The sequence below is a fragment of the Cervus elaphus genome, chromosome X, assembly GCF_910594005.1.
Source record: "Cervus elaphus chromosome X, mCerEla1.1, whole genome shotgun sequence".
In the NCBI taxonomy this organism is placed as follows: Eukaryota; Metazoa; Chordata; class Mammalia; order Artiodactyla; family Cervidae; genus Cervus; species Cervus elaphus.
Window position 1 is genome coordinate 26,483,376 of NC_057848.1, and position 142,980 is coordinate 26,626,355.

The following is a 142,980-nucleotide window of genomic DNA, read 5'->3' on the forward strand; positions in this document are numbered from 1 at the left end:
TCCCCACCCACCTCTGGTCCCACCAAGGATTGGAGGCAGCCTTTCCCCATCCATGAACCCCAGCGACAGGGAAGGTGACCACCCTGCTGGGATGCCCCTGGTGTCAGCAGAAGGCCCTGCCTAGTCCACACAGGCTCCCCTTTCTCTCCTGCATCCCTGCCCTCCACACCCAAAGACAGTGCACAGCTAACACTGGACTGACAGGCCTTTGTTTCTTGGGATCTTGAATGATTTTTTTTTTTTTTTGGTAGCACAGAGTCCTCATTGCTGCTCTGCACAGGCTCCTCTCAAGTCGCAGTGCTCCAGCTTCTCGAGTTGCAGACCATGGGCTCTTGGGCATGTGGACTTCAGTAGTTGTGGCTCACAGACTCCAGAATGTAGGCTAGCTAGTTTCAGTGCATGACTCAGTTGCTCTGTTGGAATGTGGAATATTCCTGAACCAGGGGTCAAACCCATGTCCCCTGCACTGGCATGCAGATTCTTAACCACTGGACCACCAGGGAAGTCCCTTGAATGATTTTTAAATGCAGGCCAAGATCCTGCAGCAAGAGCCTCTCCTTCCCTTGGCCGCCTGCCCTGAAGCTGAGGGAGACCAGACGCTTGTGTTCAGGGCATGTTTTTCCTGGTCCCTGGTGTGGTATCCCCTCTTGCGTGAGATCCTCAAGGCAAAAGCCAACTTCCCAAGCCTCTTCTGCCCCCAGAGCATGCACCCCAGTGCCTGAGTAGCTGGTGCTCAGGGTGGTCTCCGGGGAAAGGTCCTGGGCACACAAGCGGGAATGTCAACCTTGAACAAGGGTCCGTGACCCCACTCGCTGACGCCAGCACATTGGGAGCTGTGGAGTTCACTGGAGGCCATGTGTCATTTGAAGGCCGCCTCCAACTCCTCCAGGTCCTCTGCGGGCGGATCAGCAGGAAGGTCAGGAAATGCTCAGAGAGGCCGGGAGCCCAGGAGGAATGGCCTGAACACTTGTCCTCCCCGGTCACCTGCTGTGCTCTCTGCCTCCTGCCACCTCCTGAGTGTGCCCACTGTGGCTAGGCTGGTCCAAATTCACCGTTTTCTGGTGGATACAGCTGTGGCAACCCTCTGCTTGCAGCTGGCGGGTACTTTGCCAGGAACTCAGGAAACAGGACGGTGTTGGCTATGGTGGTGGATGTCCTAGAACCTGCTCAAAGCAAGCTGGTCCACATCTAACTCAGGGAGTGGGAACAGACTATGGTGCAACGTCAGGGTGTCTGTGAACCCACGCTCACGACTCATCATACATGGGACCAAATAAACAATGTGTCAATGTACGCTTAATGTTGGTGCAGTCTGTGCAGATGTTATTGTGATTAATGAAACACGAATTATTTTAGAAGTCATGTTAGCCGCTCAGTAGTGTCTGACTGCATTCCATGGACTGTAGCCCACCAGGCTCCTCTGTCCATGGGGTTCTTCAGGCCAGAATACTGGAGTGGGTTGCTGTTCCCTCTTCCAGTGGATCTTCTCAACCCCAGGATCAAACCCTGGTCTCCCGCATTACAGGCAGATTCTTTACTGTCTATGCCAAAACCCATGGACTATTTCAAGCTAAATTAAAATGTGGTGTCCGCAGTGTTTTCTTTTAAGAAGTGGTGCTTGTACCCAAAAAGGCTGAGAAAAAGTGATGTCAGCACCCCCTGGTTTCACAGGTGAGGAGAAGCCCCAACGGGAGTGGGGGGTACCAGAGCTGGGTCAAGGTCTCCCCAAGGTAGCTCATGGCCTGTTTTCCTGGGGGATGCTATTTTTGTGTAGGCTTTTCTGCAAAAGTCACTTTTCTTTCTACTAGGACATGTCTTAATTTTTGTGGGGCTTTGTGGGACCTAACGCTTATGTGATTTGAGGGACTCCCTTTGGAAATAAAGACTCCGATACTGAATGTAAGACTTGGCCTCAGGAGGGGCCCTGGGATCCTCTCCTCTTCAGGCCTCCATCACCCACGGACTCATCTTCCCATGAGTTCTCCAGCAGTAGCCTCCTCCCCACAGAAAGTATAGCCTCCAGCTCAGGGCTCCCTTGTCTTGGCGTGTGTTTCATCATCACTCAATGATCTTCCTGACGAGGACCCACTTGTGTCTTTAAGTCTCATCAGCAGGGATGGAGAGCAAGGGTGGGATGAGGAGTGGGAGTCGGGGAGGGTTTTCTCCTACAAATGAGGCCCACGGCTTGCAGGCTGGGACCTCTGACCCCAGGGCTGGGCACAGGACAGTGCAGAGACCAGAGACTGGCTGGCCCTGCTCGCCACCTCCCCCAGACCTCTGGAAGTCCAGCTCTTAGCAGCATCTCCTGCCTTCCTAACTCGTTTGAGTCCTGGCAAGGACTCCCTACTTCAAAACTGAACTTGGATCCAGATTATTGGCACTGATCTCAAGTGCTTCCCCAGGGAGAAAGTGTGTCAGAAAGTGTGGTTCCTGTTCTCGAGCTGTCGTGGGACCATGAGCCCAGAGCTTTGGAACTCACAGATGCAGAAGACCTCCTCTGAGCCTCCTGCTTTAAGCAATGGTTGAACAACTTCTGCAACAATTCTGCACTCAGGAATATCTTATCTTATGCCTTTGGAAGCTGTCTGTGACATCACATTGTGTCTCTAAGAAAACAGAAGCTGCCCCCAAAATACCACATTCCCAGGGAGTCCACGGTGTGGCCGGCCCACCCCGGCACTGAGCTAGAGCCTCAGACACCTGGAAGTCAGTGCTGTGTAGAAATGGCAGATGACTGGGTTGAAAGCAGGAGGACAAGGATTATTAATCTGGCCGGGCCAGCTTCAGGCTGTCTGTGACCCCTGGCTGTCCAGAAATGCAGAGATGAGGTGAGCTGCACAGCTTTTAGATGTGTGTGTGCCTGGTCTGGTTTATAGTCGAGGCTTCCCTGATAGCTCAGTCAGTAAAGAACCCACCTACAATGCTGGAGAGCCTGGTTTGATTCCTGGATTGGGAAGATCCACTGGAGAAGGGATAGGCTACCCACTCCAGCATCCTTGGCTTCCCTTGTGGTTCAGATGGTAAAGAATCCGCCCACAGTGAGGGAGACCTGAGTTCGATCCCTGGGTTGGAAAGATCTCCTGGAGAAGGGAAAGGCTACCCACTCCAGTATTCTAGCCTGGAGAATTCCATGGACTGTATAGTCCATGAGGTCCCAAAGAGCTGGACACGACTGAGCAACTTTCGCTTTCACTTTTGCCTCATGCCCCTGATACTGAGTGAGGGTATCAGGCTGTCAGAACCAGCCCTGCAGGAGCCCGTGCAGTGGAAGATTCCTGGGAGGACATGGCAGCAGGTTTGCCAAGCATGCTGAAGGCTCTCATTTCCCTTCCACTTTGTGCCTTCAGGCCCCTTGGGTGATGTCTCATGTCTGCCTCAGGGGTTCTTTTCAGCCAGACTCAGTTGCTTGCGGCCTGTCGGCCTGGCGAAGACCAGCTGCAACATCAGGGAGGCAGCAGGACTGCCTCAGTTCCTGGCCTCTGGGCACCCACCAGGACCCTACCCACTGCCCTCTGCCCACAACCATCCACGTCCGCATGACCCTCTATCATCCCTGTGGATCCTCACCACCCGGCATTCACACCTGGTGCAGACCCTGCTCCCGGGGGATGGCAGGTCTGGTCTCCACTCGCATGTAGAAATAAACATCTCTCTTCCCTCTTAAAGCACTGTCAGAAGACAGGTGGGGGAGTGTCCTTTTCTGGGTGTGGGTCTTTTGCAGACATCCAAATTGGCTGGTGCTCTGTCTTCTTCTTGGGAGTGATGTTGACCTACAGCTCAGACCCAGTGGGCTTGTCTGACGTTTTCCTGAAGAACTTTGTGACTTCTCTGGACCTCCTAGGTCCATCCTGTGGCGTTTGTCACCTGCGTGGTCCATGGTGTCACCTTGTGTCTCCAGCCAGCAGAACAGAAAGGAGGTGGCCACACCACGTGCCATCAGTGGTTAAAGAACCCACCTGCCAATGCAGATACATGATTTCAATCCCTGAGTAGGAAAGATCTCCTGAAGGAGGGCTAGGCATCCCACAACAGTATTCTTGCCTGGGAAATGCCATGGACAGAGGAGCCTGGTGGGCTGTGGTCCAGAGGGTTGCAAAGACTCAAGACACGACTGAAGCAACTTAGCAGGCACAGTTACTGAGATCTTCTGTCTTGGCCCATGGCCGAGAGTTCTCCTGTCACCCCCGAGTCCTTGGGAGGCTGAGAAGGGTCTGTCTTCTTAAAGGTCGTGTGCCTAGCCTTGATTCACCACCTCTTTTCCTCAAAGAAGGGATGGGATATTGAGGTACAGCTAGCATTCCACCTCCCCGAGAGCCTTCTCTAATTTCCCTCCAAAGAAGGAGACCTTCTGTGTCTCCAGCCCTTCCAGTCCTGAGGTCTCTGCTCACTTGCATGAGGGGTGAGGGTGGAGGTCATATTTTATTTACCACATTTCAGACACTTGAGCTTCATCTCTACTGTGCTCTGGCATAGGGTTTAGGAAGTATTGAGTCCTCAGTCTTCATTCAATCAAATTAATGTCTCTCAGCCTTCAGTCTCTCAGCTGTAACATGAGGCTTAATCCAGGGTTCTCATGAGTATCTAAAAAAAGCAACGATAAGTGAAGCACGTGGAGAGGCTGAGTGCTGTAGAATTAGAGATGACAGCACTAAGCGCACACTTACTTGCGGATCCCCAGGCCCGGGAAGGGGCTGGTGGAGGCTACCGTGCCAAAATGTGAGCAGACCCATGTGAGGCCCAGCAAGGCCTTCGGACCACAGGGTGAGAGAGGACCCCAGGCCAGGAGGACGGGCCGTCCGAGGATCGAGGATGCCTCGGGGCGTTGGGTCCCTGTCCATGGGATTTCCCAGGCCAGAATACTGGAGTGGGTTTCCTCCTCCAGGGGATCTTCCCAAACCAGGGATCAAACCTGCATCTCCTGCATTGGCAGGCAAGTTCTTTACTGCTGCACCACCAGTTGTGTCTTATTCAGGGACCCTACTGAGGACAATAGCCTTGGAGACAGCTGCTTAGTGGCTCTGAGGGGCTGTTCCAAGGAGGAAAGGAAGGAACCAGGATATGTAGGAGTTTTTGGTGGAAAATAATGTAATCAAGCATCAGAAGAGTACTGCTCATCACCAAGACCAGACCTCTCGAGATAATGATCATAGTGCATCTCTCTGTGTGGACGATGCAGGAGTCTGGGCTCATTGAAGTCATTCCCAGATAGGCGTCGTCACTGTCTACAGCCAGCATCCTGTCCTCCTCCATCCTGAATTCCCTCAGGCTGCACCATCAGGCCAGCTATCCTGCTGCTGCCTTCACAGCTACAGCATCCTGTTTATTGCCATGGCAGGCGACATTTTTTGTCACAGACTGTAGATGTGCATCTCCAGAATGCAGGGCCTGTTTGATCAGATGTCACGTATCAACCAGCCTGCAAGCTTGTGCAGAAAAGGTGTTTGTGCCCTTCCCCCACCCCACTAAACACTGACCATTCTGCTGGGAGTGGGACCCGGGCATCTGTAACAGAAGTACACACCATTCCCACGTGTTTCCCTGAGAACCTCCCTAAGGGATTGTTGTTGCTGTTCAGTCATTAAGTCCGACTCTTTGTGACCCCATGGACTGCAGCACGCCAGGCTTCTCTGTCCTTCACCATCTCCCAGAGTTTGCTTATGTTCATTGAGTCAGTGACGCCATCCAACCATCTCGTCCTCTGACACCCCCTTCTCCTTTTGCCTTCAACCTCTTCCCCTCAGTCTTTCCCAGCATCAGGGTCATTTCCAGTGAGTCAGTTCTTCACATCAGGTGGCCAAAGGGTTGGAGCTTCAGCTTCAGCATCAGTCCTGCCCATGAATATTCAGAACTGATTTCCTTTAGGATTGACTGGTCTGAGGGACTCTTAAGAATCTTCTCAAGCACCACAGCTTGAAAGCATACCCAGCAAGAATTATGCAATGGCTTTTGTGGCCTCTTCTTGTTCTGCATCTGAAAAACAATCTGGAAATTTTGAGAATTCCTTGTCTTGGCTGGACTGGCCTTCATCGCCTTGAGCCCCAAAGGGACTTTGTCCTCTTGGACATGCCCATATATGTGAGACCTGAGTGACAATATTCGCTTCTTTAAGATGCAGTGACAAGACATAGGGAAGTGGGCCCAGATCCTGCTGTAAGCGGAAGCTGCATGGATGGAAATTTCTTCCTCTTCAAGTGAATGTCCCGAGATGCATCCTTCTTGCTTGATTCCAAGAAGGTCCCGGAGCGGGTCAGGGGAGGTGAAGGAAAACTGTACCCTGTCATTCTCATGAGTTGTCTGTACTTGCTCAGAAGGCAAGTTTCTCCTGTTGTTCCAAGGCAAGGGCTCATGCAATTAATTTAGTTGATGAACTAAGGTTTTTTTCCCCTGCAAAACTCTACCCATAAACTACATTTGGTTCACAGCATTTAAACCAATTGCATCATTAAGCTAGAAGCCTGAAAAAAACGTTTGCAGAATGGGGATGTTCGTAATGAACTGGGAAATGTCACAGTTTCATCTGCCTGGCCCTTTCCCCCGCATTTCCTTATACTTAATTATCTCTTTAATGAGCAACGAACTCACAGGAAAATAAAAACACCAAGGAACAATGTGTTTAAGGGCATTTGGAGAGAATGAACTGAAGCCGCCCTTTGTGTATGGCCTGCCTTTGGCATGGAGGCATTTCATCTTGGTTAGCGATCGTCTGGCCATGGGATGTTGGGTATTTGCCAACAGAGACACCAGACCCTTGTCACTCCTGAGAACTCTGGTTTCCAAGCTCCCTTCTAACCAGCACGTCTCTCCTCTGAAGCCTGTGGTCCTCTGCATCATGTGCTCTGAGCAGTGCAGTAAGAGCTCAGTGATGTACTCAGCATCTCCTAATGGATGGGACAGAAATAGTGCTTCTCAGCCCAGCCTGGGGGCTCCTTTCTCCCCTGATCTGGCTCTCATCCCCACACGTGTGACCCCCTGCCCTATGTTGGCCGGACCGCAGCAGCAATGTTTCCATTGCATCCGAAGGCAAGTTCTAGAAACGAGGTGGACACGTGATGGACAGATGAGAAGCTAGGAGTATGCCGTCCCATGCTCCGTGCCCCTCACCAAGCCCTGGACCCTTATAGGGATGACGGTGGTGGGGAGGGGACCCCACAGACTGCTGATTCTGTCCCTTCCGCCTCAAGGGGTTGCTCAGGGTCAGAGAAGCTGTGCACGAGTTTCATGTCTGCAGGGCAGTGCTATCTGTGTGTTCCTGTGTGAAGATTATGTCTAGGCGCCTTACTTGCACCCACTGCTGTTCCTTTGGGATTTTCTGGTCCTGAAAGAACACACTGTGAGCGCAGTGGTCAAGCTCGTGCCCCTGATTTCAGGTGGATGATGCTTGCATGTCCCCCCACCCCCACCCCATGCATTCTGCTCGCTCCCACTCTCCCCACTCCCCCTCCCCCACCTGACGTGCTGACCCACCCACCACCCAGCACAGATGCTCTGGAGCAGGATCTCCCACAGACTGCACTGCAAGCAGTGCCTATTTTCTCCAGCAACCCAGGTGCTGGAGTCTTTCACTCACTGACCCCACACGCCAGCCAGACAAGTCAGGTGGTTCTGCAGAGTCATCTCTGTGTCACCTCCCAAAACCACACCTGAAAGTCACTTTGCTGGCTGCTGAAGACACTTGAAAATTACAAGCCCTGGAGAGCTGGCTGACTTCGTTTTTTTTGCCTCAGCAGAACTTTGGGGTTTTTTATTGGCTCTGGCAACACTTCTGAGTCATTTCCTGGGGTGCCAGGAGATCACAGAGCGCTGGCAGGGTAGATGTGTTAGAGGAAGCCGCTGTGCCCCTCAGGTGACAGCTGGGGCCTCATTCGGGGTCCCCCAGTAGATGGCAGGATGGGGGCAGAACCCAAGACTGGGGCCCCTTCAGCATCTTTCTTGGACCCGCCGTGCCGCAGGCCTGGTGTGCATCTGGTGATGGGAGTCAGACGTGTCGGGCACTTCCTGGGGGACAAGACTCTGCTGTCTGGTGCTGCTCCTGGGTCACAGGGGTTGGGGTATCTGCAGGCTGCTGGAGACCAGGAGGGAAGCACCTGGGGGTGGGAGGTGGGGGCACAGGGAGACTTTATTTAGAGGGAGGCCAGCGCTTCATAAAGGGAGTCACTTCTAACTCTGCTGTTGCAGGTCCGGCGGGGCGTTGGGGTTCCTCTCACTGCGCCCCAGGCCAGTAGAGCCCGTGATGGAGGGACAGACTGCCCATCGGTCAGCCTCCCTGGGACAAGGAGCTGCAGGGCCCCTAAACTTGGCTGTGGAATGCCTTTGTGGCCCCTGCAGCAGAGCCCTGACTGATGTGGCCCTGATCCCCCTTAGCCCTGACCCTGTCTCCATCCTGCAGTTGATGGGTCCACTGCCAGCAGGGCCAGGCCTCCAGGCTGGCCCAGTTCCCAGCCTCGCCGTCTGGCTCCTCTGTGACTCCACCTCTGGTGCCACCTCCCTCGCCCTTATTCTGATTCTCGCCATCCCCTGTGGGTCTGATGCACTCATTCTGGTTTCTCCATGTGATTTCAGGCATTGCAATTGCCTTTCTGTTGCTGCAGGCTCTCAGAGCTGGTTTATGGTCTACCCCGAATAATGACTGGTGAATGGGACTTGCATTGCATGGTTGTAGAGCTGTGCAGACCATTATTTTAAAAACAAATCCAGGGCAATTTGTTAATAAAACACATCTCAGAGCTGTTTAGCCCCGGGGTGGTTCTCGGACCCCAGCACTCTGATGAGTGGCACCTGGGAAGTGCCCTCTCTCGGCTTGTTCAGAAGACTGGGTGGGATCTTTCTTTCCGGAATAGACGTCAGATCCTACGGGACTCATCCCCAGTCAGAGCTCTAGTTAACCAAGACTCTGAGACAGGGAGGAGCTGTGGGAGCGCCCGGTGGAGGCTGGGCTTATTGCTGTTTCCATCTCAGTCTCCCTGAAGGGGAGGCTGTTCTGAGTTTCTGCTGCATGGAATGCAATTGCCCCCTGTCACAGTGAGGGGCCCACCGGCCTTTGAGCATCTCCCCCGACACGGCTGTGTGCCAGGGCCCTGTGTGCAGGCCTGAGCCCTCAGCGTCTCCTGCTTCCTGATTTTCTGAGATTCAAGCTCCAGATAGTTACATCCTCACGTGGTTCTGCTGAGTGCTCCCTGCTTTAGATGAATTGATCTCCTCTAGTTCTGGTTTTCTGATCCCCTTAAAGTGATAACCCACAACAGAACAATAGTAAGTCAACTCAGAAAGGACTTTTTGGGCTAATCATGATCAAATTTGTGCAAAAAAAAAAAAGAGAGTTGTTTTTAGATGGTTCGCCTCTCTTTGGTCAGGCCTTGATTGATTGGGGTGGACTGATTGGGTTTGCTGCACTGGGCTTCAGTGGTCAGACCAGGCATGTCTGGAATGAAGGTGCACCGGGTGCAGGGAGGGCTCCTCAGAGGCTGTGAGGAGGGAAATGTCCCCGGGGGGGCTCCCCAGTGCCCTCACTCATGCCTTCACACATCTCTGTTTTGTCTGTTTCCTTAGAGGAAATCCTGAAGACCCACATCGCCCACTGGTGGTCTCCGTACAGTATGCGGCTCACCTATGCCACCATCAGTGACTCGTGTGTGCCGGTCATGGAGCTGCCCACCTACACTGGCTCTGTCTACCCACCGTGAAGCCCTACCACTACCCTAAGGTAGGCAGGAAGCCGCGCCAGGACAGTCTCTGCATATATTCATCGGCTCTCCCACCTAGCCAGCTCCCCACCCCCTTGTGGAGCTGTGACTCTCCCATGTGCTGTGAGCAAGGCAGTAAACAGAGGCAGGGTTAATTATGTCCCATTACATTGCATTAAATTCCCATCTTTGCAGAGCAAACTGTTAGCAAACTGCATCGTGCCAGTGTGGGGGGGAGGGCCTGATGCCAAAACTTCTGCCGCCCACTCAGCTGGAGAGAGGCTGGGGCCCAGGAGAGTGGACGCAGCCCTGCCTGCCCCGCCTGGTGACAGGGTCCCCATGTCCCCCCGGGGCTGCCTCAGAAGGACTTTCCAGCCTCTGCCAACCAGCCCTGGCCCTGGCTCCCCAGCCACCAGAGGGCTCTGGGAGCTGACACCTCCTGCTGTCCAGAAGTACAGGACACACGGCCTGCAGTTTGCAGCGAGGGGGAAACGGTGCCCAAGCAAGGGTCCCAGGGTCCCAGGTTCCCAGGCCACAGGAAAGAAGCACCAGGTGTATCAGTCAGCTTGGGCTCCGTAACAACCACCAGAGACCACTGCTTAAACAGCTTAAACAGTGGACATTTTTAAAGCCACCAACTGCTTAAACAGAGGACATTTTTTTTTTTCTCACGGTTCAGGAGGCTAGGAGCCAGAGATTGCCTAGAAACGGAACAGTTTCCCTGGTGAACTCTTTCACGAGAGTCTCCCCAACCTAGGAGTGATGGGATGACCTGAAACCTAGAAAACTGCAGCCCCCTGATTTTACCGTGAACTCTGGGACAAGTCTCTATAAGTGGAATTATGACACCCCGGATGGCTCAGGACTGGGGGGATCGTGTTTTAGTAGAAAGTCAGCATATTCTGACCAACAGAATTCAGACGCCCACGTCCAGACTGGAGGCACGAGCTGGTGACCCACCTGCGGGGATGTCTCATCAGCAGCCCAGTCTTCTGCCCTGCCGGCCAGTGCTTGCCCAGGGAGGGGACAGAGGAGAGTGGCATCTCCTCGCCTTCTACTGATACTCCCCTTGAAGGGCTTCATCCTCCCTACACTGAGCCTCTCATGTCTCCTGGCATACTTAGCACCCAGGCTGGTCCGGGTGGGAGGCAGCCCCCATACCCCTGTTCCCTTTCCTCCCAGGCCTGCTGTGAACATCCCAGCATCTCCCTGCACATCATTGGCCTGAACAGACCCACAGATGACCTGGAGATGACGCTGCCCGATGAACCAAGGATGAGGTTTGCATCCTTCCTTCAATTATGTGACAACAATAGCCATGAGATCTCTGTCTGCTTATGTGGTCTCTGTGGGCTCAGAGTGCCAATTTAAACATCCAAGGAAAAGGCACATTTTGTAGAGTTTTCCTGACTGTTTTATGGCTTGGTATTCTGGGAAAGGAACACCCATCAAAGTCGCTACGATGTCTTACCTTATGTCAGGCTCAGATCCTGCCCCCCAGAAACTGGACTTCAGGGGGACAGAGGGGATGGTCGACCACACGTGTCCAGTGGGGGCACCCAGCCTGCATGTGGAGGACTTTGGGGGCACCCCTCAGTTGAAAAGATACACGTTTCCAAGAAAGTCCAGGTAATTGGACCCACTGGAAACAGCACCCCATTTTCAGAACATCACTTTAGAACAGGGGTCCCTGGCCCCCAGGCCACAGAGCCGTACTGTTCCTGTTAGGAACCAGGCTGCACAGTGGGAGGTGAGTGGCGGGCAATCGAGAGAACCTGTCTACATTTACAGCCACTCTCCATCACTCACAGGACCACCTGAGCTCTGCCTCCTACTCAATGAACTCAGTGAATGTAATGCACTTGAATCATCCTAAAACCGTCCCCCGACTCCATCCATGGAAAAACTGTCTACCATGAAACTTACCCCTGGTGCCAAAAAAGGTTGGGGAGCACCGCATTAGAGCATTAACTGTCCTTTGCCAGGTCTAGGAACCAAGTGGTAAGTCCTGTTCCAGTGAAGCCAAATCTCCCAGTTGGCATAACAACCACGTAGTTGGTGGAACATATTGATAAAGGCAACTGTCCTGTTGTTAGTAATGACTGGTTCAGGTGGATTTTATTTTCCAATCAAGAAAGCTGAGTAGAATCTAACTGAAGGGGTCTGGATTTCAGTTTCATTTTGTCCCAGAGTCCAAGCAGCCTGGGGACTGATTATACTTCCAGAGTTTACTAATAGCAACGTTAAACCTCACTCTGTTGAGAGTATTGATGGGAGACGCAAAAAAGAAAGGGGACTGGGCTGGCCCCAGCTTTCACTCATTCACAGATTCTGCAAGCCTGTGCACGGGCCCAGTTAAGCCAAGAATGATCCATCCGGAGGCTCAGCAAATACCCAGCCCACATTTTGCTGTAACGGTAGCCTGGGTCTTCCCTATTCAGTTACGGAGTTCTGCATTACTAGCAGCTTCTGGCAGCTTCCAGAAGGGAAGGTGCAGTGGCCTTAGCCACTCTGGCTCCTTCACAGGCCCAGCTCAGGGCTGGACACACAGGTACTTGGAGCCACTGGTCCATAACAATGTGGGCTTCTCCTGTGGCAGCTTCATTGCTGTCCTGGTAGAACCCACCTGCCCAGGACCTCTGCAGGACCCACTGAGGTTCTTTCAGCCCTTCCGTCTCCAGAGGTGTGTAAAATCAGTGGTCCTCAGGAGGACAGACCCAGCCCAAGGCTCCCCGCTGCCTGTCCCTCCCGGCCCTGGAGTGGTCACCCCACTCATGCAGCAGGTCCCAAAGCCTCACTCTCGGATGGCCCCTCCTGGGTGATCGGGCCCTCAGTGTGTTCCAGAGTGGAATCAACTTGGGCGATGCTATTCTTGCCAGGACCCGCTCCGGTATTCTCGCCTGGAAAAGCCTCTGGACAGAGGAGCCTGGCGGGCTACAGTCCATAGGGTAGCCAAGAGTCAAGCATGACTGAAGCGACTTAGCATGCATGCATGCGTGCATTCTTGCCGGGATAGAAGAAACATTGTGATCATTGCTTCATCTTCTCTCCTGAAGATCCATGCGTTTTGCTGTCTTCCTCCAACGCCATCCCTGTCAGCGTCATCCCAGGCCTGGGGCCCGGTCCAGCAGTCTCTCTGAATTAATATTGGAAGTCACCTGGAAATTTTAAGCCATCTGTTTGAGTTCATTGACAATCTCGTTTAGTCCATTTGGTGATGCTATTTCTGCAGGCTTGATTAGCTTCAAGGACAGTGAAAAATTAGCCTCCGTCAGGGCTGCCGGGATGCGGGCCTTGGGCCCTCTGCTCTGCAGTTTCCTGAGCTCAACGTGGCGATGCTTTCCCGGTGCCATGTAACCTGCAGTGTGTTAATGTCACAATTTCTCACCTCCTTCCCTGTCACAGTCTTGGGATTCTTCAAAGTGAGCTGCAGATCTGTCAGAAATCATGCAGTAAATGTGAGCAGCTGTTTGGCGAGCAATTTATTATTTGTGTCCATTAGGCTGAGAATTTAGTGTGAATGAAATATGGAGGTTATTATGCAGAGGAGGTATTGGCCTTGAAGGAAGCATTACAAGCAAGTGGAGGGTTGCAGACCTGAGAGGGGCTATGCTGAGAGTGGGGCCTGGATGAGGAGGCCACCCTCTCTGTCCCTCCAAGTCTGAGTCTTTTTCCCCTCAGCATTCAGGGCCTGGGGACCCTTTGCAGTGGGGGCTGCATTCTGCATCACAGAGGCTTCAGGCACATCCCTGCCCCTCCCCACTGGATGCCAGCATGACCATTGAAGATGCCCCAGAACCAGACTGTGAACCACTGGTTCTGAGTGAAGATTCACAAGCGGCTGCCTGGGTCCAGATCCCAGTTCTCTGCTCTGGGGTGAGTTCCCCATCTCCTGCCTCATTCCAATTCCTCATCTGCAAGATGGGGATGAATGTTAACAATTAAGGGTTCATGCTTGTGGGTGTCGTGAAGTTTAGACAGTGCACACAGCACAGGCTGGTCCTCCCGTCTCATGCCCGTGAATCCTGCCTGCTGGCCATTGGCACTCAGCCCTGCCCTCAGAACTTCAGGTCCATTTCTAACTGCTGGTCCAACATCTTCCCTTCAACTGGTCAGCTTGTGATTCTCAGAGAAGGTAAATGAGCAGATGTCAAGGGTTTTATTTAACTCACTATTTAACCAGTGGGGCATTAGAACCAGTCTCAGGGACAGATGAGAAGCTCCGTGTGTGTGGACAGTCTGACAAGAAATATAAGGACAGGCTTGAGGGTTAATGATCCCCCTGGGCCTAACTGTAACCTTGGGCTCTTTGACACACCGGACAGAAATCCACATGAGATGCCCACCCCAGCAGGGCTGCCCAGGCCATTGCAAGGCAAGCCGGCCTTTGCACAGGAAGATACTCAGCGACCTCAATTGGTCTTTGCAGGTTTCAGATAAATCCTCTAACTATCTCTAAATGTTATCCTAAACCAGGCTTTCCCAGTTGCTCAGAAGTGAAGAATTTACCTGCCAATGCAGGAGCCGTGGGAGAGGTGGGTTTGATCCCTGGGTTGGGAAGATCCCCTGGAGAAGGGCATGGCAACCCACTCCAGTATTCTTGCCTGGAGAATCCCATGGATGGAGGAGCCTGGTGGAGTACAGTCCAGCGGATCACAGAGAGTAAGACCCGACTGAAGTGACTGAGCATGCACACACATGTGAAGCTCAAACTCCAGTTCTGGGCTGGGCCTGGCACGTGGTATGAGCTGGGTAAACATGTGCTGAGTGGACAAATTAAGTTTAAAATTAGCTGATAAAGTTCTGTTTCAATAGGATCCTTGTAGATATGGATTTCTTTGGTTGTCCTGGAAGCAAAACTTGACAGGTACTTGGCCCTTGCTGACGTTCTGCTGTCTCAGTACAGGACACTGTAGAGGAGAGCACCCTTTACCTGTCCTGGGCTTGTAGCTGGGACCCTCACAACAAGACAGATTAACAAGAGGGAAGCACAGTTTACACACATGACCCGCACATAGCATGGGAAAACATCTCAATCCAAAGCATCAATTCACAAGTGCAGCTTTTACAGCCTTGTCTACCAGGAGCAATAAACTTGTAGAGAATTACCAGGGCGAGGAGGCAGGTTTAGGGTTCCCAGGGTGGAAGCTGTGGAGAGTACACAAACCAGAGGGCCCAGTGCGGCAATGTGTAGACTACAGGTTCCCTGGTGCATCTCTGCACCAGTGAGAGTCTGTCTCCAGGAAGAGGGAACTATTTCCTGCCTTTAGGCAGAAAACAGGATCTTTGCTGGGTTCACTGCTTCCTAATTGCCCTCCACTCAAAATAATTGTCATGTCAAAAAGGCATATTTTGGGGTGACCTAGTCTGGTTTCCTTCAACACTAGAGGAACTAAAGCTAGAGAAGGTCAAAGTAAGCCACTTACTTTGTGGAGGGATGGAAAAAGGAAGGAAACCTACGTAATGCCCTCAACAATCTAGGCAAGGATAGACAAAGAAATATATAATAGTCAAAAAGTTAAGTATCGCAAGATAGGCATCAGTTCTGTTCAGAATTTTGCTGAAAGATAGAAACCCAAGGTGGAGGGTGAGGGAAGGGGTAAAAACAGGCAGGATTTGGTCACTTTGGGACATAGACAGAGATATTCCAGATCCAGGAGGAGCATGCAGGGAGGTTCCTCGATCAGGCATGGGCCCAGTTTGGTTGTGTGTTGTTTTCACACTTGTCATTCCCTCTGCTCTTCTCTCAGGAGCCAGGGCATGGTGTCGTGTCTCACAGCCCTGCGGTGAGGCCCCCTCTACTATTCCACAGAGGCAGGGATGAGAACCCAGACCCTGAGGGCAGGGTCTGCAGCTCCCCTGGTGGTGCTAGTGGTAAACAACCTGTCTGCCAATGCAGGAGATGCAGGTTCATCCCTGGGTCAAGAAGATCCCCTGGAGCAGGGAATGGCAACCCACTGCAGGATTCTTGTCTGCAGAATCCCAGGGACAGAGGAGCCTAGCGAACTGCAGCCCATGGGGTCACAAAGGGTCCAACACGACTGAGCACACAGCTAAATCCACACAGAACCTGAAAGGTGCCCTGGGACTCAAGCCAGGCAGGGCCACCCGTCCCTCCACATGGCCTCCACAGGGAGATGCGGAGAGTCCTGAAAGGCCAGGTGCCACTTCCTGCAGACTGGTCAGGGCCCTTCAAGAGGACAAAGTAAACGTTTCCTGTGTCAGTCGTTTCCCCTTCATCCTGCTCACTTCCCACCCTTTGCTGTCACTCTTCAGCTAGCCCAACTCCCCTGTAGCATTCTCGGAGGTGGCTGAATTCCAGGCTCCCCAGTTCTTGCCCTGGCAGGCAGCTACTGCCTTTAGCATGTGCCAGGCACTATGGTGGGCCCGTGATGGCCCCTCCATCAGACGACCAGGGTCCAGGTGCCATGGCAGCTCTGGATCAGTGGCCAGGGGAAGCATGGCGGGAGGCACGTGAGTGCTGGGAAGCGTGAGGCAGCCCCTTGCTCACAGAGCCAGAGCAGAGTCAGGGCCTCCACGGGAAAGGGTTCCCCACAGAGAACTGAGAATGGGGGAGATGTGGTGCATCCTCGTTACTCTGGGCACAGTGATCTCCACCTCTCCAGGAAGTGCACCTGCGGCGGGGCCGGCGGTTTTTGATGAGAAAGCCCGGCTGCAGTTGCATTTGTTGGTTTCCTTTGCAGGTCTGTTGAGCTGGGTGTTGAATTAAGATGTAGCAGAGCCCCAACAGGATCATTTTGAACTGGCGTCGAACCGCGCTGATGTCTGTGTGTGTGTGTGTCTCCTCCTGCAAACACTCCGGCATATGCTGTCCAACCACCAGCCAGGGTGCCCGTCCTATGTCCAGTGGTCGTGGGGTTGATCACAGAGCCTGAGAAGGAAGGCTAGTGCCCCGTGTGCCTGATGCTCCTGGGCCAGGCGGGCTCTCCCTGCTCCCCGCCTCTCGCTTCTGTTCTGTTTCACCTCTGTTTGTTCACATTAAGGGCCAGCACCAAGACCTAGATCTGCCTGGCTGGGGGCTGGCCATCTTTGGTCAAGTGTAGGAGCTCTCGTTTACTTGTCCTTGTCTGTTTCACTCTCTGCCCCCGTGCCCGGCCCCCACCTGCTAGACCTTTAAAATGCTGAAAATGTGCTTTGAGCAGCCTCTCCCCCGTCAGTGCTGATAAAACATATGGTGGTGTGCGTGCTTGCCTTACACACATGGTGCTGGGATATAGATACAGACACACATGTGCAGACATTTGTGCACCTGTGTGGTGGCCTGCCTCCTCATTTTCCTCTCAGAACTCTGTAAAGACCTAGCACACGTGTGTGTGTATGTGTGTGTGTGTGTGTGTGTGTGTGTGCGGCTCACTGCTTCCAGCTGTGCACTTTCCCAGAGGCTGGCACTCTCAGGGCCCTCCCCCACTTCACCCACTGCCTCCAGGCTCCTCCTGCACCCTCTCCACCCATGATGCACCTGCTTCCAACCTCGAGAGGAAATACCACTTCTGTCTGCCCGGTCAGTATGAAGTGTGGGCTCCCTGGGAGACTGGCACATTGGGTCTGGAGCAAGCCATTATTCAGGATCAGGGGCATGACAGAGGTCATCAGAGCAACAGAAACGCCACAGAAAAACAGGGCGTTTGTTCCTGAGGACCTGAGTGCCACACTCCTTTCAACAATTAACCACCACCTCCTCCCTTGTGGCTCAGCTGGTTAAAAATCTGCCTGCAATGCGGGAGACCTGGGTTTGATCCCTGGGTTGGGAAGATCCCCTGGAGAAAGGAAAGGCCACCCACTCCAGTATTCTGGCCTGTAGAATTCCAGGGACTATATCGTCCATGGGGCCACAAAGAGTCAGACACGATTGAGTGACTTTCACTTTCACTTTTCTTTCTATTTTCACCACCACCCCCACTTCCATCATCAACACCCCCAATAGTACCTCCACCTCTGCCATCACCATCATCACCTCCATCTCATCCACCAACACCTCCACCTTTACCATCAACACCAACTACCACCTCTACCACCCTCATCACCACTGCCTGACTTGCCAATTGTTGCTTTTTAACTAGGGGTAGAACCGAGGCTCGAACACAAGATTCCTGACACCTGACCCACCGTGCGTGTCCTTGTTCCAGAGCTTTCAGTTTCACTTCTGCCGTGTCTCACTTAGTGCCTAACCTCTCAGGTGGTATGCAGAGGATGACTTCTCTAACTCTCCCTTTCCTGGTTTTCTCCACTGGGGTGTGTGTGAGTTTGGGGTTTTTTTAAAGCTCCTCAGGTAATTCGGAAGTGTGAGCAAGTCAGCAAAGCCCTTCTTGGGAGCAGTAGTTTTTTCACCTGGAATGGAAGGTCCATGTCATTTTCTTTCTTTTTTTAAAATAATTTCATTTCTTTCTTTATTTTGGCTGTGCTGGGTCTTCGTTGCTGCCCAGGCTTTCTTTAGTTGTTGTGAGCAGGTGCTACTCTCTAGTTGTAGAGTGTTGGCTTATCATTACAGTGGCTTCTCTTGTTGCAGACCACGGACTCTAAGCACACGGGCTTCAAGAGTTGCAGCATGTTAGCTCAGTAGTTGTGGTTCCCAGGCTCTAGAGCACAGGCTCAGGAATCGTAGTGCCTGGGCTTAGTTGCTCCAAGGCATGGGGGATCTTCCTGGACCTGGGGTTGAACCCATGTCCCCTGCATTTGCAAGTGGATTCTTTACCACTGAACTACCAGGAAAGCCCTATGTCATTTTCAAATCAAAGATACTGCCCCCCACCTCCATCACTGAACCTGCCATCCTACTAACGTATTTCTAATCTTTTGTCTTTATATGAATGACCATGGGAAGATACATGTTTCATCTGAATTTGATTTCCAACTTTATTCAGAGGTGTTTGGGGGATGAATTAGAAATGCATATGCTCTCTAATGCCCACAGGGTTAGACCTCACTCCGTTTCTACCTCATGTATTAAGTAGTGACCTGGCTACCAAAACATTCACATGACTTCATCTCAGGGAGCCGTTCAAGGGCCTTGACTCAGCTGGACAGCTGTTGTGTTTGTGGTATCAGATAGGGTGTTTTTTTTTTTTTTTTTTAATCCATGAGCCCAAGAAGCTCTTCATAGTGACTGCAGAAATATGGAAGGCCAAGTCTGGAGAAATGCCAGATCTTTATTGCATTGATGCTTTGGAAAGGGGGTTCTCAACAATACTATTAATCACAGGTTTCCATGTTCTCATCAGTCAAAGTGTCTTGTGCTTTAGAATCCTGGGAATCTGGTCGTGGATGTCCAGATAGATAAACTTCTGGTGAAGAACATGTGTTCTCCATTGTTATGGTTTGTGTTTAAAGAGAAGAGAGATCATTCTGAAGACCCCATCCCTAGATATGCAGGGACCGAATCGTCTTTAGCAGACTTACACAGAGCAGGAGAATAACCTGTGCTTTGCTCCTCATCTTAGCAGCCAGTTCTGCAGTGTGGCCAGACCCTCAGAGGGAAAGGTAAGGTCACATGGTCTCTTCCTGTGTTGAAAGTGAAATTCTGGGGCCCCCCTGGTGGCTTTATGGTAGAGAATCTGCCTGCCAGTACAGTGCACACAGGTTCGATGCCTGGTTCGGGAAGATCCCACATGCTGGGGAGCGGCTGAGCCAGTGTGCCACAAGTATGGAGCCTGTGCTCTAGAGCCTGCAAGTCACAACTGTGAGTGTGTGTGCTGCAGCTCCAGAAGTCCAAGGGCCCTAGAGCCCATGCTCTGCAACAAGAGAAGACACCACAATGAGAAGCCTGTGTATCACAACTAGAAAGTAGCCCCCATGGGCAATGACTAAAGAAAACTGTGCAGCAACAAAGACTCAGCACAGACAAATAAATGAACTTATTTTTCAAAAAAAGAAAGTGAAATTATGGAACTATACATCACATAGTAACTTGTCTTACAGCCGCATCATCCTTTTATTTTGCAAAGTGCAATCTCCCTGCAGATATTTTTGTACAATCAAGTGTCTGCTCCAAAGGCTCGGGTGTGTAGCCATATACTTGCTCACAGCAGCATTTGTCATATGATGTCATTTCAGTTTGTTCAATGCTTTCTGTTACCATCATCCTTTTTCTAAAATTGTCCTCTCTAAGTATTTTTCATTCCAGCTTCATCCAGGGGCTGAACATAACTGGAAAAGCCAGCATCAGTCGTAGGCCCTTTATTTCACTGGATCAGCAGGCCTTTTGCTCCCCTGCCCTTTACTGCCACATGAATGTCAGAACCTTTGCCAGAATTTGGAAAACTGAGAAGTGACACGGCACATTAATCCCTACGCAGGAGATGCTGCTCTATTAATATTTTATGGGAAACAAATGGACTAATAAAAAATTCACATACTGCTCATCAGGAGTCGCTGTGTTTTGACTTGAAGGCACATTTGGCTGGAGATTCGTGAGGAGGCTGTGGTATTTTCTCAGCCAAGCTGTGCTATTTCAGCAACAGCAGCTCGCACATGGCTCCTCCTATCAGGGCAGTCCTCACCCTGTACTGAAATTTGGGGATTCTCTGTCTCCCCACAAACTGGGAGCTCCACTAAAACCAGGCATTGGGCCTCTGCATGCCAACACCTAGAACTGTGTCCACACTGAGCCCTGACTAAGTAAATGCTCTTTGAATGAATAAAAGTATTTATGAGTGGATAAAGCACTTTAGAATAAATTGATGGCGTGTCTTTCAAGAACCTTTGCATCCTGTTAATCATTTGGTTTCATGTTCTTTTTAAAATACAATTTGTCCAGTCCTTGAAACATGATTTTCTATTTTCTGTGACTATCAAAATGCTTCTGTGTCTCACTCCATCTCAACACTGGATCAACTCTGGTGTCTCTCACAGCCCAGCTCCATCTCATGTTCTTAGATTCAGTTCAGTTCAGTTCAGTCACTCAGTTGTGTCTGACTCTTTGCGACCTCAGGGACTGCAGCACGGCAGGCTTCCATGTCCATTACCAACTCCCAGATCTACTCAAACTCATGTCTGTCAAGTCGGTGATGCCATCCAACCATCTCATTCCCTGTAATCCCTTTCTCCTCCTGCCTTCAATCTTTCCCAACATCAGAGTCTTTTCCAATGAGTCAGTTCTTTGTATCAGGTGGCCAAAGTATTGGAGTCTTAGCTTCAGTATCAGCCCTTCCAATGAAAATTCAGGACTGATTTCCTTAAGGATAGACTGGTTGGATCTCCTTGCTGTCCAAGGGACTCTCAAGAGTCTTCTCCAACACCACAGTTCAAAAGCATCAATTCTTCAGCGCTCAGCTTTCTTTATACTCCAACTCTCACATCCACACGTGACTCCTGGAAAAACAATAGCTTTGACTAGACAAACCTTTGTTAGCAAAGTAATGTCTCTGCTTTTTAATATGCTGTCTAGGTTGGTCACAGCTTTCCTTGCAAGGAGTAAGCGTCTTTTAATTTCATAGCTGCAGTCACCATCTGCAGTGATTTTGGAGCCCAAGAAAATAAAATCTGTCACTGTTTTCATTGTTTCCCCATCCATTTGCCATGTAGTGATGGGACCAGATGCCGTGATCTTAGTTTTCTGGATGTTGAATTTTAAGCCAACTTTTTCACTCTCCTCTTTCACTTTCATCAAGAGGCTTTTTAGTTCCTCTTCACTTTCTGCCATAAGGGTGATGTCATCTGCATATCTGAGATTACTGATGTTTCTCCCAGCAATGTTGATTCCAGCTTGTGCTTCATCCAGCCCAGCATTTCTCATGATGTACTCTGCATATAAGTTAAATAAGCAGGGTGACAATATACAGCCTTGACGTACTCCTTTCCCTGTTTTGAAACAGTATGTTTGTTGTTCCATGTCCGGTTCTAACTGTTGCTTCTTGGCCTGCATACAGATTTCTCAGGAGGCAGGTCAAGTGGTCTGGTATTCCCATCTCTTGAAGAATTTCCCACAGTTCAAATTCTATTTTCTCCTCTCTTTTAACTGTGACCAGATTTCTCTTTATTCTTTAGAACCTTACCTGCCTACCAATTCTCTTATTAACTCAGAGAACATCTAGGGAGAGCAGAAATCGGGGCAGAGACAATCATATGGATCAAGGAAATGTCACCATGTGGTCCGCCCACCAGAAACACCTGGATCACTTAGCTTGGTGGTTCTCAAACTGGGGCACCAGTTAGCCCAGTTAGATGCCTCAGCCCCACCCAGAGTCTCAGATTCAGTTTGTGTTTCCAACATTTCCCAGGTGCTGCTGGTCTGGAGGTCCCCACCTGAGGAATACTGACTCTGGTCATTAAACGTGGGGGGAGGGGGCAGATACTGTTTCTCCTCCAGGGCCCAGGGTCAGCACTTATGCTCTGGTCATCTCTCTCTGGACAGGCACTGCCTCCCCAAGTGCAGGTGACAACAGGGTGTGTGTGCTGCCTAGGTGTACCCAGGCCACATTCAGGGCCCAGGAGACAGCTCCCCCATCTCCTTCCACATCCACACTTCTTGAAGGTGGCAGTGTGTGTGTATATGTGCGTGCTCAGTCATGTCTCAATTTTTTGGGACCCCATGGACTGTATCCCGCCAGGCTCCTCCATCCATGGGATTCTCCAGGTAGGAATACTGGAGTGGGTTGCCATTTCCTCCTCCGGAGGATCTTCCTGACCTGGGGATCAAACCTGCACCTCTTGCATCTCCTGCATTGACAGGCAGATTCTTTACCACTGAGCCACCTGGAAACCCATGTGTGTGTGTGTGTGTGTGTGTGTGTGTGTGTGAATATATATGTATGAAAGTGAAAGTCACTCAGTCATGTCCAACTCTTTGCAACCCCTTGGACTATACAGTCCATGGCATTCTCCAGGCCAGAATACTGGAGTGGGTAGCCTTTCCCTTCTCCAGGGGATCTTCCCAACCCATGGATAGAACCCAGGTCTCCTGCATTGTGGGCAGATTCTTTACCAGCTGAGCCACAAGGGAAACCCAAGAATACTGGTGTGGGTAGCCCATTCCTTCTCCAGAGGATCTTCTCGACCCAGGGATAAAACTGGGATCTCCTGCATTGCAAGCAGATTCTTTACCAACTGAGCTATCAGGGAAGCCATATATAATATATATATGCATTTTATTTTCTCTACTGGTTACCTTTATAAAATGAAACAATACTCTTACAAGTTTCTCTCGTATCTCATTAACTACAGGCAAGAATTTTAAGCAACTCACTTGGTAAAATGGATCTGAAAGTCATGCCCTTTCCTACATGTCCATTCTCTGCCCCTCCCACCTAGAAAATTCTGTCTTTTTAATATTTTTATATCCCTGAAATTGATGCCATTTGTGTTCTTCCCCTAACCCATAACTAAACTTTCCCGATTTATCTGTGGGTTGATTCTGAAAGACTACAATCAATAAATAGCATAACTTTTTCATAAAAAATTGTCTGTCTTGGTAGTGCTAAGTAGCATCCTATGACTGTGTCTCTTTTTTGTTCAGCTTTTTTTTTTCTGAAGTTTTAAATTGCCTTTATTTTTATTTGAACTATTTTATTTTATCACACCCTCATCATCTTCCCCCAGACTCTATCAGGTATTCTGTTGCTTTGCCTCCTTCCTCACTTGCGTCTCTTCAAGACCACTCCACTACCCCAATTCTAGTCTGGACTCATTATTCTTTTTCACACTGGCACTGTGCCACCCGGGGAGACCCCCTCAATGCTCTCTGTGTTGGAGCCACTGTTCCTTAGATCTCACATCATCTTCTTTCTTGATTTACTTCCACTTTTGTCTGGAGTGAACCCTCCAGATGCTTTCCTAAGAAAGAACTATGGGAGTTAAACTTTCTGAGTTCCTGAATATTTAAACATGTCTCTCTCAAATCTCTTGAAAAACTTAGTTGTATGTAGAATTGCAGTTTGAAAACCATTGTCCCTCAAATTTGGGGCTGTAATTCCATCTCACGTCCAGTGTTGCCGATGACAAACCTGAGGTCAGTCTGACACTCGTTCCTCTGTGAATTATTTTTTCCCCCTGAAAGATATTTGAATGAACTAATGTGTCTAAATGTGGGTCGGGTTTCTCTGTTTTTTTTGTGTGTGTGTGTGTGTGCACCATCTGTCTCATCCAGACACTCTCAGATGACACTCCTGCTCAACCACATTTCCCAAGTCCATGCTGACTGCACCTCAAACTCCAGGTCCCCAAAATTCTCTCTGGGGTTGACTCTGCAGGTATTTTAATCTGCTGCTTTTTCAACCAGCCTCATCCCTCATGATTCTTACGTGTGAAATGTGGTGAAACCGTTCCTGTAATCTTTATGTGTGTGTATACCTGTTTTATTCCTTCATTATCATCATGATTGCATTTCTGGTGGGAGAAGACAGAAATAAATGTGATGGATCCACCAGTTTAAATTGGAAACTTCCAATTATCCTTAAGAACCTTTTTCTTATTTAAAAAATCATCTCTGCATTATAGAAAATAATAGCCACTTGCCACCCCACTGCCCACAGGTAACTGCTCTGAGTATTTTGATAAATTTTCCTGATATTTTTATCTAGAAATGCACACTTGTTATTTATTTGCTCATTTTTAAAATAATCATTTTCCCAGCACAATCTATTGTACAAGTCTTCTTTTCCTTACAGATTTGGGATGTCAGTTTAATATTATTAAATATTAAATTCTTAGATAAACTATTCTGTTCTAATATAAACCCTGTGACTTAAGGCTGCCCATCACTGATGAATTTATTCGGTGTTATATCAGTTACAAAGTCTATAGCTACTCTGTACCATTAGCAATAAATCCCTTCTCGTCAATCTTCCTCTTCAAACTATCTTGTCATTTTCATCCATTTCTTCTTGTATGTGAACTTTAGTATTATTTTATTCATCCTCTTCTCCTCCTGCCTTCAATCTTTCCCAGCATCAGGGTCTTTTCCAATGAGTCAGTTATTTGCATCAGGTGGCCAAAGTATTGGAGTATCAGCTTCAGCATAAGTCCTTCCAAAGAATATTCAGGACTGATTTCCTTTAGGATGAACTGGTTTGATCTCCTTGCAGTCCAAGGGACTCTTAAGAGTCTTCTCCAACACCACAGTTTAAAAGCATCAATGATTTGGCACTCAGCCTTCTTTATGGTCCAACTCTCACATGCATGGATGCAGTCATCATATGCAGTGATTTTGGAGCCCAAGAAGGTAAAGTTTGTCACTGTTTCCATTGTTCCCCCATCTCTTTGCCTTGAAGTGATGGGACCAGATTGCCATGATCTTCATTTGTTGAATGTTGAGTTTCAAGCCAGCTTTTTCACTCTCCTCTTTCACTTTCATCAAGAAGCTCTTTAGTTCCTCTTCACTTTCTGCCAGAAGGGTGGTATTATCTTCATATCTGAGGTTATTGATATTTCTCCCGGCAATCTTGATTCCAGGTTGTGCTTCATCCAGCCCAGCTTTCTCATGATGTGCTCTTCATATGATTTAAATCAGCAAGGTGAAAATATTGACATATGCCTTTCCTGATTTTAAACCAGTCTGTTTTTCTGTGTCCGATTCTAACTGTTGCTTCTTGACCTGCATACAGGTTTCTCAGGAGGCAGGTAAGATGGTCTGGTATTCTGATCTTTTGAAGAATTTTACACAATTTGTTGTGATCCACACAAAGATGTGTCAAAGATGCAGTTGAAGATGCAAATGGTGACTGCAGCATGAAATTAGAAGAAGCTTGCCCCTTGGAAGAAAAGCTATGAACAACCTCGCTAACATATTAAAAAACAGAAACATTACTTTGCCAACAAAGGTCCATCTAGTCAAAGCTATGGTTTTTCCAGTAGTCATCTATGCATGTGAGAGTTGGACTATAAAGAAAGCTGAGTGCTGAAGAATTGATGCTTTTGAACTGGAGAGGACCCTTGAGAGTCCCTTGGACTGCAAAGAGATCCAACTGGTCCACCCTAAAGGAAATAAGTCTTGGATATTCATTGGAAAGCCTGAGACTGGAGCTGAAGCTCCAATACTTTGACCACCTGATGCAAAGAAATGACTTATTAGAAAAGGCCCTAATGCTAGGAAAGATTAAAAGAGGGAGGAGAAGAGGATGACAGAGGATGAGGTGGTTGGACCACATCACCAACTCAGTGGACATGAGTTTGTGTAAGCTCTGGGTGTGGTGAAGGACAGGGAAGCCTGGCATGCTGCATTCCATGGGATCACAAAGAATCGGACATGACTGGGCGACCGAACAACAACAGACTTAAAACAGCTGAGAAATCTGAGATCAGCGTAAATCTGTATTTTTTTCTCACAACTTATTTCCTTATTACTGGATCATTGTGGCATTTCTTTTCCTGTAGACTTTTTAGTATCTATGAGAATATTTTTAGGTGCTCTGTTAATTTCCCTGGAATCAGAAACCCTTTAATCTGGAAGTTCACATCTGTACTATGTAGGCATCTTCTGATGTCTTCGGCGATTGCATCTCTTCCCATCACTGCAGTTCCTCCATGAGAAGCACTTAGATTCTCAGATGTGAGGACCATCTGCTGTCTTCCATCTCTCTCCCACCAGGACACCTTCCTCTGCCTTCTGGGGGAGTTTCCCAAATTTTCTTCCATTTCTCTGGATCAAATTTCTCTCATTTTTCAATTTCAGTCTCTTTACAGTCTCCTCATCTCACCTCTTTGGTTGCACTTCTAAATAGCAAACCTCTCCAGCCTGTCTCTGTGACCTTCCATCACACCTCGACAGGAATGCCTGCATCAAACAGATCCAAAGACCAGGCCCTTCAGCTGCCCAACTCTCCACAATGTTTGTCTAACAAGGACCAGAGCTCTCTAACAAGAGGGCTAAGATGTAGCTTTTCTAGTGTTTCTGCCTTTTACTTTGCATCTTAATAACCGTGGATAACCTACCTCAACATAGAAAAGGCCATATAAGATATGCCTTCAACAAACAAACAAAAGCCTTTCACAATTATTCTCAATTGTGAAAAATTGAAAGCATTCCTCCTAAGATCAGGAACAAGACAAGGGTGTCCATTTTTGCCAGTTTTATTCAACATACTTCTGGATGTCCTAGTTACAGCAATCAGAGGAGAAAAAGAAATAAAAGGAATCCTGAATGCAAATGCTGATTCCCAACCAGTAATGCAAAAGAAGCTGAAGTTGAACGGTTCTATGAAGACCAACCTGACCTTCTAGAACTAACATCCAAAAAAGATGTCCTCTTTATTATAGGGGACTGGAATGCAAAAGTAGGAAGTCAAGAAACACATGGGGTAACAGGGAAATTTTACCTTGGAGTACAGAATGAAACAGGGCAAAGGGTAATAGAGTTTTGACAAGAGAATGCACTGGTCATAGCAAATACCCCTTCCAACAACACAGGAGAAGATGTTACACATAGACATCACCAGATGGTCAACACTAAAAGCAGATTGACTATATTCTTTGCAGCCAAAGATGGATAAGCTCTATACAGTCAGCAAAAACAAGAGAGGGAGCTGACTGTGGCTCAGATCATGAACTCATTATTGCCAAATTCAGACTTAAATTGAAGAAAGTAGGGAAAACCAATAGGCCATTCAGGTATGACCTAAATTAAATCCCTCACGGTTACACAGTGGAAGTGAGAAATAGATTTAAGGGATTAGATCTCATAAACAGAGTGCCTGATGAACTATGGATGGAGGTTCATGCCATTGTACAGGACACAGGGATCAAGACCATCTCCAAGGAAAAGAAATGCAAAAATGCAAAATGGCTGTCTGAGGAGGCCTTACAAATAGCTGTGAAAACAAAAGAAGCAAAAAGTAAAAGATAAAAGGAAGATATACCCATTTGAATGTAGAATTCCAAAAAATAGCAAGTAGAGATAAGAAAGCCTTCCTCAGTGATCAGTTAAAGAAATAGAGGAAAACAACAGACTGGGGAAACTAGAGATCTCTTCAAGAAAATTAGAGATACCAAGGGAACATTTCATGCAAAGATGGGCTCAATAAAGGACAGAAATTGTATGGACTGAACAGAAGCAGAAAATATTAAGAAGAGGTGGCAAGAATACACAGAAGAACTGTACAAAAAAGATCTTCATGGCCCAGATAATCATGATGGTGTGATCACTCACCTAGGCCAGACATCCTGGAATGTGAAGTCAAGTGGGCCTTAGGAAGCATCACTATGAACAAAGCTAGTGGAGGTGATGGAATTACAGTTGAGCTATTTCAAATCCTAAAAGATGATGCTGTGAAAGTGAGGCACTCAATACGCCAGCAAATTTGGAAAACTCAGCAGTGTTTTCCAGGACTGGAGAAGGTCAGTATTCATTGCAATCCCAAAGAAAGGTAATGCAAAAGAATGCTCAAACTACCACACAACTGCATTCATCTCACATGCTAGTAAAGTAATGCTCAAAATTCTCCAAGCCAGGCTTCAACAGTACATGAATCATGAACTTCCAGATGTTCAAGCTGGATTTAGAAAAGGCAGAGGAATCAGGGATCAAATTGCCAACATTCACTGGATCATCAAAAAAGTGAGAGAGTTCCAGAAAAACATCCATTTCTGCTTTATTGACTATGCCAAAACCTTTGACACTGTTGATCTCAATAAACTGTGGGGAATTCTTAAAGGGATGGAAACAAAAGACCACCTGACCTGCCTCTTGTGAAATCTGTTTTCAGGTCAGGGAGCAACAGTTAGAACTGGACATGAAACAACAGACTGGTTCCAAATAGGAAAAGGAGAACGTAAGGCTGTAGGTTGTCACCATGCTTATGTAACTTATATGCAGAGCACATCATGAGAAATGCTGGACTGGAGGAAGCACAAACTAGAATCAAGACTTCCAGGAGAAATATCAATAACCTCAGATATGCAGATGACACCACCCTTATGGCAGAAAGTGAAGAACTAAAGTGCCTGTTGATGAAAGTGAAAGAGGAAAGTGAGAAAGTTGGCTTAAAGCTCAACATTCAGAAAACTAAGTTCATGGCATGCGGTCCCATCACTTCATGGCAAATAGATGGAGAAACAGTGGAAACAGTGACAGACTTTATTTTTTGGGGAGCGGCTGCAAAATCACTGCAGATGTTGACTGCAACCATGAAATTAAGAGATGATTACTCCTTGGAAGCAAAGTTATGACAAACCTGAACAGCATATTAAAAACAGAGACATTACTTTGCCAACAAAGGTCTGTCTAGTCAAGGCTATTATTTTTCCAGTAGTCATGCATGCGTTTGAGAGTTGGAGTATAGAGAAAGCTGAGCACTGAAGAATTGATGCTTTGGAACTGTGGTGTTGGAGAAAATTCTTGAGAGTGCCTTGGACTGCCAGGAGATCCAACCAGTCCATCCTAACGGAAATCAGTTCTGAATACTGATTTCATTGGAAGGACTGATGTTGAAGCTGAAACTCCAATACTTTGACCACCTAATGAGAAAAGGTGACTCATTTGAAAAGACCCTGATGCTGGGAAAGATTGAAGGTGGGAGGAGAAGGGGAAGATAGAAGATGAGATGGTTGGATGGCATCACCAACTCAATGGACATGAGTTTGAGTAAACTCCGGGAGTTGATGATGGACAGGGAGGCCTATCGTGCTGCAGTCCATGGGGTCACAAAGAATCAGACACGACTGAGCAACTGAATTGAACCGAGATCAGAAAAGAAGAAGTAAATCTCTCACTGTTTGCAAATGACATGATACTGTATACCGAAAACCCTAGAAGTAGTATTAGAAAATTACTAGAGCCAATTAGTGAATTTAGCAAAGTGGCAGGATACAAAATCAGTACACAGAAATCACTTTCATTTCTATATATTAACAATGAAAAATCAGAAACAGCAATTAAAGAATCAACTCATTCACTATTGCATCAAAAGTAATTAAATATCTAGGAATAAGCTTACCTAAGGAGACAATACAATTGTACACAGAAAATAATAAGACACTAATGAAAGAAATCAAAGATGACATAAACAGATGGAAAGATGGCCCATGTTCCTGGGTTGGAAGAATCTATATTGTGAAAATGACTAAACTACCAAATGCAATCTACAGATTTAATGCAATCCTTATCAAATACGAATGGTATTTTCACAGAACTAGAACAAAATTTCACAATTCATATGGAAACACAAAAGACACCAAATAGCCAAAACAGTCTTGAGAAAGAAGAATGGAGCTGGAAGAATCTACCTTCCGGATTTCTGGTTATACTACAAAGCTACAGTCATCAGGGCAGTATGATATGGGCAAAAAAAAAAAAAAAGAAAAGAAATATAGTCCAGTGGAACAGATAGTAAGCCCAGAAATAAACCCATGCACCTATGGATACCTTATACATATATAAGAATACACAATGGGGCAAAGCCTCTTCAATAAATGGTGCTGGGAAAACTGGACAGCTACATGTACAAGAATGAAATTGGAACACTTCCTAACACCATACACAAAGATAAAGTCAAAATGGAATAGATACCTAAATGTATGACAAAATACTATAAAACTCTTAGCGGAAAACATGGGCAGAACACTGGATGACATAAATCAAAGCAAGATCCTCTATGACCCACCTCCTAGAGTAATGGAAATGAAAATGAAAGTAAACAAGTGGGATCTGATTAAACTTAAAAGCTTTTGCACAGCAAAGGAAACGATAAGCAAGGTGAAAAGACAACTTTCAGAATGGGAGAAAAAAATAGCAAATGAAAGAACTGACAAAGGATTAATTTACAAAATATGCAAACACCACATACAACTCAATACCAGAAAAGCAAACAACCCAATCAAAAAGTGGGGGTGGGGGGGAAACCTAAACATACATTTCTCCAAGGAAGACATACAGATGGCTAACAAACACAAGAAAAGATTCTCACCATCACTCATAATTAGTGAAATGCTAATCAAAACTACAGTGAGACATCACCTCACACTAGTCAGAATGGCCATGATCAAAAAGTCTACAGACAATAAATTCTGGAGAGTGTGGAGAAAAGGGAACACTCTTGCACTGTTGGTGGGAATGCAAATTGATACAGCCATGATGGAAGACAGTGTGGAGATTCCTTCAAAAACTAGGAATAAATCCATCACATGACCCAGCAATCCCACTCCAAGGCATATACCCTGAGGGAAGCAAAACTGAAAGAGACACATGTATCCCATTGTTCATTGCAGCACTATTTACAATAGCTGAAACATGTAAGCAACCAAGATGTCCATAGACAGATGAATGAATAAAGAAGTAGTGGTATATATACACAGTGGAATATTCAGTTCAGTTCAGTTCAGTCGTTCAATCGTGTCCAACTCTTTGTGACACCATGAATCACAGCACGCCAGGCCTCCCTGTCCATCACCAACTCCCAGAGTTTACCCAAACCCATGACCATCCAGTCAGTGATGCCATCCCGCCATCTCATCCTCTGTCGTCCCCTTCTCCTGCCCCCAATCCCTCCCAGCATCAGGGTCTTTTCCAATGAGTCAACTCTTCACATGAGGTGGCCAAAGTATTGGAGTTTCAGCTTCAGCATCCGTCCTTCCAATGAACACCCAGGACTGATCTCCTTTAGGATGGACTGGTTGGATCTCCTTGCAGTCCAAGGGACTCTCAAGAGTCTTCTCCAACACCACAGTTCCAAAGCATCAATTCTTCAGTGCTCAGCTTTCTTCACAGTCCAACTCTCACATCCATACATGACCATGGGAAAAACCATAGCCTTGACTAGACGGACCTTTGTTAGCAAAGTAATGTCTCTGCTTTTTAATATGCTATCTAGGTTGGTCATAACTTTCCTTCCAAGGAATAAGTGTCTTTTAATTTCATGACTGCAATCACAATTATTCAGTCATAAAAAGGAACACATTTGAATCAGTTCTAATGAGGTGGATGAACATAGAACCTATTATACTGAGTGAAGTGAGTCAGAAAGAGAAAGATAAATACCATATTCTAACACGTATATACAGAATCCAGAAAAATGGTACTGAAGAATTTATTTACAGGGAAACAATGGAGAAACAGACATAGAGAATAGACTTATGGACATGGGGAGAGGGTGAGATGTATGGAAAGAGTAACATGTAAACTTACATTACCATATGTAAAATAGATAGCCAACAGGAATTTGCTGTATAACTCAGGAAACTCCAACTGGGGCTCTGTATCAATCTAGAGATGTGGGATGGGGAGGGAAATGGGAGGAAGTTTCAAAAGGGAGGGGATATATGTATACCTATGACTGATTCATGTTGAGGTTTCACAGAAAACAGCAAAATTCTATAAAGCAATCATCCTTCAATAAAAAATAAATTCTAAAAATAACACTGAACAGCTATTCAATATTCTAAATAATTGAAGCTCTCTTGCTTGAAATCAACTATATTGTTGATAGTGAAAAATAATTAATTCTTTCTTTTATCTGGACAATGTGGACAACTGCCTGGAATAGGCCTTATTACTTGAAAATCACACACCTTTGGCTCACATTACATATCTCTGGGCTCAGACTAAGAGTGATGCTGATTTTCCCTTAAAAGCATATCAACATTTGATGCCATTCCTTTTTCTATCTTAATTATGGATCATTCTCAGGAATTGAAGAGCCAATATTTATAGAACACCAATCCTGTGCTCAGCACTGTGTGAGCTACTGATATGGATGTTAGCCTTCATTGCCTCCAGTAACTCAGAAAGTAGTTGGGAAAGTTAAAATAATCACATATGAAAATAGAGAAAACTATTCAACAGTCACTAAGCCCTATTGATGCCATGATCTTAGTTTTCTGAATGTTAAGCTTTAAACCAACTTTTTCACTCTCCTCTTTCACTTTCATCAAGAGGCTTTTTAGTTCCTCTTCACTTTCTGCCATAAGGGTGGTGTCATCTGCATATCTGAGGTTATTGATATTTCTCCCGGCAATCTTGATTCCAGCTTGTGCTTCTTCCAGCCCAGCGTTTCTCATAATGTACTCTGCATATAAGTTAAATAAGCAGGGTGACAATATACAGCCTTGACGTACTCATTTTCCTATTTGGAACCAGTCTGTTGTTCCATGTCCAGTTCTAACTATTGCTTCCTGACCTGCATACAGGTGTCTCAAGAGGCAGGTCAGGTGGTCTGGTATTCCCATCTCTTTCAAAATTTTCCACAGTTTATTGTGATCCACACAGTCAAAGGCTTTGGCATAGTCAATAAAGCAGAAATAGATGTTTTTTCTGGAACTCTCTTGCATTTTTGATGATCCAGCGGATATTGGTACTTTGATCTCTGGTTCCTCTGCCTTTTCTAAAACCAAGGAAAAATTGATGCCTTTGAACTGTGGTGTTGGAGAAGACTCTTGAGAGTCCCTTGGACTGCAAGGAGATCCAACCAGTCCATCCTAAAGGAGATCAGTCCTGGGTGTTCATGGAAGGACTGATGCTGAAGCTGAAACTTCATTACTTTGGCCACCTCATGCGAAGAGTTGACTCATTGGAAAAGATCCTGCTGCTGGGAGGGATTGGGGGCAGGAGGAGAAGGGGACAACGGAGGATGAGATGGCTGGATGGCATCACCGACTCGATGGGCATGAGTCTGAGTAAACTCCGGGAATTGGTGACGGACAGAGAGGCCTGGCATGCTGTGATTCATGGGGCTGCAAAGACTCGGACAGGACTGAGTGACTGAACTGAACTTAACTGAAGCCCTGTTAATGGGCTACAGTCCGAGGGGTCACAAAAGAGCTGGACACAATTTAGAAACTAAATAGCAACAACCACATGCTCTCCATAGCAGAGGAGTTTTCTTCTTGGGGGGAGGGGGGGGCTTCTAAGACTTGTAGAACTTCAAAGGAAGAGGAGACTAATGAAACTTAGCACAACTAGGGAAGATATTGTGGCTGAAGGATGTTTTGAAGGATGAGAAGAATTCAGACAGACAATCAGTGGGAAAAAAGATCATGGCAGTAGAAATGACCAGCTTTGCATGATGCCCAGGGCCAGGGGCAGTACTCAAGCTGGACACCCATATTCACTGGCCCTGCAAATGGTCCTGACTTGCTCATGGTAAGAGGAAAAAGCAAAACACATTGAGTAATGGAGAATGAGAGCATGATGGGCTGTGTGGGACAAGCTAGATTGTGGAGGGCCTCAAAAGACCAACAGAGAACACTGGAAGGTGCATGGTAATCCACAGGGAACACATTATGTTTCTTAGTTGGGGATGGACATGTTGGAAGCATGTTTGGGGATAATTAGCAGAGAAACAAGAGGCAGAGTTGCCTGGGATATCTAGAATTAAGATCAAGGAGGCAGACTTGTAGGTAACCACAGGGACCCCTAGTTGAGGTGATGAAACCTGAGGCTGTTAAACAGTCTAAGGGGGAGTGGAGAAGCAAGGAAGGGATGAGAATCTGGAAGGAAAACCCAATCAGATGGGAATGGAAGATGAGAGAGGATTTGGGCAGGGATGCTCCCTTTAACACGCAGCCCCACACAGTGTTGGGGCTCAGTGCCTTTGTCTAGTGTAAGATAATGTCGAATCTTCAATCCAGTAAACTCCCTTGCCATTATTCAAACAAAAGAAAAACAGGGAAATATTATTAAATTTTATGAAACAAATTTTGGGAAACCAAACAAGGGATTTTTGGCTTTACAGTTCAATGCTAACTCCTTTTGAATCAGGGCCAAACTAATATCTCAACAGGTTGCTAGAAGAAATTATCTTAAAAAACATGTTTAAATGAAAGACAGAATTCAAGCCCTCATCATTTACAGAGTGACTTGGTTCAAAGGAAGTCCATTTAGATATAATGGGTGGATTTACACGAGTTCGTAGACTTACCAGAGCCGATCTGAAATCTTCCCTAAGTGTAATACCTTAATCAATTCACAGGGAAAGTTTCACTAAATAGTTAGATGAAAAATAATAGAGTAACAAACACCTTTTAGTTCAGTTCAGTTGCTCAGTCATGTCCGACTCTTTGTGACCCCATGGACTGCAGCACACCAGGCCTCCCTGTCCATCACCAATTCCCGGAGTCTACCCAAACTCATGTCCATTGATTCGGTGATGCCATCCAACCGTTTCATCCTCTGTTGTCCCCTTCTCCCGCCTCCAATCATTCCCAGCATCAGGGTCTTTTCAAATCAGTCAGCTCTTAGCAACTGTGGCCACAGTATTGGACTTTCACCTTCAACATCAGTCCTTCCAATGAATATTCAGGACTGATTTCCTTTAGTATGGACTGGATGGATCTCCTGGCAGTCCAAGGAACTCGCAAGAGTCTTCTCCAACACCACAGTTCAAAAGCATCAATTGTTTGTTGCTAAGCTTTCTTTATAGTCCAACTCTCACATCCATATATGACTACTGGAAAAACCATACCCTTGACGAGATGGACCTTTGTTGGCAAACTAATGTCTCTGCTTTCTAATATGCTATCTAGGTTGGTCATAACTTTTCTTCCAAGAAGTAAGCATCTTTTAATTTCACGACTGCAGTCAACATCTTCACTGATTTTGGAGCCCAAAACATAGTGCATCACTGTTTCCACTGTTTCCCAATCTATTTGCCATGAAGTGATGGGACCAGATGCCATGATCTTAGTTTTCTGAATGTTGAGTTTTAAGCCAACTTTTTCACTCTCCTCTTTCACTTTCATCAAGAGGCTCTTTAGTTCTTCTTTGCTTTCTGCCATACGAGTGCTGTCATCTCCATATGTGCGGTTATTGATACTTCTCTTGGCAATCTTGATTCCAGCTTGTGGTCCATCAAGCCCAGTGTTTCTCATGAGGTACTCTGCTTAGAAGTTAAATAAGCAGGGTGACAATATATAGCCCTGACATACACCTTTCCCTATTTGGAACCAGTCTGTTGTTTCATGTCCTGTTCTAACTGTTGATCCCTGACCTGAAAACAGATTTCTCAAGAGGCAGGTCAGCTGGTCTGGTATTCCCACCTCTTTAAGAATTTTCCACAGTTTGTGGTGATTGATCCACACAGTCAAAGACTTTGGCATAGTCAATAAAGCAGACATAGATGCTTTTCTGGAACTCTCTTGCTTTTTCAATACCCCAGTGGATGTTAGAAATTTGATCTCTGGTTCCTCTGCCTTTTCTAAAACCAGCTTGAACATCTGGAAGTTCAACGTTCATGTACTGTTGAAGCCTGGCTTGGAGAATTTTGAACATTATTTTACTAGCGTGTGAGATGAGTGCAACTGTGCAGTAGTTTGAGCATTCTTTGGCATTGCCTTTCTTTGGTATTGAAATTAAAACTAACCTTTTTCAGTCCTGTAGCCACTGCTGAGTTTTCCAAATTTGCTGGCATATTGAGTTCAGCACTTTCACAGCATCATTTTTTAGGATTTGAAATAGCTCAATGGAAATTCCATCACCTTCACTAGCTTTGTTCATAGTGATGCTTCCGAAGGCCCTCTTGACTTAGCATTCCAGGATGTCTGGCTCTAGGTGAATGATCATACCATAGTTATTGTCTGTGTCGTGAAGATCATTTTTTGTATAGTTCTTCTGTGTATTGTTGCCACCTCTTCTTAATATCTTCTGCTTCTATTAGGTCCATACCATTTCTGTTCTTTATTGAGCCCACCTTTGCATATAATGTTCCCTTTATATCTCTATAATTTTCTTGAAGAGATCTCTAGTCTTTCCCAGTGTATTGGGAAAGACTATTGCTTTCCCAAGATTATCCCAGTCTATTGCTTTCCTCTATTTCTTTGCACTGATCACTGAGGAAGGCTTTTATATCTCTCCTTGCTCTTCTTTGGAACTCTGCATTCAAATGGGTATATCATTTCTTTTCTCTTTTGCTTTTGGCTTCTCTTCTTTTCACAGCTATTTGTAAGGCCTCCTCAGACAGCCATTTTGCATTTTTGCATTTCTTTTTCTTTGGGATGGTCCTAATCCCTGTCTCCTGTACAATAACACAGACCTCCATCCATAGTTCATCAGGCCCTCTGTCTATGAGATCTAATCCCTTGAATCTTTCTCACTTCCACTGTATAATCGTGAGGGATTTGATTTAGGTCATACATGAATGGTCTATTGATTTTCCCTACTTTCTTCAATTTAAGTCTGAATTTGGCAATAAAGAGTTCATGATCTGAGCCACAGTCAGCTCCCTCTCTTGTTTTTGCTAACTATATATAGCTTCTCCATCTTTGGCTGCAAAGAATATAATCAATCTGCTTTTGGTATTGACCATCTGGTAATGTCCATGTGTAGCATCTTCTCTTGTGCTATGTGTTTGCTATGACCAGTGCATTCTCTTGTCAAAACTCTACTAGCCTTTGCCCTACTTCATTTTGTACTCCAAGAACACATTTGCCTGTTACTCCAAGTGTTTCTTGACTTCCTACTTTAGCATTCCAGTCTCCTATAATAAAAAGGATATCTTTTTGTGTGTTAGCTCTAGAAGGTTGTGGAGGTCTTCATAGAACCATTCAACTTCAGCTTCTTCAGCACTTACTCGTCGGGGCATAGACTTGGATTACCATGATATTGAATGGTTTGCCTTGGAAATGAAGAGAGTGCATTCTGCTGTTTTTGAAATTCTATCAAAATACTGCGTTTCAGACTCTTTTGTTGACTATGATGGCTACTCCATTTCTTATAAGGGATTCTTGCCCACAGTAGTAGATATAATGGTAATCAGAGTTAAATTCACCCATTCCAGTCGATTTTAGTTCACTAAATGTTGACGTTCCTAAAATGTTCACATTCAGACATATCTTTACTATTTCCTTTTTACCAGGTAATGAGCTGAAGGTAAATAAATCAGCAGGGATGTATGGAGTGAGGTGACTATGGCCCTTTAAACCTGTGGTTCTGGCCTTCGGCTTCGAGCTCAAGATCACGTGGCAATGAATGTGATTAAACACTACATTGGTAGACCCTTAGCCGACTCACATAAATCCCTTAAGCCAGCAATACTTCTTAGGATTAATGCACTCACAGAAAAAGATTCACAAAAGATGCAACAGAGAAATAGTTTCTGTGACAAAACCTTTCTTCTTGGGGCAAAGACAAGTGATCCTGTCAGCAAACCAGCTGCAGAGGTTACATGCACGGTCAGGTGAGGTCTGGCTAACGCATTCATCCACAGCCTTGTCCGAGGACTCCTTATTCCAGAACTGTGGGCCTGGCTGTAAACAGTTTTCAAGGGGTTAAGGGAGCCTAGAAGGGTGAAAGTTACTCAGTGTGGAACGTCCTTAGCATTGTTCTGAGTAGTCACTGAGAAGACCTCAACCTCTGACATGGTCAATATCAGCCTGAGAGTAACGAGAAAGGGCTTAGGGTCAGCATGCTTAGCAGAAGCTTTACTGCACACCCAGGGCAGCTTGAATTGTTCCTCAGAAGTCTGTTTCTCTCATAGTCACTTGGACCACTATTCAGAAGCAACTCCCCCAACAGCACCCACACAGACCAGGAAAACTTCACAGCAGGTATTAGAGCAGCCCCATAAGGAAACATGTGTCTCAGGCACAAAACGACTTGTTAAAACCACCCCACCCTGATGCAAACACACTTACCCATCATGGAGATGTGATGCAAGAGCATGGGCTAAGCAAAGCCAATGAGGACACGGTGGGAGGAGAGGAGGGAGGTGAGATGCATGGAGAGAGTAACATAGAAATTTACAAGACCATATGTAAAATAGATAGTCAATGGGGACTTGCTGTATGACTCAGGGAACTCAAACAGGGGCTCTGCGACAGACTGAAGGGTGGGATGAGGAGGGAGATGGGAGGGAGGGAGGGAGGGAGGGGACATGGGTGTACCTATGGCTGATTCTTGTTGATGGATGACAGAAAGCCACAAAATTCTGTAAAGCAATTATCCTTCAATTTTCAAAGTTTAAAAAAAAAGCCAATAAGTACTGTAACGTTTGGGCTTTGGTGTTTATAGAAGAAAAAAATGTAGCATAGTTGATTTGACCCAAAGGTATTTCCACAAGACAGGACTTTAGAACACCCCTTCCTGCAAGGAGAGTCTCCAGGGTTCACCAGTTGATGAAACACTTACCACCTTACCACAGAAAGAATTGGATACAGTGTTATTTTTTAGTCACTAAGTTGTGTCTGACACTTTCATGATCCCATGGACTGTAGCCCACCAGGCTCTTCTGTCCACGAAATTCTCCAGGCAAGAATATTGGAGTGGGTTGCTATTTCCTTTTCCAGGGGATCTTCCCAACCTAGGGACTGAACCCAAGTCTCCTGCATTGGCAGGCAGATTCTTCACCATTGAGCCACCAGGAAAGCCCCAAAGCAGTATGTCATCTTGTTAAATTAGAAAACACAGCAGCATCTTTAATTATGGATGTTTCGTATGCACACACAGGTTGCTAGAAGGCAGGTGGCCCTTGGTTTGGTTCCTCCAGAATCACAGCCCAAAATAAAAATTCTAGAGCAAGTAGTTTCCTTGGGAGATGTGCTTTGCAGAGGAAGGATGTAGAGCTTCCATAGAGATAGGAAGTGAGCCAAGAAAAGGTGCATTTCAAGAAAGATTAAGGGAGCTTAACCCTGCTGGAGAACTCTGCAAGCCTATGCAGAGTTTTCCGACTTATCATGTATGAGGATGAGGGAGCTGGCGTATTTATACTCCAGTTTCAATGGGTCACAAACATCAATTCTCTGACATTTTCAGTCTGCCCTGAGCACTGACAAAGTAGGTTTCAGGTACAAGGAAAAAACCTCCAAGCTACTGATGAGATTCTGGCAGTTTAATGTCTGGGGGATATGTGCCATAGCCACGAGGCAGAGGGGACATGGGCAGGATCTGCCACACAGGTCTCACTCAGAAAATCTCCAAAATATTAATCCAGGAGACAGGGTGTTTAGGCAAACATGTTGTTTCTCCCAAAGTATATTTTTCTCTCATTTCCTTCAAGCAGATCCCCAGTTCCCATTTTCTGGAGTTCTATCACTAGGAAGACAAAAAGGTCTAAAAGAAGAAGCAGGTATTAGTTTCCTAGGGCTGCCACAACAAAATGTCACCGACTAGGTAGCTTGCACAACAGAAATTCATTTTTCTTTTTTAAAAAAATAATTTTATTTATTTTGGGGTGTGCTGAGTCTTTGTTGCTGTACAGGCATTTCTCTAGTGGTGGGGAGTGGGGTTACTCTCTAGTTGTGGTGTGTAAGCTTCTCATTGTGGTGGCTCCTCTTGTTGCAGAGCATGGGTTCTAGGGCATACAGCCTACAACAGTTTGGGCTCCTGGGTTCTAGAGCACAGGCTCAACAGTTGTGGGGCATGGGGTACCTGCTTCGTGGCATGTGTGGTCTTCTCAGGTCAGGGATCAACCCTGTGTCTTCTGCATTAGCAGGCAGGTTCTGTACTACTGAGCTACCAGGAAAGCCCCAGAAATTCATTTTCTGACAGTTATGAAGGCTGGAAGTCCAAGATTAAGGTGTCAGCAGGTCAGGTTTTTCCTGAAGCCTCTCTTCTTGGCTTGTAGATGGTGGTCTTCACCCTAAATCTTCAGATGGCACCTTCCCTGTGCATGCTCAACCCTGTGTCCCTTTATGTCTCCAAACTTCCTCTTATAAGAACCACAATCAGAATGAATTAGGGTCTACTCATATGACTTCATTTAACATTAATTACCTTTTTAAATTCCCTGTCTTCAAACAGAAGCACATTCTGAAGTGCTGGGTTTAGGGCCTCAACATGTGAATTTGGAGGGGGGCAGAAAATTCAGCCTATGACAGAGAGTAATGAGCATATTCATCACTTAGATTTGTAAAAGTTCTGTGAAGAAGGGAAGCAGTGTTTTTACCAGGCTCAAGCAAACAGTTACAAGCAAAAAATGAATAGGTGGAAATTTAACTTCTGTCTTAATTTGGAAGGGACCTTTCATGAGTTCCTTGGGATCTCAGTTCAGGCTATGTGAGGATCATCTGCAATAAGATCAGCCTTGACTTTCAGTAAGTCTTAGCTCTATTGTGTTAAAGCCTGAAATACAGAAATGGTAAGAACCTAACAGAAACAGAAGAGATTAAGAAGAGGTGGCAAAAATACACAGAACTATACAAAAAAACAGGTCTTAATGACCTAGATAATCATGAGGGTGTGATCACTCACCTAGAGCCAGACATCCTGGAATTTGAAGTCAACTGGGCCTTAGGAAGCATCACTACAAAGAAAGCTAGTGGAGGTGATCGAATTCTAGCTGAATTATTTCCATCTTAAAAGATGATGCTGTGAAAGTGCTGCACTCAATATGCCAACCAATTTGGAAAACCCAGCAGTGTCTGGACTGGAAAAGGTCAGTTTTCATTCCAATCCCAAAGAAGGGAAATGCCAAAGAATATACAAACTACTGCACAATTGTGTTCATTCCACATGCTAGCAAGGTAATGCTCAAAATCCTTCAAGCTAGCCTGTTGAAGTATGTGAACTGAGAACTTCCAGATGTACAAGCTGGATTCAGAGAAGGCTGAAGAACCAGAGATCAAATGGCCAACATCTGTTGGATCCTAGAAAAAGCAAGAAAATTCCAGAAAAAAACATTACTTCTGCTTCACTGACCATGTTATAAAGCCTTTGATTGTGTGGGTCACAACAAACTGGAAAATTCTTAAAGAGATGGGAATACCAGATGACTTTCTTTGCCTCCTGAGATTCCTGTATGCATGTCAAGAAGTAACAGCCAGAACTCAACATGGAACAGACTGGTTCAAAATTGGGAAAGGAGTATATCAAGGTTGTATATTATCTCCCTGGTTATTTAACTTATATGCAGGGTACATCACGTGAAATGCCAGGCTGGATGAAGCCTGAGCTGAAATCAAGATTGCTGTGAGAAATACCAATAACCTCAGATATGACCCCACCCTTATGGTAGAAAGTGAAGAGGAACTAAAGAGCCTCTTGATAAAAGTGAAAGAGAAGAGTGAAAAAGCTGGCTTGAAACTCAACATTCAAAGAATTAAGATCATGGCATCCAGTCCCATAATTTCATGGCAAGTAGATGGGGAAACAATGGAAACAGTGTCAGATTTTATTTTCTTGGACTCCAAAAGCACTGCAGATGGTGACTGCAGCCATGAAACTGAAAGGCACTTTCTCCTTGGAAGAAAAGTTATGACCAAACTAGACAGTGTAGTAGAAAGCGGAGACATTAATGACAAAGGTCCGTCTAGTCAAAGCTATGCTTTTTCCAGTAGTCATGTATGCATGTGACAGTTGGACCAGAAAAAAGGCTGAGTGCCAAAGAATTGATGCTTTTGAACGGTGGTGTTGGAGAAGACTCTTGAGTGACCCTCGAACTGCAAGGACCTCAATCCACTCAATCCTAAAGGCAATCAACCCTGAATAGTCATATGAAGGACTGATGCTGAAGCTGAAGTTCCAATACTCTGACCACCTTATGCCAAGATTTGACTCATTGGACAATAACCTGATGCTGGGAGAGACTGAGGGTAAGAGGAGAAAGGGGAAACAGAGGATGAGATGCTTGGAAAACTCCAAGCATCATCGACTCAATAGACATGAGATTGAGCAAGCTCTGGAGATGATGAAGGACAGGGAAGCCTGGAGTGCTACAGTTCATGGGATCGAAAAGAGTCTAAACAACAATTGTATTAAATCATGAAAGCTGTAGCAACAAGATGAACTGACCCCTCCTGAGTGCCTTCTATGCATCAGGCGCTGTGTTATGGAATCTATACCCATTAAGTGATTCCTATAGGTTTGATAATACTTAATAGATGAGAAAACAGGATTCAAGATACAAAGTAACTCTATTTTTAGTTCTTTATTAAAGCAACTGAACCTGCTTTGCCATTAACAAGAATATGAAGACAAGCCTCACGCGTACTCCAATTTTTATATTTAATTCAGCAAATATTTGAAAGGTAAACCTATTATGCATTGAGATCAGACTTGGGGAAAGATGGGAAGAGTGAGATAATTAATAAGACTGTGAACCTGTCCCAAGAGGCTGACTGTGTAACTGGGAGAGAAGAGAAATGGTCCAGGTAAAAGGAAGAAAGGATACATCCAGATGCAGTCCAAAGCCTCAGGAGAACTTTGCCCAAAAGGACACTGATCCCTACAGAGAGGACATGGGAAAGCTCAGAGGTGCAGTTCGTACTGAGATGAGTAAACTACAGGAGGAGACATGGAAGCAGGCGTGTTCCCCGAGTCTCTCTCTGTTCTTCAACAGCATGCATTGATGAAGCTGAGCAGACAGTTTAGGCCAGGAGGGAGCACTTTCAGACAGAAGATCAACCTCTGAGAGCAAACCCCTGGCAAGGGGCACACTGTGTGGAGCAGTGCAGTGGAGGAAGGAGAGGGCCACCTGTAGGCTCTGTGTGAGTGGCAGGTGTAGGCAGCTGGCGTGGAGAAAGTCTTTATAAAATGAGGAGCCAACATTAAAAAACTGGGAGATCTCTTACTGAACTTCAGCTTTCTTGGCCATTCTGGACAAAGCAAAAGCCCTGGCACCTGGCCCACACACCCTCCTATTGTGAGTGGCAGCTCCTCCTGGGCTAGATCGTGCTCTCTCCACATGTTCCAGCCCCCTCGCTTCCTGTGGTTTTCACCCACTGACCTCACTTCTTCAAGCTGCCTGCCAGGGCCCTGGAGCAGCAGGGACACTGTCACTTGGCTCAGTCTCGTGCTGAGTCAGAGGACTAAAAAGGTCAACAGGTTCTGTGCTTAAATCTTGTCACTACGATTTTACTACCTGTTACCTTAGCTTCCTCATCTGTTTAGTGGGTGTAATAGTATACTCAAATATATAGCAACCACTCAGTATGTGTAATTTGCTTAGCATAGCATCTGGACCCATCAGTTCAGTTCAGTTGCTCAGTCATGTCCAACTCTTTGAGACCCCATGGACTGCAGAATGCCAGGCTTCCCTGTCCATCACCAACTCCCAGGGCTTGCTCAAACTCATGTCCATCGAGTCAGTAATGCCATCCAAGCATCTCACCCTCTGTCACCCCCTTCTCCTCCTGCCTTCAACCTTTCCCATCACCGGGGTTTTTTTCCAATGAGTCAGTTCTTCACATCAGGTGCCAAAATATTGGAGCTTGAGCTGCAGCATCAGTCCTTCCAATGAATATTCAGGACTGATTTCCATTGGGATTCACTGGTTATACCTCTTTGCAGTCCAAGGGACTCTCGACAGTCTACTCCAACACCATAGTTCAAAAGCATCAATTCTTCAGCCTTCAGCCTTCTTTATAATCCAATTCTCATATCCATACATGACTACTGGCAAAACGATAACTTTGTCTACACAGACCTATGACAGCAAAGTAATGTCTCTGCCTTTTACTATGCTGTTTATGTTGATCATAGCTTTTCTTCCAAGGAGCAAGTGTCTTTTAATTTCATGATTGCAGTTACCATCTGAAGTGATTTTGGAGTCCAAGAAAATAAAACCTGTCACTGTTTCCATTGTTTCCCCATCTATTTGCCATGAAGTGATGGGACCAGATGCCATGATCTTATTTTTTTGAATGTTGAGTTTCAAGCCAGCTTTTTCACTCTCCTCTTTCACTTTCATCAGGAGGCTCCTCAGTTCCTCTTTGCTTTCTGTCATAAGGGTTGTGTCATCTGCATATCTGAAGTAATTGATATTTCTCCCAGCAATGTCGCCATGCCAACAGCAAGCTGCTTAAAAACAGTCACCAGAGCCCCAGAGGGAGACAATAGCAGGCTGATGACAAGGTGGCATGGAGCACTTTTTTCTGCCTTTGTCAGCCAATGGTAGGTCCCAAAAGCAGATAAAAGATCCTGGCATAATTTTCCTGGTTCCCTTCCCCATAACATCTTTGTGCACCAAATTTATCCCAGCCTTTCAACTTATGGAACCCTCCCTGCTGTCCTAGTGACTGTGCACTGTTACTACACCCAGCACACAGATGTGAAACCTGAGGCTGGAAAAGGCTCATCACTGGCTCAAGATTTTAAACCCTGGCCTCTGAGCCATGACGCCACAATGCCAAGGACAAACCCAGGCAAGGACACTGATCTGGGCTGCTCAGCCTCGTGCTGTGAGGCTGATGGCCATATACCCTCATGGGTAACCAGGGTATGTGGAGGGTCACTGGGGCACAGCAGCTGAGGTGGGAAAGCAAGAGGCAGCTTCCAAATCATGGGCTGACAGAAAACCACAATTTTGCTCAGGGAAAACATGGCCTTTGCAATTTGGGGACCAGGTTAATCCTAAGAATATGATTAGCTACCAAGCATGGATCAGGTGAGGCCAGGGTGCCACTCCCTAAAGGCAGCTTTCCATCCCGTCCAAAGCTAACAAACAGGCTTCTCTGAGACAGAGGGGGCCACCCAGCAGGGGAAGCGGCACCAGCAGCAGAACAATGTCCTTTCCTCTCATCTCCTCTACCTGCATTTCCTATCGGAGCTTGAGAAGTGTGCTATGAAAGCAAGTCAACCAGGTGAGCCTAATGCTGCTGAGCTTCCAGTGTATCTCAAAACCAGAGACTTTTGAATCATGTTAACACCCAGAATTGTGTGGGTGGACCCAGGTTTTCTGGGGCTGTACTGGGAGACCGCACAGGGCTCCTTCAGCTCTTGTCCTGAAACAAGATGGTGGACAGGTTTCCAAAATTACAAACCAGTGAATACACGTGCTTGCCAAGAGTCCTTCTTCTTTTTAGGTCTAGGTTCCACCTATTTCTACCACAGAAGAGCATGGTTGGTACCAATAGATTTCACATCCTGAGGCTCTTTGGCAGATGTTGGGGTGTATAGTCATCCAGGTTGACTGGGGCTGGCCCTCAGTCCTGCCTGTCCCAGGAAGGGCATCCCTCTAGGCCAAAGGCTGGAGGAAGGTAACAGATCCAGTACCCCTGGGCCTCTGTCAGTCCTCTGAAAATGTTGGCTCTTACTGGAGCTAGGATCACTTGTGCCTAATGCTTTGTCCAAAAGCTTTGGGGGGTCACAAGAGTTTAGGGATTTAGAAATCATTAATGGTGACACAGAGATCATCAACACCCAGACAGGAGCATGCAAACACACTGACATGACTGCAGTGAACCATGTGACTTTTAATACCAAGTGGGCTACATAGAGAAAATTCGTGATACTAGAAGTAGCTTCTTGTTATCATCCATTTTTGGTTTTATTACCAAAACGGTTTAGGTCAAGCTGGTGAAAACACTTGGCTGCTGAAGTATTCTGGGTGATGGAATGTGGACAGCATATCATGGACCTGAGGCAGCAGGCAGATGTTGACTCCTGCACAGTTCAGGGAAGAGACTCACAGCTTCATGGATTCCTGGTCCTGCTAGGAACTTGTGGTCCTAGCACTGGTCCCCCCAGTTCACAAATCCTGGCAGTTTGACTCAGTTCACAATGCCTTCTGTCTCCAGGGGCCACTATATACATCCTTGCTCAAAATCCACCAATGGCCCTCAAGCCCCAACCCAGGCTGCATCCTATGGAACCTTTGGGACGGAGGGCCAATGGTGTCCATGTTCTCCTCCTTTCCTAATTTGAGGCTCCTCAGTGTCTCCCTGTCTCCCAGCTGCATGCTTCAAGGTACATGCCTGCATTCCTACTCATTCTGGGGAAAGTTCTCTTAGCAAAAGAGATGCTTCTTCAACCAGTATTCATAGTTGGTGCTTCTGTGACCACCTCACTCCCATCAGATACACAAACAAATAGTATTACTCCTAATGGGGACATCACACTGTGCTCATCGTTCAGATAAATAAATGGAGACTCAGAGAGGGAGTGATTTGCTGAGAATCACGCTCCAGCAATGGTGGTGCTGGGGACCAATCCAGCTTTGAGATGGCAGAGCAGAGTGTCTGCTTCCTCCCACACCACCTCTGTGGAGGACCAGAGCCTGCCCAGCCTACCTGGCTACTGCACATGCCTGCACGCAGCCTTGCCTCTGCAGGCAGTGGATGAAACTTCACAGCACATCAAAGGCTCTAGAAATCCTTTGCAGAAAATCCCTCAGGGAACCTATACAGATAGTGTCAGGCTGGGGGCCCTCCACAAGCTCACTTGCTTCAGCTACACACCTGGGTTCAGTTCCCTCCATGGGTCTGACCCTTCTGGGGGCCCTTCCCCCATTTCCCTGCCAAAGAGACCCTCTTCACTACAAGACCCAGCCCAGACAGCCCTCCCATCTGAAAAGCCCTCCATGGTCCCTTGATGTAAGTCAGTGTTTGATCCCCCACGTTTCATGCTCCCCAACCTCTGCCTCGTTTCAGGCTCTGGGCTTTACAGGTCTGCTTGGAAGATGGGCTCCAACCTCCCCACCCCCAGCCCTGAGTGATGCAGGTGTGAGGGAACACCTGTCGGCCTGCACAGTGGAGGAGCCTCTTGCAGGACAGGTGTCTTTGGACTTGAATGTGCTTTGCCTTGTGAAATCTGGCACCCAGACCTGCCCTCTCCCATCAGATTGTGCTTACACCATGGCTAACAGATGGCTGGATGACCAGCACACTGGAAGCAGTTCTCTTGCCCAACCCAGCGGTTGTCTAATGCAAAAGATGCCAAGAGCCCCTCCCACCAGGCTGCATGCAGGGCAGAGTGTGGTGCCACCTGGGCAAAAGCACTTGGCGTCCTGTGTGTACACACAGCCACCGCTCAGGCGCCAATTCCTAGTGTTAGTTCTCCCGCTCTGTCAATAGCGATCACGAGGCCTCAGGCACCGTGAGGGCCCGCCCACCAGGGCCCACTGTGGACACCTCGATGCCTGTCTGTGCTCTGCACCTCCCGATGGGCTGGCAGGAACTGTCAGGTCAGCATCGCAGGTGAAGGGATGCCCTCCCCAACCCTGCCTGCTCCCCGTCCCCTTGGTGGTGAGTCCCCAGCCAGCCTCCAGCACCAACTCCCCCCCACCCCACCCCCGGGAATAGCCTCACAAAGGACCCATCCCGAGAAGGCTGGCCCTGGAGTGGTCTGAGGAGAGGTGGCGAGATGGGTCCTTGGTACGGAGTCAACATCCCTGCCCAACTGGTTGTGAGGACCCATCCTGGGGGTAGTCGGTGTGCACTTGACCCTGGGCTCAAGGCCACAACCCAGCTGCTAGAACTTTTGCTGGGCTGGCAGGGGGAGAGGAATTCCCCAGCAAATGAGAAGATCCAGGCGTGTGAAACGTGGGGTGAATAGAGGGGAGTGACTGCTTTGCTTTGCTGTCTGCAGGGGGATGACCAGCCTAGGATGAAGAACAGTGAGAACCAAGGAGGGGGGGGAGGCGGCCAGGGTTTTCCTGGTAGCTGAGAAAGCTTCAGGCAGTGGACAAACATCAGCCCAAGATTCAATAGGAGTGGCTGAACCTCAGACACTGAACGTTCCGCCAAGTCAGGCCTGACCCACTGGCATCAGATGTCCTCTTGGGAAAACATGCATCCCTGACACGAAGGGAGACTGGGAGGCAGGCCCCAGAAGACCGACACATCCCAGACATCTCTGAACTTCTGAGCCTGCAGCAGCAGCCGCCCACCTCGCACCACATAAAGAGCTGGTTCCCCCCCACTCCCAGGGAGAAAACTGAACCAGAGTCCTCCCTCATAGGTACCCCTCCATCCCAGGAAGCAGGGGAGCCAGCCGCCCTGATCTGCAGCAAGACCCACGGCACTACCAGCATGAAAACCGAAGAAGCACGGGAAGAACTTATCATCTACTGCCCGGCCGCCAAGCAGAGCAAAGTCACTGTGCAACACAGGCTGGGCTCTCCGTGCCTGGTGATGGAGGAGATGGACAACACTCCCCTTCCCCCATACCTGCTGTCCAGGGGCTGCAGCAGAGGTCGTGAGGTCACACTGAGTGGCCAGGAGCCAGGGACCATAACGAGGGCTGCCGCCTCCCAGGAGGCCGGACCCACAGAGCAGGGCAGGTGGTCAACAAAATGCAACCTCCTGGAGGCTTGATAGGTGGGCAACCAACCAAGGTACAGTCCAAACGACACCAAGGCCAAGGGCAGCCACCCCAGTAAACGGGTCAAGATCCCTTGCCCAGTTTCAGCTGCCGAGCCAGTTCCAGGTCTGGAGCTAAGGAACAGGAATCGGGCAGGTCCCCAGGAGAAGGATGCTGCCGCACCACAGCAAACAGACATGGGAAGGACTGCATCCCCTCCCAAAGGGACCTTGGGGTCTGAGATGGTGAACCCACACAGTGAGGTGGGGCCACCAGAGGGGTGGAGGTTGCCAGACACACAGCCAACATGACACCAACATGAGAAACATGGTTAACTCTGACTCTGCGGACCCTTCAGGACGACCCCCAGGTTGGGGTTTCTGGGCACAGGGGGTCAAGGGGCAAGGGACACGGGGCCAGTCCCGAGGAGCTGTCAGTCGGTCTTGAGGTGGGAGGGCCTGGAATGCAGTATCCCCCACAGCCAGGTATAGGGCTTAATGAGATGTCTATCGAGGAGTCCTTCAGAACCTGGGGGAACATGTGATGTGAGGGAAAGATGGTAAGGCTGAATGGAACCCTGCGTGAACTCCAGTGAGTAAAACAGAAACACACAGAAAAAGAGGGGGGATACTCACCCCACTCATGAACTGGAGAACCTTCCCACCTCTGATGGCACCTCATGGGCGGCCTCTGCTCCTGAAACACACAGAAAAAGAGGGGGATACTCGCCCCACTCACAAACTGGAGAACCTTCCCACCTCTGGTGGTGCCTCATGGGCGGCCTCTGCTCCTGACTCCTCACATCTTCTCTGTGCTTGGCCAAGTCACCATGGTGGGCACACAAGTTCTCACAGGGTAGCCAGATGGGGCTCCTGCCCAGCACATGAGAGTCCACTCACTGAAGTCCTCTCACCATGAGTATGGGATGGCAATGCACACTCCAGTCCACCCTCCCTGCTCCTCATTCTCGCAAACTAAACAGCTGGATCCGTTTTGTGGGCTGCAGCCTGGTGTCCAGAAGCCACCTCCAGTGCTGGGGGTTGTGGCACCCGGGTCGTGGCCAACCTGCCGAGATGGAGGACAGTGAAGGGCATGTAGACCCCAGAGCTTGGGAGTGATCGACACGTGGAAACCAGCATCTCCCACTCCCGGGTCAGAGGTGATATAAAGGCCTGTGATGTGAAAGCGAGCAGGGCACCATCAGAGGCTCACAGAAGATCTCCCAGTCCCCCTGGGTGGTGCCCCATCCCTTGGGCAGTCAGCACCCTGAGGAGTGGCAGCAGAGTGGCCACCCGTGTCCGCAAGACCCACGTGTGCCACGTCCTCTGGAAGAATTGCAGCAGAGCTGAGATGAAATCAGAATCACATCCAGCTCTCAGGCTGGCCCCTCCATCTGGGCCATATGGAGAGGGGTGCAGTCGACAAGAGCTACCCTGGGGACAGAGGAGAAGTAGGTCTGGCTGACATCCCAGAGCCACATGGCTGCCCCTCGGCTTGTCCTGCATGTGGGAGTCTAAGGCCCAGAACCAAAGCTAGGCAGGTACCGAGGGACCAAAACAGATGTGAAGGAGCCCTCTCTCACAGGCAGAGTGCTGGATGCCAGGGCAGCGTCTCCTCAGGGACTGCTCACCCCAGGTGCCAAGCCTGGGGTGGACGGTGGCCCCTGGTGGGAGGGCCTGACAGAAACATGCTGACCTGTGGGGCACTTATGGCTCCAAGACACCAGGTAAATACTGAATCCGTAGCTAGCTTGCAAAGAGAAGATGACGAATCTGCAATAGAAACATCAGGGCAGGATGAGCGCCCAAAAGAAGTGCCCACAACTCGGCACAGAAAGGACACACAGCTCAGCGGAGAGATGGGAAACAAGCATTTCGGAGAGGAAACCACATCGTCCAAGGAGGACACGAGGGAAACCGAGAATCTGGGTTGAGCCTGTCCCAGGTCAGTGCTGGGACAAAGTGGAACGCAAACGTACAGCAAATGTATAGCAGGGACAAAGTGGAACCCTCACCAAGTCTCAGAGATCCAGGCAGGGTGTGAGGCAGCACTCCCCATGGCTCGGTCCTCACATCTGGGCATGTAAGGAGAGCTGGGGCCAGCAGCAGCGAAGGGACGGGTGCAGAGAAACGCCATGAAGCAGGGCCTCACAGCTGCCCCCATCAGTAGCCACACTTCATAGGTGTCCAGTTCACTAGGCAAGGTCTAGTTCAAAACCAGGATGCGGGAGGAACAGCAGCAGCCCACCCACTGTTCACAGGACCCTCCCTCATGATCTGAAACCACTACTGGTTTCAGATGTGTCTGGGGTGTCTGGAGGCAGCTGGTAACCAGTCTGGGGGTGAGAAGTGGGGCACCAGCATAAGGGGGTTGTGTGTGGTGATCACTTGGGTCCCCACAGTGCTGAGGCCTCAAATTCAGGAGGCAGCCCCTGCCCCTCATCTTGTGGCCGGGAGGCTTCTGCAAGGAGACAGCAGGCTGCCTGCTGGAAGGGAAAGCACTGCTCTGACTCAACATTCCCACGGCAGCAGTTGTGTGGGTAGCCAGCTAATAGGAATGAGGGAGACACCAACCTTGCCTTCCTGGGTCTCGGCAACCCTCTGGGGGTCCAGACTCGTGCACAGCAGCTGCAGTCTGGGAGGAAGTGGGGGGCAAGGGCTGGCAGCAGGAAGATGTAGGGAGCCCCAGAACTCCCAGATGAGAGTGCCTGACACTCAGGCAGATGGAGAAAGGGGTGTTACAGTTGTGCCTGGAAGGAGGACAGTAGGTGGTCAGGACAAGAGGAGCCAGAGGTCCAGGGGCAGGGCAAGAGGAATCAGCAGTCCAGGGGAAGAACTGCATGAGAAAGTGTGGGGTCCTGGATGAGCTCTACACAGAGCCCAGGACCAGCACAGCCACCAGAGTGCTGGGCGACAAGGAAGGAGACCTGGGACCACTGGAAGCCCCCCAGGGTACCACGGATGGGTTGGGGTTTAAATAGGAGAGGGCTCCGCTGTGCTTTCCATCTGGAGTTGAGGACAGATGTGCTTGCGGTGTGACACAGAATCAATGGTGTGTGCAATAGTGGCTGGAGGAGGAGAGACAAGAGGGGTCCAGACCAGTAGGGGGCCGTAGGCTGACAGCACCAGCCCCAGGCCATGGGGCCTGAGCTCAGCTAGTAGCAGTGGGGACAGGAAAAGGAGCATTTACTCTGATCAGGCACTTGGGAGGCAGGGACACAGCAGGCAGGGCGGCATTCAGGAGCAGAGTCAGGTGGCTGCTCTGGGTGGGCTGAGCCCCCAGAAGAGAGGAAGAGGACAGGAAACGGTTTTGAAGGTGAAACTGCCTTTCTCTGAGACATCTCAGGTCCCAGGGGCAGCAGGAAACACAGTGAGGATTTTCTTTTGCAACTGCAAAAACAAAACAAAATAAAAACAGATAGACTGTTGCTCAGCACTGGGCCGGCAGTCCCAGGGTGCCTTGGAGGGGAGCCAGCATGGGCTTTCAGCCCAGAGATGGGAAACTGCGCCCAGAGGCTGTGCCTCTACCTGCTTCACTGGCCCCTGGGTTCCACTCTGAAGCTCAGATGCAGTTGCTGAAGACCCTGGGTCGTGGTTACTTTGACTCTCGCCGTCTCACGGACTGGACGCCTATGGCAAGGACTCAAAAGGGCACAGTCTGGCCTCCGCCATGAAGCTGGACAGGCCCACTCTCTGTGGGTTCCCTGGGCCCACAACTTCAATCCTGTCAGCCCCACCCCACCTCCAGTGGCTCCACCCGCCCCAGCCCCACCCCACCCTCCCTCCTTCTTCAGAAGCTCCTCCTCATCCAGGTCTTTCCCACACTTCAGCCCCAGACTCCTTGCCCTGTTCCTCCTGCCTCTGCCCCTCTCTTCTGCCCGGCCGCTCATTTCCTGGTCCTCCTCTGGGTCCTGCTCCCTGCTGCCGGTCTGGAGGCTCCTCCTGGCCTGACCTTCCAGGTGCCTCAGAGTGTGGCGGATCCTGTTTTGTCTCCTAGCACACAGGGCCAGTGAGGGAATGCACCTTTGTTCATACGTGCGTGTCTGCGTACGTACGTGACTACGAAAATGCGTGTATGCATACCTGTATGTGTACGGGCAGCCGTGCACACTGGAAATGACAGGTGTCAGTGTTTGTGGGCACGATACAACTGAGGCCAGCCGACGCTGTCAGCAGTCTCGGTCCCAGTGGTGGACCACTGTCCTGCTTAGTGGCCGCAGCCCAGCCATCCTAAAGCACCTGCGACTCGCTGTGTTTGCAGGAAGGGGGGACCTGCTTCATGCACGGAGGGTACCTCCAGGCAGGGGTTTCCAGGCTCTGGGACCAGGAGCGACTGCCAGGTGGCCAAGCAGCACCTCCAGGTCCCCTCTATGGCCACAGTCCCCACCTGCTTTCTTTCCTCCTGTGTGTCCTGGTAATGCCCTGGGACACATGTGAAGGTGTCCTCGACCTCCTTCCAGGCTCCTACTCCACCCCTGGACTGTGACCTCATGCGAGCCCCACTCACCCCCTACGAGCCACCCCTGCCCAGGCCTGACCTTGCAGGGCTCAGCTGCTTGCTCACGGTTCCCCTCCTGGTGGGGCCCAACCACGACTCCATGGAGGGCAGCCAACTGACTACGGCGACCCCTGGATCCTTCCAGAGTGGCAGTGACAGGAGAGGAGTCATTTTCTCTGGTTCCTTGTGGGGGTCTCCTGGGCTGTAAATCACCATCACTCCTGGGGGATGGGTTTCTGTGCTGTGGGCTGAGGCATCATGGGGTCCCTGCCCAGCCATGTGAGGACAGGCCAGCTGCTGTGATGAGCAGAACCAACCCTGAGGGAACATGCATGTGTGTTTCACATCAGTTGGGCCCTCCTGGGTCCCTATGGTATGAGGCCTCTGCTGAGGAGAAGACCGTGGTGGCTTGTCCAAGATTGGTGTTTTGTCATGTGATTTTCTTCCTGTTCCTCTGGTCCTCGTGCAGGTGAAGGTGCCCAGTCAAGCAGGCAGAAGTGTGTTTTCTCCTGAGGCTACCAAGCAGTAACCCTCTGCTTTGAGTGGTAGAAGCACTTGAGCCCCTTCTTGCTCAGGGATTCCACCCACACTGGTGAGATTTGGAGGCACCCAAGAGGGGATGGGTTGGCTGAGAAACTGAATGGTGGAAACTGGGCAAGCCTGGGATCCAGTCACATACCCCAGTAGAAGACATAGCACTGGTCAAGCCCCAGGGGCCAGCCAGGCTCCCTGGGAACCAAGTCAGACCCAGTGAAAAGTGTGACCCTTTGTCACCCAACAGGTGGGCAAAGGTTCAACCAAATGATGATGCCCAGGGCCAGCCATGGCATGAGGACATGACACCCTTGCCTGTGGTTGGTGGAGTGGAAACGGGGGACGCCTTTGCAGAAGGCCATTTGCTGGTGTGTGTCAGTACCTCGGGTGTGCGTTCTTTGCCCCAGGCCTCCTCCTGCATGGCTCTTCAGTGAGTGTGTGGTCATGATGAGTGGTTGTATTGGCACAATGAGTTTTCACTTCCCTTCCATCAGGGGGAAGCATCGGTAACTTGTTGGATCCCTGAAACTGTGAGATGAAAACAGACACCGTGTAAGGTGAAAACATACACATGAAGTTGTGCAGACAAAGAGGAGAGTGCCCAAGGTCCTGGGACTGAAGAAGACATCCCCTCACTCCCCCCTTGCCCCAGCGGAGAGATGTCCAGACAGGACTGACCTTCTGTATTCATTTGCCAGCAGTCACATCAGGATTGCACCCGGTGACTCAAACTATGAACCTTGTTGGTTCAGGAGGCCGGCAGCCGAGGTCGAGGCTGATGCTGGCTGTCATGAGGGCTGTGGAGAGTGTCTGTCCCATCTCTTCCCCTCTCTCTTCCCAGGCGTGGCTGGCCATGGTGAGAGTGTCTGGGCTTGGAGAGCTCCGCCTTCCTCTTCACCCCAGTTCTCCTGTGTGCCTGTCTGTCTCTAAATGTGTCCTTTGTATGAAGACAGCTGTCCTATTAGGGGAGGGTCCCTCCTATTGAGCTCACTTGACCCCCCTCAGCTCTGTGAAGAACTTTCCTTTGTCTGTAAGGTCACACTGAGGTACTTGGGATTGAGACTCCAGCACCTGAATTTTAGGGGACATGATGTGACTCCTCACACCTTACAAAGGCTCAGAGGTAGGAACAGACTGGAATGTTCCAAGGATGGAAGGACGGCCTTCATGGCTGCCAGGGGTGAATCCAGGGGCAAGGAGAGCAGCCTGCCAGGGCAGGAGTGAGACTACGTGGGGCCTCGTGGGCCTGTGAGAACCGTGGCTTTGCTGTGCTCAGAGAAGGAAAGGCTTGGGAGGCTCTGGGCTGGGTGCCTCTGGGACCGTGTCCCCATCCTCACAGCCACGTGGAAACAGAGGCTTCCAGCCAGGTGCTGAGACCCTGATGAGGTTCAGGCCTACGGCTCTGCTCCTCTGCCTCCAGCCCCCTCCAGTGAACAGGGACCCCCCTCCAGGTACAAGGAAAGAAGTGAGGATGGAGGTGCATGTGGTCAGGTCCCCTGTATCATGGGGTATCTCTCTATCCCTCGGTGCCTCCTCAGGTGTCAAATGAGGTGACAGTAACCTAGTGGGTTATTTGAGGTTTGAATTCTGGGATCCCTGCGTGGTCCTGTCCCAGGGCCTGGCACAAGGAGCGCACCCATCCCAGAGGTTCCTTCTCTTCTTTGTTCTTTCTCTAGGCTCTGGGCAAGGGGCCAGGACAACTGATGACAGTGGAGGCCATGGTGTGGGAAGGGCTGGGAGGAAGGTGGCTCCCAAAGGCATGGGAAAGATACCTGGCAGGGCCGTCTGAGGTCCAGGGCAGCCCCAGGACCGAGGCCAGGTTGGTTAGCACAGATCTGCCCTCATCAGCCCTGGTCTAAGATGGGGTATATGCAGAGCATGGGCAGGGATGGGCCCGGGAGCTGACGGATGGGGTAGGGCCTTGGGGTGGGTGAAGCCAAGGCCAGGACAGTGCCCGTCTGTGCTGGGAGTGGACCAGAACCTGGTCACTGCACTGTGAAGCCAGGGAACCCACCCTCCCTCCTCAGTGCTCCCAGGGTTTTGGTGCCCTCTGTCTTGAAACTCACCACGTGCCTCTCTCCTGCTGTCCTGCCCTCCTTGCTGACCTCCCCACAGATTGCGTGTGATGGATGGGTCCTCTGGGTCACCACTCCCCTATTAGTGGACTGCATGGAGACAGATAGAAAGAGTCAGACCTTTCTGACCACCCCCCACATTCTGTGTCAGCGGGTTTGGAGGATGCTCAGGCACATGGGGCTGAGGTCTGGCCCAGGGCTGTGAGCTTGGAAGCTGCTGTGTCAGGCTCCTGACCTTTGTGGTTCTGTGTATCTGCAGCCACGTGAGGCCCTGGAAGCCCTGGGAGGTGAAGTTCAGCTGTCTGTTCTTCTGACAGCCTTATGCAGGTTTCATCTTAAATGGTGTCAAGCCCCTGGAGAGGCAGTGGTGGCCTGTGCTATGTGACCACTGGCACTGAACCCTGGCCGTCCACACGCACACTGGGACTGGGTGGATGTGGCCTGAAAGGAGCTGCTGGAGCAGAGGCTGGGGATTAGCCCCACCCAGATCCAGGCCTTGCTGCAGGACAGGGACAAGTTCGGCCTTAGAGTGATCACAGGCAAGTGAGGCCCTGCCCCACGCTGCCTGCATGCCCCCCGGTGCTGCCCTGGATCTCAGCTTGCTTTCCCAAACGATCGTTTGTTTTCTGTTGAACCAGTTGGTGGGGGAGGGGCTGAGATTTCTTCAGAGGGACAGTGAGGGTCCCTTGGCTGGGAGACAATGGCATGAGGTGCCTAACCACCTCCCTGGCCTCAGTCCCCGTTTATGCTTTGAGCAGAGGCGGATCCAGGTCTGCACATGGCACTTTGTGTGTGTGTGTGTGTGTGTTTGTGTGTGTTTGTGTGTGTGTGTATGTGTCCCCACGTGTGTCCGTGTGCCCGGCAGAGACCATGAGAGTCAGTAAAGCACCCAGCCTGGGTTTAATACCCACACTGCCAACAGCCAGGCCTGAGCAAGCCCCCTGACTCCCCAGGGGTAAGGCCCCAAAGCAGCACTTCTCTGCTGGTAAATCCCTTGGGGACCTGATGTCTGCTGGTTCCCACCAGAGCCCTCCTGCTCTGTCCCTGTGGCCTGCAGTGGTCAGACTGAGAGTTGCCCGTGGCCTGGTGGGTTTGTGGAGCACCAGGCCTCTCCCTTTTGTTTCGCTCCCTCACTAGCTTGGCTTCACACCTAATTCCCTTCACCAAGGTGAGCCCATCTGAAAATGCTCATCCAGAAGACCCAGTTCACCTCGGGCTTCCTCCATGATATGGTCTTAGTCTCCAGCAGGCATGACTTTGAATCACCTTGTCCTCCTTCTGTGTCCTGTCTTTGCACATAGGTCTCGTGGAAATTGGGGACACTTTGCTGTGCCCAGAAAACCTAGATCCCGATGCGGTAGAGGAGCTGGAGGATCAAGCCCTGCTATCCAACCTTCTCCAGAAATACCTGACTGTGTTTGCCAAGCCCCACCGGCTGCAGCAGCCCGTCCCTGGGAGGGGCGGGAAGGACATCTTCCAGGTGGACATCGCCAAGCACTTGATCCCCTTTGGGCAGGAGACCTGTCCAGGCTGGGCTCTTGAGAGGAAGGTGACCAAGAGACCTGCACATGGTGACACTGTCCAGTCACCACTGAGCCCTGGACGTGCCTGTCTAGTTCCATCTGAATTGGCCCCACCCTTGGGTGTGCTGCCAACTTGGTGCAGATTGGGGGTCTGGGACACTCCTCGTGTGGTGCTGCTCAGAACTCAGTGTGAGTCTCCAGGACTTTGACCTTCACGATAAGAGGGCATCGCCACTCGTTTTGGCCCTGCTGTGTCTGGGTGGTTGAGAGAAATGTGTTGTTAGGAAACCAGTTAGTGTTTTTCCCTCTCTGTTCTGGTCCAAACTCTCCGATGTTGGAACAGTGACCAGAGGGTGATGGGGAAGGCTGGGGGATTGGCTGAGTGTTGACAGGCAGAGATGCCCGCAGGCCCAGAAACAGGCTGTGGTTTGTCCTTGCAGGTGACCCTTGCCCTTTTCTAATGTGTCCCTTGGCTCACAAAGCATGTGTGTTGGATGCGGTGCCTGGCTACCTCACATCCAAAGACAGGCTCCTAAATATACCTGTGAGGGCAGAGCAACAAGGGCTGGTGATCACCTTGTGGAAACCTTGTACTTGTCTTTGGGTTTGGGGTCATGTGTTTGCAAGGCCCTTGGCAGGTTGGGACCCTGCTTTCTGGTCAGCCTATTTGGGGAGGCCCCTGGATCAACAGCTGGAGATGCTCAGCTGCTGAGCAGAAACTTGTGGCATTTTTGGGGACCCAGGAAGAGTCCCTTCTGTTTCAGGGTGCATGACTCAGGGAAGGTGACACCCCCAAGGTCAGGAGCCCAGCTGAGCCATCTGCCGAGCAGTGACCTGCCCATCCTGGGCTGGCCTCAGCACTCGGCTAGTGAACCAGACCCTTGGCCAAGCATGTGAAATGTTGCTTCCATTGAGAAGGGACCACGGGGACCAGACTGAAGGCTGCATGGGGCGTGGGCTTCCAGCCTCATCCAGCTCACCCTGTGCTGTGTGAATAGCATGGGCAGACAGAAAGAACACAGGCTCATGGTTCTCATTCATTCTTTATTTACTCTTATGTAGTTTTGCTCCACTTTATTAGGGCCAAAAATCGATTTTTGATTAAAAGAGAGTACTTTTGAGTGTCCCTAAGAACCTGAGAGATCATGGATTGGGCTTGTCCTTGACCTGCTCACAGAGGACACACATGTACTCTCCCTGCTCCTCCTCCGACCCAGGGGCCTCATTTGGGGCTGTGCTGGAAAGGGCTGCCGTCAGGATGGAGTAACAGGTGTTGTACAAAGCCATCACTGAATCATAATCTGGGTACTCTGGGGGGCTCTCGGGCATTTGCCCTGTACTCTCCCTCCCAGAAGTAGCTGGGGGTACAGACATGGCACTGTTGGACGTACCCTTTCCACTGGGGCCGCCCTGCTCGCTGAGGAGATGCTTTACCCCGGCCCGTCCGGCTACACTGCCCATAGACCAAAGGCGAGAGAGCATAAATGATCGCCGGCTGAGGGTTCTGCGAGCAGGTGGGGTTCCCTTCTGGACTTTCTTGCCTGCCTTTTGGGTGCACTGGTTGTGGTGGAGTCGAGGAGAGTGTCTGGTCGCCACCACTCGCTTCTTTCTCTTTGAGATGTTCTGCAGGAGGAGAGGCTTCTCTCTCTGAAAGTTGGAGTTGTGATAGATCTGAAAGAAAATGAATCACTTTAAGACAGTGAGGGGAAGAAGAGGCCTTCCTCGCCACCCTCCTCCCCACCACCGTCCTGGCCATGGCTATGTATAGAGACAAGGTCTCTTCATTCTGGCAGGTTATGAGGCCTTAGCATGTTGTTCCCTAGAGCTCCCCCGGGGCCATCCTCCCTTGAGGTGTTACTGGCGGTCCCTGACATTCAGTGGTCCCTCAGGGTCTGGAGTCACCCCTGTGGATCCCGTCTAAGGGGGGTGGTGGAACAAGACAGACCTTGTATTCTGCTCTTTCCTTAACCACCCTCTCACGAGAACAATGTTCCCCTGGGAAATGAAACCCATCCAGCACTCAGCTTATCTAGTCTAGCCTCCCCAGAAGGACTCTCTACATTACCATCATCTTCTTCCCTGCAGAGCAACCCAAAGGGGAGATTTTACTGAAACCATACAGGTTCAGTTCACGGATGAAGCTCTTGATGCTTTCTGTCTCGAAGATCTGGTCTGCACCTCTGCGCTGGAGGACCTCTGTCTGGAAGAGATCTGCCTCGATGATCACCATGTCTCCCTCATCATTCCAGCGCACAGAGGTGAAGGCCGCATCCTCCACGATCCTCCAGAGCTTCCTGGGGAAGGACAGCCCGAGGAAGGTGTTGTTCTCTTCCTTGTTGGCCATTTCTGGCTTCAGGCCCTGTGGGAGCAGATCGTATTGGAGGCCTGGATCTAGGCTCTCAGGTTGGTCAACCTGCTTCTCCAAAGCTTCCCCTGAATCAACATTTGGATCTGGGGAGGAATCACGGGGGTCCCCTGCTGAGGGCTCCCCATAAGTTAATGGAGCCAGAGGAGCTGCATGTGCCTTGTGGGAATTCTGACTAGCCATGGAGCCAGTCTAGCTCAGGAGCATTCTCTACCCCAGCAGTGAATGCTCAGGGCAGAAGGGGCTCAGGCCAGGGTTCGGGTGGCCCATAAATACTCTCTGGAGATTCTAGAATCTGGGTCGTGGGCCAGGCAGCCAATTAAGTGGTTAGCTTCCTTAACTGTTTCATGATGTCACAGAGGTGATGTGGAGAGGCAGCCCTGGCCCCGTGTAGGGGAGGGGGTCTAGGGACAGAGATGGATCCCCAGCTGGTCTCTTGTCTGAAAGTAAAGAAAAGTATGTTTCAGGTTGCCTGCAAAGGCTCCCATCTGCTGCCAGGTGCTTTGTTTCAGGGGGCCAGGCCCTGGATGGGTTGACAAAAGTGCCCCTGGCCCCACCCCCCTCCCTACCAATGGGCAGGCCTGTGGCTGGCTTTTGCTTAAGGGCCAGGCCTTGGCGAGTCCTGGCTTGGCCACCACCGAGAGAGATCCCAGGGGTCAGATGGGCCCCTGGCAGCTGTCCCTCCCAGAAGATGGGATCCATAGCAGGCTGGTTAGCCTAGCCTGTGTTGGTGGTCCCACCTCTGCACCCCACCGGCCATGGCCTTGCCCCTCTTCTGGCTTTGTTGTCTTCTGGCTGGTGCTGCCGGTTGTTAGGTCCCGCTCAGATGGCCCCAAAGTCAGAGTCCTGTTGTCCTGCCACCCAAGCTGAGCTCTCCCCAGAGTAGGGCTGCGCTCGAGCACAGTAGAGGGACCTCACGTTCCACTTGACTGTTCCCCAAGCACCTGAGACACAGACTCCCCAGGATGCCCTGTAGGAGGGCACAGCCAGGTGCTCTGCTGAGCTTGCGGCTTCCTGAGCTCTGCCCACCCCCAGATACCATCCCACTGCAGATCACAGGCTGCTGTCTTCAGTTTCCATTTCTTCCCATAAAGACTGCTCTCCTGGCCCTAGAGTCCTCACTTTGGGAACACCTGTGTGTGTGCTCCTCCTATCCCCTGCCCAGAGCCTCAAATTCAGTCTCCTTGGAGGCTGCCTCAAAATTACTGTTTCCTTCATTAGTGGGTTGTTTGGGCTTCTGTTACCCCTGATCCTGGCCTTCCATGTCCAACTTGGGTGTCCGTGGGTACCTGCCCTTTGAACGACTTGATTGGGGGCTCAAGGTACTACCTGTTCTTGAAAACAAGCATTTCACTGGTCTTCTCCGAGGCCAGCTCTGATCTTCTCCACCCCTGCCCCTGTCCCACCACCACTGTGGACCTGTTCTCCCTTACCTAGATGGCAGGTACATCAAATGATTTTGTTGGCTCACTGGTTAGGCACCTTTCAAGGGGCTTCCTTTACAGATACTCACTCCCAGGGACATGTCAGACTTGTTGAGCTAGATGTCACCAGAGGAAGCCCCCATCTACCTGTATTTGAAAATGGGTGAGAGTCCACATGTGGGAGTGGACAAAACTCCAGTGAGAGTCACCTGTCTTCAGCACACATGGGCGATAGGGCAGTGGGTTTGGAGATGTGTGTTCTCTCACCTTTGTGGGCCACTGTTCTTCAAAATCACTGTGTAGGGAACAGACCGGCACCTTAGAGAGGCCTGTGTGTGAGGACCTTAGGGCACTGTCCCCCTAGAGACAGTGTTCTCCCAGTTCTGCCACTCAGCAGTGTCATTTGCCCCGTGTGAGGACCACTGCCTGATGTCTGAAAGGGGAGAGCCCACTTCCAGTTAGAGGGACTGTTAAATTTGGTTGTTGAGGAGTGTTTCAGCAGGAAAAAGCTGCTCCAGGAAAAGCAAGAACCACTCTTTGTCTCTGTCCCAGCCTATCTTCCATCCAAACCATTATATTCATTCATTGCAGCCCCAACAAAGATCAAGTCATTGATTAATGGCCAATTACAAAAAGAGATCATTTAAAGCTCATTAACACTTTAGGTTCTGGATCCCCGGTACCAGGAGAGAGAGTGCAGTTCCATGGACTTCTTGGGCATTACTTCAAGGGAGTGTGACCAAAATTCTGCAGGATTCCTTGCAGATATGGGTGGAAAACACATCCTTTACCCCTGTGGTCAATGTGACAAGAGCCAGGACCCCTTCCTTCCTGCCCCGGAAAGAGATGTCTCTGGGCTTTATCCAAGATGCAAAAGGACACCTCACAGCAATAATCCCTTTCAGACTTTCCCATCACACCCAAGCCACAATGCAATACTGAGGGGTGCCACCACCTAGCCTCATCAAAATCACCCCTCACAGAAGGAACCCAGCTTTCCAAAGCCCCAAAGCGACCTGGCTCAGACACCAACCCCGGGGTGCTCCTGCTGGAGCCCCACTGCCCAACCCCATATTGCCTTGTTCTGTGGGACTGGAGGATGTCTCTCCAAGTTACTTTTGTGACTCTGGATCCTAGACAGTCACTCTAGGAGTGGGGTTTGTCCTGCTTCTCCTAGTATCCCCACTGCTAACATGGCCTTTCAGGGAGCAGAGGCTCTGTGAAGGTCTTCGGAATAAATGAGCCAGTGGGCAGGGGCTCAGATTAATTGCCTGCTACCTCCTTAAATAACCCAGACAAATCCAAATAAACAAAGATAACTTAGTTTTTGAAAATGATACCCAAAAAGGACAGAAACATGAATCCACTAGGATCACCATTATTATTATCTAAATCTCACCTATCAATATTGCTGCTAAGTAAGCTCACGTTTCCAAAACAGTTCTAATTCCAATTCCAATGTACCCCTTTCAGGGTCACAAATCAAAATGGAAGAGTGCCCAATCTCTTTTACAAAAGAGCAAAACTCCTGTACTTGAACTGGGTAACCACAAACACATTCGATCCTCATCATTCACAAACTAGGACATTAAAGGTTATTTAGTCTTCTGTTAAACTAACAAAGTTTGGAAATGTTCTAAAGAAAACAGAGATGAATCTCCATGTCATTGTAGAGAACAGGAACCCAAAGATGCTACACAGTGGTTCTGCCAACTGGCCCAGGCCCTCACTTCTGAGAAGGCTATCCATTCAGTCTTCAGTCACAGAGGGAAGGATTGCCTGGCTGCTGCTCTGACTCAGGCCCCCTTTTCCTCCTCCCTTGCCACTGCAGACAGGGGTGGGAAGGCCCCCAAAGCACTTTGTTTGACTCTGAGCAGAAACACCATGACTTGCCAGTTGCTGGTCTCTGCCTAGGCTTGCGGACCCCACAGGAACTCACAGCAGGCAGAGTGGCTGCCCTCCCCAGGGGCAGAGGAGGCTGAGGGGGATGCAGCCTCCACCGCCTCAGACCCCAAGAGCTACACCTCCACAGGGCCCTGGGCCTCGCCTGGGTCCTGAAGGTCTTCCTCGGGCTTGCTTGGCTCCTCAGCTCACTCATCTCAACCATGAGCATGGTGCCTGGTATCAAACCACAGACAGGATTGACACAGGGGGACAAATCAGGACCACGGGCTTCGGCTGAGAAACACAGCTGGGATGGTCTGACACAGGCCATTTGAAAGTCTCCTCTTGAGGGGTCCCCGCAGTCCTCCCTCAGGGTCCTCACCTAAACTGCTTCAGAACCTAAGAATCTCCTCTCCAATCTATAAGGCCTCACCCCCTATATCAAGTCTCCAATGTCCCTGAGACCTTGTGCTCATGCAGCCAACAGGGTTGCCCCCGGGCTGACAGCAGGTGCCGGGACTGGTGGGATTCCCCGTGTCCTCCCTCAAAGTCCTCATCTTGACCCCTGGCAGGTTCGGGGATGCCCCTTGTGTTGACCGGAGGCAGGACCCTCACACCAAGGCTGTCACTCCACTGAGACCCTCAAGGAGAGTCTGTGGACATGACATCACGGCTCCGTGCCCAGGGTTTCCCAGAGCTGAGATGATGCCCCCGGCCGTCCTCAACCCTCCTTCTGCTCTTCACTTTGACTCTCAGCAGGTCTGGGTACCACCCTCTCACCCCGACATTGCTCCCCTTAGAACCAGGCTCTCCCCAGCCAGGGCCCCTGAGAGGCAAGCAGGAGTAGGGGGCTCATTCACACAACCTTGCCAGGGACCCCAGTGTCTGAGAGCATTGAAGACCTGGATGTCCTGGGGCCCCAGAGCCCCCCTCAGGGTTTAACCTTGACTCCTAGCACAGCTGGATTCCCTCACTCTGCTGACCTTAACTCGGGCACCTGACCCAGGCCCTCACTTCTCCCCTCCCATGGGATCAGTGACGTCACACCTGGACGTTGTTACCCCTGGTCACCCAGGGCTGTCAGGAGGGTGGCACATGCATCCCCTGGGGACCCTTAGACTCTTCTGGTTCTCACCTCGAGTCTCTGCAGGACGTGGGCCCCTCCATCTGCCCACCTGTGACTGCACCCCAAAGACCAAGCCTCTGAATCCCTGAGTTCACTGAAGAAGTGAGGGGGCATAGGGTCTCAGCCTGACAACCCAGACCAGGGCCCCCAGGAGGCCCAGTAGGAGTGGAGTTATATTCTATGGGACCCTCTGTTCTGGGGCCTGGACCCCTTCGTCCTCACTCAAGAGGGGGCCTCCTTAACCCTTGAGAGAAGAATGCAGTCCCAGCATAGATGCTGGATGTGGCCTGCTGCACCCATGACCATGGGGGAGCACAGGGAACCATTCACCTTCACATGGGGGCCCCTCATCAATCACCAGACTTCGTAAACTTTTGCATAAAAGATGCTGTTTTAGCCAAAGAGAGTGAGGAGTGGCAGGTGAGTTAGCAAGAACTCAGCTGCCTGGAGATGGCCTTGGGCCTCAGAGTGACTTTAGACTCCCAGTCTAAGTGTGGGTGTGTCCTGCTTTTCCCAGTGTCCCCACTGCTAACACAAGACCTTCCACAGAACAGAGGCTCCATTAAGGTCTATGGAATAAATGAGCCAGGGATCAGGGGGCTTATTAATCTCATCAATTTTCTCCTAATTTCTTAAATAATATCCAGTAAAATCCAAGTAAACAGACATGACTTAACTGTAGAAAATAACAGACTAAAAGTATAAGAAGAAATATCACTACAATTTTTTTTTAAATTTTCTGATTCTTCCACCAACTATATACAGCTAAGTAAGTTTACCTGTGCAAACTAATTGTAATTCCAATCCGTGTTACCTTGCTCAGGTTCACAAAATAAAATGGGACAGTTTCCAATCTCTTTTACAAAACAGCAAAACTCTGGCCTTTAAACTGGGTAAGTACAAATACAAGTGTGATCAATGTCATTCACAGAGTTAGATATTGAAATTTATTAAATTTTCAGCTGAAAAAACATTTGAACAATTCCTAAAGAAAACAGAGAAAAAAAAAAAAAGAAAACAGAGATGAATCTCCATGTCATCACAGAGAACAGGAACCCAAAAATGCTACACACTGGCTACCCCAACTGGCCAGGCCCTCACTACTGAGAAGGCTGACTGTTCCCTCTTCAATCACAGAGGGAAGGATCATCTGGCTGCTGCTCTGGCTCAGGGCCCCTCTTCCTCCTCCCTCACAGCCTCTGCAGACGGGGGTGGGAAGACCCTGGAAAACCTTTCATTGACCCTGAGCAGACACTCTGTGACTTGATACTTGCTGATCTCCGCATAGGCCCGGGGACCCCACAGGAACTCATAGCGAACAGGGTCACTGTCAGGCACCTGCCGGTACTCCAGGTAACCCTCCCACACCCACACATGGGTCAGCAGCTCCCTGGGCTCCCCAAAGACCGAGTGCTTCCTCCTGGGACACACCCCCATCCTGCTGAGTGTTTCCCAGACCACCTCCTCAGGGATGAAGTCTCCATCTTGGATGATCAGGCTGAGGACCAGCACCAGGAACCCGGCCTTGGGCAGGCTCTGCCCACCACTCGGCATTGCATCGCAGGTGAGGCCCAGGGTGGGGACCAAGATGTATATGTGCTCCCTGGGGTCCACCTCCTTCATTGCCATGCCAAAGACCAGTTGCAGGCACTGGGTGGCTTTACGGAAGACCACAGGTATGTGGTCCTGGTTATCTGTGAGGGTCATATCCAGTATTTCGGGCTTTGAGGTCAGCTCCTTGGCACGATACTTGAGGAGCAGGAACTTCAACAGGTTAGCCATCATCTCCTTCAGAGCTTCTTGGGGCAAGGCCTCCACAAAGGCTGAGGAGGAGACTGGGAGAGAGAAGGCATAGGGGGCTGCAGCCTTCCCCTACTCAGACCCCAGGAACTGCCCCTCTACCTGGCCCTCTGCCTCCCCTGGGTCCTGAAGGTCTTCCTTGGGTTTGCTCAGCTCACTCATCTTGATCCCAAGTGCGATGCCTGGGACCAAATCACAGACAGGAGTGAGGCAGAGGGACAGATGCGGACCACGTGCCTGGAGGAGAGAGGGGGTGTGAGCGGCCTCACCTGAGAAACACACCCTGGGCCATCTGACACAGGCCACTTACAGGTCTCCTCTTAAGGGGTGCTCTTGAGCCTCACAGGGGTGCTCTTCCTGGGCGGCCAGGCACCTGGATGCCTGAAGGAGGAAGGGCAATGTCTCCCCAGGGTGCAGTCAGAACAGCCAGAAATTCCTGGGCTGACAGGGTGCGGGGATATGGGCTTTGTGGTTTCCCCTGTTCTGGGAAGGGGAGCCCCTGGTGCACACTCAGGACACCCTCCTCACCTTGACTCCTGGCACTGCCTGGACCTCCTCTGCTCTCTGGCCTCAGGACATGGGCCTCAGACCTCTGCTTCGCCTCCTGGTTCCTGGAGTTCCTGTTAGAGACATGGAGGGGACACCTGGGGGGTAGACTGAGACATATCCCTGGGCCTTCCGTGCTGGTAGGAAGGGTGGACTCTTGAGGTACCCCCAGTTGTAGGGTGGGAAGGCCCCTCAGGGCTCCCTTGTAGTGCTCACCTTTCCCCTGGCACAACCTGGTACCTCCCCTTTGGGGGCCTGCAGGGAAACTCAGAACAAGATCCAAGTCTGAACAGAAAACGCTGACGGGCCCCACTTATGGCCGCACCTGCCCAGGGCTTCCTGTGGATTCTAGTTTGGGGAGATGCTCGGTCCTCAGCTCCTCCTCATGTCCCTCCTGGCCTCCCAAAAGTGACCACAGGGACGGGACGGGAGTCTACTCAGTTATCCCTCCAGATTTGTGGAGTATACCCTCTGCGGACCTGAACACTGCCCCCTCTGCCCGAACACCTCAGGTCCTGAGGTCCCTAAGTCAGAAGTCAGGAAAATGCTCATGCCGCTCTGGGGCCTCCAAGACCCCCATCAAAGGCAAGGATCCCTTTCTGTCTTAAGGTCTAACCACCGCACTCATTCCTCCCGTGGGGCCTGGAGTCCAGGCAGGGTCTGGGATTGTTCCGTCTGCCATTTTGAGACTTCACTACTTTCACGTGGTCCCCCGTCCTCTGAGACCCCCATGTCAGGAATTCAGACATGCCTAGTGTGCTCTTCTCACACCAATGTCTCCCAGGGCCGACTACAGGGGCGGGAATCTGTGGGGTTTCATCGGTCCTCACTCAGGGTCCCTTCTGTCCTCTTTCAGGCACCTCACCTTGCCTCCGGGCAGGACCTGGGATTCTTGCCACCTCTCCCCAACTGAAGCCCCACCCCTTGCACCAAGGCCCTGGTCTCTCCAAGACCCGGATGTCAGGAAGTCAGACCATGCCTGTTGCATTCATCCTACTCTACACTAGCCCTGGACTGACAGCAAAGATGGGCTTCTCTGAGGTCTCCTCTAATTGGCATACAGGGTTCCCTAGTACGTCCTCAGGGTCCTCAACTTGACACCCCACAGGACCTGGGAATCGGCCCACCTGAGGCCTTGCCCCATATGCGAGGCCCCCAGTCTGAGATCTGGATTTCAGGAAGTCTGCCCCCTGCACCAGGACCCCAATCTGAGACCCGTATGTCAGGAAGTCAGACCATGTCTGCTGCACTCATCCTAACCCAGGGCTGCCAAGGACTGACAGCAGGGACCGGGTTCTCTTGGTCTCCTCTGATTGGGGTGCAGCATCCCCTCAGTCTTCCCTCAGGGTTCTCACCTAAACTCCTTCAGAACCTAAGAATTTCCCCTCCAGTCTCTGAGGCCTCGCCCCTTATATCAAGTCTCCAACATCTCTGAGACCCTGCACTCATGCCCCCACCAGATTCGACCAGGTTGACAGCAGGTGCTGGGACCTTTGGGATACCCTGTCCTTCCCCAAGGTCCTCATCTTGAGCCCTGGCAGGTCTGGGGATGCCCCTTGTTTTGACCTGAGGTGGGACTCTCACACCAAGGCCACCACTTCAATGGGACCCCCAGGGGGAATCTGTGGACACGACATCAGGGTTCCAAGCCCAGGGCTTCCCAGGGCTGAGATGATGCCCTCGGCCATCCTCAACCCTCTCTCTGCTCTTCACTTTGACTCTCAGCAGATCTGGCACCACCGTTTGGCCCTGACCTTGCTCCCCTTAGAACCAGGCCCTCCCCAGCCAGGACCCCTGAGAGGCAAGCGGGAGTAGGGGGCTCATTTCCACAACCCTGCTGGGGACTCCAGTGTCTGAGAGCATTGCAGACCTGGATGTCCTGGGGTCCCAGAGCCCCCCATCAGGGTTTAACCTTGACTCGTAGCACACAACTGGATTCCATCACTCTGCTGACCTGAAACCGGGCAATTGAGTCAGGCCCTCACTTCTCCCCTCCCATCAGGATCATTGAGGTTACATCTGAATGCTGTGCCCCTGGTCCCCCAGGGCTGTCAGGAGGGCTGCACATGCATCCTCTGTGGACCCTCACTCTCCTCTAGCCTTCACCTCGATTCTTCACAGGACATGGGCACCTCACTTTGCCCACCTGAGACGGTGCCCCACAGACCAAGCCTCTGACTCCCTAAGTTCACTGAGGATGTGAGGGGGCATGGAGTCTCAGCCTGACAGTCCTGACCAGGGTGCCCAAATGTCCCAGTTGGGGTCGAGTTGTGTTCTATATTGTCCACTGTTCTGGGGTGACTGGACCCCCTCGTCTTCTCTCAGGAGGAAGCCTCCTTAACCCTTGAGAGAAGGCTGCAGTCCCAGCACAGATGCCGGATGGGGGGCTTCTGTGCCCATGACCGTGGGGAAACAGAGGGAACCACTCGCCTTCCCATGGGAGCCCCTCAGTGTCACCAGACTTTGGAAACTTTTGTATGAATGACGTTTTAGCTGAAGTGGGTGAGCAGCAGCAGGTGAGTTAGCAATAACTCAGCAGCTGGGAGATGGTCTTGGCCACTCATAGTTACTTCACACTCCTCTTCTCTGGGGTATCCCCAGGGTCATCTCCTGGTGGCTCTCCTCCACTGGTGTGCACGGATGCCCTCCCCGCCCCCCGCATGGGCTCATTTTGTGCAGAGTGGCCAGAGGGGCTCTCAGGGGCCAAGAACTTGTGAGTTATGGGTTCTAAGTCGCCACTGGTCCGGCAACTTTAGACTCTTCCCCAAGGAAGGAGAGACATTCAGGAGGAGGATGGGTGGCTGACCTGCCTTGCCCTGCCCCTGGGGCCCCTGAGGGCCAAGGACTCAGCCTCACTGCAGTACAGCCCAGACCCCATGATGGCCTGGCCTCCACCAGCCCCCAGACAAACCCCCAGAGCACCACTCAGAGGCCAGAGGTGCTGCCTGAGTGAGGCTTGGGCATCCCCACGTTTGCTGAGGGAGGGAGCATGCGGAGTTCGTCATCTGCGGGGCTTGCATGGGGCCTTGGGGGGCCCCCTTGCTGGGACCTCAGACCCTGGAAATAGGGACCTTCCCTCCCTTTCCAGAGGCTAAGTGGACGGCTGAGCACCTTGCTGCCTAGTCACAGGCTTTGCTTGTGGGGTCGGGTGTGGACAAGACCCAGGCCGTGGTGTCTCATCAGCCTCCCCTGCTGGTTTGTAGCTCAATTCACCCCAGGGCCTTGGCTCATAACAGTTCCCACAGAGTCCCAGGCAGTTCCTCCTGCAGAGAGTTGGCACTCCAGAGCACCGCCAGCTTTGCTCACTGCAGATTAAGCCTTGTTTCTCTCATCCAGAAATCAGCCTCTTCCAGCCTCCCCATCTCATCCCTGTTTGGCCATGGCACCTCATTTTGTGAAGGGACAGAGCACGGGAGCCCAGGGGATGAATAGGCCACAGAGGACCCAAGATGAGCACTGGGCCAAGGGAGGCTCAGGCAGAGCTGGTGGAAAGTGAGTTGGCCATGGATCACTGGCTCCCCAGGGTCTGCCCGACTGGGCCTCCAGGGTCACTCTTACATAGTTGGAGCACTTATGAGGCAGGCCCCCTCTCTGAGACACCCTGTCTGGTTGAATTGCATTTCCAGTCTCCTAGACACTGTCACCTGTGGGGCCCCAGGGACAGAACTAAACCCGTGCCTCTGAAGCCGCCTGGCCTCTCTTCTGGTGACCAGGGCATATGTCGGGCTCAAGACAGTTTGACTCTCCAGGGCCAGCCCATCAAGGCCATGCTCCCTCCCTCCACTCCTGTGTAACCTTAGGCTGCTGCCTCTGCCCAGCCCAGGAGGACGTGTGCTTAACCACTTCACTCTGCAGACATCAGTCAGAATCTACCAAGGACTGAGTGGTGTGAGTGAAGTACCACATTGGTCTCTTTTGATGTCAGGCAGCCTTGACTTTGTAAATAAAAGTTGCCTTTTGTGACAAGCAGATAACTTGAGATTGCTATCTGCCCATCTCTGCTTTCTCTATAGATTTACAGGTAAGCAGGTGCCACACATGCTGAGATTTCTGGGAACATGGTTTTTAAATAGCAACATCTGCATGTGATTCCAGGTCAGGAGACATGCAGGAGTCAAGACCAAAAAAGCTAATGAAACCTGAAAAGTTAAGGCGTTCCGCAGGCAGTGAACCTTCATAAGGGTCTGCATTTTGGCTTGGAAGTGAGCAGCCTAGTCGGGCGTCACGGCAGCTCAGTTCTGGGGCTGACAGAGCCCTGGCCTGTGCCGCCCTGTGTCCTTTCTGAAGGCCTCCTCTGCCTGCGCCTGACTGTCAACAAGGGAGACCCAGCCTTCCGGTTCCAGTGGACTGGTGTGTGCACTCTCCCCTCACCTGACCTCAGAGCCATTGTCTCTGCAGTGTGACCCTGGAGGGCTATTTGCTATGCTCCTCAGGAAAAACACTCTTTCAAGAGAAAACACATTATAAACTGAACACCCCAGCGAGCAGAGGGTGCTGAGCTATAACACCCTTGGTGTGCTCAGCTGAAAAAGGGAAATAAAAGATAAAGAAGAAAATGTCACCAGATGCAGGCCCTGCAACGAAGCCAAACCTTGGGCCTGCTGTCCAAACACCAGCGAGTCCCCAAACTGCACAGCCACATGCCTTGGGCATGGACCACAGGCTCCAGCCCTGTGCATCTCAGGACAATAAAGGCTCTTTTGGGGCCCCTGACAAGGAGAGGCATAATTTCTCCTAATCTGTCAAGTGAGGACCCTGCTGGACAGTGTCCCTGTGCCTGTGAAGCCACTCTGCCAGGGTCTTGTCAAGCCCTTGACGGCTCTTTTCAATGAGTGAGTGTAGAGCATCTGAGGGGCTTCCCCAGGTGTGTATGAGGTGCCTGCACTGTGGCGAGGGTGAGGCCATCTATCTTACCTTCCTGAGCAAGCAGCTGCCTGAGGGGCTCAAATACTCAGCCAGGCTCAGGATGGAGGTACTGAAGATGCATGCTGGGCGGGAAATCCCTCATGTTTTCAGGCTCTTTATTGCCCTGCAGTGTTCTGACCACAGGGCCACCTCTATATGTCTGAATAAGGTGCATATTTGGGGTCCTCTGGGGTGCACCTGAAGTGGGGATTACAGGAAAGAATGGCTAGAGATTATGGGAAAGAGGGGCTGCTTGAGTAGTAGTATAAGGGGTTCTGGGCCTGAGCCACAGTGGGCATCAAGGTGATTCACAGAGGCACCAGCATGGCCACTGGGAGCTGTTCAAGGGGCAGGCTGAAGATCTGGGTGAGCACAGTGGTGGGGCCCACCACCATCACAGAAGAAGCCATCTGGGCAGGAGGCCAGGTGAAGCAGAACCACGGGTCCTCAATGGGCAGGGCCACCTCCTCAGGATAGGGACTAGTGAGACTAGAGTCTGCGTCCCCTAGGGCTGCCAGGCATCAGGACCCATCAAGGGGTGTGTGGCTGCTGTCCACGGACCAGCAGCAGGGACGGCATAGGTCCTGGCCAGGGTGGTGGCAGGGGCGAGTTCCAGGTGGCTCGCGGTCCCCTGGGCACCCTCAGGCCAAGGTGACAGGCCATCCTGTGGCTGCATTGTGCTGGGTGCAAGAGTGATGCCTAGGGCTGCCCTCCTGCCCTCCAGCTGCTGAGACACAGACTTAACACCCCTCTCCTCTTCATCTGCCCCAGGAGGTGTGGGCTGTCTCTCTCCAACAGGGGACTGCAGCAGAACTGTAACTGGGATTCACTGAGAGACAGAGAAAGAGAGAGAGAGAGAGAGAATAGCAAAGTTCAATTCTCATAAGGCTTACTGAAACCAGCACCCTCCTGGCTAGACCCCTGGGTGCTCTCACCCAGCCATCCCTAGGCCCCATGGAGAAAGTGGGACCCTGTCCCACAGGAGGCAGTGTCCCAGCTTGCCCATCCTCAACACTCACTAACTCACCATTGCCTCTTGCACTTGGAAAATGACTCAGAGTGGCCCAAGAGTATCCATACAAGGCCCGGAGAGGGGACTTGGCATTTGCAGTGGGCAGACTGCAGAAGCTCCTCTGCTTTCTATTCAGGTGTTGACCCCTGGCTTGCACTTTCTCGGCTGACCAGGACACTTCCCAGGAAAGGACCTGTGCTTTCCTGCACTAAATTTCTGTTCCACAGCTACAGGAGTCATGTGCCTAGCCGCTCAGTCATGTGCAACTCTTTGCAACCCCATGGACAATAGCCCACCAGGCTCCTCTGGCCATGGGGATTCTCCTGGCAAGAATACTGGAGTGGGTTACCATGCCCTCCTCCAGGGGATCTTCTCACCCCAGGGATGGATCCCAGGTCTTCCACCTTGCAGGTGGATTCTTTCAGGTCTGAGCCACGAGGGAGTCATAGGGGCATACAAAACCCTCCCCCACCTGCTTCCCCCAGGGCACATACACCAGTCCCCAGTCCTGTCTTTACACATAGCTTTCCCGGCAGGCCTGCCACCAACTCTGGCGGTCCTGAGGTTGGCTGGCACCCTGCCTCCAGGGCCTAGCAAGTACTCCCCTGCCTTTACCTTGCTCAAGACACAGACAGGTGGCTCCTCTGTAAGCAGGTTGTTCAGGCAGAGCAAGGTGAGCACATTCTGGTGTGCTTTGCTGAATCCATACGGGCTAAGCTGGCAGATGAAGCTCTTCATACAGTCTGTCCCAAACACCTTGTCTGAGCCCACCCTTTCCAAAATATTCTCTAAGAGCCCCTCACTGATGCCTATGCAAGTGCCATCCTCCCACCAGATGGACACAAAGCAGTGACTGTTGATGATGGTCCACCGCTTCCTGGGAAAGTGGAGGGAGAGGAGGCTGCCCTCTCCCCCCAGGTAGGGCACTACATTGGTGTGCAGCCTCTTCAACAAAGGCTCTCCACTCAAAGCCAGGAAAGCACTCTCTTCCAGCAGCAGCCTGAAGCTGCGGTGGCCTGTGGGCATGGGCTGGGCCAGGGTGACTGAAAGGTCCACAGGGAGGAGCGCAACTCCCTAAGCTGAGGGCTGGAGCCCCTGTGTTTGGAAGAAAGGGAGCACCCCTCCAAAGTCAGGGACCCTGTCCATTGAGGGGGGCCCTCCTGTCCACAGCCATGGTGGAGGGTGGTACATCCCTCCTTCCTGGAAAAGGGACAGTGCAGTGGCCAGGAACAGTCCAGTCTCACAAGGGTGCTCAGTCCCTCACCAAAGGTCTCTGCTCGCTCGGGGCTGACATCACAAGGCAGTCATTAAGTGACCTAATAAGGGACTGGCTGCACCCAGGCTGGTCAGCGTGTCAGCCTCTTGGTCTACGCTCATCATGGCAGTGGGTACCATGACACTCGTGCACAGGTGTGAAGTCTCAGGCCAAGCCCTTGTGTAAACCAGGCATAGCCTTCTGGTCCTGGCGTCCTGGGGCCAGGCAGATGCACACCGACAGACGTGTGACCCTCAAAGTCAGCCCATCCTCTGTGTTTACATGTGCTTTGAGGGTTCTGCCTGGTAACCTTGCAGTCAAGCATAGCTTCATCCAAGGAGGGGGTCCATGCTCAAGGGTACAGCCATCTGGCCCTCTGTGCACTGTTGCTGGCCAGGCAGCCAGTCCCCCACACAGACCCTCTCTGGGCCCTGCCATCGGTCTGTGGGAACCCCAAGGTGGGGGCTGTAGAGGCATTGGCTGAGGTCCCAGGGACACAGAAGGAGGACAGGCCACCATCGTCTGGGCTCCGCAGTCTGCCCATGTCCACCCCAGGCCAGCCTTGCTCTGCACACCCCTGTCCTAGGCATGTGGGAAGGGGCAGTCACCCTGGGCCTTCACACACAGTATAGCTCCCTTTCCTGTGACCGCTGTCCATGGGACCTCCATCTGGCTCTGTGTCCAGGCTGTGACAGTTGCCATCCTGCTCTGGGGCCCGGTGCTCTAGCATCAAAGTGGCAGCCATGCAAGGTGGCCCACATGGGCGACCCACCCCACTAATGCCCACCACTCCAACTCTGCTCCTGGGGATGAGGATCTTCCTGAGATTTCCAGAATCAGAAATGCCTCTGACCTTGAGGCATCAGCCTGCCAGAGCCCAGGAGCCCAGCCCAGTGGATGAGAGAGAGGTCAGGTGAGGAGATGCCAAGGTGGGCACCTCAGCCCTGCTGATCCCCAGCTGCCTGGCTCACCCACTCTGAGCCTCTGCTTCCCCACATGGGTAATTGTAGGGGCACATGCCTCACGGGGCAGTGAGGACTCAGGGGAGGTACAGGAGGTGGCGAGGTTCCTGACACTTAAGTCTGCCATGTGGTTACTGGGAAGCTTGCTATGTCTCAAGCAAGTCTGCATCTAAGGCACACAAGCACTGATCTCCCAGTGGACCTTGGCTCCATGCTGGAAGTCTCCCATCACCATCAAGGGATGGGTTCCTTGTCGATTCTTGCAAACTGGGAGCTGAAACAGCACCTAAATTAAATGTCTCTAGACACAGCTCGGGCAAGCTAGATAGAACCAGTGTGTCCCCTTGACAGAAGCCCTACTCAGTGCCCTCCCATGTGGTCCAATGGCTAAGACTCTATTCTCTCAATGTAGGGGGCCCAGGTTTGATTCCTGATCAGAGTACTAGATTCCACATGCAGCAACTAAGAGTTAGTATGCTGCATCTTAGATTCACATGCCACAACTTAGAGTTCACGTGCTGCAGCTAAAGACCCTGCATGCCACATCTAAAAAGATCCCAAGTGCTGAAACTGAGGATTCCGAAAGCCACACATGAGGATCCCACATGCCTCAGTGAATATCAAAGATCCCATGTGCCACAACAAAGACCAGACAGTGTCAAATAAAGTGGAAAAAAAAAACAAAACAGAGCTGGAGGAATCCAGCTTCTTGACCTTAGACCACAATACAAAGCTTTAGTAATCAAAACAGTATGGTACTGGCACAAAAACAGACATACAGATCAGTGAAATAGGATAGAAATAATAGAAACAAGCCTATGCACCTATGGTCAATTAATCTACAACAAAGGAGGCAAGAAAGCAGTATACAGTGGAGAAAATACAGTCTCTCCAGTAAGTAGTGCTGGGAAAACTGGACAGCTGCATATAAAAGAATGAAATTAGAATATCATCTAACACTGTATATAAAAACAAAGTCAAAATGGTTTCAAGACCTATGTGTAAGATTGAATATGTAAAACTTCTGGATGAAAACATGGGCAGAACACACTCTGACATAAATCACAATAGCATTGTTTTGGGATCCATCTCCTAAAGTAAAAGAAATAAAATTTAAAAAAAGACAAATGGGCTTCCTAGGTGGCACTACTGATAAAGAACTTGCCTGCCAAGGCAGAAGACATAAGAGACGAAGGTTCAATCCCTGGGTCAGGAAGATACCCTGAATTAGGGCATGGAAACCCACTCCAGTATTCTTGCCTGGAGAATTCCATGGACAGAGGAGCCTGGTCAGCTATAGTCAATAGGGTGGCAAAGGGTCAGACACGACTGAAGCTACTTAGCATGGCACAGGGACCTAACTTAACCTAAAAGTTCTTTCACAGCAAAAGAAACCATTGAAAAAATGAAAAGAACCTACTGAATGAGAGAAAATGTTGCAAATGACTGATTTGCGGTTAATAGCCAACATATATAAATAGTTCAAAAACATAGTGTCGGAAAATTAAAAAAAAAAAAAAACAACTTTAAAAGTGGGCAGAAAAACTGAATAAAAACTTTGCCAAAGTAGATATATGGATAGCTAACAGGCACATGAAAATGTGCCCAACATCACGAACCCATCAGGGAAATGCAAATCAAAATCACAATGAAATGTCACCTCATACCTGTGAGAATGGCTATCATCAAAAAGAACACAAATAACAAATGGTACCAAGGATGTGGCAAAAAGGGGATCTTTGTGCACTGTTGGTGGGAATGTAAATTGGCACAGTCATTGTGGAAAACAGTAGGGACGTTTCTCAGAAAACTAAAATTGAACTGTGTGACCAAGCATTCCACTCCTGAGTATATATCTGAAAACAATAACAACAACAACAAACCTCTAATTTGAAAAGATACATGCACCCCAATGTTCATGGTATGTCAAGATATGGAAGCATTCTAAGTGTCCATTAATGGATGAATGGATAAATAAGGTGTGGCACACACACACAAACACACACACATATACATAATGGAATACTACATAGCCATAGTAACAAATGGCATTTTGCCATTTGCAGCAAAATGGATGGACTTGGAAGGCAATATGCTAAGTGAAATGAGTCTGATAGAGAAAAACACTGTATGATCACACTTAGATGTTGAATTTTAAAAATATAAAACAGACTAATAACCTCAGATACGCAGATGACACTACCCTTATGCCACAAAGCGAAGAGGAACTAAAGAGCCTCTTGATGAAGGTGAAAGAGGAGAGTGAAACAGCTGGCTTAAAATTCAACACTCAAAAAATGAAGATCACGGCATCTGGTCCCATCACTTCATGGCAAATAGATGGGGAAACAATGGAAACAGTGACAGACTTTATTTTCTTGGGCTCCAAAACCACTGCAGATGGTGACTGCAGCCATGAAATTAAAAGACACTTGCTCCTTGGAAGAAAAGCTATGACACACCTAGACAGCATATTAAAAAGCAGAGACCATTGCTTTGCTGACAAAGGTTCATCTAGTCAAAGCTGTGGTTTTTCCAGTAGTCATGCATGGATGTGAGAGTTGGACCATATAGAAGGCTGAGCACTGAAGAATTGATGCTTTTGAACGGTGGTGTTGGAGAAGACTCCTGAGAGTCCCTTGGACTGCAAGGAGATCCAACCAGTCCATCCCAAAGGAAATCAGTCCTGAATTTTCATTGGAAGGACTGATGCTGACGCTGAAATGCCAATACTTTGGCCACCTGATGCAAATAACTGACTCATTAGAAAAGACCTTGATGTTGGGAAATATTGAATGCAGGAGAAGAAGGGGAGGACAGAGGGTGAGATGGTTGGATGGCATCACCACCTCATTGGGTATGAGGTTGAGCAAGTTCTGGGAGATGGTGAAGGACTGGGAAACATATTGTGCTGCAAGTCCATGGGTTCACAAATAGTCAGACATGACTGAGCAACTGAAAAACTACTGAATGTTAAAATAGAACAATCTGACTCACAGACACAGAACAAACTAGTGGTTACCAGCTGGGAGAGGGAAAAATTAGGGAACGTCCTAAAATATTGACGTTCACTCTCGCCATCTCCTGTTTGACCACTTCCAATTTGCCTTGATTCATGGACCTAACACTCCACTATGTAATATTGCTCTTTACAGCCATCGGACTTTCCTTCCATCACCAGTCACATCCACAACTGGGTGTTGTTTTTCCTTTGGCTCCATTTCTTTGTTCTTTCTGGAGTTATTTCTCCAGTGATCTCCAGTAGCATATTGAGCACCTACCAACCTGGGGAGTTCATCTTTCAGTGTTCTATCTTTTTGCCTTTTCATTCTGTTCATGGGGTTCTCAAGGCAAGAGTACTGAAGTGGTTTGCCATTCCCTTCTCCAGTAGACCACATTTTGTCAGAACTCTCCGCCATGACCCATCCATCTTTGGTGGCCCTACACAGCATGGCTCATAGTTTCATTGACTTAGACAAGGCTTCAGTCCATGTGACTAGATTGGTTAGTTTTCTGTGATTGAACCCAGGTCTTCCACATTGCAGGCAGATTCTTTACCAGCTGAGCCACCAGGGAAGCCCAGTTGTATGTTTAGTCGATATTAATACATTTTCACCATCATCCCTGGAGAAAATTCTGTGTCAAGGCAGAACCAGATTCACATGGGAATGCAGAGAGTAGGTGTGGGGACTCTGGCCAGACATGTGGGAGGAAAGCCCAAAGAATGTACCAAGCAAAGGTCTAGCGTGTTGGCTTCTGCTGTCCTCCATACCACAAGTGGAAGCTCATGAATTAACCAAACCCACCTGAGGGTCTGACATTAGGGAAGAAGGAGTATCAGTGGGTCACCTACATGGCTCTGACTCCTGCCCCCACAGGCGACACCGTGAAGACACCCTCATACACCCCACTGAGGGGACTGGTCATAGTTTCCCAGGAGCAGAAATGCTGGTGTTCAGGGATTCGCAGGCTTCACTGGATGCGGCCGTGCCAGGCTGCTCCCTGTTATGGCTGCACCCATCTCCACTCCTACCGTATGCTGCGACCTTTGGGGTTTTTCTATTCTATAACTAGCCTATTTGTATCTTTTGCCCATTTCCACAAGTCAGAATTGCAGTTATCTTCTTGATCAGTGGGTTATTGAAAATATTGGTATATTCTTGATATTAATCTGTTACGGGCTTAAAACAATATTTAACAAGTACTTCCCCACTCCTGGCTAAGAAGAATGTTTTATTACATTTTCTAGAGTAGCTTTATCTATTCGGTAAGTCAAGGAACATTTTTTGCTGGACACTGTTCCAGGCCTCCATGGAGATTCCCATCTAGATGGGATAGACTGTCAAGAAATGAAATAATAACTACACTAGGTAGCCTACGTGAAGGTCTTGAGAACTCTGGCTGGAAGTGCAGCTGGAGGAAAGAGAGGGAGAGCTTGGAGGAGTGGTTTTCCATTTTCAACCAGAGTGAAGGAGTAATAAAGAACTTAAAAATAAAATAAAAAAAATAAAAAGATAAGAAGAAGATATCTAGGAATTTCTCTGGAGCTGTTGAGGACAGTGTGGGGTCAGTTCAGTTTCCTTGTTCCAGCTTAAACTTATTTTCAATGTCCACAAGCCCCTTCCAATGCTTAGTCAGTGCTAACTACAGGGTTTTAATCTGTTGCACCTGTCACTTCCAGAGCGGTTCCCTCTTTGTTTATTTTGGCTTCCTCTGTTTGCAGGTCTCTTCAGTGACTAATTTCCACCTTGACACAAGGGGGCAAAGGTGGTCACTTATTTAAGCTCGTTTGTCCAGTTGTATTGTGGGGAGGGAGTTCAGTTCAGTTCATTTCAGTCATTCAATCATGTCCGACTCTTTGAGACCCCATGGACTGCAGCTCGCCAAGGAATCCCTGTCCATCACCAACTCCTGGGGTTGACTCAAACTCATGTCCATTGAGTCTGTGATGCCATCCAACCATCTCATCCTCTGTCGGCCCCTACTGCTCCTGCCTTCAATCTTTCCAGTATCAGGGTCTTTTCAAATGAGTCACTTATTCGCATCAGGTGGCCAAAGTATTGAAGTTTCAGTTTCAACATCAGTCCTTCCAATGAATATTCAGGACTGATTTCCTTTAGGATGGACTGGATGGATCTCCTTGCGGTCCAAGGGACCCTCAAGAGTCTTCTCTAACACCACAGTACAAAAGCAACTATTCTTCGATGCTTAGCTTTCTTTATAGTCCAACTCGCACATCCATACATGACTACTGGAAAAATCATAGCTTTGACTTTACGGACCTTTGTCCGTAAAGGAATGTCTCTGCTTTTTTTTTTTTTTTCTTCTGCTTTTTAATATGCTGTCTAGGTTAGTTATAGCTTTTCTTCCAAGGAGTAAGCATCTTTTAATTTCATGGCTGCAGTCACCATCTGCAATGATTTTGGAGCCCAAGAAACTAGTCTCTCACTGCTTCTGTTGTTTCCCCATCTATTTGCCATTAAGTGATGGGTTCGGTTGCCATGATCTCAGTTTTTGAATGTTGAGTTTAAAGCCAACTTTTTCACTCCCCTCTTTCACTTTCATTAAGAGGCTCTTTAGTTCTTTGCTTTCTGCCATAGGAGTGGTGTCCATCTGCATATCTCAGGTTATTGATATTTTCCCAGCAATTTTGATTCCACCTTTTGAGTCATCCTGCCCAGCATTTCACATAATGTACTCTGCATATAAGTTAAATAAGCAGTGTGACAATTTACGGCCTTGACATACTCCTTTCCCAATTTTGAACCAATCCATTGTTCCATGTCCAGCTCTAACTGTTGCTTCTTGACCTGCATACAGATTTCTCAGGAGGCAGGTACAGTGGTCTGGTATTCCCATCCCTTTAAGAATTTTCCACAGTTTGTTGTGATCCACGCAGTCAGAATCTTTGGCGTAGTCAGTAAAGTAGAAGTAGATGTTTTTTCTGGAATTCTTTTGCTTTTTCTATGATCCAGTGGGTGTTGGCAATTTGATGTCTGCTTCCTCTGCCTTCATCTTGAACATCTGGAAGTTCTTGGTTCGCATACTCTTGACTGTGGCCCGCGTGAGCTCCAGCCTGTGGTCTTCTGTCCAGTGTGTGTGCAGGGCCCCGCCTCACCCTGAGGACGGGGAATGGACAGCTGTGCACGGGCCTCTGACCTGGGGAAGGCTACCCGCATGCACAGCCCTGGGGCTGGGTCTCTCCTGTCCCTTGTGTGTGTGGCGGAGCAGGGTGGCCGCAGACGGGGGTGGCTGGCGGCTGCCGTCCACCGTTGCAGAGCCCTGTGCCTTCATGCAGGTGGGGTCTTGGCGTCCTCTGGACCCTTTGTTGGGAAACAGCAGCTGTGGGAGGGATGCTTGGGCAGGCTATATGGCCCGGGTGAGGCGGGGCATGGCGGGGCATTGGGCTTACAGCAGGACTGTGGGGGTCAGCGGGACAGAACAGCATACATCTCCCGCTCCAGTCCTTCTGCTCTGGAGCGAGTCAGCCACTCCAGGGTGTATATCTGCCCATGTCCATTCAGTAGCCTCTTCCATTTTACTTACTTACTCTGTTTCACGTTTTGGTGAAGAGGTCTCAAGTATGAGTATGTTCACTTCAGTGCGCTGGCAGTGTGTATGCACATGGGGGGACCGTGGGTGTGTCTGAAACCTCCTGCTGTTGAGAGTTAGCCCACGGTGTGTAGGGTGTGCTGCTCTGCTCTCTGAGGGGCCTGTGAGTTGAGGGCAGCAGCTATTGACACGACCTTGCCTGACCTCTGCTTCCAGATCCTGCAGTCCCTCTCGGTGCCGATGAAGGCGCTGGAACAGCAGGTGAACCAAGGCCAGCAGGGCCCCTTGAGCATGGTGCTGCTCAGCCAGGTGAAGATGGCCCTGGAGCCAGCCCCAGCCCCGCACCCCATCCTGCACCTGCAGCCCCAGCAGCTCCTGCAGTTCCAGCAGTGGCACCTGCTGCAGCAGCCCTACTCTCCACCCCCGCTGCACCCATTCCAGCCACCACAGGCCCACCTGCACCAGTTCCCCCAGCAGCCCCAGCCGCCCCTGCAGCAGCAGCTTGCCCACTTGCAGCAGCAGCAGATGCAGTCGACGCCGACGGTACAGCCACCCGGCCAGACGGCCCAGGCCCTGAAGACCCCGCCGCCTAGGCGCAGGCTCAGCCCCCGCTGTTTGGACATGACCCAGCAGTGGAGAGTTAGTAATATGCATCTCTGTCTTTCCCTCTCCTGAAACCCTTGTACCTTCTCTGAGAGCGTTTGAGGGCAGGCTAAGGATTCATGTCAGGGTAATACTTAGAAAATAGGAGCTATAGTTAGGAATTGTTAGGTTTCTCCGGTGGTTTGGGCCTCCGTCCCTACCCTGAAGTGAACACCGGTGCCCTTGGAATGGTGGGCTGTCTCAAGGACCACTCGGAGCACTTGGCACCCAGACATAAACTCTGGTGGTTCCCAGTTTTGAATCACGTAATATTGGTGATTGAGTAGCTCCATTTGTAGCAGCTGTATTTGTAGGACCTTTTGCAGAGGTCCTCAGACTACTGGTGGAGACATCATGGGAAAGCATGACTAACTTCATAAATTCACATCAAACTCTGAACTTTTTCATGTTTTGTGCACACATTCACAGAATGGGGGTTCTAATTCATTTTCCTTGTATAATTCTGTTCTAGTCCCAGAAGAAGGCTTCTTCCTGGGATGTGTGTTTGCAATCGTGGATTATCCAGACACCAGATGTCTGACAAGCAGCTGCTGGCCCCCTGGAAAAGGGTGAGGTCACTGAGATACATGTACCTGCACACACACATACACGTGTACCTACGCCTATAACCGCTGGGTTGGCCAAGAAGCTCATTTGTTTTTACTGTAAGATGGCTCTGATAGCACTTAATTGACTTTAACTTCATGCAAAACAATTTTGTTAGATTGTTCTGTGACAGCTGTCTTATCAGTGTGCATTCTTTTAAACAGTTATCAAAATTGGTGAATTTCTGTGCAGCCATGTTAATATTGAAGATGAAAGAAACAAAGGAATATTTCGGGCATATTATGCTTAATTATTTAAAGAAAGGTAAAAACACAATTGAAAAAAAAAAGAGAGAGAGAGAGAGAGAGCTTTGTCCAGTGTATGGAGAAGGTGCTGTGACTGATCAAACGTGCCAGAAGTGCTTTGCAAAGTTTCCTGCTGGAGGTGTCTTGCTGGATGATGCCCCTCAGCTGGGCAGACCCATTGAAGTTGATAGCGACCAAATCGAGATGTTAGCTGAAAACAGTCAACATTATACCACATGTGAGATAGCCAACATACTCAGAACATCCAAATCCAGCACTGAGAATGAATTGTACCAGCCTGGCTGTGTTCATTACTTTGATGTTTGGGTTCCACACAAGGGAAGCGAAAAAAGCCTTCCTGACTATTTTTCCACATGCAGTTCTCTACTGAAACATAACAAAAAAACGTTTTGTTTTTACAACAAATTGTGACCAGTGATGAAGCAATACTGTACAATAATGAACAGAAGAGATTTGGGGGCAAGTGAAATGAACTACCACCAACCACACCAAAGAAGGTGGTATTGTGTATATGGAGGGAATGGAAGGGAGTCCTCTGTTGTGAGCTCCTTCTGGAAGACCAAACGATTAATTCCAACAAGTACTCCTCCTGATTAGACCATCTGAAAGCAGCCCTTGATGAAAAGCACCCGGAATTAACCAACAGAAAACTCACATTCTTCCATTTTTCGTTGATGTTTGATGACCAGGCAAAAACTGTTAGAGCTTGTCTGGGAAGTTCTGATTCATCCACCTTATTCACCAAACATGGCGCCTTTGAATTTCCATTTATTTTGGTCTTTACAAGATTCTCTTACTGGAAAAAAAAATTTTTTTTTAATTGTCTGGAAGACTGTAAAAGGCACCTGGAACAGTTCTTTGCTCAGAAAGATAAAAAGTCTTGGGAAAATGGAATTATGAAGTTGCCTGAAAAATGGCCGACGGTAGTGGAACAGAACAGTGAATACGTTGTTCAGTAAAGTTCTTGGGGCAGATAAAAAGTATGTCTTTTAGTTAAAGAAAGCAAAGGAACTTTTTTGCCAACCCAAGAAGTTCTCACCCTTTTGGTAACGGTGTTCCCCTCAGTGCCACACGACCGTGTAACCACTGCAGTTGGGTTACAGGACGGTATCAAAAAATTCAGAAATTCAGAAACTGAATTTAACTTCATCTTGCTTTGCTTTCTTTTTTCCCTTTTAGAATAAAGTTTCTTAAAGGCAGTGCTTCTGGCCCCAGGGACCAGTTGGCGATGTCTGACACCTTTCTCGCTGTCCCAGCAGGGGAAGTGCTCATGGCACCTGGGGTGGGGGTCGGGGTTCAGCCGGCCCCCTGAGACGTGGGACGCCCCACAGCTCAGATCAGCTGGTTTATCTAAAACGTCCACAGCGCCCTGTCTTAGAAAGAGAGCATCCCGCTCTTCCTCCAGAAGTTCAGATGAAACGGGGCTTAGAGTTCATTTTTGCTGTGTAGTGCTGGGTGGGAAAGCGCATAGATATAACTGATAGTTCATTCACACTTTGGGAAATACACTGTGTACATGATGTGGTGGGTCTCGTGAACTGCTGTCCGACTGGAGATCACAAGTCCCTCTTCCCCGGGCGTGGGAGCTGACTGACCGTGGGTCTCATGTGTGTGCAGATCATCCAGACACATGGAGGAGCCGTGGACCCCACGTTCTCGAGCCGCTGCACCCACCTGCTCTGCGAGAGTCAGGTCAGCGGGCTGTTCACACAGGTGAGGGCTCAGCTCTTCTGGGACTGGGGGACTCTGAGAGATGCTGGGACGGTCATGCTTGGAAAGGTCTTTCTCCCACCTCTGAAGACAGGAAACCGCTTCTCACTGGTTTCCATCCACCTTTGGCATGTGGACACCTCTGGCCCCTGGCTTCTCTGTCTGTGAGGACTGGGGAGGAAAGGCAGGTTCCCAATGAGGGGGAGGTGGACATCGTCCGCCCCGGCAGGGCCACCCGAGCATGGAGCGGCGGGAGCAGGGTCGCTCGGAGCTGCTGACAGGCAGCTCCCCCTCGGGGCGGCCTGCACTCATCCCCTCAGGGCTCATTTCTGTTCTTCTCTGATGGGTTCTTGTTCATGGACTGACTGCCGTTAGTGTGTATGTGGTACATGGCCTCTGAGAAATGCCTGGTGAAGAGCACGTAGGGGTCATCCCGCGGTTAACTTCAGGGGCAGTTACGTTTTCATAACTCGCTGTATTCTCACGGGGCAATTTGAATTCTGATGATCGGGAGTGTCATCTCTTTCCATGATTAAAGTCATTTCCTGGGCTGTCAGCTCTCCTCCCCGTGGTCGGCTCTTGTTCCTGCGTTTCAGGTTGTGTTCAAGTTAACCTATGACACTGTTGTAGTTTATTAACTTAGTAAATTGAGTGCTAAGCTCCTGAAATTCCTATATTTATTGGACTTCCAGTAAAAATGACCTTGTAGTTACACAGTTCTGTATGTCACCTGCAGTAAAGCCCCCAACGACCGGCCCGTATTGTTGTGTTTGCAGGCGATAAAGGAGAGGAAGAGGTGCATCACGGCACACTGGCTGAACACGGTCCTGAAGAAGAAGAAGCTGGTGCCGCCCCATCGGGCCCTGCACTTTCCACTGGCCTTCCCGCTGGGGGACAAGCCGTGCTCCCAGCATGTAAGGCTCTCCCTGCCTCCCTGAACAGAACCAGCATCTTGTTTCCTTGTCTGTCCCCCTGTCACAGTCTCAGCTTCCTGACATTTAACAGGTTCCCCCAAGTCTTTGACACTGTTTAATAAATGCCTACGCCCTGGTGGCTCCTGCCTGCAATGCAGGAGACCCGGGTTCAATCCCTGGGTTGGGAAGATCCACTGGAGAAGGAAATGGCAACCCACTGCAGTATCCTTTTCTGGAAGATCCCATGGACAGAGGAGCCTGGAGGGCTACAGTTCATAGGGCCGCAAAGAGTCAGACATGACTGAGCGACTTCACTTTCACTTTACAATTAAGCGTCTGACACCAGAAGTGGCCACAGCTGGGCGGACATCATCTCCTGTCGGTTCTCCCTGTCAGATGAGCCCAAAACCGGGATCAGTAAGAGGAACTGACCAATATTCGTAGGCTTAGTAAAGTAACTTCCATTAACATGATCGGAACAGTGTCATGCTAACACAGGAAAACATTCTCCATTTGGTATGTTTGCTTTCCGTCCCCCCTTGCTGTCTCATGTGCAGCATTGTCAGCAGTGACAGCATTCTCAGAGGTGATGTCGCCAAGTGCCCCTCAATGCCGGAGGAGGAATGGAAACACGTGTGTCTGTAGCGCAACCAACAGGGAGAAGAAAGAGTCACACTAACTGGGTTAAACCATCATTACATCTTGACCTTACTGGACCTTTCCCCCCCAGATTATCTCCGTGACTGGGTTCGTCAACAGCGACAGGGACGACCTGAAGCGAATGGTGTACCTGGCAGGTGCCAAGTACACGGGCTACCTGTGCCGCAGCAACACCATCCTCATCTGCAGAGAGTAAACGCAGCCACCGCCACGTCCGCCCTCAGCCTGCTTGGCACCACTCTGGGTCCCTCAGTCAGCCAGGGTTCCATCTCTGCCCGCACAGGGCCTCTAAGGGTCCCTCAGTCAGTCGGGGTTCTGTCTCAGCCCACATGGGACCTCTCGGGGTCCCTCAGTCAGCCAGGGTTCCATCTCTGCCCACACAGGGCCTCTGAGGGTCCCTCAGTCAGTCGGGGTTCTGTCTCGGCCCACACAGGGCCGCTCCGGGCCCCTCAGTCAGCCGAGGTTCTGTCTCGGCCTGCACAGGGCCATTCTGGATCTCTCAGTCTGTCAGAGTTCCATGGTGGACATCAGAGTCTGTTGAAAGAATGGCAGTGATATTTGTCGTAATGTTAGCAGAAGAAGGAAAGCATATGATTAAGGAGGCTGCAGTCAAATTAGGTGACAGTGGTGAGGTGAAAGCAGGGTGGGCGATGACCTCATGATCACATGGACACCTCCTTACAGCCCGATCAGCTCTGCAGAACCGTCCCTGCCATGTCCAGTGTGAGCAAGTGTGGGCTGGTTTGTGTTAACAGAAGTACAAATTTGAACACCGATAACTCTAATGAATGTGTTTTCTCTCCCCCCGACCCCAACCAAAAAAGACCAACTGGTTTAAAGTACGAGAAAGCCAAAGAGTGGCAGATCCCGTGCGTGAATGTCAAGTGGCTGGGGGACATCCTGCTGGGGAACTTCGAGGCCCTGCAGCAGACACAGTATGGCTGCTATACCACCTTTGGCCTGCAGGACCCCTTCGCCCCGACCCCACACCTGGTGGTGAACCTTCTGGGTAAGCAGGCCAACTCCCTGTGGCCGTGGGCTGGGGCTCCAGGCACCGCTCTTGGCTTCAGGGTCACGTCGGTTTTTATCTCCTCTCCTGTTTCCTCTCCACGTTGTCTCCCACTGCACTGAGCCCAGAAGTTTTGTTGGCTTGTATTCTTGTTTGCTTTTTTTAAATGGACTCTCAGAAGTGGAAGGAACACTAGAAAGCCTTTTGATCTTGTCTTTCAAGCCAGCTCTCAGTTAACTTGCTCTGTGAGAAACGGCACCCCCCGCCCCCCACTTTCTGCTGCACAGATCCCGAGGAAGGCCCACTGCCCTGACTGTACACCAGATGGTGCTTAACCCCATTTACCCACCTGAGCGTCACTCCAGGAAGTGGTCGCTCGAACGCTGCTTTAACATGTGCTCCCATGAAGGAGCCCATCCAGTTCTGGTCCTAAAGGTCTCAGTCGCAAGAAATCCCTTTCTGGTTTTGAGCCACAGCCAGCCTGCTTCCCTGGGACAGACCTGGCTATGACGTCCACTCTGAAGCCGTGGTGCAGACGCCAGGCCCTTCCTCGGTGGACACGTGTCCTTGAGGGCCCAGCCGGGCCGCCACCCCCACGTGCTGTGCTCCTCACAGTCAGTTTCTAGGACGCCAGACCACGGGGCTCCCGGAACTGTCTGGGGTTCAGCACATGCGGGTGGGTGGTGCCTGCACTGGGCCACAGGCTGCTGGTTTGCTCAGCTTGGTCTCGTACGGAACACTCGGCCCCCGCCAGGCTTCCCTGTAAACTCAGGAATAGTCCTTACGGTCCCCTTGTTGGAGGCCATCACCCGAGCCGCTGCGTGTCCAGGATGACCCACACCTGGAGAGGCTTCTCATTTCTGCTATTATTGATACACTTCCATTTTAATTTCTTTATTGGGATACGGTTGGTTCATAATGTTGTGCTAGTTTCAGGTGTGCAGCAAACTGAATCAGTCATACTTGTACATACGTCTACTGTTTTTAAAGATTCTTTTCCCACGTTGCTATTACAGAGTACGGAGTAGAGTTCCCTGTACTATATGGCAGGTCCTTATTGTTAACCTGTTTTATAATAGTGTGTGTGTGTGTCCTGAAAGGGCTTTTATATTGATAAGGGCTCCTTTATGTACATAGTGTTTCTGAAAAGTAACCTGTTTCTCTCTTCAGATGCTTGGAGAGTTCCGTTGAAAGTGTCAGCAGAGTTGTTGATGGTATGTCAAGTTAGTCACCTTACTTACTGTGTTACAAAGAAGTAGGGATATGTTTGTATCTGTAACTAATTCTTTTAGTAATTGGCCGTCATGACCAATGAAGGCTGAATCTTCTCGCCTGTCGTAAGCTGTTCAGGGCACCCTGTGTCTTTATCCTCTCCGTTGGTGATATTGGGAGTTACTCAGTCACATGACACACATTAGCCCCATGACTTCTTCAGAGAGCTACGTGAGTGCTTACAGAACCGCAGAGCAGAATACAGGGAGACCGTGTGTTTCCGTGGTGTTCAGGAGGTGGGAACTGGGGCGCCAGAGTGTCAGCCCTGACCGCAGCGCTTCACTGTGGTGGTGGACTTCCAGGCCACTGGCTGGGGTCTCTGATGGGCTGCCTTCAGGATGGGCTGTTCTGCACTGGAGTGCCAGGGGTTGGTTGGTAGGCAGCTCTGGTAGGGCTGCCTTTCACTTGGCGGGGAGGGTCATCTCCACCCTCATCTCAGATGGAGAGGTGGTTGCTCCCCATAGTAGAACATAAATGAGTGTGCTTGTGTAAGAAAGACTGGGTTAGAGGCAAGGAAGGGGTGAGGGGGCAGCAGCCAGAGTGGGAGGCTGGCTGTGGGGGCCTCTAGGGGCACTGGCTCCACATCTCTGCACGTCAGGGCCTCCAGCTGGTTTTAGGAGCACGGGCGCTGTGCCTGGGACACAGAGTGGCCGTCAGAGGCCTGCCTTCCCCTCCAGTGTCCTGTGACCCGACCGTCCTGCACCCTCATAGGGGAACCTCCGTCTTTCTGGAGGGGTGTAATTGCAATCACTGTGTTTTCCAGATTCCATTGAGACACAAAGTATTTGAAGTAAAAAGTGTTTTGAGAAGTTCAAGGTTGAGGATTAATTAAATCTATCACAAGTGCTAGGAGAGGGGTGAAGACATCTTAAGAACTGTTGGGTCTGGTGAATAGAGAGGGTGGCCAGCGCCAGGGCCTCCCTGGACAGTTGCATGTGCCCGTGGTCTCTGCCAGTTGTGCCTTGGGGAGTGTTTCTTGTGTGTGGTGAGATGGGTAGGAAGCGCTCAGAAGCTGCTGTGTCACTGGGGAGGTTGACTAAGGTAAATCATCTGTTAATTACAGGGTGTAAGACTACCTCCCAAAGCGAAGCAGAATGAAGTAACTAATATCCAGCCTTCTTCCAGAAGAGCCAGGTAGGAAGAATCACCTTGGTTTTTTTTTAATGGTTGATGATCTTTTACAGTCTGTTCTAGGAAATGGTGGCAGTTGGGGAAATTCCTAAGATTTTCACTTGGAAGGGCTTTCCAGGTGACACTAGTGGTAAGGAACCCGCCTGCTAATTCAGGTGACATGAGACATGGGTTCAGTCCCTGGGTCGGGAAGATCCCCTGGAAGAAGGCATGGCTACTCACTCCAGTATTCTCGCCTGGAGAATCCCCATGGACAGAGGAGTCGGGCGGGCTACAGTCCATGGGGTCACAAAGAGTTGGGCACGACTGAGCAACTAAACCACCAGGACTTGGAAGGATGCGCTGCTTGAATTGCAGCTGTATCATGACATCTCTCGTTTCATCACTGGAGATAAACAGGGATTAGCCAGTGTCTTTTCCTTTCTTATTAAAAAAAAAAAAAAGTCCAATCTTCAGTTTTATCTTTTTTCTATCTTGCCAGAACCCCCATTGTGTGAAACGAGCTGCTGTGGTGGGATGGGGGTGGGGGGACTGGAACCCGGCTCTAGGCATCCTCAGTGTGTGCCCGGGAGCCCACGTCCGACCCCTGACCCAGGTCAGGATGGGGGATGGAGCCCCCTCTGTGGGGCTGGGGTGGCGGTGTTGTCAGACTTGCTCTGGTCTCACCTGGTGGAGGTAAGCCGGTGGTTTAACTAGAACCGAGAGACCCTCTGAGCTGCATTGAGTGAGGGTCTTTGTCTCTTCCCTGCTCCTCAGTCCCCTCCTTCCAGTCCCCACAGCCACCCAATCTGGGGATTGTTGGATTCTTTAGCAAAAGCCTAATTGTGTGATTATATACATCATTAAAACACTACAGATTTTTTTTTTATTTCATAGACTGTCTCAAATATAAGCTAAAAATAGGGCTTGAACAGATTTAAGCAAAGAAGTTTAATATAGAGTGTGTGCTTGAGTCGACCAGCTTTGCTCTGCATCAGAGCTTCTGGGGTGAGATGGGTCCTGTGGGATACGGTGGGGGACTGGGGACCACAGAGGGCCCTGGAAGCCCTCCCTTCCACCCTCACAGACCCCCAGGGACAGTGCAGGCTGGGGGGTGGGGGGTGGTGCCTGATCAGCCCTTCCCCTAGGGGTGCCAGCTGAGAGTCCTTTGGGGCGACTTTGTGTAAATGGTGGGAAAGAAAGAGCAGGTGAATCACTGCACTTTCCCTTTAAGAACAGAAAACCACACACAGGTAAAGCTCTCAGAGCTTCTTAACACTGTTAAAATTAAAATGTCTTGTTTGGTAAAGAACATATTAGGGAAGTAATAGCCATTCTTTTCTATGTGTGTTTCATAGAATGGAAGATATTCCACCTCCCTCCAAGAAGTTACCACCGGAACTGACCCGTTTTGTGCTTTTCACTGGATTTGAGTCTGTTCAAGTTCAAGAGTACATAAAGGTGAAATTTCCTTCTATTTCGCATAAGGATTTTTAGGAATGTTCCTTTTTGTTTATATTTGCTTTAGGCTAGCAGTTTTATTAGGTTAACATGTAATTAGGAATATCATGTTGTAACGTTGTTCATCGTGTTTATTTATAAACTGCGTCATCATTACATCGTTGCTTTCCCGCCTCATTATTGCTGCTACTTCCTCCTTAGACGCTTTCTTTCTTGTTAGGACGACTCAGGTGAGGAGACCAAGAGCAGTCTTGTAATCACACATTAGCAAAGCCGCGCAAATATCATTTTCATAAGGGCATTAGCTTACGAGAGTAGCTGTGCCCCTTCAGGTTTCCTAAATGAACCCACCATCTTCTCAAGACTTGTTCTCTCTGGTGGGGCGGGCCCAGGGGTCACAGGTGTTTTTGTATTTATTTACATAAATGCACTTCTGGAAGTAACACCAGGAGGGATTGTGGGCTTGTGTCTGGGGAGGGAATGGTTAAAATATAGTTGACCTGTATCACAGGGATTCAAACATTTCCCTTTATTTTTTTTTAAAGGAAAAGAAATAATTATAAATGCTACCATAAAATTATTTTTTACTTTTAAAGTTGGGTATGAAGAGATCATCTTTTACACGTCTATGTCTTAAGTCGATTTTTATGTCATCATTTCTTAGAGACTGTGTCTTAACGTGCCTTATCAATACTCACTTTGGCGTAGACAGCCTGGGAGGTTCACTCCTTATGTAGCGAGCTGCCTTGTTCTCAGAGCTTTCTACTTCTTCAAAGGGGTGTCCTCCTGGTGTCCAGTGGAGGTCCTGCTTTAATCTTGACTTGTGTGGCACGGATTAGGGAAATGTACATTGTCACTTCCAGTTTCCACTTTGCTCGCACGGTGGCGTAGGTCTGGCTTCACCGCTTTCACCATTTTGTGCTGCCGAGAGCCCCATTCACGGTCTAGACAAGTCCCGGGTTGAGGCTGGGCGGGCGGCTCTGCAGACCAGATGGTCTCACCTCTGCTCTGTGTTTCCGGCCCTGAGAAGCTCCACATCCTGGGTGGGGAGGTCGCCGAGTCTGCACAGAAGTGCACCCACCTCATCGCCAGCAAGGTGACGCGGACCGTCAAGTTCCTGATGGCCGTTTCCGTGGTGAAGCACATCGTCACCCCAGAGTGGCTGGAGGAGTGCTTCAAGTGCCGCAAGTTCATCGGTAAGTGGCCGAGCCGCACCCTGTGCACTGGATGCCCAGTTAGGAGGGTTTTTGCCTTCAAATTTGTCCCCATTTTCATCCCAGCACACATCAAGTTCATTTTTTAACTCTGTGAATTTAAATGGATAAATAACAAATTTTTTCATGTCCCAGTGAGGCATTTGATATCTGTGCATTTTACTGTGAAATAGGAAGGTTGTGGTAATTGGGGAAGTACTGGGGAAGAGCTCTGTAGGCCTGCCTTGTTTCCCTGATATGCTGGCTGTCCAATGGGGTTCCAGGTGTGGGACAGTGGACGCAGCAGGGCCAGGGAGCGCAGGAGTGTCCTGGGAACACGGGGCAGGTGGCCTCGGGGACAGTTTGGGGCACCCGCCTCCAGGACAGGCAGGGGCATCTGTGGTGGGACCTTCACTCCGCTGCTGTGTGCCCCTGCCCCACCCCGAATGCCTCCTGCCAGAGGCTGCACAGGTGGTCCTTGGGTGGTGTCCACAGTGGTCCCTTCTCCTCTCCGCCTGCTCTCGAGTCATCTGTGGGAAGCACTTTGAAGTCTGTAGTTGCCGCTGCTCCTCGGCCGACTCTCCTTTATCCCCTGTTTCCTCACATGTCTCCTTTCTGTCTCATCCGTGGGGTTGTCACTGTTCCCACGTCGCCCCGCTGTAACCAGTGACCTCTGGTCGTGCTGGCTTCAGTGTCCTCTCTGCTCTTTCCATCAGTCGTGACCACCTGGTAGCTTTTGGCAAAACAAGAGCGTCCTAGACTCGTCTTAGGCTTTTCTGCCCCAGTGCTGGCACCAGCGTGTCCCAGGGACCCCCCACCCCGCCCCCAGTTCCAATCTCAGGGCAGACCCGGGGAGCTGATGGCACTCCGGCCCATGGGGTCTGGCTATGCCAAGCCGACTCACACGGTGCTCCCCGTGTCTATCTGTCCAGTTCCAGTCCCACACCACAGGGCTCAGGCTCGTCTCTCCCTTCCGGTGTCTGTACTCCAGCAGTGAGATGCCTGCTCCCAATGTCCTAAATACATTAGCTTCCTGGACGAGTCCCATATAGTCAGCCCCCATCGGCCATCCCTGCGCCCCCACCCCTGCAGCACACCGCCCCTGCCTGGGCTCTGACAGCTTTAAGACTGGACGCTTCCTATCATGGGGGAGGGGTATTCTGACATTTTGTATTTATATCTATATAGTTTGAGACACCAATTGTATAGGTTATTTCTTTCTGGAATGCACACGTGCCCTTTGCACTGCTGTGGAAAGTTTGACTCTTGCCACAACTCCGACCAAGTAAATATAATTCTGCTGCTCCTCTTAGAAACCCAAGGTTGTTGTAGCCACTGTGTTGCTTTCAGTGTCATCTCTCACCTTAAACAGGGACTGCTTCCTGTCATCCCTCACAGCTCTTCAGCAGGCACAGCAACCTTCATCATGCTATAGAAACTAGCATTTCAGATACATCACTTCATTCAAGTATGTAACTTCATGCATGACAGTACTTCTTTGTTCATTTTTTAACTTCATTTTTTAGACATTCTTCTCTTCTTTCACCTAGTGCAAATCCTTGATGGCATCCTCCTTTAAGGAGTTGCAAAGTTCTGCTGGAATTTCATCACATCCACTAGCTTTTTTAACAGCAGTGCTTCTTGGGAAGCTGAGCAGTCAATTTGCTGACTTCCTTCAGATGGAGACCTTGGCATGGCCACCTGTGGGGAAACATGGGCTCTGAGGACTGACCCACTTGCCCAGGCTGCTGCCTCCCACTGTCAGGTTCATTCCCTGTCACACTCTGATATGTGTGACAGATCTATTTTCTTTCACACAGTCTCTCACATTTACTTTCTCTTACTGAGTCAGATCATCTGTCACATGCACTCTTTCTATAATATTCCTACATCACTCTATAATGCTTTTTCCATCACATGTATTCTCTCTCACACCCTATCTCTCTTAGAATGCATCTCTGACACTCTGCCGCACACTCCCTCTGTCATGCTTTCTGCATCCAAGTCTCTTCCTGTCACAGGATAAATCCCTGTCCCAATCACACATTCACTCTGTCACACTCACTCAAAAGCATTCACCTGTCACAACATCATCTTTTAGGATTGGAAATATCTCAAGTGGAATTCCATCACCTCCACTAGCTTTGTTCATAGTGATGCTTCCTAAGGCCCACTTGACTTCCCATTCCAGGATGTCAGGCTCTAGGTGAGTGATCACATCATTGCGGTTATCTGGGTCATGAAGATCGTTTTTTTTTTTTTTTTGTATCATTCTTCTGTGTATTCTTGCCACCTGTTCTTAATATCTTCTGCTTCTGTTAGGTCCATACCGTTTCTGTCCTTTACTGTGCCCATCTTTGCATGAAATGTTCCCTTGGTATCTCTAATTTTCTTGAAGAGATCTCTAGACTGTCCCATTCTACTGTTTTCCTCTATTTCTTAGCATTGATCACTGAGGAAGGCTTTCTTATCGCTCCTTGCTATTCTTTCAAACTCTGCATTCATATGAGTATATCTTTCCTTTTCTCCTTGGCCTTTTGTTTCTCTTTTCTCAGCTCTTTATAAGGCCTCTTCAGACAACCATTTTACCTTTTTATGTTCCTTTTCCTTGGGGATCACTTTGATCACTGCCTCCTGTACAATGTGAGGAACCTCCGTCCACAGTTCTTCAGGCACTCTATCAGATCTAATCCCTTGAATCTATTTGTCACTTCCACTGTATAATCGTAAGGGATTTGATGTAGGTCACACCTGAATGGTCTGGTCATTTTTCCCTACTGTCTTCAACTGAAGTCTGAATTTGGCAATGAGGAGTTCATGAAATGAGCCACTGTTGTTTTTGTTGACTGTATGGAGCTTCTCCATCTTCAGCTGCAAAGAATATAATCAGTCTGATTTTGATATTGACCATCTGTTAATGTCCATGTAAAGTCTCGTCTCTTGTGTTGTTGGAAGAGCATGTTTGCTATGACCAGCGTGTTCTCTTGGCAAAACTCTGCTAGCCTTTGCCCTGCTTCATTGTGTACTCCAAGGCCAAACTTGCCTGTTACTCCAGGTATCTTTTGACTTCCTACTTTTGCATTCCAGTCCCCTAAGATGAAAATGACATCTCATTTGGGTGTTAGTTCTAGAAGGTCTTGTAGGTCTTCATAGAACCGTTCAGCTTCAGCTTCTTCAGTATTAGTGATTGAGGCACAGACTTGGATTACTGTGGTACTGAATGGTTTGACTTGGAAACAAAGAGAGATCATTCTTTCGTTTTTGAGATTGCATCCACGTACTGCATTTCAGATTCTTTTGTTGACTATGAGGGCTACTCCACTTTTTCTAAGGGATTCTTGCCCACAGTAGTAGATATAATGGTCATCTGAATTAAACTTCACCCATTTCAGTCTATTTTAGTTTACTGATTCCTAAGATGTCAATGTTCCATGTTTCCATCTCCTGCTTGACCACTTCCAATTTTCCTTGATTCATGGATCTAAAATCTAACATCTAAGAATCCTATGCAGTATTGTTCTCTACAGCATAAGACTTTACTTTCACCACCAGACACATCGTCAATGGAGTGTCATTTCTGCTTTGGCCCAGTCTTCATTTTTCTGAAGTTATTAGTAATTGCCCTCTATTCTTCCCCAGTGGCATATTGGACACCATTCCGACCTGGGGGGCTCATCTTCTGGCATCATATCTGAGAAATTTCCTCTCCTTTTCTTCTAAATGATAGTCCTCTTCGGTAGAGTATCCTAGGCTGCAGGGTTTTCCCTTTCAGGACTTCAAATTTATCTTGCCACTCCCTTCTAACTTGCAATGATTTTGGAGAGGAATCTGCTGGCAGCCTTGTGCAGATTCTCTTGTAATGAATCCTTTGTTTTCCTCTTACTTCCTTTAGACATCTCTTTCACTTCTGACATTTTTATGACCCTCTGTCTTGGTGTAGGTCTGCTTGGGACCCCATCCTCTGTGGGGGTGCAGGCAGGCAGCCTTGGCGGCCGTCAGGTGCTGTGCTCACAAAGCCACCAGTGCAGATCCTCTGAAATCAGTAGTTGTGCACCTGGACCTGCCATGGAAGTGGGGAGCAGCTCAGGCCTGGCCTGGCCCCTGTGTACACCCACAAAGCCCACAGCTGCCCGGGCCCAACCTGTCCCAGCCAGGGAGCCCCCGCTGTCCACTTGCATGTCCTGGAGGTGCCACATGGACAGAGCCAGAGGCAATGGTAGAGATCAGCCCAGCCCTCCCCGTGGGGAGGCTGATTTCAGCTCTGCCTCTGCAGGTGAGGGCCCTGCTGGTGCCAGAATGCTCCTGGAGCTCGTGGAGCTGGTGCTGTGCTGGGAAAATGAGGAAGAGGCTGATGAGGGCCCCACTCTGCCCTTCACACACCCCTTAACATCGGGTCTTTGCTTCTACGATGGCTGGGGTGTCTTCCATGCCACCCCAGTTGTGTGGCCGTGCCACACTCCAGCCCTTCAGGCTGTTCACACAGCCAGCCACAGTCCTCCCCCTGGGCCTGTCCTGCTCGAACCAGCAGGCATGTGTCTCAGGCGGTAGACCGTGTGCAGGTAGCACAGAGCCTTTCTCCTGGGCTCTCTGCTCTGCCTGCTATGTGCTCCTGCTACGAGTCTCTGAAGACCCCCTCTCTGTCCCAGCTGGTCTCCCCTTTGGAGAGGGCCTTTCCAGGGGGCTGGAGCCTGTCCTCTATCAGAGCTTCTTCCCAGGGGTGCCAGGCCCGTCGTCCTTCTTCCCTTTATATCCCCCTTTCATCCTACTGTGTTACATGGAGATCTTTCTTGGGCTCCTTGGTGCCCGAGATTTCCCACCAGGAGGTATTGTGAGAACTGTTCCATGTGTAGATGTATCTGTGGGAGGAGGTGAGTTCCATGTCCTTCTGTTCTGCCATCTGGATTCAAAGTCTCGTACTTGCCTACACAGAGGTATGATATGATCCTGGGGTTGTTCAGAAACCAAGTGTGCCATCTTCAGTGGCATCCCTGTTTCTCCCACCTGTTTGCAAAGTGAGACAGTGGAGACCAGCCACACCAGCTCACCATGCACTGGACATATGCCTGGTGTGAAAGATGGGCTCAACTGTCAATCATAGTTAACGTTAACTTAAAAAAAAAAAACCCTACACTTGAAATAACTTGGGTATGTAAATCTACTTTTTGAACTGTAAGTGGTGTGAAATCTACAGTGTTTTTAAAAATTTAAAATGTATTGCTTATAAATGAAATAACACTTCAGATATATTAAACTGTAGAAACTAAAATCTAAGAGCTTTTTTATTGTGGCTACTAGAAACTTTAAAATTACATATGTGGTCAACATTATACTTCTACTAAATCTTGAGTCAGACCAAACAACAGGACTGAAAGACTTCCTTTCTTATGAGAATTAATTTTATAACCTAATCAACCTAACAAGTTGATTTACTTTATCTTTTTCTTAAATCTTCATATGTAATTTCATCTGAGCCTCCAAGTCAGTGTTTAGCAGCTGTGCAGGCCAGTTGGCTGTAGACAACTCCTGGAGTTTTGAAGGAGTATTTCTTGGCAGCTTTTGAAAAAAACACTCACTGAAAGGTTAATCAAGTCAGTCAGACTTGCATGGTGCTTAAACAAACCCCTTTCTTCACTGAAGACTGAACAGATGCATAGACTCTACCCAGAGGCTTTTATGCCATTATCATGTTCACTTTTCTTCAAGGGTATAAGCAGCAGGCCCATACTCTGAATACTGTGCAATCAACATTTTGTGTCAACTCATGAAACTCCTCTGTACTTTCAGGACCTTGTGGATTCTAAATTCTTTCACATTAACATTCATTCCACTTGTGGTTCGTGAGAAGACAGTCAGTTCTATAGGTAGGTTTGTTTGCTTAGGTACAAAAGTAGGAACTGAAAAGGACACACATTGTGAGATAGTCTGTTAAAGATGTAAGTGCCAACTGGGTGTGTTTTAAAAAGCTTGATAGACTGATGTTTCCAGGAGACCATCAGCGTGTCATCCACGTGTGCTGAGAGACTTAAGGGTGCCCACATGGTAAGAGACGGGTCACGGGAAAGTCACCACAGTCCAGGGCCTAGAGCACAGGTGAGGTCGCAGGTGTGGAACCTCACTTCACAACTGTGACACTGAGTGGTGATTTGCAGGACTAACTCCACGTGGCTCCAGGTCAGAGCCGGGAGGACATCCCACGTAACTAAGCGACTCCTGAGCCTTACGGCAATGCTGACAACTCCTGTGACGTGGAAGTCCTAACGTGTTTAATGCACGTGCTCCACCTAAACTGCGTTCGGGAATTAAACTGTACAGATTGCACAACTGGAGAACAGACTGGAGCCAATTACAGCTCCCTCAGGAAGCAACAGTTAGAACTGGACGTGGAAACAAAGACTGGTTCCAAATAGGAAAAGAAGTACGTCAAGGCTGTATATTGTCACCCTACTTATTTAACTTATATGCAGAGTACAACATGAGAAACGCTGGGCTGGAAGAAGCACAAGCTGGAATCAAGATTGCCAGGAGAAATATCAATAACCTCAGACATGCAGATGACACCACCCTTATGGCAGAGTGAAGAGGAACTAAAAAGCCTCTTGATGAAAGTGAAAGAGGAGAGTGGAAAAGTTGGCTTAAAGCTTAACATTCAGAAAACTAAGATCATGGCATCTGGTTCCATCACCTCATGGGAAATAGATGGGGAGACAGTAGAAACAGTGTCAGACTTAATTTTTGGGGGCTCCAAAATCACTGCGGATGGTGACTGCAGCCATGAAATTAAAAGACGCTTACTCCTTGGAAGGAAAGTTATGACCAACCTAGACAGCATATTAAAAAGCAGAGACATTACTTTGCCAACAAAGGTCCGTCTGGTCAAGGCTATGGTTTTTCCAGTGGTCATGTATGGATGTGAGAGTTGGACTGTGAAGAAAGCTGAGCACCGAAAAATTGATGCTTTTGAACTGTGGTGTTGGAGAAGACTCTTGAGAGTCCCTTGGACTGCAAGGACATCCAACCAGTCCATCCTAATGGAGATCAGTCCTGGGTGTTCATTGGAAGGACGGATGCTGAAGCTGAAACTCCAGTACTTTGGCCACCTCATGCGAAGTGTTGACTCATTGGAAAAGACCCTGATGCTGGGAGGGATTGGGGGCAGGATTGAGAAGGGCATGACAGAGGATGAGATGGCTGGATGGCATCACCGACTCGATGGGCATGACTTTGAGTGAACTCTGGGAGTTGGTGATGGACAGGGAGGCCTGGCGTGCTGCGATTCATGGGGTAGCAAAGAGTCGGACACGACTGAGCGACTGAACTGAACTGAACTTAGGAAGACACCTCAGCAATTGCCGTGGAGGCAAATTCAGTGTCTGAGGAGCACACTGATGGGCGGTGACATCAGGGCAGGGCTGAACTTCTGTGACAGCACTGGTCTTGAGCACACTAATACCTGTAGTATATTAAACACACTTGTATGTCAGTAGTCACTGGTAAGACGATGGTCTCCACTTACGTTTTTGTACCTACAACCTGACAGGAAGTGTATTAGAACCATATCTGGAACAGAAGCAGGAGAGATGTGGGTTTCTGTGGTATTAATGACTCTGGCTGGTCTGTGCCTGTGGTAATAACTGCTAATGTTCTGAACATAGCTCTGCTCAGGAGTCTATGTCTCACCTTGATAGAAAATGGCTACCTTCCAGAAATTACTTCCACAGGAGAAAATTCTACTAGAAAATATTTTGCCTTGAAATTACTTAAAATGTGATCCAGCTTAATGGAAACACTATAAACTATGCAAAAAATGTGTCACAATAAAGGATCACTCAATTCTAAGTTCAAAAGTACATTTATTTAAAATGTGGGCACAATTTCAATATAAAAGAAAAGAGTATAATAAATAAAAATAAAAGTGCAAAACGTTTCAAATCTTTAACATCCGTAATTTAGAAATAGCAAGGTCTTTATTTGCATCATTTTATTTGCAGCTAAAGTTCCAGTAACAGTGTTGTGAAAACATTTAAAAACCCGGCAAATGAATCATAAAGCCTAACATGGGCTCTTAAAACTCATATAATACAAAACATGATTTATGTTTCCTCAGAATAAAATTACACATCTTAATAAGATGCAACATATTTAATATATTTGTCTTCCTGCGTAAAAACGCTTGTCCCAAAGAAAGCAGCTGAAAAACAAGGGCGTCTGAGGGAGCAGGGCCGAGGGCAGGCCTACACTGCTCCTGGCACCAGCCCAGGTGCGTCAGTTAAATTTATATGTAGGCGTGTTGAGGAAAACAACTTCCCACAGCAGTGCGGACCTGTGCCAACACTCAACAAGGGCCCCGCATTCAGATAAAGAGCCCCAGGTGTCCGAAGCCCCGCCACAGAAAATCAGCCCCTCCCTTCTCCTGCAGGGCACATGCTAGGCCCTGCAGCCCAGGCCACCCGCTGCGGTAGGATGACACGGCTGCTCTCAGGCTGCAGACGTGAGGAGAGGCCCAAGAGGTCACCCACAGACAGCTCAGGTAAGCTTTACACCAAGTCTTCCTCCCACAAAGAAAGGCAGCGCAGAACAGGCATTCAGATCTAAACATGGAGGGTGGGAAAGAGCCTGGAAAGATGTAAGAGCACCTACTCTAGAAGAACAGCCTATGAAATTCAACGGGCCTTCAGTGGTTCTATCACTAACCCTGGCAATAGTGCCCTAATCTGTGGGCTCACGGAGCGCACGCAGCTCTGACACTAAAGATGAGAGGGGCCCACCCACCGCCTTCCCAAAGGATATGACTCGTAGTCCAGTGTCTGAGTGAGCACTCCAGTGAGAACAAACTCTGCATTGTGAGCATCTGCAAGGAACAAAAATAAAACCTGTCAAACAGACGCACCTGCCTGCACCCATGCACGCCAACACACAGCAGAGAAATGAACATACCTATTCCTCTGACAAAATATTCTTGACACAAGTGAAGGTCATTTTCACAGGATATTAAAATTATTTCTGACAAACTCTAAGTAAAAGAAAATCAGCTTCTTGGTTACTGAGCCTTGTACATGACATTGATACATTCAACAGTGTTTCACTTCTATGCACCTTATCCTGCTTATGTTCCATGAGTTTCCTGATAGACGGCTGTTTAGACAACACTTCACCTCCTGCACATTCCACAATCGCTTTCATGGTTGACAGACTTGGGCAGATCCCAGGAGTGATGTAAAAGTATTTCGCCTAAAAGTGAAAATACGTGTACTGGTTTCAAACTGAATCTTCAGTGTGCGTAATTTCTCATTCTACCCAAGAATTTTGACAAAATGACTAATTTCATGGAGCTACACGGTACTAGACACCCTTAGTTCCCAACCTGAAGTAGGCCTGGCAGAACCCAGACATGGAATTTCAGAAATAAGCACTCTCATATGCTAGGTGTGAAGTATAATTATTAAAAAGTGACTAGAACTTTAATTCCTGTAAGACATGAAGTATTCTGTGATAAGAGCAAGAATAAGAACAAGAACAAGAACATTTTTCACAATTTCTAAAGCTCAAATGGAGTACAAAATGATTTTGATGGTTAAAATTTTCTAACACCCTTACTCTTAAATGTACCAAAAGTACCATTTTGTTTTAAACTCTTCAAACGTTTAGAAAAACACAGACTATTTTAGGTAATGTACTCTTAACTCAGTACTGAAAATCTCTTTGGATTCCTAAGTTGGCTCCTTAAGAGCAAAACAAACAAACAAACAAAAAACCTGCCTCTATTAATCTACTAAGCCACTGTTTGATACAAAAAAATTTTTTTTCCTAACTGTTCTAACTTAGAAACATTTAAACACTGTAGTTTAGAATTATTAGACACATATTCAGTTAATATTTTCTCAAGATTGGTCTCCATTTTCCAGCTGAATATACATTTTATGAGAATAGTATTAATGTAAGTTGTTAAAAGCAAAAAAAAAAAAACAAACATCTTATAAATTATTCATAACATACTCTTTGAACCCGGGTTATTTGTAATGCATCTCTCTCCCTATCGATTCTCTTCGACCCGGAACAGAACCTAGAGGAGGCCTGACTGCACAGGGGGAGTGGGGAGAGCCCAGCTCTCTGGGTGCAAGCTGCCCGCTCCGTCATGGTTGCCCAGATGCAGCAGCTGATCTGAGCTCCAGTCCAGGTGTACCTTGAAAAGTGGAGAAACGTGGGCCCTCCTCAAGGACTCCTCCAAACTGAAGGAGAAAAGCACTTCGGCCTCTGCATCTCGGAGAAGGTAGTTCTGTTTGTCTGAAAAGGAAGACAGCACAGCCTCAGAAAGTGCCTGGCGCTGGGGTGCACCGCGTGTGACTGGCTCCAGGTGCCCCAGTGAGCCAGGTGCTGGCATCCACTTGTGAAACCTGTGAATGAGTAAGTCTCCCCGATTATGTTTCATTTACCTTCCTCCCGAAAACAGCCAGCCAGGCCAAAGACACTCTTCCTCATAGATCAGTGTTTCTTAACTTTTAGGAACAAATGTTCTGACAGCCGTCCATGGACCCTCCTCTCATCCCTGGGCGGCTCCCTACCTCCCCCTCAGCTGTAACTTCACACTGTTGAGGGGCCAGAGCACCCCAACCCAGACCCAGGTGAAGAGTGCCCATGTGGAGGGACAGGCTGGGAACCAGGTTCATGGCCAGCTTGTGCTCACAAGGACCAGTGACTTCAGAGCCACTGGACTCCAGCTGAGAGTCAATTAGCCATATTTTACAGATGTACCAAAAACAAGTTCCTTTTATACACGTATAAGTACATCAATTTATAAAGAATGGTTTTACCAGATTTTGAGATCTAAGAATTTTTAAATAATACCCAATTTTTCAAAAAGTAAAGATCATGAAATGTTTTCATCTTCTTATGAATACATCTCATTCAGAAAAGCATTCCATCATCATAACCAAACTAACAGTCCAGGGTCAGGCTGAGTCAGACAACAGGCTGTAGGGCTGACAGGCCACATGCAGGGTATGTCACTTGCCCTTCTCTTTTTTAACAACGCCTTAAAAACGAGAAAACCATTCTCAGCTCAGAGAGCATAGTTGCTGACTCCATCAGGTCACTCAGGAGACATTGAGATTTAACAACTGCTAGAAATGCAAGTCCATCAGCCACCAGCAGAAAAAGAAGGCACTACACTAGGTGAAAGAAGAGAAGAATGTCTAAAAAATGAAGTTAAAAAATGAACAAAGAAGTACTGTCATGCATGAAGTTACATACTTGAATGAAGTGATGTATCTGAAATGCTAGTTTCTATAGCATGATGAAGGTTGCTGTGCCTGCTGAAGAGCTGTGAGGGATGACAGGAAGCAGTCCCTGTTTAAGGTGAGAGATGACACTGAAAGCAACACAGTGGCTACAACAACCTTGGGTTTCTAAGAGGAGCAGCAGAATTATATTTACTTGGTCGGAGTTGTGGCAAGAGTCAAACTTTCCACAGCAGTGCAAAGGGCACGTGTGCATTCCAGAAAGAAATAACCTATACAATTGGTGTCTCAAACTATATAGATATAAATACAAAATGTCAGAATACCCCTCCCCCATGATAGGAAGCGTCCAGTCTTAAAGCTGTCAGAGCCCAGGCAGGGGCGGTGTGCTGCAGGGGTGGGGGCGCAGGGATGGCCGATGGGGGCTGACTATATGGGACTCGTCCAGGAAGCTAATGTATTTAGGACATTGGGAGCAGGCATCTCACTGCTGGAGTACAGACACCGGAAGGGAGAGACGAGCCTGAGCCCTGTGGTGTGGGACTGGAACTGGACAGATAGACACGGGGAGCACCGTGTGAGTCGGCTTGGCATAGCCAGACCCCATGGGCCGGAGTGCCATCAGCTCCCCGGGTCTGCCCTGAGATTGGAACTGGGGGCGGGGTGGGGGGTCCCTGGGACACGCTGGTGCCAGCACTGGGGCAGAAAAGCCTAAGACGAGTCTAGGACGCTCTTGTTTTGCCAAAAGCTACCAGGTGGTCACGACTGATGGGAAGAGCAGAGAGGACACTGAAGCCAGCACGACCAGAGGTCACTGGTTACAGCGGGGCGACGTGGGAACAGTGACAACCCCACGGATGAGACAGAAAGGAGACATGTGAGGAAACAGGGGATAAAGGAGAGTCGGCCGAGGAGCAGCGGCAACTACAGACTTCAAAGTGCTTCCCACAGATGACTCGAGAGCAGGCGGAGAGGAGAAGGGACCACTGTGGACACCACCCAAGGACCACCTGTGCAGCCTCTGGCAGGAGGCATTCGGGGTGGGGCAGGGGCACACAGCAGCGGAGTGAAGGTCCCACCACAGATGCCCCTGCCTGTCCTGGAGGCGGGTGCCCCAAACTGTCCCCGAGGCCACCTGCCCCGTGTTCCCAGGACACTCCTGCGCTCCCTGGCCCTGCTGCGTCCACTGTCCCACACCTGGAACCCCATTGGACAGCCAGCATATCAGGGAAACAAGGCAGGCCTACAGAGCTCTTCCCCAGTACTTCCCCAATTACCACAACCTTCCTATTTCACAGTAAAATGCACAGATATCAAATGCCTCACTGGGACATGAAAAAATTTGTTATTTATCCATTTAAATTCACAGAGTTAAAAAATGAACTTGATGTGTGCTGGGATGAAAATGGGGACAAATTTGAAGGCAAAAACCCTCCTAACTGGGCATCCAGTGCACAGGGTGCGGCTCGGCCACTTACCGATGAACTTGCGGCACTTGAAGCACTCCTCCAGCCACTCTGGGGTGACGATGTGCTTCACCACGGAAACGGCCATCAGGAACTTGACGGTCCGCGTCACCTTGCTGGCGATGAGGTGGGTGCACTTCTGTGCAGACTCGGCGACCTCCCCACCCAGGATGTGGAGCTTCTCAGGGCCGGAAACACAGAGCAGAGGTGAGACCATCTGGTCTGCAGAGCCGCCCGCCCAGCCTCAACCCGGGACTTGTCTAGACCGTGAATGGGGCTCTCGGCAGCACAAAATGGTGAAAGCGGTGAAGCCAGACCTACGCCACCGTGCGAGCAAAGTGGAAACTGGAAGTGACAATGTACATTTCCCTAATCCGTGCCACACAAGTCAAGATTAAAGCAGGACCTCCACTGGACACCAGGAGGACACCCCTTTGAAGAAGTAGAAAGCTCTGAGAACAAGGCAGCTCGCTACATAAGGAGTGAACCTCCCAGGCTGTCTACGCCAAAGTGAGTATTGATAAGGCACGTTAAGACACAGTCTCTAAGAAATGATGACATAAAAATCGACTTAAGACATAGACGTGTAAAAGATGATCTCTTCATACCCAACTTTAAAAGTAAAAAATAATTTTATGGTAGCATTTATAATTATTTCTTTTCCTTTAAAAAAAAATAAAGGGAAATGTTTGAATCCCTGTGATACAGGTCAACTATATTTTAACCATTCCCTCCCCAGACACAAGCCCACAATCCCTCCTGGTGTTACTTCCAGAAGTGCATTTATGTAAATAAATACAAAAACACCTGTGACCCCTGGGCCCGCCCCACCAGAGAGAACAAGTCTTGAGAAGATGGTGGGTTCATTTAGGAAACCTGAAGGGGCACAGCTACTCTCGTAAGCTAATGCCCTTATGAAAATGATATTTGCGCGGCTTTGCTAATGTGTGATTACAAGACTGCTCTTGGTCTCCTCACCTGAGTCGTCCTAACAAGAAAGAAAGCGTCTAAGGAGGAAGTAGCAGCAATAATGAGGCGGGAAAGCAACGATGTAATGATGACGCAGTTTATAAATAAACACGATGAACAACGTTACAACATGATATTCCTAATTACATGTTAACCTAATAAAACTGCTAGCCTAAAGCAAATATAAACAAAAAGGAACATTCCTAAAAATCCTTATGCGAAATAGAAGGAAATTTCACCTTTATGTACTCTTGAACTTGAACAGACTCAAATCCAGTGAAAAGCACAAAACGGGTCAGTTCCGGTGGTAACTTCTTGGAGGGAGGTGGAATATCTTCCATTCTATGAAACACACATAGAAAAGAATGGCTATTACTTCCCTAATATGTTCTTTACCAAACAAGACATTTTAATTTTAACAGTGTTAAGAAGCTCTGAGAGCTTTACCTGTGTGTGGTTTTCTGTTCTTAAAGGGAAAGTGCAGTGATTCACCTGCTCTTTCTTTCCCACCATTTACACAAAGTCGCCCCAAAGGACTCTCAGCTGGCACCCCTAGGGGAAGGGCTGATCAGGCACCACCCCCCACCCCCCAGCCTGCACTGTCCCTGGGGGTCTGTGAGGGTGGAAGGGAGGGCTTCCAGGGCCCTCTGTGGTCCCCAGTCCCCCACCGTATCCCACAGGACCCATCTCACCCCAGAAGCTCTGATGCAGAGCAAAGCTGGTCGACTCAAGCACACACTCTATATTAAACTTCTTTGCTTAAATCTGTTCAAGCCCTATTTTTAGCTTATATTTGAGACAGTCTATGAAATAAAAAAAAAATCTGTAGTGTTTTAATGATGTATATAATCACACAATTAGGCTTTTGCTAAAGAATCCAACAATCCCCAGATTGGGTGGCTGTGGGGACTGGAAGGAGGGGACTGAGGAGCAGGGAAGAGACAAAGACCCTCACTCAATGCAGCTCAGAGGGTCTCTCGGTTCTAGTTAAACCACCGGCTTACCTCCACCAGGTGAGACCAGAGCAAGTCTGACAACACCGCCACCCCAGCCCCACAGAGGGGGCTCCATCCCCCATCCTGACCTGGGTCAGGGGTCGGACGTGGGCTCCCGGGCACACACTGAGGATGCCTAGAGCCGGGTTCCAGTCCCCCCACCCCCATCCCACCACAGCAGCTCGTTTCACACAATGGGGGTTCTGGCAAGATAGAAAAAAGATAAAACTGAAGATTGGACTTTTTTTTTTTTTTAATAAGAAAGGAAAAGACACTGGCTAATCCCTGTTTATCTCCAGTGATGAAACGAGAGATGTCATGATACAGCTGCAATTCAAGCAGCGCATCCTTCCAAGTCCTGGTGGTTTAGTTGCTCAGTCGTGCCCAACTCTTTGTGACCCCATGGACTGTAGCCCGCCCGACTCCTCTGTCCATGGGGATTCTCCAGGCGAGAATACTGGAGTGAGTAGCCATGCCTTCTTCCAGGGGATCTTCCCGACCCAGGGACTGAACCCATGTCTCATGTCACCTGAATTAGCAGGCGGGTTCCTTACCACTAGTGTCACCTGGAAAGCCCTTCCAAGTGAAAATCTTAGGAATTTCCCCAACTGCCACCATTTCCTAGAACAGACTGTAAAAGATCATCAACCATTAAAAAAAAACCAAGGTGATTCTTCCTACCTGGCTCTTCTGGAAGAAGGCTGGATATTAGTTACTTCATTCTGCTTCGCTTTGGGAGGTAGTCTTACACCCTGTAATTAACAGATGATTTACCTTAGTCAACCTCCCCAGTGACACAGCAGCTTCTGAGCGCTTCCTACCCATCTCACCACACACAAGAAACACTCCCCAAGGCACAACTGGCAGAGACCACGGGCACATGCAACTGTCCAGGGAGGCCCTGGCGCTGGCCACCCTCTCTATTCACCAGACCCAACAGTTCTTAAGATGTCTTCACCCCTCTCCTAGCACTTGTGATAGATTTAATTAATCCTCAACCTTGAACTTCTCAAAACACTTTTTACTTCAAATACTTTGTGTCTCAATGGAATCTGGAAAACACAGTGATTGCAATTACACCCCTCCAGAAAGACGGAGGTTCCCCTATGAGGGTGCAGGACGGTCGGGTCACAGGACACTGGAGGGGAAGGCAGGCCTCTGACGGCCACTCTGTGTCCCAGGCACAGCGCCCGTGCTCCTAAAACCAGCTGGAGGCCCTGACGTGCAGAGATGTGGAGCCAGTGCCCCTAGAGGCCCCCACAGCCAGCCTCCCACTCTGGCTGCTGCCCCCTCACCCCTTCCTTGCCTCTAACCCAGTCTTTCTTACACAAGCACACTCATTTATGTTCTACTATGGGGAGCAACCACCTCTCCATCTGAGATGAGGGTGGAGATGACCCTCCCCGCCAAGTGAAAGGCAGCCCTACCAGAGCTGCCTACCAACCAACCCCTGGCACTCCAGTGCAGAACAGCCCATCCTGAAGGCAGCCCATCAGAGACCCCAGCCAGTGGCCTGGAAGTCCACCACCACAGTGAAGCGCTGCGGTCAGGGCTGACACTCTGGCGCCCCAGTTCCCACCTCCTGAACACCACGGAAACACACGGTCTCCCTGTATTCTGCTCTGCGGTTCTGTAAGCACTCACGTAGCTCTCTGAAGAAGTCATGGGGCTAATGTGTGTCATGTGACTGAGTAACTCCCAATATCACCAACGGAGAGGATAAAGACACAGGGTGCCCTGAACAGCTTACGACAGGCGAGAAGATTCAGCCTTCATTGGTCATGACGGCCAATTACTAAAAGAATTAGTTACAGATACAAACATATCCCTACTTCTTTGTAACACAGTAAGTAAGGTGACTAACTTGACATACCATCAACAACTCTGCTGACACTTTCAACGGAACTCTCCAAGCATCTGAAGAGAGAAACAGGTTACTTTTCAGAAACACTATGTACATAAAGGAGCCCTTATCAATATAAAAGCCCTTTCAGGACACACACACACACTATTATAAAACAGGTTAACAATAAGGACCTGCCATATAGTACAGGGAACTCTACTCCGTACTCTGTAATAGCAACGTGGGAAAAGAATCTTTAAAAACAGTAGACGTATGTACAAGTATGACTGATTCAGTTTGCTGCACACCTGAAACTAGCACAACATTATGAACCAACCGTATCCCAATAAAGAAATTAAAATGGAAGTGTATCAATAATAGCAGAAATGAGAAGCCTCTCCAGGTGTGGGTCATCCTGGACACGCAGCGGCTCGGGTGATGGCCTCCAACAAGGGGACCGTAAGGACTATTCCTGAGTTTACAGGGAAGCCTGGCGGGGGCCGAGTGTTCCGTACGAGACCAAGCTGAGCAAACCAGCAGCCTGTGGCCCAGTGCAGGCACCACCCACCCGCATGTGCTGAACCCCAGACAGTTCCGGGAGCCCCGTGGTCTGGCGTCCTAGAAACTGACTGTGAGGAGCACAGCACGTGGGGGTGGCGGCCCGGCTGGGCCCTCAAGGACACGTGTCCACCGAGGAAGGGCCTGGCGTCTGCACCACGGCTTCAGAGTGGACGTCATAGCCAGGTCTGTCCCAGGGAAGCAGGCTGGCTGTGGCTCAAAACCAGAAAGGGATTTCTTGCGACTGAGACCTTTAGGACCAGAACTGGATGGGCTCCTTCATGGGAGCACATGTTAAAGCAGCGTTCGAGCGACCACTTCCTGGAGTGACGCTCAGGTGGGTAAATGGGGTTAAGCACCATCTGGTGTACAGTCAGGGCAGTGGGCCTTCCTCGGGATCTGTGCAGCAGAAAGTGGGGGGCGGGGGGTGCCGTTTCTCACAGAGCAAGTTAACTGAGAGCTGGCTTGAAAGACAAGATCAAAAGGCTTTCTAGTGTTCCTTCCACTTCTGAGAGTCCATTTAAAAAAAGCAAACAAGAATACAAGCCAACAAAACTTCTGGGCTCAGTGCAGTGGGAGACAACGTGGAGAGGAAACAGGAGAGGAGATAAAAACCGACGTGACCCTGAAGCCAAGAGCGGTGCCTGGAGCCCCAGCCCACGGCCACAGGGAGTTGGCCTGCTTACCCAGAAGGTTCACCACCAGGTGTGGGGTCGGGGCGAAGGGGTCCTGCAGGCCAAAGGTGGTATAGCAGCCATACTGTGTCTGCTGCAGGGCCTCGAAGTTCCCCAGCAGGATGTCCCCCAGCCACTTGACATTCACGCACGGGATCTGCCACTCTTTGGCTTTCTCGTACTTTAAACCAGTTGGTCTTTTTTGGTTGGGGTCGGGGGGAGAGAAAACACATTCATTAGAGTTATCGGTGTTCAAATTTGTACTTCTGTTAACACAAACCAGCCCACACTTGCTCACACTGGACATGGCAGGGACGGTTCTGCAGAGCTGATCGGGCTGTAAGGAGGTGTCCATGTGATCATGAGGTCATCGCCCACCCTGCTTTCACCTCACCACTGTCACCTAATTTGACTGCAGCCTCCTTAATCATATGCTTTCCTTCTTCTGCTAACATTACGACAAATATCACTGCCATTCTTTCAACAGACTCTGATGTCCACCATGGAACTCTGACAGACTGAGAGATCCAGAATGGCCCTGTGCAGGCCGAGACAGAACCTCGGCTGACTGAGGGGCCCGGAGCGGCCCTGTGTGGGCCGAGACAGAACCCCGACTGACTGAGGGACCCTCAGAGGCCCTGTGTGGGCAGAGATGGAACCCTGGCTGACTGAGGGACCCCGAGAGGTCCCATGTGGGCTGAGACAGAACCCCGACTGACTGAGGGACCCTTAGAGGCCCTGTGCGGGCAGAGATGGAACCCTGGCTGACTGAGGGACCCAGAGTGGTGCCAAGCAGGCTGAGGGCGGACGTGGCGGTGGCTGCGTTTACTCTCTGCAGATGAGGATGGTGTTGCTGCGGCACAGGTAGCCCGTGTACTTGGCACCTGCCAGGTACACCATTCGCTTCAGGTCGTCCCTGTCGCTGTTGACGAACCCAGTCACGGAGATAATCTGGGGGGGAAAGGTCCAGTAAGGTCAAGATGTAATGATGGTTTAACCCAGTTAGTGTGACTCTTTCTTCTCCCTGTTGGTTGCGCTACAGACACACGTGTTTCCATTCCTCCTCCGGCATTGAGGGGCACTTGGCGACATCACCTCTGAGAATGCTGTCACTGCTGACAATGCTGCACATGAGACAGCAAGGGGGGACGGAAAGCAAACATACCAAATGGAGAATGTTTTCCTGTGTTAGCATGACACTGTTCCGATCATGTTAATGGAAGTTACTTTACTAAGCCTACGAATATTGGTCAGTTCCTCTTACTGATCCCGGTTTTGGGCTCATCTGACAGGGAGAACCGACAGGAGATGATGTCCGCCCAGCTGTGGCCACTTCTGGTGTCAGACGCTTAATTGTAAAGTGAAAGTGAAGTCGCTCAGTCATGTCTGACTCTTTGCGGCCCTATGAACTGTAGCCCTCCAGGCTCCTCTGTCCATGGGATCTTCCAGAAAAGGATACTGCAGTGGGTTGCCATTTCCTTCTCCAGTGGATCTTCCCAACCCAGGGATTGAACCCGGGTCTCCTGCATTGCAGGCAGGAGCCACCAGGGCGTAGGCATTTATTAAACAGTGTCAAAGACTTGGGGGAACCTGTTAAATGTCAGGAAGCTGAGACTGTGACAGGGGGACAGACAAGGAAACAAGATGCTGGTTCTGTTCAGGGAGGCAGGGAGAGCCTTACATGCTGGGAGCACGGCTTGTCCCCCAGCGGGAAGGCCAGTGGAAAGTGCAGGGCCCGATGGGGCGGCACCAGCTTCTTCTTCTTCAGGACCGTGTTCAGCCAGTGTGCCGTGATGCACCTCTTCCTCTCCTTTATCGCCTGCAAACACAACAATACGGGCCGGTCGTTGGGGGCTTTACTGCAGGTGACATACAGAACTGTGTAACTACAAGGTCATTTTTACTGGAAGTCCAATAAATATAGGAATTTCAGGAGCTTAGCACTCAATTTACTAAGTTAATAAACTACAACAGTGTCATAGGTTAACTTGAACACAACCTGAAACGCAGGAACAAGAGCCGACCACGGGGAGGAGAGCTGACAGCCCAGGAAATGACTTTAATCATGGAAAGAGATGACACTCCCGATCATCAGAATTCAAATTGCCCCGTGAGAATACAGCGAGTTATGAAAACGTAACTGCCCCTGAAGTTAACCGCGGGATGACCCCTACGTGCTCTTCACCAGGCATTTCTCAGAGGCCATGTACCACATACACACTAACGGCAGTCAGTCCATGAACAAGAACCCATCAGAGAAGAACAGAAATGAGCCCTGAGGGGATGAGTGCAGGCCGCCCCGAGGGGGAGCTGCCTGTCAGCAGCTCCGAGCGACCCTGCTCCCGCCGCTCCATGCTCGGGTGGCCCTGCCGGGGCGGACGATGTCCACCTCCCCCTCATTGGGAACCTGCCTTTCCTCCCCAGTCCTCACAGACAGAGAAGCCAGGGGCCAGAGGTGTCCACATGCCAAAGGTGGATGGAAACCAGTGAGAAGCGGTTTCCTGTCTTCAGAGGTGGGAGAAAGACCTTTCCAAGCATGACCGTCCCAGCATCTCTCAGAGTCCCCCAGTCCCAGAAGAGCTGAGCCCTCACCTGTGTGAACAGCCCGCTGACCTGACTCTCGCAGAGCAGGTGGGTGCAGCGGCTCGAGAACGTGGGGTCCACGGCTCCTCCATGTGTCTGGATGATCTGCACACACATGAGACCCACGGTCAGTCAGCTCCCACGCCCGGGGAAGAGGGACTTGTGATCTCCAGTCGGACAGCAGTTCACGAGACCCACCACATCATGTACACAGTGTATTTCCCAAAGTGTGAATGAACTATCAGTTATATCTATGCGCTTTCCCACCCAGCACTACACAGCAAAAATGAACTCTAAGCCCCGTTTCATCTGAACTTCTGGAGGAAGAGCGGGATGCTCTCTTTCTAAGACAGGGCGCTGTGGACGTTTTAGATAAACCAGCTGATCTGAGCTGTGGGGCGTCCCACGTCTCAGGGGGCCGGCTGAACCCCGACCCCCACCCCAGGTGCCATGAGCACTTCCCCTGCTGGGACAGCGAGAAAGGTGTCAGACATCGCCAACTGGTCCCTGGGGCCAGAAGCACTGCCTTTAAGAAACTTTATTCTAAAAGGGAAAAAAGAAAGCAAAGCAAGATGAAGTTAAATTCAGTTTCTGAATTTCTGAATTTTTTGGTACCGTCCTGTAACCCAACTGCAGTGGTTACACGGTCGTGTGGCACTGAGGGGAACACCGTTACCAAAAGGGTGAGAACTTCTTGGGTTGGCAAAAAAGTTCCTTTGCTTTCTTTAACTAAAAGACATACTTTTTATCTGCCCCAAGAACTTTACTGAACAACGTATTCACTGTTCTGTTCCACTACCGTCGGCCATTTTTCAGGCAACTTCATAATTCCATTTTCCCAAGACTTTTTATCTTTCTGAGCAAAGAACTGTTCCAGGTGCCTTTTACAGTCTTCCAGACAATTAAAAAAAAATTTTTTTTTCCAGTAAGAGAATCTTGTAAAGACCAAAATAAATGGAAATTCAAAGGCGCCATGTTTGGTGAATAAGGTGGATGAATCAGAACTTCCCAGACAAGCTCTAACAGTTTTTGCCTGGTCATCAAACATCAACGAAAAATGGAAGAATGTGAGTTTTCTGTTGGTTAATTCCGGGTGCTTTTCATCAAGGGCTGCTTTCAGATGGTCTAATCAGGAGGAGTACTTGTTGGAATTAATCGTTTGGTCTTCCAGAAGGAGCTCACAACAGAGGACTCCCTTCCATTCCCTCCATATACACAATACCACCTTCTTTGGTGTGGTTGGTGGTAGTTCATTTCACTTGCCCCCAAATCTCTTCTGTTCATTATTGTACAGTATTGCTTCATCACTGGTCACAATTTGTTGTAAAAACAAAACGTTTTTTTGTTATGTTTCAGTAGAGAACTGCATGTGGAAAAATAGTCAGGAAGGCTTTTTTCGCTTCCCTTGTGTGGAACCCAAACATCAAAGTAATGAACACAGCCAGGCTGGTACAATTCATTCTCAGTGCTGGATTTGGATGTTCTGAGTATGTTGGCTATCTCACATGTGGTATAATGTTGACTGTTTTCAGCTAACATCTCGATTTGGTCGCTATCAACTTCAATGGGTCTGCCCAGCTGAGGGGCATCATCCAGCAAGACACCTCCAGCAGGAAACTTTGCAAAGCACTTCTGGCACGTTTGATCAGTCACAGCACCTTCTCCATACACTGGACAAAGCTCTCTCTCTCTCTCTCTCTTTTTTTTTTCAATTGTGTTTTTACCTTTCTTTAAATAATTAAGCATAATATGCCCGAAATATTCCTTTGTTTCTTTCATCTTCAATATTAACATGGCTGCACAGAAATTCACCAATTTTGATAACTGTTTAAAAGAATGCACACTGATAAGACAGCTGTCACAGAACAATCTAACAAAATTGTTTTGCATGAAGTTAAAGTCAATTAAGTGCTATCAGAGCCATCTTACAGTAAAAACAAATGAGCTTCTTGGCCAACCCAGCGGTTATAGGCGTAGGTACACGTGTATGTGTGTGTGCAGGTACATGTATCTCAGTGACCTCACCCTTTTCCAGGGGGCCAGCAGCTGCTTGTCAGACATCTGGTGTCTGGATAATCCACGATTGCAAACACACATCCCAGGAAGAAGCCTTCTTCTGGGACTAGAACAGAATTATACAAGGAAAATGAATTAGAACCCCCATTCTGTGAATGTGTGCACAAAACATGAAAAAGTTCAGAGTTTGATGTGAATTTATGAAGTTAGTCATGCTTTCCCATGATGTCTCCACCAGTAGTCTGAGGACCTCTGCAAAAGGTCCTACAAATACAGCTGCTACAAATGGAGCTACTCAATCACCAATATTACGTGATTCAAAACTGGGAACCACCAGAGTTTATGTCTGGGTGCCAAGTGCTCCGAGTGGTCCTTGAGACAGCCCACCATTCCAAGGGCACCGGTGTTCACTTCAGGGTAGGGACGGAGGCCCAAACCACCGGAGAAACCTAACAATTCCTAACTATAGCTCCTATTTTCTAAGTATTACCCTGACATGAATCCTTAGCCTGCCCTCAAACGCTCTCAGAGAAGGTACAAGGGTTTCAGGAGAGGGAAAGACAGAGATGCATATTACTAACTCTCCACTGCTGGGTCATGTCCAAACAGCGGGGGCTGAGCCTGCGCCTAGGCGGCGGGGTCTTCAGGGCCTGGGCCGTCTGGCCGGGTGGCTGTACCGTCGGCGTCGACTGCATCTGCTGCTGCTGCAAGTGGGCAAGCTGCTGCTGCAGGGGCGGCTGGGGCTGCTGGGGGAACTGGTGCAGGTGGGCCTGTGGTGGCTGGAATGGGTGCAGCGGGGGTGGAGAGTAGGGCTGCTGCAGCAGGTGCCACTGCTGGAACTGCAGGAGCTGCTGGGGCTGCAGGTGCAGGATGGGGTGCGGGGCTGGGGCTGGCTCCAGGGCCATCTTCACCTGGCTGAGCAGCACCATGCTCAAGGGGCCCTGCTGGCCTTGGTTCACCTGCTGTTCCAGCGCCTTCATCGGCACCGAGAGGGACTGCAGGATCTGGAAGCAGAGGTCAGGCAAGGTCGTGTCAATAGCTGCTGCCCTCAACTCACAGGCCCCTCAGAGAGCAGAGCAGCACACCCTACACACCGTGGGCTAACTCTCAACAGCAGGAGGTTTCAGACACACCCACGGTCCCCCCATGTGCATACACACTGCCAGCGCACTGAAGTGAACATACTCATACTTGAGACCTCTTCACCAAAACGTGAAACAGAGTAAGTAAGTAAAATGGAAGAGGCTACTGAATGGACATGGGCAGATATACACCCTGGAGTGGCTGACTCGCTCCAGAGCAGAAGGACTGGAGCGGGAGATGTATGCTGTTCTGTCCCGCTGACCCCCACAGTCCTGCTGTAAGCCCAATGCCCCGCCATGCCCCGCCTCACCCGGGCCATATAGCCTGCCCAAGCATCCCTCCCACAGCTGCTGTTTCCCAACAAAGGGTCCAGAGGACGCCAAGACCCCACCTGCATGAAGGCACAGGGCTCTGCAACGGTGGACGGCAGCCGCCAGCCACCCCCGTCTGCGGCCACCCTGCTCCGCCACACACACAAGGGACAGGAGAGACCCAGCCCCAGGGCTGTGCATGCGGGTAGCCTTCCCCAGGTCAGAGGCCCGTGCACAGCTGTCCATTCCCCGTCCTCAGGGTGAGGCGGGGCCCTGCACACACACTGGACAGAAGACCACAGGCTGGAGCTCACGCGGGCCACAGTCAAGAGTATGCGAACCAAGAACTTCCAGATGTTCAAGATGAAGGCAGAGGAAGCAGACATCAAATTGCCAACACCCACTGGATCATAGAAAAAGCAAAAGAATTCCAGAAAAAACATCTACTTCTACTTTACTGACTACGCCAAAGATTCTGACTGCGTGGATCACAACAAACTGTGGAAAATTCTTAAAGGGATGGGAATACCAGACCACTGTACCTGCCTCCTGAGAAATCTGTATGCAGGTCAAGAAGCAACAGTTAGAGCTGGACATGGAACAATGGATTGGTTCAAAATTGGGAAAGGAGTATGTCAAGGCCGTAAATTGTCACACTGCTTATTTAACTTATATGCAGAGTACATTATGTGAAATGCTGGGCAGGATGACTCAAAAGGTGGAATCAAAATTGCTGGGAAAATATCAATAACCTGAGATATGCAGATGGACACCACTCCTATGGCAGAAAGCAAAGAACTAAAGAGCCTCTTAATGAAAGTGAAAGAGGGGAGTGAAAAAGTTGGCTTTAAACTCAACATTCAAAAACTGAGATCATGGCAACCGAACCCATCACTTAATGGCAAATAGATGGGGAAACAACAGAAGCAGTGAGAGACTAGTTTCTTGGGCTCCAAAATCATTGCAGATGGTGACTGCAGCCATGAAATTAAAAGATGCTTACTCCTTGGAAGAAAAGCTATAACTAACCTAGACAGCATATTAAAAAGCAGAAGAAAAAAAAAAAAAAAGCAGAGACATTCCTTTACGGACAAAGGTCCGTAAAGTCAAAGCTATGATTTTTCCAGTAGTCATGTATGGATGTGCGAGTTGGACTATAAAGAAAGCTAAGCATCGAAGAATAGTTGCTTTTGTACTGTGGTGTTAGAGAAGACTCTTGAGGGTCCCTTGGACCGCAAGGAGATCCATCCAGTCCATCCTAAAGGAAATCAGTCCTGAATATTCATTGGAAGGACTGATGTTGAAACTGAAACTTCAATACTTTGTCCACCTGATGCGAATAAGTGACTCATTTGAAAAGACCCTGATACTGGAAAGATTGAAGGCAGGAGCAGTAGGGGCCGACAGAGGATGAGATGGTTGGATGGCATCACAGACTCAATGGACATGAGTTTGAGTCAACCCCAGGAGTTGGTGATGGACAGGGATTCCTTGGCGAGCTGCAGTCCATGGGGTCTCAAAGAGTCGGACATGATTGAATGACTGAAATGAACTGAACTGAACTCCCTCCCCACAATACAACTGGACAAACGAGCTTAAATAAGTGACCACCTTTGCCCCCTTGTGTCAAGGTGGAAATTAGTCACTGAAGAGACCTGCAAACAGAGGAAGCCAAAATAAACAAAGAGGGAACCGCTCTGGAAGTGACAGGTGCAACAGATTAAAACCCTGTAGTTAGCACTGACTAAGCATTGGAAGGGGCTTGTGGACATTGAAAATAAGTTTAAGCTGGAACAAGGAAACTGAACTGACCCCACACTGTCCTCAACAGCTCCAGAGAAATTCCTAGATATCTTCTTCTTATCTTTTTATTTTTTTTATTTTATTTTTAAGTTCTTTATTACTCCTTCACTCTGGTTGAAAATGGAAAACCACTCCTCCAAGCTCTCCCTCTCTTTCCTCCAGCTGCACTTCCAGCCAGAGTTCTCAAGACCTTCACGTAGGCTACCTAGTGTAGTTATTATTTCATTTCTTGACAGTCTATCCCATCTAGATGGGAATCTCCATGGAGGCCTGGAACAGTGTCCAGCAAAAAATGTTCCTTGACTTACCGAATAGATAAAGCTACTCTAGAAAATGTAATAAAACATTCTTCTTAGCCAGGAGTGGGGAAGTACTTGTTAAATATTGTTTTAAGCCCGTAACAGATTAATATCAAGAATATACCAATATTTTCAATAACCCACTGATCAAGAAGATAACTGCAATTCTGACTTGTGGAAATGGGCAAAAGATACAAATAGGCTAGTTATAGAATAGAAAAACCCCAAAGGTCGCAGCATACGGTAGGAGTGGAGATGGGTGCAGCCATAACAGGGAGCAGCCTGGCACGGCCGCATCCAGTGAAGCCTGCGAATCCCTGAACACCAGCATTTCTGCTCCTGGGAAACTATGACCAGTCCCCTCAGTGGGGTGTATGAGGGTGTCTTCACGGTGTCGCCTGTGGGGGCAGGAGTCAGAGCCATGTAGGTGACCCACTGATACTCCTTCTTCCCTAATGTCAGACCCTCAGGTGGGTTTGGTTAATTCATGAGCTTCCACTTGTGGTATGGAGGACAGCAGAAGCCAACACGCTAGACCTTTGCTTGGTACATTCTTTGGGCTTTCCTCCCACATGTCTGGCCAGAGTCCCCACACCTACTCTCTGCATTCCCATGTGAATCTGGTTCTGCCTTGACACAGAATTTTCTCCAGGGATGATGGTGAAAATGTATTAATATCGACTAAACATACAACTGGGCTTCCCTGGTGGCTCAGCTGGTAAAGAATCTGCCTGCAATGTGGAAGACCTGGGTTCAATCACAGAAAACTAACCAATCTAGTCACATGGACTGAAGCCTTGTCTAAGTCAATGAAACTATGAGCCATGCTGTGTAGGGCCACCAAAGATGGATGGGTCATGGCGGAGAGTTCTGACAAAATGTGGTCTACTGGAGAAGGGAATGGCAAACCACTTCAGTACTCTTGCCTTGAGAACCCCATGAACAGAATGAAAAGGCAAAAAGATAGAACACTGAAAGATGAACTCCCCAGGTTGGTAGGTGCTCAATATGCTACTGGAGATCACTGGAGAAATAACTCCAGAAAGAACAAAGAAATGGAGCCAAAGGAAAAACAACACCCAGTTGTGGATGTGACTGGTGATGGAAGGAAAGTCCGATGGCTGTAAAGAGCAATATTACATAGTGGAGTGTTAGGTCCATGAATCAAGGCAAATTGGAAGTGGTCAAACAGGAGATGGCGAGAGTGAACGTCAATATTTTAGGAATCAGTGAACTAAAATGGACTGGAATGGGTGAATTTAACACAGATGACCATTATATCTACTACTGTGGGCAAGAATCACTTAGAAGAAATGGAGTAGCCCTCATAGTCAACAAAAGTGTCCAAAATGAAGTACATGGATGCAGTCTCAAAAACGATAGAATGAGCTCTGTTCGTTTCCAAGGCAAACCATTCAATATCACGGTAATCCAAGTCTACGCCCCAACCAGTAATGCTGAAGAAGCTGAAATTTAATGGATCTATGAAGACCTACAAGACCTTCTAGAACTAACACACAAAAAAGATGTCCTTAAAAAAAAAAAAAAAAGATGTCCTTTTCATTACAGGGGACTGCAATGCAAAAGTAGGTAGTCAGGAAACACCTGGAGTAACAGGCAAATTTGGACTTGGAGTACAGAATGAAGGAGGGCAAAGACTAACAGAGTTTTGCCAAGAGAACGCACTGGTCATAGCAAATACCCTCTTCCAACAACACAAGAGAAGACTCTACACATGGACATCACAAGATGGTCAACACTGAAATCAGACTGATTATATTCTTTGCAGCCAAACATGGAGAAGCTCTATACAGTCACCAAAATCAAGACAGGAAGCTGACTGTGGCTCATATCATAAACTCCTTATTGCCAAATTCAGACTTAAATTGGAAAAAAGTGGGGAAAACCACTAGACCATTCAGGTATGACCTAAATCAAATCCCTTAGAACTATACAGTGGACGTGAGAAATAGATTTAAGGAACTAGATCTGATTGACACAGTGCCTGATGAACTATGGATGGAGGTTCGTAACACTGTACAGGAGACAGAGAACAAGACCATCTCCAAGAAAACGAAATGCATAAAAGCAAAATGGCTGTCTGAGTATGCCTCACAAATAGCTCTGTAAAGAGGAGAAGTGAAAAGCAAAGGAGAAAAGGAAAGATATACCCATTTTGATGCAGAGTTCCATAGAATAGCAAGGAGAGATAAGAAAGCCTTCCTTAGTGATGACTGCAAAGAAACAGAGGCAAACAATAGAATGAGAAAGACTAGAGATCTCTTCAAGAAATTTAGAGATACCAAGGGAACATTTCATGAAAAGATGAAATGGCATGGATCTAACAGAAGCAAAAGATATTAAGAAGAGGTGGAAAAAATACACAGAACTGTACAAAAAGATCTTTAAGACCCAGATAAGCACGATGGTGTGATCACTCACCTAGAGCCAGACATCCTGGAATGTGAAGTCCAGTGGGCCTTAGGAAGCATTAGTACGAACAAAGCTAGTGGAGTTGATGGAACTCCAGTTGAGCTATTTCAAATCCTAAAAGATGATGCTGTGAAAGTGCTGTACTCAATATGCCAGCAAATTTGGAAAACTCGGCAGTGGCCGCAGGACCACTGAAAAGATAAGTTTTCATTCCAACCCCAAAGAAAGGCAATGCCAAAGAATGCTCAGACTACCACACAGTTGCACTCATCTCAAATGCTAGTTAAGTAATGCTCAAAATTCTCCAAGCCAGGCTTCAACAATACATGAACCGTGAACATCCAGATGTTCAAGCTGGTTTTAGAAATGGCAGAGGAAGCAGAGATCAAATGGCCACCATATTCTGGATCATTGATAAAGCAAGAGAGTTCCAGAAAAACATCTATTTCTGCTTCATTGAGTATGCCAAAGCCTTTGACTGTGTGGATCATAATAAATTATGGAAAATTCTGAAAGACATGGGAATATCAGACCACCTGACCTGACTCCTGAGAAAGCTGTATGCAGATCAGGAAGCAACAGTTAGAACTGGACATGGAACCAAAGACTGGTTCCAAACAGGAAAAGGAGTACATCAAGGCTGTATATTGTCACCCTGCTTATTTAACTTATATGCAGAGTACATCATGAGAAACGCTGGGCTGGAAGAAGCACAAGCTAGAATCAAGATTGCCAGGAGAAATATCAATAACCTCAGATATGCAGATGCCACCACCCTTATGACAGAAAGTGAAGAAGAATTAAAGAGCCTCTTGATGAAAGTGAAAGAGGAGAGTAAAAAAGTTGTCTTAAAGCTCAACATTCAGAAAACTAAGATCATGGCATCCGGTCCCATCACTTAATGGCAAACAGATGCGGAAACAGTGGAAACAATGGCTGACTTTATTTTGGGGGGCTCCAAAATCACTGCAGATGGTGATTGCAGCCATGAAATTAAAAGACTCTTACTCTGTTGAAGGAATGTTATGACCAACCTAGATAGCATATTAAAAAGCAGAGAAGTTACTTTGCCAACAAAGGTCCGTCTAGTCAAGTCTATAGCTTTTCCAGAGGTCAGGTGTGGATGTGAGAGTTGGACTATAAAGAAAGCTGAGCGCTGAATGATTTATGCTTTTGAACTGTGGTGTTGGAGAAGACTCTTAAGAGTCCCTTGGACTGCAAGGAGATCCAACCAGTCCATCCTAAAGGAAATCAGTCCTGAATATTCATTGGAAGGACTGATTTTGAAGCTGAAACGCCAATACTTGGCCACCTGATGTGAAGAGCTGACTCATTTGAAAAGACCCTGATGCTGGGAAAGATTGGAAGTGGGAGGAGAAGGGGACGCCAGAGGATAAGATGGTTGGATGGTATCACAGACTCAATGGACATGAATTGGAGTAAACTCTGGGAGTTGGTGATGGACAGGGAGGACTTGGTGTGCTGCAGTCCATGGGGTTGCAAAGAGTCGGACATGACTGAATGACTGAAATGAACTGAACTGAACTCCCTCCCCACAACACAACAAGCGAGCCTAAATAAGTGACCACCTTCGCCCCCTTGTGTCAAGTTGGAAACTAGACACTGAAGAGACTTGCAAACAGAGGAGGCCAAAATAAACAAAGAAAAGGGTACAACAGATTAAAACCCTGGAGTTAGCATTGACTAAGAATTGGAAGGGGCCTATGGACCTTGAGAAGAAGTATAAGCTAGAACAAGGAACTTTCTGAAACTGAACTGACCCCGCACTGCCCTCGAGAGCTCCAGACAAATTTCTAGATATATTTTTACTATTATCATTTTTTAACGTTTATTTTTTTATTTTTAAATTCTTTATTACTCCTTTAATTTTCATTTTATAACCTGTTATTACCTAGCAAAAAAAGAGCCTGTTTGTAAAGCAAATTTCATACATATATTTTTTTTATCATTTTTGTGATTCATTTTGTTTTGTATTTTTAATATCGTATTTTTGAGAGTCTAACCTCTACTCTAAAATTTTTATCTTTGCTTTTTGGTACTTGTTATCAATTTTGTACCTTTAAGAATCTAATCTTCAATACCCATTTTTACTTAGGGGTGTGATTACTGGTTTGATCACTCTCTCCCCTTTGTGCTCTCACTTTCTCCCCCACATCACCTCTATCTTCCTCCTCCCTCTTTTCTTCTCCATGTAACTCTGTGAACCTCTTTCCACCATTAACCTAGATGTTTTATCATCTGTGCTGTATGGATGGAGAAGTCTTGAGGCTACTGTAGGAATACAACTGAAAGCCAGAGGCAGGAGGCTAAAATCCCAAACTTGAGAACACCAGGAAACTCCTGACTCCAGGGAACATGAAGTGACAAGAGCTCATCCAAAAGTCTCCGCACCTACATGGAAACCAAGCTCCACCCAACAGCCAACAAGTTCCAGAGAAGGACATACCACGCTGATTCTCCAGCAATGCAGGAACACAGCCCTGAACATGAAAATACAGGTGGCCCAAAGTCACACCACACCCACAGACACTCCAAAAGTCACTACTGGACACTTCATTGCAATCCAGAGAGAAGAAACCCAGCTCCACCCACCAGAACACAGACACAGGTTTCCCTAAACAGGAAACCTTGACAAGCTGCTCGTCCAACCCCACCCACAGGGAGCAACCTCCACAATAAAGAGGAACCACAAACTTCCAGCATACAGAAAGGCCACCTCAAACACAGCAATCTAAATAAAATGAAAAGGCAGAGAAATAGTCAGCAGGTAAAGGAACATGATAGATGCCCACCAAAACAAAAAACAAAACAAAACAAAACAAAAAAAGAGGAGGAGATAGGGAGTCTACCTGAAAAAGAGTTCAGAATAATGATAAAGACAATCCAAAATCTTGAAAACAAAATGGAGTTACAGATAAATAGACTAGAGACAAGGATTGAGAAGATGCAATAAATGTTTAACAAGGACCTAGAAGAAATAAAAAAGAATCAATATATAATGAATAATGCAATAACTGAGATTAAAAGCATCTGGACAGAGCCAACAGTGGAATAACTGAGGCAGAAGATAGGATAAGTGAGGTGGAAGATAGAATGGTGTAAATAAATGAAGCATATAGGAAAAAAGAAAAAATAATTAGAAGACATGAGGACAAACTCAGAGACCTCTGGGACAGTGTTAAATGCCTCAACATTCGAATCACAGGAGTCCCAGAAAAGGAAGACAAAAAGAAAGGGCCTGAGAAGATACTTGAGGAGATAAAAGTTGAAAACTTCCCTAAAATGGGGAAGGAAATAGCCACCCAAGTCCAAGAAATCTAGAGAGACCCAAACAGGAAAAACCCAAGCTGAAACACCCCAAGACACATACTAATGAAAGTAATGAAGAGCAAACACAATGAGCACATATTAAAAGCAGCAAGGGAAAAGCAACAAATAACACACAAGGGGATCCCCATAAGGATAACAACTGGTTTTTCAATGGAAACTCTTCAGGCCAGAAGGGAATGACAGGACATACTTAAAGTGATGAAAGAGAAAAACCTACAACCCAGATTATTATACCCAGCAAGGATCTCATTGAAATATGAAGGAGAAATCAAACCTTTACAGACAAGCAAAAGCTGAGAGAATTCAGCACCACCAAACCAGCTCTTCAACAAATGCTAAAGGATCTTCTCTAGACAGGAAACACAGAAAAGGTGTATAATCTCAAACCCAAAACAACAAAGTAAATGGCAACGGGATATTACATATCAATAACGACCTTAAATGTAAATGGGTTGAATGCCCCACCAAAAGACAATGACTGGCTGAATGGATACAAAAACAAGACCCCTATATATGCTGTCTACAAGAGACCCACGTCAAACCAAGGGACACATACAGACTGAAAGTGAAGGGCTAGAAAAAGTCATTTCATGAAAATGGAGACCAAAAGAAAGCAGGAGTAGCAATACTCATATCAGATAAAATAGACTTTGAAATAAAGGCCGTGAAAAGAGACAAAGAAGGACACTACATAATGATCAAAGCATCAATCCAAGAAGAAGATACAATAATCATGAATCTATATGCACCCAACATAGGAGCACAGCAATATGTAAGGCAAAGGCTAACAAGTATGAAAGGGGAAATTAACAGTAACACAACAATAGTGGGAGACTTTAATACCCCACTCACACCTATGGATAGATCAACCAAACAGAAAATTAGCAAGGAAACACAAACATTAAATGATACAATGGACTCAGTTCAGTTCAGTCGCTCAGTCGGGTCCGACTCTTTGCGACCCCATGAATCGCAGCACACCAGGCCTCCCTGTCCATCACCAACTCCCAGAGTTTACCCAAACTCATGTCCATCGAGTCGGTGATGCCATCCAGCCATCTCATCCTCTGTCATCCCCTCCTCCTCCCGCCCCCAATCCCTCCCAGCATCAGGGTCTTTTCCAATGAGGCAACTCTTTCCATGAGGTGGCCAAAGTATTGGACTTTCAGCTCCAGCATCAGTCCATCCAATGAAAACTCAGGACTGATCTCCTTTAGGATGGACTGGTTGGATCTCCTTGCAGTGCAAGGGACTCTCAAGAGTCTTCTCCAACAGCACAACTCAAAAGCAACAATTCTTCAGCAATGGACTAGCTAGAGCTAATTGATATCTATAGGACATTTCACCCCTCAAAAAATGAATTTCACCTTTTTCTCAAGTGTACATGGAACATTCTCCAGGACAGATCACATCCTGGGCCAAAAATCTAGCCTTGGTAAATTTTAAAAAATTGAAATTATTTCAAGCATCTTTTCTGATCACAATGTGGAAAGAGTAGATGTCAACTCCAAGAGAAAAAACTATTAAAAATACAAACATTTGGAGGCTAAACAATATGCTTCAGAATAACCAACAAATCACAGAAGAAATCAAAATATGCATATAAACAAATGAAAACACGACAACCCAAAACCTATGGGATTCAGTAAAAGCAGTGCAAAGGGGATGGGTCATAGCATTACAAGCTTACCTCAAGAAACAAGAGAAAAATCAAATGAATAACCTAAATTTACACCTAAAGCAACTAGAAAAAGTAAAGAAAAACTCCAGGGTTAGTAAAAGGAAAGAAATCATAAAAATTAGGGAAGAAATAAGTGAAAAAGAAACAAAGGAGACTATAGCAAAAATCAACAAAACGAAAAGCTGGTTCTTTGAGAAGATACATAAAACAGACAAAACTTTAGCCAGACTCATCAAGAAAAAAGGAGAAGAATAAAATCAACAAAATTAGAAATGAAAATGGAGAAATCACATCAGACAACACAGAAATACAAAGGATCATAAGAGACCACAATCACCACCTCTATGGCAATAAAATGGATTAACTTGGAAGAAATGGACAAATTCTTTTAAAAGTATAACCTTCCAAAAACTGAAATAGAAACAGAAAATATTCACAAACCTATCAGAAGCATGGAAATCAAAACTGGAAACAAAAAAATCTTCCAACAAACAAAAGCCCGGGACCAGATGGCTTCACAGGTGAATTCTACCAAAAATTTAGGGAAGAGCCAACACCTATCCTACTCAAACTCTTCCAGAAAATTTCAGAGGAAGGTAAACTGCCAAACTCATTCTATGAGGCCACCATCACCTTAATATCAAAACCAGACAAAGATGCCACAAAAAATGAGAACAACAGGTGAATATCACTGATGAACATAGACGCAAAAATCCTCAACAAAATCCTAGCAAACAGAATCCAACAAAATATTTAAAAGATCATGCATCATGACCAAGTGGGCTTTATGCCAGGGATGCAAGGATTCTTCAATATTTGGAAATCAATCAATGTGATACACCACATTAACAAATTGAAAGACAGAAACCATATAATTATCTCAATAGATGCAGAGAAGGCCTTTGACAAAATTCAACCCCCCATTTATGATAAAGTGAAAGTGAAGTAGCACAGTCGTGTCTGACTCTTTGCCACCACATGCACTGTAGCCTACCAGGTTCCTCCATCCATGGGATTTTCCAAGCAAGAATACTGGAGTGGGTGGCCATTTCCTTCTCCAGGAGATCTTCCCGACCCAGGGATTGAACCCGGATCTCCTGCATTGTAGGCAGATGCTTTACCGTCTGAGCCACCAGGGAAGATATTTATGATAAAAAACCCTCCAGAAAGTATGCATGGAAGGAACATACCTCAACATAATAAAAGTCATATATGATAAACCCACAGCAAACATTAGCCTCAATGGTGAAAAATTGAAAGCATTTCTCCTACAGTCAGGAGCAAAACAAGGGTGCCCACTCTCACCACTACTATTCAACATAGTTTAGGAAGTTTTACTCACAGCAATCAGAGAAGCAAAAGAAATAAAAGGAATCCAGGTTGGGAAAGAAGTAAAACTCTCACTGTTTGCAGATGACATGATCCTCTACACAGAAAACCCTAAAGACACCACCAGAAAATGACTAGAGCTAATCAATGAACATAGTAAAGTTGTATAATATAAAATTAACACATAGAAATCCCTTGCATTCCTATACACTAACAGTGAGAAATCAGAGAAGTTAAGGAAGCAATTCCATTCACCATTGCAATGAAAAGAATAAAACACTTAGGAATAAATCTACCTAAAAAAAAAAGACCTATATATAGAAAACTATAAAACACTGATGAAAGAAATCAAAGATGACACAAGTAGATGGAGAAATATACCATGTTAGTGGATCAGAAGAGCCAATACGGTGAAAATAAGTATACTACCCAAAGCAATCTATAGATTCAATGCAATCCCTATCAAGCTACCGACGGTATTTTTCAGAGAACTAGAACAAATAATTTCACAATCTGTGTGGATATACAAAAAAACCTTGAATAGCCAAAGCAATCTTGAGAAAGAAGAGTCAAACTGGAGGAATCAACCTGCCTGACTTCAGGCTATATTACAAAGCTAAAATCATCAAAACAGTATGGTACTGGCATAACGATAGAAATATAGATCAATGGAACAAAATAGAAAGCCCAGAGATAAATCCACACACCTATGGACACCTTATATTTGACAAAGGAGACAAGAATGCACAATGGAGAAAAGATAATCTCTTTAACAAGTGGTGCTGGGAAAACTGGTCAACCACTTGTAAAAGAATGAAACTAGAACACTTTTTAACACTATACACAAGAGTAAACTCAAAATGGATTGAAGATCTAAATGTAAGACCAGAAATTATAAAACCTCTAGAGGAAAACATAGCCAAAACACTCTCTGACATAAATCATAGCAGCATCGTCTATGACCCACCCCCTAGCGCAGTGGAAATGAAAGCAAAAATAAACAAATGGGACCTAAGTAAACTGAAAAGCTTTTGCACGATGAAAGAAGCTATAAGCAAGGTGAAAAGACAGCCTTCAGAATGGAAAAAAAAATAGCAAATGAAGCAACTGACAAAGAATTAATCTCAAAAATATACAAGCAGCTCATGCAGCTCAACATCAGAAAAATAAATGACCCAATCAAAAAGTGGGCCAAAGAACCAAACAGACATTTCTCCAAAGAAGACATACAGATGGCTAGCAAACACATGAAAAGATGCTCAACATCACTCATTATCAGAGAAATGCAAATCAAAACCAAAACGCCAGTCAGAATGGCTGCTATCAAAAAGTCTCCAGACAATAAATGCTGGAGAAGGTGCAGAGAAAAGGGAACCCTCTCACACTGTTGGTGGGAATGCAAACTAGTACAGCCACTATGGAGGACAGTGTGGAGATGCCTTTAAAAACTGGAAATAGAACTGCCATATGACCCAGCAATCCCACTGCTGGCCATACACACCGAGGAAACCAGAACTGTATGAGACATGTGTACCCCAGTGTTCATCGTAGCACTATTTGCAATAGCTAGGACATGCAAGCAACCTGGATGTCTGTCGGCAGATGAACAGATAAGAAAGCTGTGGTTCATATACACAGTGGAATGTTACCCCGCGATTAAAAAGAACACATTTGAATCGGTTCTAATGAGGTGGATGAAACTGGAGCCTATTATACAGAATGAAGTAAGTCAGAAAGAAAAACACCAATACATTATATTAATGCATATATATGGAATTTAGAAAAATGGTAATGATGACTCTATATGCGAGACAGCAAAAGAGACACAGAGATAAAAAACAGACTTTTGGACTCTGTGGGAGAAGGCGAGGGTGGAATGATTTGAGAGAATAGCACTGAAACATGTACATTACCATATGAGAAATAGATCGCCAGTCCAGGTTCAATGCAGCAGACAGGATGCTCAGGGCCAGTGCACTGGGATGACCCAAGGGATGGGATGGGGAGGGAGGTCGGAGGGGGATTCAGGATGGGGGACACATGTACACCCATGGCTGATTCATGTCAATGTATGGCAAAAACCACTACAATATTGTAAAGTAATCAGCCTCCAATTAAATAAATAAATTTTAAAAAATGAAAAGCAAAAAAAAAAAAAAATGCCTATTTAGATGAAATTAAGAAAGTCCTTGAATGACACAAATTCCCAAAACTAACTCAAGAAGAAAGTGAAGACCCTAGATATCCCTAAATCTATCAAAAATATGGAACAGAAAACTCCAGGCCCATGTGACTTAACTACTGAATGCTATGAAATACGTAAAGGAGAAATATCACCAAGCCCATACAAATTCTTTCAGAAAGGAGAGGAGGGGAAACACTTCTCAAATCATCTTATGAGGCCAGCCTTACAAAATACCAAAACTAGATGAACACATTGCAAGAAAAGAAAACCATAGAGCAATATTCATTAAGTTAAGCACAAAAAAATGAAATGTTAGCAAATTTAATCCCACCATATATAAAGCATTATGATCAAATGAGATCTATCCCAAGAATGAAAGATTGGTTATGCATTAGAAAATCATCCACCAGTGTTATTCATCATATTAAGAAAACACAGGAGAAAAACCATATGATCATTTCAATAGATGCTGTAAAATCATTTGACAATATTCAACAACCACTATGATAAAAACTCTCCGAAAACTAGGACTGCAAACAGACTTTCTTAATCTAATCAAGGGTTTTGTCCTGGGGGGCATTGCCCTTCCAGCAGCCTTTGAGTGCTGCTGGTCCCACCGGTGCTTCTGGGTGTCCTGGGGTAAGCCCCCAGCCTGGAGTCCCTGCAGTCTGGAGTCCCTGAAGTCTGTGTGCCTGGAGCCCCAGGTGGCCCTGCCCCATTCCGTTCCCAGTGAGTTCAACAGCAGTCCCCACTTCCCTCCCCATGCGGCCAGCACAGCCCGCTCTGCATCCCTAGTCTCGCGACTCCAGGACTGAGTCCCCATGCACCGCCATGGGAAGGCACCTGCACATGAACACAAGCACACACAGATGCCAATGTGCATGTCTCTGACCTGTGCTCTCTTTTACACACACACACACAGACGCTCATGTGCATATGCACCTGAGCACATGCTCTCTCCCTCTCACACACACACATATGAATGCCCATTTGCAAGCACCTCCACAAACACACATGCACACGCCTGTGTGCACACACCTGTGCACATGCACTCTCTCACATACGTACACGCACATGGGCTAGTACCTGTGCACAGACACTCTGTCTCTCTCAGGCACACACACACACACACACACACAGAGACATGCACATCAGATATCCATGTGCATGCACCTGCTCACGTGCACATGGACACACACGGACACACACACGTGAGCTACGTGTGGGACACCAGAGGGACAGACCAGCCCTGACCCAGGATGCCCGACTCCCTTCCGGAAGTTGATGACAAGGACCTGCGCTCAGCAGGACGCTCACCTGTGAGCATGGCCAGGTTGGCAGCAGTGCAGTCTTGGAGGTGCACAGGGACCGGTGCTCACTTGGGGTTTGCAGGCTTGGACCGGAAACAGTCACGTGCCCTGAGGAGTGGGGTGGGGTCTGTTTGAGCATGCGCACTGAGGAGCTGCCCCCACACTAAAGGGTGGAGCGCCACCCAGAGGCCTCACAGCTGAGCTGGTTACCAGGTTTCTGGGCCTGACGCAGGGCTGACTCACAGGGCACAGACCACGTGGGTGTGCGTCTGCACATGTGCATTGGGGCAACATGGCGCACGAACTCGTGAAGCTTCTGCACGGGGCGCCCATTGCCCGAGAGCCTGCAGTCATCGCGGGAACCAGTGGTCGGTGGGAACCAATCGTGTGGCAGGAACTGGGTGTGTATGTGTAGGCGCTCTGCTGATGCTGAGCTGCCGGTCTCACTACAGGGTTGGGATCTGTAGGGAGGGTTCCGTCTTTCCCGACACGGAGGGAGGGGGAGAGCGGTTTAAGATGGAGTCCGAGGCACAAGATGGAGGGGACATGAGGGCAGCCGATGAAGATGCAGGTGCTGAGGCCTTTGCAGCGGGTACAGCACGTGGCAGCCAAGGTGTGCCTGGTGGTGCTAGTGGCCGCGATGGCCCTCGCAACCCAGCTGGCCCTGGTGATGCCAGCGACCTGGCTGATCCCAGAGGCCCCAGCACTGGAGGAGAGTCAGGTGGCACAGCCAGTGCCATTCCACAGATCCCAGGGGCACCCCAAGCACCAGGGCCTGGTGGAGATGCTGCACCTGGAGCCAGAGTTCTGAGTAACCGAGCCCTCCAGTTGTATCCTATTCCAGGAGCCCTGGTGGGCTCAGCTGCAGGGGTTGGGGTGTGGCCTAGGGGTGGTTTGGGGGGAGGCAGGTGGTGGGGCCTAAACTGCAGGAGGAGGGTACTCTGGGGGGCTGAAGGATATGGGTCAGGGGTGGTCTGGCTGCCAGGCGATGGTGGTGAGGAAAAGCAACCTGAAGGGAACCAGAGGGTCCTGCGGTGATATTCAGGATGTCCTCAGGGTATAGGCTGGGAGGTCCTGACAGCCTAGGCGGCGGCCTTGTGGGAGAAGGTGGTTCTCTGTGAGCAGGGAGCCTGATGTACAGGCAAACGACTAGTGTGGATGGTGCCTTAACCATATCTCCACCAGCAGCCTCACTGTGCCTTTCTCATCGCATGAGGAGGTGGACAACGCCGGTCACTTCTGGACTCCACGTACTCAACTGCAAGGGCCTGTTCGGAAAGAGCTCTAGGCTAACGGCTGCATGTTGGTTTTGTCAGTTCTAAACAGGGTCAGGGCCGGAGCCAGGAGTGATGGGTGCTAGGCAGTGTCCAGTTTCGTCCCAGGAGGAGCCATAATGGAGGGTTGAGCCTAGAGGAGAAGTGTGGTGCTCTGGGCTTGGCAGTGTGCAGGGACAGACAGAGTACATGCTCCTCTTCCTCCTTCTCCATGGGAACTTGAATTTCATTTTCCTTCCCTTTTAGCCGATTGACTGCTGAAGACCACGGCCTGATCCCCACGTCCACTGCCTTCTTGTCTGGAGCAGCTTTCCTTGGTGATGTGGACCTTGCAGCACTTTGTGCCCCCACTTTTTTTAAGTTTCAGCACAGAAGAGGGGCTTAAACCTAGCCTATGTGCCCTAGCCTCAAGTGTCCTTCCCGAGGGCATTGCTTTCTGCAGTAGTTTGATCGCAGGCTTCGTCTTGTGCCTGTGCTGCTGCTTGGGGGCTCAGGGTCCACATAGTTTGTTTGGTCATTGTTAAATGCGGAGAATAAAACTGAGCTACTGTGCGGTCTCTGACTTTAGTTTTAACTTGTTCACTTCCTAATACTGCGTTCATCATCTGGTTGGAGGGGAGGTTCTGAGGTCCAGATATTCAAGGAGTACAACATAAGTGAAGACAATGTAAGAAGTGGGAGAATAAGAAAGTTGTGTACTGCCATTCAGAATTGATTTTTAAATATTTTCTCAGTTTTATAGTTACATTTATATATTAAGATATAATACCAGAATGTTGTTGTTGTTGTTCTGTCTCTAACTTGTGTCCAACTCTTCGCAACCCCATGAACTGTAGCACACCAGGCTCTGTGTCCCTGCTGTCTCCTGGAGTGTGTTCAAGTTCATGTCCATTGAGTGGGTTTTGCTGTCAAACCGTCTCATCCTCTGTCTGCACATTCTCCTTTTGCCTTCAACCTCTCCCAACATCAGGGTCTTTTTCCACTGAGTCAGCTTTTTGTGTCTGCTGGCCAAAGTGTTGCAGCTTCAGCTTCTGCATCAGTCCTTCCAATGAAAATTCAGGACTGATTTCCTTTAGGATTGGCTGCTTTGATCTTGCAGTCCAAGGCACTCTCAAGAGTATCTTTGTATCCTGAAACCATGCTAAACTCATTAGTTAACTATAATAGCTCTTTTGTAGATCCCATTGACCTTCCTACATAGACAATCATTTTGTCTGTAAATAAATACACATTTATTTCTTCCTTTCCAGTTGATGCATTTTAACTGATTTCTGTTAAAATGAAGTCTCCAACATTTTGGCCACCTGACATGAAGATCCGACTCATTGCCAAAGACCCTGATGCTGGGAGAGATTGAAGGCAGGAGGAGAAGGGAATGGCAGAAGACGAGATGGTTGGATGGCATCACGTCGCAACGGACATGAGTTTGAGCAAGTGCTTGGAGATGATGGACAGGGAAGCCTAGCGAGAGCAGTCCGTGGGGTAGCAAAGACTTAAAGACTCGACTGAGCGACTGAACAACACACTGATTTCTGTTATAATAGATTGGAGTTTCCTGCTTCTTTGCCTCCTGGTAATTTTACATTGGATGCCAAGCATCAAATTTCCCTTGCATGCTTGATATTTTTCTATCCCTAAACTTATTCTTGAGCTTTATTCTGGAATCCTGTTACGATGCTTGGGAACAGTTTGATCCTTTTGAATCTTACTTTTTAAGATTGGCTCTGTAGGACCAGAGCAGATTTTAGTGCAGGATGAACTTAATTAACTGAAATCTACAATGTCTAAGAAAGCTATCGCTGGAAAAAAAGGACTCCTTAAAATTTTTATTTATGAAAAGTATTTTATTTTTGGCTGTGCCACATCTTTTTAACTGTATGCAGTTTTTCTTGCTTGCAGCCAGTGGGGGCTACTCTCAAATTGCTGTGCTCAGGTTTCTCATTGCAGAGGCTTCTCTTGTCATGGAGCACGGACTCTACATCGTGGTGAGCTCAGTAGTTGTGGCACATAGGCTTGGTTGCACTGGGCATGTGGAAGCTACCCTAACCCTAACCCTAAAAATTCTTTGAGAGAGGTAATGTTATACCCTCATTTTGCAAACAAGGAAGTTAAAACTCAGAATGGATGTGTGACTTGCAAAGAGGTCAGACTGGAATCCAGGTGGGGTCTGTCTACCTCCCAAGGCAACACCCTTGACCACACCACATAACCTGGCCTTCACTGCACCTTGGTGCTAACCCAAGGGATGCAGGGCCTAGAGGTAGAAATCCACTGGGGTCCCAGTGGGTGAGATCTGTGGGGTCCATGTAGGAAGGCATCATCATCCACCTGGAGTTAAAGCCCAGCATCTGGGTGTGGTGCAAGTAGAAGGTGTGCTACGGGTAGAGGGGGGAGGGTACGCTGGCTGCCAGTGCTGCATCTTGTACAGCTGTGCCTGGCAGAGAAAGAGACCGCTTGCACAGGTGCTGCACAGCAGACAGGCTGTGTGTGCACGCACACACACGCTTCCAGGGAAAAGCCACCCAGACAGAAGACCAGAGAGGGGAGGCCCCAGTGTACACATGACCATGTTCAGGCCCGGGCCTTCTCCCAGGATGGATGAATGGTCATGCCATTGTCACACGGGACCCTTGGACTACCCCACTACATGCGGCAGCTTGGGTGCTCACACAGATCAAAGGCTCTCCTGGAGCTGACATGTGACCAGCACACCTCCCAGAGCACCTCTCCCCGATGCTTCTCCCCACTCGCAGCCCCCACTGCCTCTTCAATCCACTCTCCACACTCCAATGCCCCGACCATGGCTGGAGTCTTCCTGGGTTCTCCACAGCTCTCCATCTAACAGCTGGAATCCCACAGGGCTGCATGTGATCTACAGGGTTCTGCAGGTCCTGACCCATCTGCCTCTCCAGCATCACCTCCCATGACTGCCCTGGCCTCCAGTCCACATACCTGCCTGCCCACTTGCTTCAGGCCTTGAAAACGCACTGGGCCGTCTCTTCCCTGGGCCCCAAACCCGTTCACCCACACCCCTCCTTCAGGTTTCAGCTTATAAAGCACTTCCTCTGGGAAGCCTGCCACAGGTTCCAAGGAAGATCAGGTCCCCTGTTCTCGGCTCTCACTGCACTGGTGTTTCTCCTGCGGTTGGCCTCCCTCCCTACATCAGGAGATCGTGTACCAAGTTCACTGCAGTCCATTCACCTCTACCACCAGACGTGGTGCAGAAAAAGTTCATTGCATGAATGGATGAACATAACACATCGATAGAGTGTTAAAACTCAAGGACCTAGACCAAGTGAGGGTTCATTGCAGACCCTGCTCCACAGCACCCCTGGGGCTTCCCTCACAAGTGCATCCTGAGCCAGCATCGTGGCTAGACACAGGTGCAGTCAAACAAGCAGGACAGCTGACCCGGCACACCCTATCCTACCAGCCTGCTGGCTCAACCCCGGTTCCCTGGACAGCTCACCAGTGCTCACAGCACCTCTTAGGAGCACTCAGCACTCAGTAAGCGGAGCTATCCCAGGCTCGGCCCACAGCTCCTCCTCCTGTCTAGACCCCAGGTCCCCAGGGAAGCTGACCAGACAGTTTGCCAGGCTCACTCAGGCTACTCTGGGACATTCAGACTTCCTCCTACTCTTCAGGAAGGATTTACCTGCCGCCACCCATCCCTACCCACCCCAGAAGGATTTACCTGTCACTGCCCATCCCTACCCTCCTTAGAAGACTTCCCATGAGCAGCAGTTATGACTGTGTCTGGCTGGAGTGACTCCAGAGATCTCTCCAGTCGGCAGTAAATCTTCACCAAGCCCAGGAGTAATTGCATGGCGCCTGCTCATGGTGCAAAACTACAACACCACAATGAATGTACATAACTGTCTAGAACATAGGCCACAGTGGGCTCCTGAAATGCTTCCTAGGAACCCAAGAAAAAAAGGGTCTGGGGAGAAGGAGGTTGTAAAAGCAACTTTAAAAAATTCTGGGGAAAGGTGGAAACTTTTATCTGTTTCCCTGGGGCACCCACATTTTGGAACATTCTTGTTAGGTAGTTAAAATAGAAAAAAGGAGTCCAGATTGGTAGTGGCTAAAAGACAAAGAAGGGAAAAGCCCGCAAAAAATAGAACAAAGGAAGGTCCAAGGACCAGAGTGAGGACCTCAGGTAGAACAAACTGCACTCCTGGCCAGCCCAATTTACATAGGGCAGGCCCAGCGCAAGGACTACCCTACTGTTTCTCCCATGACAGCAGATGAACTTCTGGATACAAAGAGACCTATGACAGCAGAACTCACACTCACAAGTGAGGTTTTACTTTGATTATGTGTAAAAACCAAAAAGCATCTCTAAAACCAGCTTTCTGAGGTTTTTTATCTACTTTTGAGTCTCTTGTTGATTGTTAGTTACTAGACAACCACCAGGGTGCTAATGATGCAGTGTGAGGACCTCTCAATTCTGGGAAGATTTCTCACTGATTTGCAGGAAGTGAGGCTGCAGGCAGAATATGCAGCAGTACAAAGGATGGGCCGGGTCCCTGGACCCCAGCCACTGGAAGTCTAATAACCTACGACTGGCAGAAAAACAGACAACTTCTTGTTTGGCGTGATAGCTACACAGATGAATGTAACTGCCGAAAGTTATCAGACATAAAAAACCAAGATCTGTGACTTTTCTTGTATTTCCATTTTTATCGTTCAGTTGCTAAATCCTGTATGACTCTTCTTCAACCCCATGGACTATAAGGTTCATGAGAAATGCTGCCTCAGGTTTAGAATAGGACTCAGTCACTCAGTTGTGTCCGACTCTTTGCAACCTCATGGACTGTAGCCCACCAGGCTCCTCTGGCCATAGCATTTCCCAAGCAAGAATACTGAAGTGAGTTGCCATTTCCTTCTCCATGGGATAGTGCTGACCCAGGGATCAAACCCATGTCTCCTGCTTTGGCAGGTGGGCTCTTTACCACTGAGAAGCCAGGGAAGCCCTTTATGTAAATTACACCTCCTTAAAAGCAGTAACTAACAGTGACTGTAGACAGTGACTTTTCTCCTAAAACTAACTTCTCATAATCCAGAAGCAATTACTACAAGATTATAAATGTCTGATTTAGAAGCACAAAGGTAATTTTTACATAATATAATTGGGGCCAAGTGTGTATTCTCCTACTTTGCCCCGACTGGTGCCATCTGTCCAGGCACCATAATGGTTGTGCACCGTCTCACTGCGAGACTCCTGCAGGACAGATCTCACCCTCTGGTGCTCAGGACACCTTGCAGCTGATCTCTAAGGCAAACACCTGATTATTCCCTTCAGAACTTCCAGGAAATGAAATATCAGAATGAAAGGGTATGGGCATATCATCAAGACTTCAGATGTGCCTTTCAAATTGCCCAAACTGGGCTATCATTTTATAAACTAAATGTTCTGCAAAACATTTAAGCAGTGACAATCTTTTCAGAAATTTGGATTAATGAAATGATAAGAGATTTTATCTTTGTTGACTTTAGACAATAACAAAAACACTCAAGATAATTCAGTGTTCTTATGAGCAGATCATTAAAAAAAAAAAAAAGAAATCTTTTTTTGAATATGGAGCAATCCCAATATGTGGATGAAATCTGGGTTAATTGCAAGATAATTTATAAGAGCTGTACTGTGTATTTTCACTTTTTTTCAATTTATTTTTATTAGCTGGAGGCTAATTACTTTACAATATTGTAGTGGTTTTTGTCATACATTGACATGAATCAGCCATGGATTTACACGTATTCCCCATCCCGATCCCCCCTCCCACCTCCCTCTCCACCCGATCCCTCTGGGTCTTCCCAGTGCACCAGCCCTGAGCACTTGTCTCATGCATCCAACCTGGGCTACAGAACAGACTTTTGGACTCTGTGGGAGAAGGCGAGGGTGGGATGTATTTTCACTTTTGTGTCCCCTGTACTGAGCACAATTCCTAGCGTGATATATGATATGTGCTCAGCACAAAAGACTCAAGATAAAGGGCATTTTCACTTTAGAGGAAGATGTGGAACAGGAGTCCTTTAGATAGCAAAGTGCACTGAAAATGGCAAGTCTGCCAAGTTTATTAAAATTAATGCCTTCCCCTCCACAGCTCTGCCCTTCCTGCTCAGTTCCATCCCAAAGTCACGCGATGTGGCAGAACCAGGCCAGCACCTGGTGCCGGGGTTCAGACAGCTCAGGGCAGGTGGTCAGAGCCCTCAGGGCAGGTGAGCAGGGTGTCCACATGGAGGTGTGGCTGATGAGGAAGGTGCAGCCCAATCAAGTGGGGTGAGGAAGGAACTTCTAGAAGAGAGGGCTCAGCAGGGAAATTCAGGGCCTCCAGGAGAGGGGGAGGCTGACACCTGAGGCACTGAGGAGGGCACTTGTGCAAGGGAGAGGGTGAGGGTAGAAATAGGGAGACTAGGGAGGCAATGGGAAACAGTCAGAATGAAGTGTGTGTGTGTGTGTGTGTGTGTGTGTGACAAACATACATTCCTAACTCTGTCACAAACATACATTCCTAACCCTGTGTGTGTGTCTCTCTCTCCAATACATACATTCCCTAACTGTCCTTGGAAAAGGCCAGAAGCAGCAGCACTCCTGCCCATGTACTGGTTTATAAGTGTCATTAAAGGCTGACTCCAGGGCCAAGGTTAGGCAAGGACAAAATGAGCTTGGGAAAGCTTGTTCCACCAGAAAGCAAGGAATCCCTCAAAAAAGAATAGAGACACGTGAAAAAGCACATGGCTGCCAGCCTGAAGCTCCCAAAGCAAAGACAACCTGAACATCCAAAGAAACAACGATACTAATTAATTAAAAATTTGATGATAAACAGGATATTCATAGTCTTAAAGTAACTAGCCACAAAACTGCTATCAATTACAAATGTGAAGTGCATGTGAAAGCTCATGTTGTGAAACACAGTAGCCAGCACCTCAATCCTGAGATCAATGTAAGGCTGTCACAGCAGGCAGAGAGGGACCAGGGTCACCCAGGTGGGAGCAATGAGAAGAGTCAGTGCCAGTTCTGAGAGACTCTAGCCAAAAAAAGGAAGCCTTGAACCCCACCACGAGGAAGCTCCAGACAAACCCGACTTGAGGCACACTGCACAAAGCAGTTGGCTTCTGATCTTCCAGAACGTCAACCTCAGGAAAGTTAAGCAAAGGCTGAGGGGCCACTTCTCACTGAAGGACTCCTGACCCTGACCCAGATTCCTGTGCATCAAGACCATCAACTGGTCAGTGGGGACAGTGGGACAGAGTCTGAGGACAAGGTGGCAGTGGTAGGTCAAGGCTAGCTTCCTAGGTTTGACTGTGCTTACCTAAGAGGTGTCCTGTGGTGACAGAGCCTGATCACACTAGCAACTTACTCTTCAAATGGCTCAGGAAGAAATCTTCCCTGTATTACACCAACTTTTCTGTAAGTTTGTGACTGTTCTCAAAATCTTAAAAGAAGGATTTTTAACTTAAAAAAAAAAGGCAGACTTCCCTGGAGGTCCAGTTGTTAAGACTGTGTTTCCAATGCAGGGGGCTCGAGTTCAATCTCTGGGCAGGGAAGTAGATCCCACATGCTGCACAGTGCAGTCAAAACAAAACAAAACAATACAAAGGGAGGGAGGTTCAAGAGGGAGGGGCCATATGTATACCTATGACTGATTCATGCTAATGTAGGGCAGAAACCAAGACAATACTGTAAAGCAAACACTCTGCAATTTAAAGTAGCTTAGAAAAAGAGAGAGAGAAATGTCCACTTAAGACTTTTTTCAGAAAACTGACCAGACCACTGAACTCAGTGAAACCTAATTGAATGTCCATCTGAAAGAGTTAGACTCTGTCTGTAGTGACCAGGGACACACCACATTGAGTCCCCAAGCCGGCCACCACTCAGTGTCCTCTGAGCTGGTTGAGACTCCTTCTCCACACCCCCACCTATGATGCGCTCCTGAAACTTCCCTGGCTCCATCCCTTCCTGTCCATTGTAAAAGCACAGAACAGCCTTTCAGGTGACCTGCTGGAGTCTCTGCCTTGGATCTCTGGTCAACTGAACTTGGAAAGGGCTTGTGTGTGCACTCACGCACATGCCTGTCCCCCAGCTAAGCGGGCACAGAAGCCCTCCCGCCCCAGTGCCCACGGGACCTGGTAGTCAGGGCCTGATGCCCAGGTGTGCAGCTTTCTGGAAGGTGGCTGAGGTTCCAGCACCTTCCAGACGACATGCGTCACGCCTCCTGTCTCACTCCAGTCTTTAACATCCTCTTGGGTGCACTTGGCATAAGTACTGTCTGGAGAGCTCAAGGACAAGTGCCGCTGCCTCCTGGGGTCCCAACTGTTCCTAGGAGGAATCGCAAAGACTTGGTTTTCCTGGTCACCCCAGGCATGGGCTCATCTTCCCAGTCAGACCATTAAGAATTTGAAAGTTAGGTTCTACAAACCAATTTCTTTCCTAAGAGATCCACCCTGCACCCCCTTTATGGGTGAGAGGACATGCTCTGAGCACCTACACAGTACCCACTTTACCAGCCAGTTCAGTTGCTCAGTCATGTCCGACTGTGACCCCATGAACTGCAGCACGCCAGGCCTCCCTGTCCATCACCAACTCCCGGAGTTCACCCAAACTCATGTTCATTGAGTCGGTGATGCCATCCAACCATCTCGTCCTCTGTCGTCCCCTTCTCCTCCCGCATTCTATCTTTAAAAGCACCAGGATCTTTTCACATGAGTCAGTTCTTCACATCAGGTAGCCAAATATTGGTGTTTCAACTTCAACATCAGTCCTTCCAATGAATATTCAGGATTGATTTCCTTTAGGATGGACTGGTTGGATCTCCTTGCAGTCCAAGGGACTCTCAAGAGTCTTCTCCAACACCACAATTCAAAAGCATCAATTTTTCGGCACTCAGCTTTCTTCACAGCCCAACTCTCACATTCATACATGACTACTGGGAAAACCATAGCCTTGACTAGATGGACCTTTGTTGACAAAGTAATGTCTCTGCTTTTTAATATGCTGTCTAGGTTGGTCATAACTTTCCTTCCAAGGAGCAAACATTTTTTAATTTCATGGCTGCAATAACCATCTGCATTGACTTTGGAGCCAAAAAAAATAAAGTCAGACATTGTTTCCACTGTTTCCCTATCTATTTGCATTAACTGATGGGACCAGATGCCATGATCTTACTTTCCTGAATGTTGAGCTTTAAGCCAACATTTTCTCTCTCCTCTTTCACTTTCATCAAGAGGCTTTTTAAAAAGTTCTTCAATTTCTGCCATAAGGGTAGTGTTACCTGCATAGCTGAGGTTATTGATATTTCTCCCAGCAATCTTGATTCCAGCTTTTGTTTCTTCCAGCCCAGCATTTCTCATGATGCATTCTGCATATAAGTTAAATGAGCAGGGTGACAATATACAAACTTTACGTACTTCTTTTCCTATTTGGAACCAGTCCATTGTTCCATGTCCAGTTCTAACTGTTGCTTCCTGACCTGCATACAGGTTTCTCTTTAGTAATTCAGTCCTAAACACACAGATCCAGGCAGGATGCCTCACACCCATTATTTCATCTACTGCAAAAACAAACAAAAACACCTCTACTTCCTCCATTTCAAAGAGTTGGTTACTGAACCTCCTGGAGGTTGGGGAGCTGTTCACAAGAAAGTGCTAACAGAGTTGAACCCAGGACTCCCACTGCAGGGCCTTCTGTCTATGCCAAAGCCCCGTCCCAGTGCTGAACAAATGTCCCTCACAACAGCAGAAGAGGGCTCACTGAGTGATGCATTAGAAAGAGCAAGAGGAGCAATGCACACACTGCATGGAGGAGGAGGAGACAGATGTCCAGCAGAGACTATGGGAAGGCTCACTGTGTAGTGCTCACCTTTACATGCTTCAGTGTAAAACAAAGGCTCTGTGACAAAACACATATGCATCTACTCACACCTCTTCTACTGTACAAATGGTGCCCAAAAGCCCAGTGTGAGTACAGAGAAAGCGAGGGAGTCAGGCCTAGCTAATATGTGTGTTCAGGAGTGCATGTGCACACACACACACACACATGCACGAATGCTCTGGAGGTGGACAGAGGTGAGGCAGGTGAGCAGGGTCAGGAGACCAGAGACAGGGCAACGACTGCCAGTGCCTCCTGACAGCATGCCAAGAGATGTGGTGCCCACAAAAGGTCCCTTATCTGCCAAGAAAGACCCAAGTCTATCGAAGACAATGAATAAGGCACAGGGCGAGGGTGACAGGGAAGGAGGTGAAAGGTTGTTGCTGACCCATGAAAAGACACTGGGATTCTTGGCCTCCAGAAGAGAAGAATTCAATCCGGGGCGAGAGTTGAGGCTTGATATCTCAGAGTTTTTGTGCAATAGAGTTTTATTAAATATAAAAGGGATAGAGAAAGCTTCTGATATAGACATCAGAAGGGGGCAGAAAGAGTATCCCCTTGCTAGTATTAGCAATGGAGATATATACCTTTTAATTAGTTATTACAATGAATCAAAAGAACGTCTCAAGTTTGTGAGACCCACTTTCACAACTTACATCTTAGGATAACAAGATTAGAATTTAACAATAGAAAGATCTTCCAGACCCATTCCCATAATATACATTCTAAAGTATCAGGATTAGTCAGAAGATTTTCAGGAAGGAGAAACTGTCCTCCAGCCAGATACACTGTTGTTGTATAATCCCTAGAACAGAGTTTAAATGGAGTTGTGTAACTGACTAAGACTAAGGAATTTAGACAAAAAAAAAAGTTTGTCCTTTCCTCCTCCTTGAGAATTCCAGATCCACAATCTCCACTTTGAGAGCCCCAGACCCCTTTCTCCTCCTTGGGGACCCTGGACTTTTTATCAGTCTGCCTAGGAATTGACTCTCTCAGAGGTACCTGCTGGCCAGCCTCTTGATGGTGCAGGAAATAAAAGATGCGGGTGCCAGTGGACCCCGAGACCCTGCAGCAGGTCAGTGCACTATGGACAAGGATTGGCCTCACTGAATGGTTAGGCCCTGTCCATTCAAGACAACCTCTCCAGACTCCATGTGGAGGTGATGCTGTCCCCAGTGCCTACCTGGGTCTCAGGAGGTGGAAGAGAGACGGGGTTGTCCTTTCTGCCTCCTGCCCAGCAATGACAAAGGCCAGTTCCCAAAAGTCAGAACAGGGTGGGCAGAATGAGTGCCTGGGCCTCACAGGGTCCCAGTGAAGAGGGATTTACTCCTGACTGGATCCTTCTTGGCTGGTTCTCTTTCTGTGTTGTCTTCACATCAAATCTCACAAGGACGAGGCAGTCCAGGTGCCCACAACATCACTTGTACAGGTGCCAACAACCCTCCTTATTTATTATGGGCAGGGAGACAGAGTGGCTGGTGTGACACTCCCCTGAACCAGAGATGCCCTAGGTTGTGTGTCTTCTACCACCTGAGACCCAGGTGGGCATTGGGGGCAGAGCACCTCCACCTGGGGTCCAGAGAGAGTGTCCTGATTGGACAGGGCCTAATTGTCCAGTGTGGCTTCAGGGCAAATGGGCAAGAAGGGAATTAACACCTTTATAAGCATTTCAGACAACCACTGATTTCCTTCTGGTTTTTGGTTTCAGATCTTTTTGATATGGTCCATTTTCAGAGTCTGTATTGAATTTGTTACAATATTGCTTCCATTTTATGTTTTGATTTTTTGACTGCAAGGCATGTGGGATTGTTACCAAGTGCAAGCTGGCTCTGCTTGCCTCACCACAGGCTAATAAATCAGAAGGGAAGTGCTGAGGCCTGGAATACGACTTTACCTGGA

General features: G+C 48.5%; 5 protein-coding genes and 1 pseudogene across 6 annotated transcripts; 3 read left to right on the forward strand and 3 right to left on the reverse strand.

Annotated features, from left to right (window-relative positions):
* The first annotated feature begins 47,571 nt into the window (after positions 1 to 47,571).
* LOC122689408 lies at positions 47,572 to 57,332 on the forward strand (annotated as a pseudogene).
* Positions 57,333 to 58,172: 840 nt separating this feature from the next.
* Positions 58,173 to 59,785, reverse strand: LOC122690654 (heat shock transcription factor, X-linked member 3-like). The gene is made up of 2 exons (XM_043897536.1): positions 59,205 to 59,785; positions 58,173 to 58,810 (listed from the first exon to the last, which is right to left on the reverse strand). Exons 1-2 carry the CDS (start codon positions 59,685 to 59,687, stop codon positions 58,283 to 58,285), a joined length of 1,011 nt encoding a protein of 336 aa, XP_043753471.1. The 5' UTR covers positions 59,688 to 59,785; the 3' UTR covers positions 58,173 to 58,282.
* Positions 59,786 to 65,105: 5,320 nt separating this feature from the next.
* LOC122689409 (melanoma-associated antigen 10-like) lies at positions 65,106 to 67,428 on the reverse strand. Its single transcript, XM_043895806.1, has 3 exons — positions 67,412 to 67,428; positions 66,267 to 66,358; positions 65,106 to 65,773 (listed from the first exon to the last, which is right to left on the reverse strand). Exons 1-3 carry the CDS (start codon positions 67,426 to 67,428, stop codon positions 65,106 to 65,108), a joined length of 777 nt encoding a protein of 258 aa, XP_043751741.1.
* Positions 67,429 to 80,788: 13,360 nt separating this feature from the next.
* Positions 80,789 to 96,361, forward strand: LOC122689412 (PAX-interacting protein 1-like). Its single transcript, XM_043895812.1, is given in 14 exon segments — positions 80,789 to 80,797; positions 81,187 to 81,559; positions 81,562 to 81,609; positions 82,085 to 82,140; positions 82,143 to 82,181; positions 84,102 to 84,197; positions 84,971 to 85,108; positions 85,839 to 85,960; positions 86,593 to 86,777; positions 87,948 to 87,991; positions 89,113 to 89,183; positions 90,518 to 90,620; positions 91,648 to 91,816; positions 96,087 to 96,361. Coding segments are annotated over 14 exon segments (1,728 nt in total).
* Positions 96,362 to 99,685: 3,324 nt separating this feature from the next.
* Positions 99,686 to 115,553, reverse strand: LOC122689413 (PAX-interacting protein 1-like). Its single transcript, XM_043895813.1, is given in 18 exon segments — positions 99,686 to 100,091; positions 100,601 to 100,661; positions 100,748 to 100,823; positions 100,907 to 101,041; positions 101,994 to 102,094; positions 104,526 to 104,694; positions 105,722 to 105,824; positions 107,159 to 107,229; positions 108,351 to 108,394; positions 109,565 to 109,749; positions 110,382 to 110,503; positions 111,234 to 111,371; positions 112,145 to 112,240; positions 114,161 to 114,199; positions 114,202 to 114,257; positions 114,733 to 114,780; positions 114,783 to 115,155; positions 115,545 to 115,553. Coding segments are annotated over 18 exon segments (1,842 nt in total). The 3' UTR covers positions 99,686 to 100,075.
* A 14,865-nt stretch (positions 115,554 to 130,418) lies between these two features.
* On the forward strand, positions 130,419 to 131,765 carry LOC122688998 (collagen alpha-1(III) chain-like). 2 transcript variants are annotated; one of them, XR_006339641.1, is made up of 3 exons: positions 130,419 to 130,766; positions 131,122 to 131,238; positions 131,457 to 131,765. XR_006339641.1 is itself a non-coding variant. In XM_043895041.1 (3 exons), exons 1-3 carry the CDS (start codon positions 130,453 to 130,455, stop codon positions 131,469 to 131,471), a joined length of 414 nt encoding a protein of 137 aa, XP_043750976.1. In that variant the 5' UTR covers positions 130,419 to 130,452; the 3' UTR covers positions 131,472 to 131,765. The 2 variants fall into 2 exon arrangements, 1 of the variants encoding a protein (XP_043750976.1); XM_043895041.1 differs by having other exon boundaries at positions 131,122 to 131,206.
* The last annotated feature ends 11,215 nt before the right edge of the window (positions 131,766 to 142,980 follow it).

Coding starts and splice junctions, on each gene's coding strand:
- LOC122690654 (XM_043897536.1), bottom strand. CDS start 59,687: ATGGCTAGTCAGAATTCCCACAAGGCACATGCAGCTCCTCTGGCTCCA. Junction 58,811..59,204: donor CTGCAGGGAAGAAGATGATG/GTAATGTAGAGA, acceptor ATTTTCTTTCAG/ATCTATCACAACTCCAACTT.
- LOC122689409 (XM_043895806.1), bottom strand. Junction 65,774..66,266: donor AGGCAGTGCCAGGAGTCAAG/GTGAGGAGGGTG, acceptor TCTCTCTCCCAG/TCTCCTCCTCAGCCTTTGTG.
- LOC122688998 (XM_043895041.1), top strand. CDS start 130,453: ATGGAGTCCGAGGCACAAGATGGAGGGGACATGAGGGCAGCCGATGAA. Junction 130,767..131,121: donor AGTAACCGAGCCCTCCAGTT/GTATCCTATTCC, acceptor TATCTCCACCAG/CAGCCTCACTGTGCCTTTCT.